At 40.5% G+C, this 144,179-nt stretch overlaps 2 protein-coding genes and 1 pseudogene across 3 annotated transcripts; 1 reads left to right on the top strand and 2 right to left on the bottom strand.

Annotated features, from left to right (window-relative positions):
* Positions 1-15,503: 15,503 nt before the first annotated feature.
* Positions 15,504-32,368, bottom strand: COA7 (cytochrome c oxidase assembly factor 7). Its single transcript, XM_036101407.2, has 3 exons — positions 32,194-32,368; positions 28,687-28,827; positions 15,504-16,778 (listed from the first exon to the last, which is right to left on the bottom strand). Exons 1-3 carry the CDS (start codon positions 32,297-32,299, stop codon positions 16,330-16,332), a joined length of 696 nt encoding a protein of 231 aa, XP_035957300.1. The 5' UTR covers positions 32,300-32,368; the 3' UTR covers positions 15,504-16,329.
* LOC144381687 (uncharacterized) lies at positions 20,990-24,987 on the bottom strand (annotated as a pseudogene).
* A 27,873-nt stretch (positions 32,369-60,241) lies between the features above and the next one.
* On the top strand, positions 60,242-132,042 carry ZYG11B (zyg-11 family member B, cell cycle regulator). Of its 2 annotated transcripts, XM_036101405.2 has the most exons (15): positions 60,243-60,484; positions 77,960-78,079; positions 80,548-80,713; positions 92,036-92,790; positions 100,500-100,640; positions 102,660-102,836; positions 104,380-104,444; positions 108,196-108,295; positions 108,550-108,600; positions 111,108-111,269; positions 111,375-111,422; positions 120,184-120,381; positions 120,514-120,566; positions 121,099-121,196; positions 127,128-132,042. In XM_036101405.2, exons 3-15 carry the CDS (start codon positions 80,701-80,703, stop codon positions 127,316-127,318), a joined length of 2,052 nt encoding a protein of 683 aa, XP_035957298.1. In that variant the 5' UTR covers positions 60,243-60,484; positions 77,960-78,079; positions 80,548-80,700; the 3' UTR covers positions 127,319-132,042. The 2 variants fall into 2 exon arrangements, with proteins under 2 accessions (XP_035957299.1, XP_035957298.1); XM_036101406.2 differs by lacking the exon at positions 77,960-78,079 and having other exon boundaries at positions 60,242-60,484.
* Positions 132,043-144,179: the final 12,137 nt, after the last annotated feature.

Genomic DNA, 144,179 nt, shown 5'->3' with positions numbered 1-144,179 from the left:
CACTGGGTCCGGCATGTTACATGGTTTACTCTATACCAGTCAGGATTCTCAGCTGCAAACAACTGAAACCATCTCTGGCAAAACTAAGCAAAAAGGAACTTTACTGGAAGGCTGCTGGATGGCTCACTGAAATGATGAGGAGACTAGAGAGCCAGACAGAAATCAGGAGTAGCTGGGCACAGCCAAAGTCCTCGGCAGGATCTGTCTGTTTAGGACAGACTCCACTTCATGCTATGCGGCCACGTGCTACTCACCACTGCCCTGCTGGTCTCTTGTCCCTACTGCAGCCTCTTGACATAATCTCTGTCCTCACCTCTCTGCCTAACTCCCACTGGACTCAAAGCCCTGGGGGGGTCGGGGGGGGATAGACTCGGCCCAGGCCAGGCCCACATGGGTCAGGGGAAGAGTTGCTGCCCCCCTCAGCTTCCATATAGCTTGGAATTCCTCCAAATAGGCAAAGTATCTGGATGCTGGACAGCCATACGTGGTCAGTGTCCACCAAAGGCTTCAGCAATCTTGAGTCAGGGAATGTTGCATTTTACAGAAGAGACTGTCTCTGAAGGGTTTGCTTACTGGTCACCCAGCAGGTAAGTGGGTACACTAACACTCACCTCACAGGAATGGTATATGTGCTGCCGAAGCAAGCACACCTCACAGGACTGGAAGGAACAAATGGATGTAGGTAGTCAGCAAATATTAATTCCCTTTTCCCCCTGAGTAATAGCTCTTGCTGGGAATGTTTGCTCAGCCATGGGGAAGGCTTTCAAAGACTTGTTCACATTCCCTGTGACTCTGGAGCTGGCCCCTAACTTCCTGGCAATACCCACAATTGTAGTTTATACCAAGGGACTGATTCCTATGCAGACAGATCATCATCACCATCATCATCATATTGCCTTTGGCTCACTGGAGCCTCACAAAACCCGAGTTAGGTATTACTTGAGTTTACCATATGAGAACACAGGGGCTCAGAGAGGTTAAGGACTGTTTCAAGCTCACAAAGCAAGTCAGAGCCCAAATCATATCCAGGTCTCCTGTTTCCAGGGTCTGCTCTATCACATGGCCTCTGTTTCAAAGAAGCAGGCTGAAAGCAGGACATTCAGGATTCAATATAGACACAGAATGCCATGGCAGGAAGAGGCCTCAGAGTCTTTGTATCCTTTCTCCCTTTTTACTGATGGGAAAGCTGAGGCCTAGAGAGAAGTGCCCTGCCCAACTTCACACAGCACCATCTGTGAAGCGTCTATACAAGAGCCAGGGTTTGAATACAGCTAGCTCTCTTGCCTCTCAGTTTAGTGAGAATTGCCCACACAGCTAAGGAAGCTCGTTTGAAACTTGATGTAACTAAGATGGACAAAAGGGGGAGTACATGGCCCACCCAGGTGTTGGGATGAGGGCCTGGCTTAGGTGTGGGCCCGGAAGGAAGGACATAGCAGCAGGATGGCTGAGAAGTAGGAGGCTTTGAACCTCCAGAAAATCCTGTTCTCTCATAATCAGGAAATATCTCCAAACATTAAGAGCCAATTATCTCATCCTGGTTGGAACGGACTGATACAGACTTAAATTTGTGGGTTATTAGAATAGTTGGGAGGAGGGATCTGAAGGCAATTAGATTAGACCTGGACAGATCAAACTCGTGTGGCCCAAAGAACTGGACAGTCTGTGATCATTAGTACCTTCATCTGAGGCCCACACCCAGACACTGGGAATTTCCATCTGCCTTGGCCCTTGAGGCAGCGTTCCTACCACACAGGGGGCCCCTCCTCCCCTCCTGACTCCTTCCAGAGTCAGCTCAGATTGCATTCCTCTAGGAAAATTTTTTGATTCTTATGCTGGGTTGGGACCCACCCTGGTCTCCCACAGCCCCTCCAGCTTTCCTATGTATGTCACATCCGTGACCATACTGGGCTGTCACTGTCTACGCGCCTGTCTCCTCCATGACAGACTGTTAACTCCAGGGTATGGAAAAGTCTGCTGCAGAGAGGCCTCAGCAAATGTTAGCTAACTGAGGGAGTGGATGGAGACAAAGCGAAGAGAACACCCAGGAACACAGTCCTTACCTCAATTCCTCCTCTACTCCCACTCTAAACTCCAGGCTAAGAGACATCAGTCTCTGTCCCATCCTAATTCCTGGATTTAGTCTCTGGATCCAGTTACTTTGATAATGAAGCCTCAACTCTCTCCCAACTAACTCTGACCTGGCTTCCCCTGCTCCTGACCAACTACGAGGACCCTGAGTTGCCTTCAGTCTAATGTCCCCAGAAAGTGAACCCTAATCCTGAGAGCCCCATCTGTAGGTAGCTTTCTGGTCAGCAGCTTTGCCAGGCTACCCTAGAAGAAAGGACATACAGGAGCCACAGACTGGCATGCCCTCTGGGCAGGCCCCGACACAGGCATTGAGGACACAGAATTGAACAAGGTAGTCTACTGGGGTCTTGAATATGCAAGGTATTTGAGACATATCTCAAAGGAAAGTGGACAAATGCAGAAAGGAAAAGGCATCTCAGTGTGAAGTTGACAAAAACCCATGAGCCAGCCAGGTGCCCATAAATGAGAAGCTCTAGCAGCCAACTCGGTCTTTACTGGGCCCTTACAGGGTACTAAGCTAGGGTATATGGGAGTTAGAGTCTGAATCAGAGGCCCAACATTGAGGTAAAACTAAGCAAGGAAGATGCCAGAACATGTAGAAGGAGGTGTTTTAGGGAACCGGTTCCATCAACATTCCTGAACATACTAATATTCTAACACACTCATGTTCTAGCACACTGCATTCTGTCACCTCGCCATTTCATTATGGGTGACATTCCACCCCTGCAACATTCCTCTCTGCCATTCCAATGTTCTGCCCCACCAACATTCCTCCATACCACCACTCCAACATTTTCAAATACCAGCACAATAGGAACTTCCAACCTTCCAACTTCCTTCTACTAAAAGCACTTATTTGTTTCTTGGTTCACTTATACCAATGGCTCTTAATATTTGGGAGAACACAAACTCTTTTAAGAAATTATTAAAATCTCTGTCTCCTTCTTGCCCAGGAAAAAAAAATATAAATATATACATAAATTTTGCATATCATTTCAGATTTCCAGTGACCCTCAGCAGGGTCCATGAACTCTAAGGTAAGAATTTAATTTTACCCTGCCTTAATCCAGAAAGACATTTAAAATAAAACAAGATCTAAGTTTAAGATGGGATAAGATTGAAAAAAAAAAAAAAACATGGTAGGGACAAAGTGGAGCCTGGAATGATGCAAAAAGTGCAGAACATAGTGACCTACACACTAAATTTGTATCCCACATATTTAGCTCTAAGACTTCCAGCAGCCAAGGTAAAAAGGGAAACCTGTTCACTTGCACAGTTCACAGTGTTCATAAGATAAAAACAAACCACTTACTCTTTAGGGGACATACAACTATTCTTGGTATAAAGACCAGACAAGAATTTCTCCTGAGATCCTCATAAAGGATGATGTAATGGACCATGGCCTCAACAGGGCTCCCTCACAATAGACTCAGAGATGTGTTCTGTAGTACAGTGACCAATTCGTGTCAATTGGCCTGACACTTTCTCAGTTGGGTTTTTTTTTTTTAAGATTTATTTATTTTAGGGCACCTGGATGGCTCAGTCGGTTAAGCGTCTGCCTTCAGCTCAGGTCATGACCCCGGGGTCCTGGGATTGAGCCCTGCATCGGGCTCCCTGATCAGCCAGGAGCCTGCTTCTACCTCTTCCTCTGCCCCTCTCCCTGCTTGTGCTTTCTTGCGCTCTCTCTCTCAAATATGTAATCTTAAAAAAAATTTTTTAAACCCCAAAACCAAAAGATTTACTTTATTTTTTTAAAGATTTTATTTATTTGACACAGAGAGAGAGAGAGAGAGGCAGGCAGAGGGAGAGGGAGAAGCAGGCTCCCCGCTGAGCAGGGAACCCAATGTGGGGCTCGATCCCAGAACCGGGATCATGACCTGAGCTGAAGGCAGACGCTTCACCAACTGAGCCACCCAGGTGCCCCAAGATTTATTTACTTTAGAAAGAGAGAGTGAGTGTGTGTGTGTGTAAGAGAGCAGGGGGAAGGGCAGAGGGAGAGGGAGAGAGAGAATCTCAAGCAGACTCCCTGCTGAGCGTGGAGCCCAAAATGGGGTTCAATCCCAGGACCCCGAGATCATGACCTGAGCCAAAATTAAGAGTCGATGCTCAACCAACTGAGCCACCCAGGCCCCCCAACACTTTCTCAGTTTTAACACTGAAAGTCTTGTGTCCCATGAGTCCCTTTGGTCCCAGACAAACTGAGATGGCTGACCACCTTATTTGTTATAGTTCAGTCAAAGCTTACCTAGGGTAAGATTCTAAGGTATCATGTATAATGAAAATATCCTTGGAAATCCTTTCAATCATTCAACAAGTAAAGTACAGAACCATCACTCAATAGCACAGCCAATTTTTCCTCTAGTAATAGAACAGACTGCTGTTTCTTTGATGGTATATCTGAAGAGATTGGCTTGCCTTAAATACTAGAATCATACTCAGTGTGGCAAAATGTGCACAAACTAAGGAGTTTATGAGGCATGTAGGAACTGATACCAATGGAAGGAACAGCAGATTTACCTCTCCCATAACACACCATTCTGGGGAATATGCTAAATGAGTGAAATAATACTTAATATATTATTGGTCTTTCTCTTCCCATCTGTCTCTTTTTATTCACAGCAAGTAAAATTGAATTTCTGTAAGTAAAAAAAAAAAAAAACAGTACCTATCTCATAGGGTTGTTGTGAGAATTAAGAGTTAATATTTATAAAGTACTTGAAAGAATACCTGGTACAGAGTGTTTGCTCTCATTGTTGTTAAATATGGATATGCTGGCGGGGCACCTGGGTGGCTCAGTCGTTAAGCGTCTGCCTTCGGCTCAGGTCATGATCCCAGGGTCCTGGGATGGAGCCCCTCATCGGGCTCCCTGCTCCGCGGGAAGCCTGCTTCTCCCTCTCCTTCTCCCCCTGCTTGTGTTCCCTCTCGCGCTGTGTCTCTGTCAAATAAATAAATAAATCTTAAAAAAAAAAATATGGATATGCTGGCACTCCACTGTATGTCCTACAGCAATCCTGGGTATTAAGTTGATGGCAATTTGGGAAAGATACTCTGTGGCAGGGATGAGGATTAGGACCCCAGCCCTTGGTAGTTCCAACTTCATGGAGGGTGTAATACTTCCTAAACTTCTAGAGTTGTTAAGGGACTGCCTGCCTTCAGACAGTTCTCCCCAAGCACTGGGGAGAGGTCTTAGGTGTGAGTGGCCAGAAGACACCCTGGTGAGGGTTTTGCCCCTCTTAGTCCACTCCTTGACTTGGAAGATCCCCAAACACCAGCGAGAGGATAATAGCTCACCAAGCTCCCTCAGAGTCCAGATCACACACCCCTCCCATGCGGTCTGTGCTGGTCTTGGCGGGGAGCCCAGGCTAGCTGGGGTCTGTTCAGAGGCCTGGCATGAGGACTGAGCTGTCTGCCACACAGACCAATGAACTACCAAATGGGAAAACAGTTTGTACACTGTGAAGTGCTGTTCAGGTAAGAGACCAGGATTAGTATATAGTGGTGCTGAGTTCAGAGTCCAGAGAGATGCTGAGACTGGAGCTTGGGCAGTGACCACAGGATGAAAGGAGGGAGCAAACAGGTAATTATTTCAGAAGGCCTGGAGTGAGACACACTTGATACTTAATTATGCCAAGGTCAACAAAAGGCAAGAAATCCCAAGCAGCTGGGTTCCTGAATCCTTCTCCAGGCAGAGCGCACATTTCCCTGAGAATCTCAGAGAGGAAAGAAATAATAATTACTTGATTAGTTTACCAAAAATTCACCAGATGCCTACTCTGGTCTACGCACTGTGCATAATGGTCATGATGTCTGGCCTAACTCCTAAGGTGGGATCTCCTTGAAACTTCCTTGACTGTTGGCCACATTCCAGCTCCATCACTTACCAACTCTGTGATCAGCAAGTCACTTCCCTCTTCTAAGCCTCAGTTTAAATATCTGTTAAATGAAAATAATGCTAAATAATACCCACATCATAGGATTGTCCTGATGATTAAACAAAACAATAACAAACACATACAGTGCTTAGCATGTCTGACACTGTTCTAAGTGTTTTTCGTATGTAAACTCATTCAATAAAAATAACCCCAAGAGGTAGGTACCATTCTTACCTTCTCCAGTTGATGAAAAGGAAGCACACAGAGGTCAAGTAATTTGCCCTAGATCATATAGTTCATCAGTGGTGGAGCCAGGACTGAACCCAGGCAGTATGGTTCCAGAGCCTATGTTCTTGACCACTCTACCAGCCTTCATTTCTTTTTTTCTTTTTTTCAATAAGCTCTATGCCCAGTGTGGGGCTTGAACTCATGACTCCAAGATCAAGAGTCACATGCTCTGCTGACTGAGCCAGCCAAGAGCCACTACCCTTCATGTTTTCAATGAAGTGCTTACCATAATTCCTTGCACACAGTAAGCACCCAGCTGATATTAACTGCCATTATGATGACTATATTTTTAACAGCTTCACTGAGGTATATTTTACACATTATGATTATGTTTTGACTATTAGGAAACACTTTCTCATACTGAGCTGAAATATGCCTCAGATCATCCCCCTCCTCTGTGGGTTCCAGTTCTACCCCCAGAATCTCCTGAAAGCCCGTCTTCTCCCTTGCCCCATTCCAGTCTGTTAGAGATTTTCAGTCACAGGCCAGACCTGCAATCTGGCCTCTTTCCTGTCTGTTGGTGACTCAGCCTTGGTCCATAGGGATTGACAAGCCTCTGACACGTCCCAGGATCACTGTAGGTCAGGGACTGCGGCCTCCTACCTCAGAGCATAGAACCTACATCAAGAAGCCACATAACCTGTAGGGCCCAGTGAAATGAAAATGAAAATGCAAGGTTCCTTGTTAAGAAATTATTAAGAATTTTAAGGCTATAACAGCAGAGCATTAAACCAAGCGTGGAACTCTATAAAAATGAATGAAACCAGCCTGAGTAGCATCCTGTCTCTCTGGCTCTTCACCACCCACCCCGCCTTCAGTCCACCCAGCCACGCTCCTGAGAGGCTGAGCCTGGAAAGCTCCTGGCATACCTGAGGAACACAGGAAGCATTTGGCACCAGAAGAGTTAAAGCCCACTTGGAGAATCTTTTAAAAAAAAAAAAAAAGGACGCCTGGATGGCTCAGTCTCTTAAGCGGCTGCCTTCAGCCCGGGTCATGATCCCAGGGTCCTGGGATCAAGTCCCACATCGGGCTCCCTGCTCAGCAGGGAGCCTGCTTCTCCCTCTCTCTCCCTCTGCTTGTGCTCTGTCAAATAAATAAAATCTTTAAAAAAAAAAAAAAAGCCCACTTGGGCTCTGGAGTACATCAATTAGCCTAAGTCTACCTTGAACCTCCCTGGCTGTAAGAGTTAGTCTGCCCACTTCCCCCCTGGCTCCCTTTGTTGGGAGGCAGCCCTATGGGTTTAGTGGATGGTAATACAAATACCAGATTAGGATCTGGGGACCTATTATTGCCTTGCTGGGCAACTGGAGGAATTTCATGTCCTCTCCGATCTCAGTTTTCCTGTCTATTAAAGTGAAATGGTTGAATTCAATATCAAATTAAATATTCTTTCACTGAGCACTGCCCAGGCATATTCACATCATAATGATCCTATCATTAAATTGAGCACTTATTATTCACCAGACACCATTACATTACCAGACACATTATACCATTGTACATTCCTTGGTTTGATCCTCATGACAATCTAATGAGATATTTTTCAGAACTCTAGAATTTAAACTTGACAGGGGTAGTGATGTTTGTCTTTTTTTTTTTTTCATGATGTATCCCCAACTGCTAGAATAATGCCTGGCACATAGTAGGTGTTCAAAAGCCATTTGTGGAACAAATGAATGAGGAAACAGTCCAGAGAGGCAGTGATGTGATTTGTCCAGGGTGTTAGTTAGAAAATCCACAGCCAGCATTCTAATCCACACCTGCCTGGCTCCAAAGTCTATGCTTATGCTTTTCCACCCGCCATATGGGTGTGATTCTCATTTTATAGATGAGGAAACAGGCTCAAGCAAATGGAGCTCCTCTCCATCATCTCTACTGCCTCTCTGATCTTGTGGTTCTAAGCGCCTGGGCCCCACCCTGCTGGAATAATATCACTTTGAAAGCTAATGCAGTTTGTCACCTCTGCCAAAGATTCTTCTCAGGCCTCAAGAATAATATTCTTCTCTCTTCACAAAAGCAGGGTCACTGGCATAGGCAGCTCAGGTTCGAATCCTGCTCTGCTACATATTGTTGTGATCTTGGGCAATTTCTCAATATCTCTGAGCCCCCAATTTCCTCATCTGTAAAATGGGTTCCATACTTCCTAGACATCTCTGGATGTCTTCTCCTCCAGAAGGTGCTCTGCACACAGTAGGCCCTTAGTGAATGTAGCTGTAATTACTCTAGCCCAGAGCAGCTTCACGGTCAAAGTCTGCTGCCACTGATGACTGTTGGGGCCTCCTAGGAACTGACTGGAGGCCACGGGCTCAGGGAGAGTAGGGTCAGCTGCTATTCTTGGAGCTGATGGAATTCAGCCGGTTTCAAGTTCCCTCAGAAAGCCCTGGCCCAGGCAGCTTGGCTGGTTATGTGAGCACTGAGATCTGACCTCAGCATGTTCTCCTGGGCTCTCTACATGGCCCAGACTGGAGAGAACCTTGGGGCACAGAGCATGCTGCAGGGAGACCACATCCTCCTAAAGCTGACATCGGCCTTTTAACTCTTGTTCATCAGCATCTCTTTGGTGCCCAGAAGAACCCTGGATGCTGTTTTGGGATCTCCCAGAGATTGTAGAAAGTTTTCAACCTTTGGAAGACAGGCAGCCTCAGGAAGTGGGAAAAGGGGTCAGGAGACACGCAGGACTCCAGTTTAATCCCAGCTGCACTCCTCTCTGAGTCTGTGTCTTTTTACATGTCACTTTGTCTATCTGAGCCTCAGTTTCTTTGCCTGAGAGCTCCTCAGAGGGCTGCTGAGAATATTAGAACATCTGGCACATAGTAGACGTGAGCTCCTAAATGACAGAGAACTTGTTACATTCAACTCATTCTCAGTGTTCGTTGAATGGGTAATGAATTATGGAGGGCACTGAATGGAAATGCCTTATTGGGCTCCCATCTTTCACCAGACTCTTCCCTGACCACAATCCTCACGTAGAATCAGTTTCCCCTGCATCAGCCCTGACAGGTGGGCATCTCCTATTGGCTTGCATGTCCTTGTGATAGGAAACTCACCTCTTCCTAAGGCTTCCATCCATCGTTTCTAGTTCTGAGGTCTGTCTCCTTGCAGCTTCCATCCATCGGGCCTAGGTTTGCTCTCTGGAGCTATACAGAACCAGCCTGGCTCTGCTTCCAGAAGACAGTCCTCCAGTGATTTATTACACAATTACAATGTGCCAGGCATTAAACTAGGCATCTCCCTTACTTTATCTCATTTAACCCTTCAACCTTCACATTAGTCCTGAAAAGTAAACATTATCCCTACTTCAGTGATAAGGAAAATGAGGCTCAGAGAGGTAGCAGAACACATTTGTATGTGGCAGAGAAATGATTTAAATACAGATCCTTCTCCAAAATGCTACCTTTTCAATGTTCAATTGATCCACTGGAAGACAGAATTTGTGCCCCAGAGTCCCTTCCCTTTCCTTTAGTAAAGACTTTTTACGTACCTTACCTGTACCAGATCCTGAACTAGGCATGGGAAGAGAGATGAGTCAGACATAACCCATACCCTTGAGGCACTTACAGCCTGTCCCAAACCTACTGAAAAAAGCCAAGAAGTACAAGCATGGTCAGAGCACCACAGACCCTGGGGATCAAGGAGGGTTTCCCGGAGAAGGTGACATTTGGGCTGAGTATTGAAGGACTATTAGGAATTGGCTAGGCTTGTGTCAAGGAGGGTAAGAAAGCAGATGCTTTGGTGGAACTGCTGTATAAAAAGCCGAAGCTGTGGAGCGCAGTCTGCAGAGGGTCGTGGTGCCAAACCAAGGAGCTACGACTACAAACCACGTGAGTGGATCATCTGCTTTAGTATGTGTAAGAATCTCCTGGGGTTTGCTTATTTAAAATCCAGATTTTTGGGGCGCCTGGGTGGCTCAGTCGATCGAGTGTCTGACTCTTGATTTCCGCTTAGGTCGTGATCTTGGGGTTGTGGGATGGAGCCCCGTTTTGGGCTCCGCACTCAGCAAGGAGTCTGCTTGGGATTCTCTCTCCCTCCTTCTGCCTCTCCCGCTTGTGCTCTCTCTCTCTAAAATGTTTAAATAATTTTTAAAAAAGATTTTATTTATTTGACAGAGAGAGACACAGCGAGAGAGGGAACACAAGCAGGGGGAGTGGGAGAGGGAGAAGCAGGCTTCCCGCGGAGCAGGGAGCCCCACATTTGGCCCCCTGCTCAGTGGGGAGTCTGCTTCTCCCTCTCTCTCTTCCTTTCCCTCTGTGTGCTTGCTTTCTCTCTAATAAATTAATAACTAAATCCTTAAAAATAAAATAAAATAAAGACACTGTCCTGAACACAGCCCGAAAAAGTACTGATCCATCATGTGTCAGCTCCAGCTTAGACAGGAACTTTTCTTGATGAGCAGCTTCAAAAACAGTACACCCCTGTGGCTTACAGTTCCTAGATGTGAAGATGAGCTTGGACCTGATTTGTCTTGGGGTGGTTGGAGGCTGCTAAGGTGCCACACTGCGCTGTTCATCTCAGCAAGCAGCCACTGATGGTCTAGCATGTGCCCAGCCTCATTCTGGGCACTGAGGATAGAGATGAAGCCAATCAAGTCCCTATTCTCCAGGAACTCACAGTCTTGTGGAAAGTGGAGGCCATCAATACACAGATGATAATAGTGTGATCAGCGCTGTGATGGATGAAATTCAGGGCAGAGAAAGTCTCTAACCAGCCTAGGTGATAAAGGGAATGCCTCCAGAGTGTTAAAAGATGAAGAGTATTCTACTTAAAATGTAGAAGGGGCAGGGGTCCTCGCTCTCTGGCCCCAGTGTTGGGGAGAGAGTCAGGGATGGGGATCGGGACTTGGGAGGGGTGATAAATAAAAATAAAAAATGAGGGGCGCCTGGGTGGCTCACTTGGTTAGGAGACTGCCTTCAGCTCAGGTCATGATTCCAGGGTCCTGGGATCGAGCCCTGCATCGGGCTCCTTGCTCAGCGGGAAGCCTGCTTCTCCCTCTCCCACTGCCCCCTGCTTGTGTTCCCTCTCTCGCTGTCTCTCTGTCAACTAAATAAATAAATAAAATCTTTAAAAAAAATAAAAAATAAAAGGTAAAAGGGCATTCCAGAGAGAGCAACCAGCATCATAAATGGTTGGCAGTAAGAAACAGCCTGGGTGTTTTCTTTTCTTGTTTTTTTCTTTTTCTTTCTTTTCTTTCTTTCTCTCTTTTTTTGGCAGTGGTGCAGAGACTACAGGCAGCTCCCAAGTTAGGAAGAAGATGGAGCTAAATATGGAGGCTGGGAACGTATCATGGAGGTGGAGAGACTTATACGTTAGGCAAAGAATTTTGGCCTTTCCCCTTTAGACAGTGGGGAGGCCTGATTTATAAACTGTAATACAATCACCATTCCTTAAGCCTGGGAAGGGGCACCAGCTGGGAATAGTTTCCACTCCAGGCCCAGGCAGGTGCAAGTCTTCTCAGTGACTCTCTCCCCACTGGGGCAGCGGTGGGGGGAGGGAGGAGGCGGGCCCCACCCCTTCTCCGGGCCTGTCTCCAGCAGCTGTTTTATGCCCTGAATACCTCTAGAGAGCCTCACCATCAGCTCCCTGGATATTAAAAGAATGGCAGCAAAGGCAGACTGTCTTAAAAGCTAGACTCCCTCACAAGTTAACACCACCATGTGGAAAGAAAACAATTATCTAATCATAAAATATGGTCCCATAAAAATCTTTTAAAAGAAACATTAATCATTCTCTGATAAGAGCTCCTATTTAATTCTCCTAACAACCCTAGAAGGCATCGTCATCCCCATGTGGTAGGTGACGAAACCAAGACCCAGAAGTCAGATAAACTTGTGCAAGGTCACACAGCCAATAAAAGGCAAAACCCAGATCAGAATCCAGATTAAGACCTTTAGACCTAAGAACTGGAAAAAGCCTGGTACCTCCCCATCCACCAACCCTAATATAGAATTTAAAATGAGAAATCTAAACTGTAACATCAATGTCAGGAAGCCAAAAATGTTTTCACTTTTCCCCCCAACGTGATTACTTGATGCTTTTTAAAAATACAAAATAATTTTATTAATTTATATTTTCTCATTCTTTGTTAGGTGCCCTAATCACTCATGCTTAGTACGCCTTTGACTAATCCAGAGTTGCCCGCATCTGTAGGATCTGAAATCTAGGCATTTTCCCTCTGCCATGTTGCCTCTCAATTTTTTTTTCTTTTTTTTTGAGAGGGAGAGAGAAAGGTGGGGAGGGGCAGAGGGAGAGAATCTTTTTTTTTTTTTTTTTTAAGATTTATTATTTTAAGAGCACCTGGGTGTCTCAGTTGGTTAAGCATCTCTCTTTGGCTCAGGTCATGATTCTGGAGTCCTGGGATTGAGCTCCATGTCCTCATTGGGCACCATGCTCAGCAGGGAGTCTACTTCTCCCTCTCCCTCTGCTCCCCACCCCCTTATGCTCCTGCACTCTCTTTCAAATAAATACATAAAATCTTTATAAATTTTTTTTAAGGGCGCCTGGGTGGCTCAGTTGGTTAAGCGACTGCCTTCGGCTCAGGTCATGATCCTGGAGTCCCTGGATCGAGTCCTGCATCAGGCTCCCTGCTCGGCAGGGAGTCTGCTTCTCCCTCTGACCCTCCCGACCCTCCCCCCTCTCATGCTCTCTCTCTCTCAGTCTCTCTCTCTCAAGTAAATAAATAAAATCTTTTTAAAAAGACTTATTTTAGAACGAGAGAGCACAGGGAGAGGAAGAGGGAGAGAGAGAATCTCAAGCAGACTCCCCACTGAGCGCAGAGACCGAAGTGAGGCTCAATCTCATGACCCTGAGATCATGACCTGAGCCAAAATCGAGTCAGACACTTAACCAACTGAGCCACCCAGGCGCCCCTACCTCTCAAAATGTTTTCAAGCAATTTCATAAAACTTCAACAAATTAAAATGCAATTTATTTCTAATTTTTTTAAAAAATGTACCAAACAGTTCAAAAAAGTTTTTTGTCCCCATCCCCATTCACAGGCTCCAAATCAATATGACTGGCACCCCCTGTCCACCCAAGTGCCCAGGCTGGAAATTTGGGTTCTTTGTAAATCCCAAGCTGTTTCCACCATCCTCCCACCCCCACATTATTCTCCCATCCATTTTCTACACTAGGGTGATCTAATTTCCTGCTCAAAACCCTTCAGTGACTCTGCATGACCAACAGGATAAAATCCAAATCACTAGACCCTCCAGCCTTCCCCTCCCTCCCTCTCTGAAACTCTTGCTTCCCTTTCTCACAACACTGAGCACTGCACTGTGAAATTTTAGTGAGAACACTAATGAGAACACAAACCACTAGTCAATTACGAAACTTCGTCTTCATTAGACCATCCAGCCCAAGCCTGGCACAGAGAAAAAACATTAGAAATAGTTGCTAATGATGATTCAAACGCCTGCTAGTCAGAAGACACAGTAATGAGTAGCTTGCTGTGACCAGAATCTGAAAACCCGCTTTCAAGCCTTGCCTCAAAGGTTGCACAAAAGTGAGAAACTCAACCATGCTGGCTCTCATCAACCCATTCCTTCCCAGAGCAACCTGGGCATGAAACGGCCTTGGACCTTTCCGGACCTTTCCAGACGGTAAATTATTGCTCTTTACATTTTAATACCTTTTGTGAAATGTTACATTTTGAAACTGTTAATGCTTACTCCATTGTTTCCAACCCCATCTCAATATATGATCCAAAGTAGGCAGGCACCTTGGGTCCCAGGCAGGAACTGGTCCATAAAAAAAATAACCCAGCACATCTGCCACCAGAAATCAAATTAACTCTTCAAAATTACAAAACCAATGATTTAATTGGAAAGATGCGATTCTTTAAAAAGTAATTAAGCAACAACACTATTGGGCCAAAGAATGCTAGTAGGCTGTAAAGGACAGTGAGGGGTAATTGTTTCCTCTGCCATGTTCCAAAGTGCATTTCATGTAAACATATTGCTTTTATAAACAAAAACTTCAAACCTTGCATTAAAAAAAATTCAATGTTTACATTTTTTAAAAACTGTGGTAAAATACACATAAAATTTACCATCTTAACCATTTTTTTTTTTTAAGATTTTATTTATTTGAGAGGGAGAGGGAGCAGCAGACTCCCTGCCAAGCAGATAGCCCAATGTGGGGCTTGATCCCAGGACCCCAAGATCACGACCTGAGCCAAAGGCAGACGCTTAACCAACTGAGCCACCCAGGCGCCCCCATTTAATCATTTTTAAAGGCACAGTTCAATAAAGAACTTTCCTATTTTTGTGCAAGTAATTTCCAGAACTTCTTCATCTTGCAAAATTCAAACTCTGTACCCATTAAACATAAACCCCCTTTTTCCCTTCCCCTAGCCTGTGGCAACCACCATTCTGCTTTGAGTTTAGACACCTCACATAATTGAAATCACACAGTATGTCTTTTTGTGATGTCTGTTTCACTTAGCGTGTCTTTTAGGTTCATCCATGTTGTAGCATGTGTCAGATTTTCCTTCCTCTTAAGGCTGAGTGATATTCCATTGTATGTATACACATTTTGTTTATCCACTCACCTAGACATTTGGGTTGCTTCTGCCTTTTGGCAATTGTGAATGCTGCTATGAACATAGGTATACTCAGAAATGGAACTGCTAGATCCTACGGTCATTCTAGGTTTAATTTTTTGAGGAACTGCTATATTGTTTTCTGTAGTGGCTAAACCATTTTACATTCCCACCAACAATGTATAGGGATTCTAATTTCTCCACATCCTTGCCAATGCTTGGACTGGCAGCCAATGCTTGGATAAAACAGCCACCCTGACAGGTGTGAGATAATTATCTCATGTTTTTGATTTGCATTTCCCTAATTATTAGTGATGCTGAGCATCTTTTCATATGCTTGTTGGCCTACAGAGTTTATATTAAACAAAACAAAAGCTACTTCACATTTAAAAAATAAACTCACTTTTTAAAACTTCTTGTCCGCTTCTGGGAAAGTCCCTCTCCTCTATCAACTTGAGAAGCTGGCAGGCTGTGCTTACAAACCTTCATCCACACAGCAAGCCTTCCTTCTAAGACAGCTGCAAAACTGGAAGCCCAGAAACAGTAGGTGGTGACAGATCAGACCTGTTATTGCAGGAAAACGACAAGCTCGCCCCCTAGTGACAAGTTAGAAAGATAATAAAAAGAGCAAATGTTTATTTTAAAAAAGCACAACCACCATGTAGAACATAATGTCTACCTTACCCAGAATCTGGAGAGAAACCAATAACACAAACTACTAATCGATCAAAATAGTTTATTCACAGGGACAGTTAAAAAGGTTCAGTTCCAAGGGACAAAATGTGTCACAATATCCTTGCTTACAAATCCCTAGCTGAAGTTGCCTTGGGAATAATGTGCTCCTTAAGCATGGTGAGCAATGCCAGGGGAGTGGACTGGGGATGCTGTCAACTGCGAATGCCTCCACTAAAGGCAGGCTTACATTTCATCATCTTTGGCAACCCTTACATATAACGACCTTTAATTTTATGTTGTACGTCCCTCCCAATCTCTGTGAATTTATTGAAGATCTGATTCTAAAGGCAAAAAGGAAACCCACACCAATGATTACATAAGTCAGAGGGTGGCAGTTGTGACTATTTGACTTGTTCTTAGCTCCTTAAGCCCTCTATTATGTAAATCAAGATACTTTCTGATTTTCAAGCCCTCCCAACTAAAATAATAATAACAACAACAACATCTGATTCCTTCAGGCACTATGGCTGCTGATTTTTCCAACTTCCTGCTCTGTCTCCCCTCCGTACCCCCCACAATCTCTATGGCTCCCTAGTTTGCTGTTTTTCACTGAGCTATAAGACTTTGAGAACAAAAATCCCGTATGTGCGTGCCTTCACAGAACACAACAGATAAAAAGAACACTGACTGAAATAAACATTTTAGGCTACAACCCAGTAGGTGACACTCTGGGTCAATGGGTCTATGTAACCGGAGCTACTGACATTAAGTCCCAAGTCTTCCTGCCCCAGCAGGTTGACCTTTAAGGGCTACATAAGACATAGGAGGTGCCAGCCTCAAGTTGTTTGTTGCTTAGGAATATGGACCACACTACCCAAATGTCAAAGGCTGGACATTTTTCTGCTGTTCTTTGTGCAGCTGCCGGGCCCGATTTTTTAGTACCTCGGCCTTCGCCTCGTCTTTATCTACGCCATCCCCCAGCCTGTACATGCGGCTGGCATTGGCACAGGCCCAGATGTGGCCCAAATCACAGGCTTTCATTGAATATTTACATGCCAGGCCCATGTCCTTGGGAAAGCCAGGGGCACCCTGCAGGAACATGGCACTGAGATTGAAGCAGCTGGAGGCATAGCTGCCTTCGCAGGCCCTTGTGTAGTAGTCTCTAGCCTTCTCCAGGTCAGGCTGGCCGTCCTCATTGACCTGTCCATCATGTGCCAGGAGACCAACGTTGTGACACGCCTCCACAGACTTCTTTCCGGGCCTCTCACACGCCATCAGAAAGCAGCTGGAGGCAGCCTTCAGGTCCTGGGTCAGTCCACCTGGGAGGAAGGAAAGGGAAGAAAAAAATAAACCCAAGCCAGGGCAGAACCTGAACGTCTCAGGCCAATGTTAGAGAATAATTCCTGAATAAAGTTCATATATTTTGATCTAAGGCAGCACAAAAGGAAGGTGGCCTGGTATGAGGCACAAACCTTCCAGCTTTTAAGCCTTGGAATCTTTTCTTCAAGTGATATCTTGTGAGATAGGCCACCCCTAAAGGAGCTGAAAAGTGGGGATTATAATAATAGCTACCTCATGGGGTTACAACAAGAACTTGTGATCTTATCAGCACTTCGTTCAATGTTCATTAATTTAAATGTATAATGAATACATATTATTTGCCAAGCACTGTGCTAGGTTCTGGACAATAAAGAGACACTGTCCCTAACTTTGTGGATCTTAAGTCTAATGAAACAGATATTTAACAACCACACAACTAAATTTTTTATTTTAAGTGTGACAAACATGTGGAAGAAAAGTACAGGATGTTATGAGAATGTATCAGGACTCTGACCTAGACCTGGGGATAAGGTCAAGAAAAGCCTCCCCGAAGAAGTGACATTTGAGCTATAATATAACGGGAAAAAAGAAGGAAAAAAATACGGGGTGAGGGTTGTTTAGGCAGCAGGAATAGGATACAAAGAGAAAAGGAGCTCATACGGCTAGAACCCAGAAATCACTAGGGAAAACAGGCTGTAGAGACAGGCAGGGGTCAGATCATGCAGGATCCTGTACTTATCCTAGGAGCAATGGGAAGCTGCTAACAGGTGATTTTAAACAAAGGTGGTGACAGGGCTTAATCCCCATGTATGATTGATGTGAAATGTTGGGGCTCAGGAGCAAATGGTCAAGAAAGAATTTTTGAGGCATCTTCAGTGCAAAAAGGGTGGTTTTATTAAAGCACAGGGGCAGGACCCGTGGGCAGAAAGACCTGCACTGGGGTTGTGAGGAGTGACTGATTATATACTTTCAAGTTGGGAGGGGGTTAGGGATGGTGTAAGTCTCTAAGGAATTTGGAAGCAAGGTTTCCAAGACCTTGAGGGGCTAGCTGTTGTTAGAAAGTGTCATTTACTATCTAGTAAAACCTTAAGTCATGAGACCCTTCAGATGTATATCAATGGGCCATATGCTTGGAGGATGATCTCTAACATGTATCTTGGGGAGTGGGGTAGAGATAAAGGATTGCTAACATATATCTTGGGGGGTGGGGTAGAGATAAAGGATTACTAACAATTCAATTACTTCAACTTAGGAAGACAGCACAGCACAGTGGTTAACAGAAGCCTGGGCCCTATAGCCAGAAAACCTAGGCTCCAGTCCTGGCTCCATTTCTTGTTGGCTGTGTGACCTTAGGCAAGTTACTTAACTTGTACAAGCTTCTGTTTTCCTCATCTGTAAAATAAGGATAACAGTATCTATACTTCGTATGTCAGAAGCTTAAATGTGTTTTTACAAAGAACCTGGCACATAATAAGTGCTCAGGAAATATTATGGTTTTTTTTAATGCCCTAAAAGTTTACATTATTTACATTCTATTTGGTATCCCTAATTAGCCCAATAGTCATTCTAAATGGATTCTGCTCATCTCTGGTCTTTTCATTAGATATTCTTCCTTCCCGAATTACTTCTTCTTCTTCTTCTTTTTTTAAGATTTTATTTATTTATTTGACAGAGAGAGAGAGAGCGCACAAGCACAGGGGGAGCAGGAGAGGGAGAAGCAGGGAGCCCAATGCCCGCTGGATCCCAGAACTCTGGGATCATGCCCTGAGCTGAAGGCAGACGCTTAACAGACAGCCACCCAGGTGCCCCCTGAATTACCTTTTGATTAACCTCTTTATTGGCTATCAAATAGAGTTTTCCAGAAAAGCTCAGAGATTCTATATCCCCTGAGTTCTTTCAGTTTTGAGAGTGTATTCGTGCCACCTTTATAATTAAATAGAATATAGTTAAGGTCTTGTTTTTATATCTAGCCTGACAATCTACGCCTTTTACTGGAGTGTTTACTTACATTTAATGCAATTACTGATATAGCTGGATTTAAGTCTACAATCTGCTTTCTTTCCCATTTGTCCCAAATGCTTTTTGCTTTTTCTCCTTTCTTGCATTCTTTTGAATTGTGTATTTCTTTTTTTTTTTAAGATTTTATTTTTTTAAGTAATCTCTACACCTAATGTGGGGCTCAAACCAACAACCCCGAGATCAAGAGTTGCACGCTCCACCGAATGAGCCAGCCAGGTGCCCCAAATTGTGTATTTCTAATAGTCCATGTCATTCTCATCATTGGCTTTTTAGTTATACCTCCCTTTTCAGTGACTTATCTAGTGAATATATAACATTAACTTATCACAATCTACCATGAATTAATATTATACCACCTCACATATAATGTAAGTACCTTACAATATACTTTCATTCACTTACCACATTTCTAACCCTTGTATTAATTGCCGTCAGGTTTTACTACTACATATACTACTTTTTCATTTTACTTCTATATATAAGCCTCACAAACACTGCTATTATTTTTGCTTTCGACAGTCTTTTAGAGACAGTAAGAAATGAAGAAAAAGTCTTTTATTTACACACATATTCTAGTGTGCTTTATTCTTTTGTATGGATCCGAGTTTCCATCTGTTACCATTTCCCTTCGACCCAAACAACTTTAACATTTCTTGTAGCGTAGCTCTGCTAATGACTCATTTCCAGAGCTTTTGTCTATCTGAAAATGAATTTATTTCATCTTCATTTTTAAAGATATTTTTGCTAAAGTCGAATTCAAGCTTGACAGTTTTTTCTTTCAGCCCTTAAAAGATGTTGTTCTTTTTCTTCTGGCTTATGTTGCTTCCGACGAGAAGTCATGGGTTGTTCTCACCACTGTTCCTTTCAGTGTCTTTCTCAGATTGCTTTTAAGATTTTCTCTTTACCTTTGGTTTTCACCAAATTGGTAATGATGTCTCTAGGTGTAATTTTCATTGATTATTCTGCTTGGTCACTGAGCTTCATGGATCTGTAGATTGATACTTTTCATCAAATTTAGAAATTTTTCTGCTGTTATTTCTTCAAATATTTCCCCCCCCAAGTCTCTTCTCTTTCTGGGACTCCAATACACATATGTTAGAATGATGAATACTGAACCCCACGGGTTGAGGCTCTGTTCTTTTTTTTCCTTAGCACTTTATTTTAGATAATATCTATAATCCTATTTTCAAGTTCACCAATCTTTCAAATTTACTTTCTGAAATATCTATTTTGCTGTTAAGCCTGCCCAGTAAATTTCAATTTCAAATATTATGTTTCTCAATTACAGGATTTTTAAAAAAATTGTATTTGTTTTGTTTTGAAGATTTTATTTATTTGCGAGACAGAGAGCATGAGAGGGAGGAGGGTCAGAGGGAGAAGCAGACTCCCTGCTGAGCAGGGAGCCCAATGTGGGACTCGATCCCAGGACTCCAGGATCATGACCTGAGCCAAAGGCAGTCGCTTAACCAACTGAGCCACCCAGGCGCCCATAAATTGTATTTGACAGAGAGTGCGTGCTCACACGCATAAGCAGGGGGAATGACAGAGGGAGAGGGAGAAGCAGACTCCCCACTGAGCAGGGAGCCTAACATGGGGCTCGACCCTAACACCCTGGGATCATGACCTGAGCTGAAGGCAGACACTTAACTGACTGAGCCACCCAGGCGCCCCCTCATTTATAGGATTTCATTTGGTTCTTTTTAAGTGTCAATTTCGCTAATGTGATTTCCCATCTGTTCACTTATTATGCCCATCTTTTATTTAAACCCTTAAAAATATTTATTATACCTGTTTTAACAAAAATATTTATTTATTTATTTATTTATTTATTTATTTATTTGAGAGAGAGAGAGAGTGGGCACATGCCTGTGCATACGCATAGGGTGAGGAGCAGAAAGAGAGGGACAAACAGAATTCACACTGAGCGTGGAGCCCGACACAAGGCTCAATCCCATGACCCTGAGATCACGACCTGAGCCAAAACCAAGAGTTGGCTCAACCAACTGAGCCACCCAGGTGCCCCTTATTATACCTGTTTTAAAATATTTAACTGTTAATTCCAACATCTCTGTCATATCTAGGACTGCTTTTTTTGTTGTTGTTTAGCAATTTCTTACTTTATGCGAAACACTGTAAATGATACTTTGTTCAGTCTGAATTTTGTTGTATTCCTTTGAAGATTGTTGAATTTTGTTCTGGCAGGTAGCTAACTCACTGGTGAATCAAGCCAAAATGTCTTTGGGACTTGTTTTTTTTTTTTTTAAAAGAGAGAGATAGCAAGAGAGGGAGAGGAGAGGGAGAAGCAGGCTCCCTGCTCAGCAGTGAGCCCCATGTGGGGCTCAATCCCAGGACTCTGAGATCATGACCCGAGCCAAAGGCAGACGCTTAACCAACTGAATCACCCAGGCGCCCTTGGGACTTGTTTTTAAGTTTTGTTAGAGCAAATCTAAAATAATCTTACTACTAAGGCATGGCCTTTTTGGAGTCTTAGTTGAATGTCTGTGATGTTCTATGTCTCTCCACTCTGGCTGATTGGAATTCAAACCACTCCGATCACTGTGAAACATATGGAATCTCTTCTCAGTTCACAGCTCCCCAGTAGCTTTCCACTACAAGGTCTCTCAGTCTCCCTCTATGCATGTGCAGCTTAACTTTAGGCCAAAGACAAGAGCATCCCTATATGGATTTCTGGAGCACCTCCCTCTCCATCTGCCTTGCCCCCCACCCAGCTCATGTTCGCTCTCTCTCTCTCTCAAATAAATAAAATCTGGAAGGAAGGAAGGGAGGAAGAAAGGAAGGAGCTACACAGAGAAGGTGCTTAACCAACTGAGCCACCTAGGTGCCCCCTAAGTTTCTCAGTTTCACCTAGTTTCTTAGTAGCCTGAAAGATATCTGAAAAGATGTTCAGAATAACCACAGTATCTTCCACAGTTAAGAGGTTTATCAGTGGTTATAGTATACCACAATGAACAGGGTTTATAATCTATTCAACCAGTCCACCAGTTGTATAGTTGGTCACAGCCCATACAGCTTCCTTTTGTGTCTTTTTTTTTTTTTTTAAGATTTTATTTATTTATTTTATTTTAGAGAGAGAGAGAGCGAGTAAGTGGAGGGGGAGAGGAAGAGAATCCCAAGCGGACTCCAGGCTAAGCATGGAGCCCCACGTGGGGCTCAATCTCATGACCCTGATCTCACGACCTGAGCCAAAATCAAGAGTCAGATGCTTGGGCGCCTGGGTGGCTCTGTTGTTAAGTGTCTGCCTTCGGCTCAGGTCATGATCCCAGAGTCCTGGGACCGAGTCCCGCATCGGGCTCCCTGCTCCGCGGGAAGCCTGCTTCTCTCTCTCCCACTCCCCCTGCTTGTGTTCCCTCTTTTCGCTGTGTCTCTCTCTGTCAAATAAATAAATAAAATCTTAAAAAAAAAAAAAAAGAGTCAGATGCTTAACCGACTGAGCCACCTGGGCGCCCCTTCCTTTTGTGTCTTAAAGTCCTCCTTAGAATGCCAATGAGGAATGGGACTAATCCTTGATTCACAACTTACCACATCTGATCCTGGCAGCCAGATGTCATGTTTTACATTTTCCACGTTGCTTCCTTCTGAGTATTAGTTTTGGGGCTCATTGCAGGCTGGGAAAGATGGCAAGTGCTCCCACATCTATTACAACATGAGTCTGTTCATCTGTCCCAGTGACAATACTTCCTATGGCTCTTAGCACAGAAGTCACAATGAGCAATTCAGGAACTCTTCGAAGCTTCACCAGTTGGGGCACAACTCCTCTTTTCACAACCATTTCAATCTGTTCATTTGGACAATCAGTATGGTAAGAAATGGTCCAGCAGGTATCTGCTAATACTTCTGGATCACTGCAATAAAGGAGATGAACTAAAGTGGGAAGAATTTGCTCAACAGCATCTACAGGAGCGTAGGATCCTTGTTGGAACAAAAATCTGAAGGTGTCCAGATAAGTTTATCTAAGTAACCACATGCTAAAGATGACATACCAGGAACTGCAAGAAGGACCAACAGTGGATCAAATGCACCATATTTGATAACCAAGTCTCAGAAAACTTAACTATTTCGTGTAATGTTTCCTAGAGCTCATACAGCTTATTCACTGATGTGAGCATGGGAAGTTGTCAATGGAGAAATGAATGCTGGGATAGCACCTCTATCTACCACAGCCTTGGTCTGTTCTGATATCCCAGAAGCTATGTTAGTGAGGGCTCAAGCAGATTCAATTGAATGGGACTATGAACATTTCTGTCCAAAAAGGACACAAATTTTAGAATCAAACCAGCCCATATTATGTTGTCTATGTGGGCTGCTTTTCCACAGAAAGCAGTTTCTTAGCAGCTTGAGTAACCTGGAGGTGGCTTTCCAAATTGTTGCTATTTATGCCTTTGACAATGTTATCAACAGACCAACTTACACTGCCCTGGTTGTTGTGGTTTTCCTGCAGTGGAGAAGTAGCATTATCAAGAAATGAGCTTACATTTCTCCTTTCAGCATCGAGTCTTCCTCCTTAGCTTTCCTCAGGTTTCACATTAATTTCTACTTGGCACCACCTCATTTTTATACCGTCTTTCCCCTTGTTCTTGAATCTGTTAAGATGGGCAGTGGGTGAACTGCACTGTTGTTGGCAGACTTGGTTACAACACAAAGGGAGAAAGGCCAGCTCAGGCTTCCACAGAAAGTATAGGCTGTGGGTCGGCCGCCCTCAAACACATCCCCAAGACAGTGTCCACGGTTTATATTCTTTTTAAAAAAATTTTTAAAGATTTTACTTATTTATTTGACAGACAGAGAGAGAGAGATCACAAGTAGGCAGAAAGGCAGGCAGAGGGAGAGGGAGAAGCAGGCTCCCTGCCGAGCAGGGAGCCCGATGCAGGGCTCAATCCCAGGACGCTGAGATCATGACCTGAGCCGAAGGCAGACACTCAACCAACTGAGCCACCCAGGTGCCCCTTTGGTTTATATTCTTAAAAGTTCATTTAGATGCCTTATGGAAAGAGATTTAGGGACTTGCATTAATCTCCTAACTGTAATCCAAGTAGGAGAGGAGGGTGGTAAGAATGGTAGGAGCAAAGGGAGAGAGACAGGACAGATTTGAGACATTTTGGAGATAAAATGGCCATGAGTTACTAGTAGAGAGAGGTACCACTTGCTAAGGGTATCTCTTGGAAGGTAACAGGGGCATAATAAACTGGGGGGAGAAGAAAACAATTAAGAATTCCATATTTGGTTTGTTAAATTTGAGATGCCTATGAGAACTCCAAGTAGGAATGTCTAATAAACAATCAGCTACATGTGGTCTGAAGTATACAAGAATGGTCTAGATTAAAGATTATCTGCATTATCATTAACTTATCTGAGCCTTCATCTCTGCCTCTAAATTCCACTTTTTAGAAGAGCAAATTGAGGACTCTTTTTTTTTCTTTGAGAGAGAGAGAGAGTGCGCGTGCGCAGCGGGGAGAGGTACAGAGGGAGAGAGAGAATCCCAAGCAGGCCCCATGCCCAGCACGGAGCCCGACACGAGGCTTGATCCCACAACCCCGAGATCATGATCTAAGCCGAAACCAAGAGTCAGATACACAATCGACTGAGCCACCAGACGCCCCCAAATTGAGGACTCTTAAACAGAAGGGAAACAAAAATCATCCATTGTTACCACCACCTAGAGACCATCACTACTTCATTTTTGGTGTATTTCCTCTTAGCACTATGTAGTTTGGTCTTGCTTTTTTGTTTTAAGTAATCTCTACACACAACATGGGGCTCAAACTCACGACCCCAAGATCAAGCATCCCATGCTCTACTGACTGAGCTAGCCAGGTGCCCCAATTTGGTCTTGTTTTCACATGTCACGAGCCTCCTTCACTCCCCATTAGAAACCCTTCTTAATATCTGTTTTACTGGCTGCATAATATCTCCTCAAAGAGATGTGTGTTAAGAGTTAACTTCTAGGGGCACCTGGGTGGCTCAGTCGGTTAAGCCGCTGCCTTTGGCTCAGGTCATGATCCCAGGGTCCTGGGATCGAGCCCTGCGTCGGGCTCCCTGCTCAGCGGGGAGCCTGCTTCTCCCTCTCCCTCTGCCTACTTGTTCTCTCTCTCTCTCTCTGTCAAATAAATAAATAAAATCTTAAAAAAAAAAAAAAAAAAGAGTTAACTTCTACTTCTTTTCATACGACATTTAGATTGCTTCACAAAAATAGTTCAGAGCTAAATTCATATATGAAAACATGTGGCCAAAGCATTCCTTAGGTGTGCACACTCTAAGTATATAATCCAAAGTAGGTTCTGCAGCAACCAGTACGGTCAGACCTGTTCACATTGATAGAATGTTTTACAATTTTTTTTAATATTTTATTTATTTTTTTATTTTTTTTGAGAGAGAGGGAGAGAACACAACCATGGGGGAGGAGCAAAGGGAGAGGAAGAAGCAAACTCCTCGCTGAGCACAGAGCCCGACCCCGAGCATGACTTTAGCCAAAGTCAGATGCTTAACCGATTGAGCCACCCAGGTGCCCCAGAACATTTTACAATTTAAGAAAGCAGTCACATCTGGGGCGCCTGGGTGGCTCAGTTGGTTAAGCGTCTGCCTTGGGCTCAGGTCATGATCCCGGAGTCCCGGGATCGAGTCCCACATTGGGCTCCCTGCTCAGCAGGGAGTCTGCTTCTCCCTCTGATCCTATCCCCTCTTGTGCTCTCTCTCTCACTCTCTCTCTCAAATAAATAAAATAAAATCGTTAAAAAAAAGAAAAAAAAAGAAAGCAGTCACATCTGTTCTCGTTTCATGTTCAGAAAAATCCTATGAAGAAAGTATGAGCGGGCCGTATTACTCTAATTTTGTCAACACAGAATTTGTGGCTCAGGGAAGGAAAATGTCTTGCTTGATGCTGCACTAAAAGTGGGTTCTTTGGCCTCCTACGCTTTCCCTTGCCCCAAGCGATCCTTGGTAAAGGAGAGTTATTAACCAGTCTGTGTCAAGAAAGGACACTGGGTATTTTTTTTTTTTAGGAAAAAAGGGCAAAAAGACTGGAAAATTCTTTGGCTCAGAACTAGACAAGGGGAAGTCAACAGTTTTGGCATTTATTTACTTACTTATTTACTTATAAAAGATTTTTAAATCCCACAACCCCGAGATCATCACCTAAGCCAAAACCAAGAGTTGGACACCTAACCGACTGAGCCACCAGGTAGTAAAGAGAAACCTAAGCAGACTCCACGATGAGCATGACGCCTGACATGGGGCTTGATCCTGCAACCCAGGAGATCACAACCTGAAACCAAGAGTCAGAACCTTAACCAAACGCACCACCCAGGTGCCCCTTATTTTTTTAAAGATGTATTTATTTATTTGAGGGAGAGAATGCATGTGAGTGGGGGCGAGGGGCAGAGGGAGAAGGAGAGAGAATCTCAAGCAGACTCCCCATTGAGCATGGAGCCTGATGTGGGGCTCGATCTCATGACCCTGAGATCATGACTTGGCCAAAATCAAGAGTCAGAGGCTTAACCGACTGAGCCACCCAGGTGCCCCAACAGTTTTGGCTTTTAGACATGGCAGGGTCCAAGGTCTGCTAAACAGCAATACGAAAGGGCTTGAGTAGCAAAGATCAGCTAACAGGATCTTCTTTGATGACTTTGGTTTGAACACCCAGAGAAATTTATTTAAGAATGTCAGTTTAACAGGATTAAGTATTGATTTCTAAACACTCTGTGTTCTTTCATCCTCAAATACCTTCTCTCTGCCTGAGACAACTCTATTCTACCTCCACCAAACAAACTCCACTCTGTCCTTCAAGTCCCAGTTTCAATGCTGCCTCCTCTGTGCAACACCCTCTACATCAGCACTGAACCCCCACAGTACTTTACACGTCTCTCTGAAGATGCTTATCAAGCTCTCCCAGGTGTAACAGGTATTAGTGTCCTTCTTCTCTGCTATGGTCCATATCTAATTCATTGTTTCACTGAAGATAGCAGAAGTGTGCTCAATAAAGGAACATTTAAGAGGGGGAAAAAAGTCTCAATGTACAATCATTAATCACATAGATTTGTCGAATAAGAGAAAATAATTTCAGAGCCACTTTTGTTTTCCCTATTTCAATAAGGAACTCAAAGTTCTTGTGAAAACTATAGTAAAATATGGTATAAACATTACTTTAAAACAGATGGGGTGGGGGCCTGGCTGGTTCAGTCAATAGAGCATGCGACTTGATCTCAGGGTTGTGAGTTTGAGCCCCAAACTGGTGTGGAGATTACTTTAAAAAAAAAAAAGGTATAAAAACAAAAAGAACCCAAAACTTTACCAAGACACAAATCCAGAGACTAAATAGCTAGGAACATTTTTGGTTTTGCATGCTGTATCATATAGGTGAGTTCACACCATATACAAATCTGTATTTGGCTTTCTTCACTGAAGAAATATATATATATATATACACACACATATATATCATATTTCATAAGTCTTTCATCACATCAACAAGATGCTCTAGGAACGTTATTTTTTTCATGGGCTAAATAACATTCCATACAATGGAGGTAACATTATTTAACTTAGCTGCTACTGTTGGCACACAGGTTTTGGTTTTTTTTTAAATCATTAATATAATGCAGTTATATATTACTTGTAAATTGTAAGTTAATGAAAATAAAATTTTGCTAGATAAATAATACCGGGGTATCTTTTCACATTAAGTTTTTTTTTTTTTTAAGATTTTATTTATTTATTTGAGAGAGAGAGAGCACACGGGAGCGGGCAGAGGGAGAGGGAGGAGCAGACTCCCTGCTGAGCAGGGAGCCCAACAGAGGGCGATCCCAGGACCCTGGGATCATAACCTGAGCCATAAGGCAGACACTTACCCGACTGATCCACCCAGGCGCCCCTTTGTGGTGTTTTTAAAATATGCCCATAAAAAATAATAATAATAAAATAAAAAAATAAAATATGCCCATAAATTCTTTGATAGTCCTTCCTTCAAGAAGTAGGATGTTAGTTCTCTATTAGTGTGGGCTGGACTGACTGACTCACTTCTAATGAACAGAATGTGATGGAAATGAAAAACTTGTGACTTCCAGGGGTAGGTCATAAAGGACACTGTGGATTCCATCATGCTCTCTCTTTTGGATAACTCACTATGGAGGAAACCAGATGCCATGCCATAATGACACACAAGCAGCCCATGGAGAGATCCCTGTCACCAGGAACTGAGGTCTCCTGATAACAGCTGGAAAGGCCTTTCCTAACAAGCCAACAATCTTAGAATTGGAATCTCCAGCTCCAGTCAAGCCTTCAAATGACTACAGCCCTAGCTCCCTGGTTAATGTCTTAACTGCAACCTCATTAGAGACCCTGAGGCATACAGCTAAGCCAATCCCAAATTCCTGACCTATGGCAACTATGTGAAATAATAAGTTTGTTGGAATAATTTATTTAGCAATAGATAAACACGACTCACTACTCCAGTGATAATTGCAATTAGGGCATGAGGCGAAAAGATAAGATGGTAGAGAATTAATTATTGGTCCCTTGCTCTGTGCCAGGCACATGCTGATGCCTTTACCTGCATTATCTTATTTAATCCTCACACCAACCCTATGAAGCAAGTACTATTTTTCTCCATTTTACAGGTGATATAACTAAGGCAGAGTTAAAGTGACTGGCTCAAGATCCCACTACTTGCTAAAAGCATTCCCCAAGGTCTGCCAGACTTGAAAGGCTATGTTCTTCCCCCACCCACCCTGCTGAACGCTCTCCAAATCTTCCTACCATGTGCTTCCCCAAGGTCTTTGAGGACCCTTCTGTGAAGAGGGCACAGCATGAGGCTCAGGATGTGAGGCCAGCATGACTATCAATAAGAATGACCAAAGAAAGCGGAGGCCTCCTTACCTTTCCCAGTCACATAATAGGCCCCCAGTTTGTAGCAGCTATCGCTGTGTTTGTTCTCTTCACAGTTGAACTTCAACACCTTGGCAGCCTCCTCAAAATTCTTCTGGATCCCTTCCAAATAGTCCACTAGCCGATAGCATCCTGTGAGGAAAAGGCAAGAGCTGTTCTTCATGTTTGGGGCTGCTGCACAGCAGTGGGGAAGGCTGAGGTGGAGCGGGCCAAAATGTCTTTTATTTAGGACCAGCTTCTGTCCTGAGGGGTGGCAAGGTGACCTCACCACAAAGAATGCAGGTGGTGTTCAGCCATTCCTACAAACGGCATCGTCTGCCCTTATCCAGGGACTAAGCAATATACAGGCTGGAGAGACCAAGGCCGCTGTACTGGCCCCACCACTCACCAGCCATCCTGGGGGAGCCCTTCTGCTCCCTGTCACCCAGGGTCAAAGACTCACTGACTTCCACGATTGAAACTTTGCTACCTTTGGAACTTCCCAGGAAGTTCAGCAATAAAACCCTGGAAACCAAAAGGGTCTATGGGCTAGTCTTTGTAGTAGCAAGAAAGGGGTGCCTCCACAACTATACACCTCAGCCAGGCTGGGAACGAGAAGCCCAATGACAGAGTAGAAATAGTAGCTACTAAAGGAGTTGAAAATAAGACTCTCTTTGGCAGTCTCTAGTCCCAGTGAGCCTCTTCTTAACATCTCTCCCCTCTGTCTTTGTCCCTTCTTCTTCATCCCAAATGACACTCATCTTATTCATTTTCATTCAACAAATATTTGCACATTTATGTGTAACCATGTACCAAACACTGTTCTAGATGCTGGGAATATAGTCACTTGCCCTCCTAAAAATTACATTCTAGAGGAGGGGAAAAAAAATAAGTAAATAGGTGAGCAAGATGCATTTATTTTTTATTTTTATTTTTTTAAGATTTTATTTATTTATTTGAGAGAGAGAGAATGAGAGAGAGAGCACAAGAGGGGGGAGAGTCAGAGGGAGAAGCAGACTCCCCGCTAAGCAGGGAGCCCGATGTGGGACTCGATCCCGGGACTCCAGGATCATGACCTGAGCTGAAGGCAGTCGCTTAACCAACTGAGCCACCCAGGCACCCATGCATTTATTTTTTTAAGATGCATTTAAACAGTAATAAATTGTTATATGATTGAAATAAAACAGGATAGGATAGTTTGTTATGCATGTTGGGGGAATAGTTACCATAAACCGGGCAGGGAGGGCCTAGTAAGGACTGTGATGTCCAAGCTGAAATGTGAATAACAAGAATGAACTAGCTATTTTTTTTTTTAAGATTTTATTTATTTATTTGACAGAGAGAGACACAGAGAGAGAGGGAACACAGCAGGGGGGACTAGGTGAAGGAGAAGCAGGCTTCCCAAGGAGCAGGGAGCCCGATGCAGGGCTCGATCCCAGGTCGCTGGGATCATGACGTGAGCTGAAGGCAGACGCTTCACGACTGAGCCACCCAGGCGCCCCTGAACTAGCTATTTAAAGACAATGAAATGGAATGGGGTAGAAAGTCCCAGGTACAAGAAACAATAGACAAAAATACCCAAAAGAGGGAATAAGCTTGGTACAAATAAGGTATAACGTAGCTGGATCGAGGAGAAAAGGGGTAGGAAATGAGGAGAGAAAGGCAGGGGCCAGATCACAGGGCATTGTGGAACACAGGAAGGACTTAGGATTTTATTCCACGTCAATGGCAAACCACTAGAGGGTTTTAAGAAGGACAGTGATATGATTCAATTTGCATTTTTATTTATTTATTGTTTATTTTTTTTAAAAAGATTTTATTTATTTATTTATTTGACAGAGAGAGAGAGAGAGAGCGCGCGCTCGAGAGAGCAGAAGCAGGGGGAGTGGCAGAGGGAGAGGGAGAAGCAGCCTCCCCGCGGAGCAGGGAGGCGGATGCAGCGCAGGGCTCGATCCCGGGACCCTGGGATCATGAGCTCTGCGGAAGGCAGACACTTAACCAACTGAGCCACCCAGGCGCCCCCAATTTGCATTTTTAAAAGGTTACTCCAGTGTATATGTTTGTACATGCCTGGATGGATACGGAAGAACAAAATACATGAAGGGGTACACGCTAGCATTGATAACAACAAACGTGTTGTTTTGTTATTTAAAAATCTAATAGGATAGCATTTAATAGAACAAAATGAAAATTTAATTACAGTTTGAGGGTAGAGAACAGATTTTAAGGGAGTGAGCATGCAGAGTCAGGTTAGGCGGCTATTTCAGTAATCCTGGTGAGAGATCATGATGACTTCAAAGGACAGTAGCTATAGTAACGATACTCTCCTTCTGAAGTGCTGCAGCCAGTCCTTTTACGCCCACCCTCCCCCACTCCACTGCTCCCTATACTACTCTCCCGCGTACATTACCATGAACTCTCTCCTCAAAAACATGTATGGCTCTCCACTGCCTACAGAATAAAGTCTAAATGCCTTACCCTGGCATTCAAGGCCTGACACACCGTGGCCCAGACTCCCTCTTCAATCGTATTTCTAACTATAGCCTCACTTCAATCTTCCACAAGACAGCATTCTCTTCTCCCACACTGTCCTCCATTTAATCAACGCTTGCCTGCTCCTCCTGACCTCCCCCAGAAGTCTTCCCCAACTATCCTGCTCCTCAGTGACTCCAACTCTTCTTACGACACCGGCGAGCCCTCAGAGAACCACCCTGGGTTCTTGTTAAGCCATTATACAGCAGAGCAACTCTGGCTAGTTGGTTAGCTTCAAGAAATAGCTTTACCATATTCTGGAAACCAGACTGCAAGCTATAAGAAGACTGGGCCAGTGTCATTTTTTTTTCCCTTTTATAAAAATAAAGTAGGAAGAAGAAAACCACCCAAAGGTACTGGCTGCTCTGGGTGACCACTGACACACTCAAGTCAACTCAACGTTCCCAGAACACAAGGGGCACATTCATGCCTCAGGGCCTTTTCACTAGCTGTTACCTCTGCCTAGCATAGATCTCCCTTACCTTCCTCAAGGCTTTGTTCAAATGCCACTTTCTCAATGACTCCCTCTGACCACTTAATTTAAAACTGCCCTCAACTCCCCATACCTGTCAGTCCTTTTTCCCATTGCACTGACTTTCTAACATACGATTTCATTTATTTCCTTACGTTTATTGTCCAACTCCCTCCACTAGAATGTAAGCTCCAGAAGAACAGGGAATGGTATCTGTTCACTGATGTATCCCCACCCCTCTCTCCCAACACCCAAGCACATCTCCTCGTACCCGCCCCGGCCTCCAGGCTCGGTCCCGCCGAGGATACCCCAGCTGCGAGGCCCGCAAGTCCTGGAGGAACCCAACCCGTTCCCCCCCAAAACACACAAGGTCGTCAGTGTCCCACCGCGTTCCCACGAGTCCCCGGCCGGAGACCCCTTCCAGACCTCCTTCAGCGGTCGCTCGTGACCCGTGCGGCCCCCACCCTTCCCCCATGCGTCCCCACGTGTCCCCAGGCTGCGCTGGCAGCGCTCACCGTCCGGGTCCTTCTCGCGGTAGCACTGGTAGTTGCACTCCACCTCCATGTTCTCCAGAAAGGACTTCACTTGCTCCTCGTCCTGGAAATCCACCACACCCGCCATGGCCCCTGCTCGCCCAGCCGAGGTTAGCCCGCGGCTCAGCACACCCGCCCTGCGCTCACGTGAGCCAGCGGAGGGGCGGGGCCCCGGAGGGGCGTGCCGCCGAGGGCGGCGCGCTCACCCGCTATTCCGGAAGCGGGAGCACCGCGAACCTAAATCCTGGAGCTGTCGAAGCTTCAAGCTGTTAAAAACCTTGCTACGCTCATTCGTTTCCTAAAACCGGTGACAGTCTTTCTGCAGCACTTTTTCTGTGCCAGCTTTGTGCCCTTCATGATTTTCTGCCTGCACAGTGATCTCTAAGTGCCTACTGTGTGCCTCACCAAGTGCTTGGTTCCAGTAATACAATTGGGAAATACGGTCCCTGCCTTTAAAGAGCTTGCAGTTTAGTAGGAAGACATTTGTTTATTCATTCAGCAAGCATTCTGAGCATCTACTATGTCAGTATAGCTGCACAAACCAATATTCATAAGTCTATTCTAGTGCAATGAGAAGTCTGGTTCATCTGTATGTTCCTCCCAGACCTATTTCCCCATCCCCCCGCCCCCAAGCTGAATGACCTAAGAAATGAATGGCTGTGGGAGATGATGACTGGAACACAGGAGCTACAGAGGTTGTAGTAATAATTCTGTTATAATAGTGAATGCTTAAACAGTGTTGAAAACTTTGTTCCAGATTCCATTCTAAGAGATTCATACAGAGTCTTATTTAATTCTCACTATGACCCTCATTGTGACACTATGGGGTAGGTATTCTTATTATACCCATTCTGCAGATGAGGAAACTGGGCTACAGAGAAGTTAAGTAACTTGTCAAGGTCACACAGGAAGTGAGAGAGTAATTGTGCGATAAATATCTTTTTTTAAATAAAAGAATGCATGTGGTACAAGAGGAACATGTAAAGGAGATGGAGGAGGGAAGCTTTGCTTGGTTTTTGCTTTGTTCTCTTGCACAGAATCATCAGTTCCATAAAGCCTAGACCAAAAGCTCTCCAAAGACAGTCAGATCAGATCCTGCTCATTTTTGAGTTCTAGCCAACCCTAATCTAGAGTCCTCAGTGGTACTCAGTCCATGATTTACCTTCACCTATAGCAATGCTTCCCCAATGACTCCACTATTAACCTATCCTTAAAGGCATTGGAGAGTCGACCACTTCCAACCCTTCCTTATAGGGGGGCAGCTTACTGCAACTTTGAAGTCCCAATTTTACTTTAAAAATTCATGTGATTTCACATTCAGTTCCATAGTAATATATCTTTCATAGGAAAACACAAGATTGCTTTCTCCCCAAGCCTTTTGGTAAAATTGACATTTCAAGAGATATGCCACATTTTCGTGTGGTTTCTCATACCCCTGATCACCTTGGGAGACCCCTCCGTACACATACCCCTGGAAGGAAGCCCTGACCTTTGATTTTGAGCCCACCTGCCTTAGGCTGGCCTTCAAGGCCCTGTACAATCTGATTCTAACTTCATATCATGCCTCTCTTCCCCCATACCCCACCCAACCTTCTGATCTCTGAATAGGTCACGGGTTTGTGTCCCTGTTTACTGCTGCTCTTAAGGCCTGAACCCCCCTTCTCTGCCCAAATCAGAGATTCTCTCCTCTGTAGAGTCTTCCCAGGTGCAATAACCACACACCTCCAAAGTAGATTTAAATGTTCCCACTTCAGGGGTCCCTGGGTGGCTCAGTCAGTTAAGCATCCGACTCTTGATTTAGGCTCAGGTCATGATCTCTCAGGGTCATGAGATGGAGCAGCAGGTGGGGTTCCATGCTCAGCCGGAGTCTGCTTGAGATTCTCTCTCTCCCTCCGCCCCTCCCCCCTCCCTCTCTGAAATGAATAAATAAATCTTTAAGTGCTCCCACTTCAGTGTTCCACACTACTTGGTTTATTCTGGTATAATATAGTAGGAAAGGACTGGCTTTGGAGTACAGACAGATCTTAATCAGAATCCATGTCCCTCCCATGTTTACTAAATTGTGACCTTGAACCAATCACATTTATGAGCTTGATTCCTCTTCTGTAAATGAAAATCCCTTGTGGCTGTCAGTAGGACTAAAAGTTCATGTATGCAGTGTGCTTAGTGGAGTCTGGCTCAGAGTCATTCCTGTTCCAGAAATGTTTCTTGTCATGCCCATAATGGCATGAAAGTCTGTGTCCCCCATGACACTGTGAGCTCTATGTCCCTTTTGCCAGTCACAGGGTCAAGAATAGAGCAAAGCTTGGTGAAAGTGATGTAGATAGCTAAGGTCAGGGACAGGCTACAAATTATACTTTTCCCATAATCATTTTTGCTGAGTTGAACTACATTAAAATGAGCCCACCTGAGCAGTAGGGGGTGATAGAGAGTTAGGGAAAAGATGGAAGATAGGCTGAGCCAAGTATGAAATCACATACTTAAAAGGACATTTAATGTCATCAAAAAAGCAGCCAGCTTCTTTTTTTAGTCCTGTCCTTATCTCTGTAGATTTATTCCCCCTTATTCTTATAAATGTCCACATTTACTTTTTATTTATTTTTTTTTTTTAATTTTTTTTTAAAGATTTTATTTATTTGCGAGAGAGAGAACGAGAGACAGAGAGCATGAGAGGGAGTGAGAGGGAGGAGGGTCAGAGGGAGAAGCAGACTCCCTGCCGAGCAGGGAGCCCGATGTGGGACTCGATCCCGGGACTCCAGGATCATGACCTGAGCCGAAGGCAGTTGCTTAACCAACTGAGCCACCCAGGCGCCCTCCACATTTACTTTTTAAACTTACTTAATTATTCAAGTAATACATGAATACATGCTTATTGTGAATTAATCTCATGTTTTTCACCTAATACTCCTTTTCGTTAAGCATGATATGGCTTGTAGACACTGTTTAGACTGTTGCAGAGAAATCAAAGGTCAGAGAAGTTAAATGATTTACTCTAAAACACATAGTGAGAGGAGGCGCCTGGGTGGCTCAGTTGGTTAAGCGACTGCCTCAGCTCAGGTCATGATCCCAGGGTCCTGGGATCAGAGCTCCACATCGGGCTCCCTGCTCAACGGGAAGCCTGCTTCTCCCTCTCACACTCCCCCTGCTTGTGTTCCCTCTCTCGCTGTCTCTCTGTCAAATAAATAAACAAAATTCTCTAAAAACAACAACAACAACAACACATAGTGAGAGGACCAGGAGGGGAAACCGGCCCCCTTAGAATCCTAGAGTTCACAATAACCATCCCAGATCCTGGAGGGAAGAATTGAAGAACATTATGGCACTCAACTCCTGACTCCAGACTTAGAGTCAACTATTATTAATTGACCACTAATTATGAGTTTAGTACTTTAGGTTCATTATCTCATTTATTCTTCATTCATTCAACAAACATTCCCTGGATGCTTAAAAATGGCTAGGGCTTAAGGGATGCCGAATTGAAAAATGCAAGATTTCAACAAGAACATGCAACTCTTGGAAGAGGAAAAGCACTGGTCAATAAACATATGATGAGATACTCCTCCTAACGATCAAAGGAAGGCAAACTAAAAACAGTGTGATATCATTTTTCATCTCTTAGACCAACAAAGACTGGCATCCTGTTTTTGAAAGAAGGCTGAGAAATTGGCTTTCCAATATATTATTGGTGGGAATGTAAATTGATGCCTCCTCTTTGGAGAGCAATTTGGTAATATTTATTAACATTTAAACGTGTTATTATGTATTTTGGGGGGTGGGAGAAAAATTTGCAAACCTATCCCAAAATGGACTTGTATCCTGAACATATAGAGAATTCCTACAACTCAACAATAAGAAGACAATGTTTTAAAAAATGGGCAAAATATTTGAGTAGACGTTTCACCAAAGACATATGGATGGGCAACAAGCACACAAAAGACACCCAGCATGTGGAAATGCAAATAAAAATCCACACTGAGATATCACTACACAACTACTAGAATGGCTATAATCAACAAGACAAATAATACTGTGTGTTGATGAGAATATTAAAAAGCTGGAACCCTTCTATACATTTCTGATTGGAATTCAAAATGCTGTAGCCACTTCATATTTTTATTTGTTTGCTTGCTTGCATTTTATTTTATTGTGGTAAGCACACTTAACATGAGAGCCACCCTCTTAACAAATTTTTAAGTGTACAATATGTTATTGTCAACTGTAGGTACAATATATAGTGTTGTACAACAGATTTCTAGAGTTTATTAATCTTGCTTAACTGAAACTATATGCCCTTGATTAGTAATTCCCCATTTCCCCTTATCCCTAGCTCCTGGCAACCAGCATTCCACAATTTGAGTCTAAGAATTTGACTGTTTTAGATAACTCATAGAAGTACTTGTCCATTATGTAGTACTTGTCTTTCTGTGACTGTCTCATTTCACTTAGGATAATGTCCTCAAGTTGTTGCTGTTGGTTTGTTTTTGTTTTTGTTTTTTTAAGTAGGCTCCACGCTGGGCCCCAACGCAGGGCTTGAATTCAGGACGCTGAGATCAAGACCTGAGATGAGATCAAGAGGGACGCTTAACCAACTGAGGCACCCAGGTGCCCCTGTCCTCAAGTTTTATCCATGTTGTAGCATATTGCAGAATTTCCTTCTTTTTAAAGTCTGGATAGTATTCCAGTTGTGTATGTCTTCTACATTTTGTTTATCTGTTCACCTGTCAAAGGCATTTAGGTTGTTTCCACATCTTGGTTACTGTGCATAGTGCTGCAACAAGCATGAGGATGCTAATATCTCTTCAAGATGTTGATTTCAATTCTTTTGGATAAATAGCCAGAAGTGGGATTGCTGGATCATATGGTAATTCTATTTTTAATTTTTGGAGGAACCTCCAAACTGTTTTCCATAGTGGCTGCACCATTTTGCATTCCTGTCAACAGTGTACAAGAGTTCCAATTTCTTTTTTTTTTTTTTTTAGTTTTAATTTAAATTCCAGTTGGTTAACACACATTGTAATATTAGTTTCAGGTGTACAATTTAGTGATTCAACCCTTCCTTATATTATCGGGTGCTCATCACAAGTGCACTCCTTAATCTCCATCCCTATTTAACCCATCCCCTCTCCCATCTCTCCCCTGGTAACCATCAGTTTGTTCTCTGTAGTTAAGAGTCTCTTTCTTGGTTTGCCCCTCTCTCTCTCTTTTTTTAAGGGTCCCAATTTCTCCATATCCTCGACAATACTTCTTGCCTTGTTTTTTGATAATAGCCATCCTGACAGGTGTAAGGCAATATCTCATTGTGGTTCTGATTTGCATTTTCCTGATGTTTAGTATTTTGAGCATCTTTTCATATACCTGTCAGCCATTTGTACATCTTTGGAGAAATGTCCACTTGAATCCCTAACTCATTTTTTTTTAAGATTTTATTTATTTATTTGAGGGAGAGCAAAAGCAAGAGAGATCACAGAGGCAGAGGCAGAGGGAGAAGCAGATTCGCTGCTGAGCGGTGGGCCCGATGCAGGGCTGGATGCGGGGCTGGATGCTGGGCTCGATCCCAAGACCCTGAGATCATGACCTGAGCTGAAGGCAGACGCTTAACTGACTGAGCCACCCAGGCGCCCCCTCCCTAACTCATTTTTTAATCGGGCTATTAGTTTCTTGCTATTGAGTTGTAGGAGTTTCCCATATATCCTGGTGTTTAACCCCTTATCAAGTATCTGGTTTGCAAACATTCCCTCCCATTCCATAGGTCACCTTTTCATTCTGTTGATTATTTTCTTTGTAGTGCAGATACTTTTTATTTTTTAATTTAAGTAATTTCTATGCCCAATGTAGGGCTCGAACTCACAACCCTGAGATCAAGAGACTGAGCCAGCCAAGCGCCCCAGTGCAGACAATTTTTAGTTTGATGTAATCCCACGTTTATTTTTGTTTTTGTTGCCTGTGCTTTTGGTGTCATTAAAATGGCCTTATGTTTTTGACCTAGAAGTTCAACTTCCAAGAATATATCCTACAGAAATTCTTACACAAATAAATAAATATTTGCTGCAGGTTTTCTTGTTGTTGCTGCTGTTGTTACAATAGAAATAACAAATATCCAAGAATAGGGGATTTGAATGCAATGTAGACATTAAAAAGAACATTGAAAGATGTTCAAATGCATTGTTAAGTGAAAAACAAAACACCCTATAGTATAACAAGTTTTTGTTTTAAAAATAACCTTTTGTATGTTCATAGAAAAAAAAAAACCCGAGGGAAAATACCATGAACTTTAATAGTTAACTATGAGCTGGAAAGGAGGAAGGGAATAGTGTTTGTACACTATTGTGTACACAGGGAACTTCCAGTGTTTGTATTCAATCTTTATTTTTATAATGATATACTACTTTTGTAAGCAAACAAAATAATAAAAGCATTTTTTAAAGACTTGATGTGTCTTCTAGACATAGTCACAGTCCTATGGGTCATTTCGGGATAAGTACACTAATATATCCATTTTATAAACGAGGTTCAGCGAAGTAGAGCAATTTCTTCAAGGTCACACAGCCCACCAAGACTTCCCCAAAGATTAGGCATCCTTGAGCTGACAGAATCCCCACCCCCCACCCTGGGCAGAAAGACCCGGCCAATCACATTTGCTTTGAGGTCACTTTGAAGGCCTGGGGATAGGTCCTCATTAGTCCATGCTGAGCCAGTTGTCCTCCGCGGCCTGTGTGGCTGCGGGAGGCAGGAGGCTGGGGACGATTAGACTCTCCCCCGGTTACCCTGGGGCACCAATTCTCTGTCCTCTGCTGGTCCCCTGTGGACCCTTAGCATTGGTGGGTTAGTCGTGCAGGCGTTTTGCCCTTCCTGCTGTGGCCGGTCAATCCCCCACGCCCAGCCCCTGCAGAACCAACAGCACTCCCTGCGGGGATTCCTCCCACCGAAATCAAGAAGAAGCCGTGACAGGTGCCAGCCCTGCTCAGACTCCCGTTCCAGCCACGGTGATTGCGTATCACCTAGTCCTCGCCTGACCTGCCTGGCCTTGAGCTAGCACAATGAGATCAGAAATAGGATTCAAGGCGCGCCTGGACGTCAGTCAGTTAAGTGTCTGCCTTCAGCTGAGGTCATGATTCCAGGGTCCTGGAATCGAGTCCTGCATCCGGCTCTCTGCTCAGTGGGGAGCCTGCTTCTCCCTCTGCCTCTCCTTCTGCCTGCCGCTCCCCCTGCTTGTACTCACACACACACTCTCTCTCAAATAAATAAATAAATCTTAAAAAAAAAAAAAAGAAAGAAAGAAATAGGATTCAATGCAACCTCTACTTCCCTGCCTGTCTTTGAGGCGGTAGCTGGGCTTCACGTTGGAAAGGCTCCTGCTTTATACAGAAGAGGACTAGAGTCCAGAGAGAGGAAGGGGCTTGGCCCAAGGCACAGAGCAAGTTAATAACAGAGACATGGACTGTCTCTTCAGGGAAGCAAATTGGATGGTAACCTTTCCAACTTTATTTTCACCTCATCCTGACAAATACCCTCTCTCCTCCCTGCCTCAGGGTTCCTCTGTGTTTCTTGCTTATGTATCATCATCTGAGGCAGCAAGATTTATCAAGAATGATAAGGAGTTTGGCACCAAAAGAACAAAGAATCCAATCAAGAAATGGGCAGAAGACATGAACAGACATTTTTCCAAAGAAGACATCCAAATGGCCAACAGACACATGAAAAAGTGTTCAATATCGCTCGGCATCAGGGAAATCCAAATCAAAACCTCAATGAGATACCACCTCACACCAGTCAGAATGGCTAAAATTAACAAGTCAGGAAATGACAGATGTTGGCGGGGATGCGGAGAAAGGGGAACCCTCCTACACTGTTGGTGGGAATGCAAGCTGGTGCAGCCACTCTGGAAAACAGTATGGAGGTTCCTCAAAAAGTTGAAAATAGAGCTACCATACGATCCAGCAATTGCACTACTGGGTATTTACCCCAAAGGTACAAAAGTAGGGACCCGAAAGGCTACGTGCACCCCGATGTTTATAGCAGCAATGTCCACAATAGCCAAACTGTGGAAAGAGCCAAGATGTCCATCAACAGATGAATGGATAAAGAAGATGTGGTATATATATACAATGGAATATTATGCAGCCATCAAAAGGAATGAGATCTTGCCATTTGCAACGACGTGGATGGAACTGGAGGGTATTATGCTGAGCGAAATAAGTCAAACAGAGAAAGACATGTATCATATGACCTCACTGATATGAGGAATTCTTAATCTCAGGAAACAAACTGAGGGTTGCTGGAGTGGGGGGTGGGGTGGGAGGGATGGGGTGACTGGGTGATGGACACTGGGAAGGGTATGTGTTCTGGTAAGCGCTGTGAATTGTGCAAGACTGTTGAATCTCAGATCTGTACCTCTGAAACAAATAATGCAATATATGTTAAGAAAGAAAAAAAGAAGAAGAAGAAGGTAGCAGGAGGGGAAGAATGAAGGGGGGGAAATCGGAGGGGGAGAAGAACCATGAGAGACGATGGACTCTGAAAAACAAACTGAGGGTTCTAGAGGGGAGGGGGTTGGGAGGATGGGTTAGCCTGGTGATGGGTATTGAGGAGGGCACGTTCTGCATGGAGAACTGGGTGTTATGCACAAACAATGAATCATGGAACACTATATCTAAAACTAATGATGTAATGTATGGGGATTAACGTAACAATAAAAAATTTAAATTAAAAAAAAAAAAGATGGCAAGAATGATAAGGAGTTTGGAATCACACTACCTTGGAATCCCACAGTTGCTGTGGGAACTTGGACAAGTAGTGTTACTTGTCCTTATTTTCCTTGCCTTATTTTCCTCATCTGTCATTGGATATGAACCTCTACTCTATTTACCCAATAGGAATAAATAAGAAATTGGGAGGCAGTTTAGTATAGAGCAGTGGTTTCCCTGGACCAGCAGCATCAGCATCACCTGAGAATTTGTTAAAAATAAATATTCGCTGGGGCGGCCTGGGTGGCTCAGTCGGTAAAGCCTCTGCCTTTGGCTCAAGTCATGATCCTGGGGTCCTGCGATCAAGGCCCAGGGGCTCCCTGCTCAGCGGGAAGCCTGCTTCTCCCTCTCCCCACCAGCTCATGCTTTCTCTCTCTCTCTCTCTCTCTCTCTCTCTCGCTATCTCTCTCTCAAATAAATAAATAAAATCTTAAAAAAAAAAAAAAAGAAATGAATATTCTCTGCCCTCACCCCAGATCTACTGAGTCAGAAACTTGGAGGCCCGGCGATCTGTGTTTTAACAAACTCTACAGGTGATTCTGATGCATGCCACAGTTTGACAACCACTGGTATATCGTGGGTAAAACCACTGGGTTTGGGTCAGACAATTCTGAGTTCTTCTAAAAGTGTCTTAGTTTTGCCTTCTACTATTTGAGAGGCCTTAAGCAAAGCATTTTACCCACCTGCTCCTTAGATTCCTCATCTGTGAAATGGGCCTAATAGTTAGCTGTATTTTACATAACATGGTTGTTTATTCATTTACTTAACACAATTTTTTTGAGTGGCATTATGTGACAATGACTCTTCTAGATTCTAGGGATATATACACAAAACACAAAAATCCCTGCCCTCATGGGGTATACATTCGAATGAAACTTTTGAGGATTAAGATAATTATGATAATGGTGTATAAAGCTTAGTACAACACTGCACCTATTAAGCACTCAGCAAATGGCAGCTAACAGTAATGATGGGGAAAGGATTTGTAAATAGTGATATGCAATATTAGATGAAACTGTGAGTTCTCTGAAACTTGTCTGACTCATGCCTCTGTCATCAGAATCTAACATAAGACCTAGTGCAGATTAGGGCTTAGTCAATATGTGATAAATGTACATACAGAAGTCAGAGATTAATATTGATATCTCTCTTGCCTGAATGAATGGTTTTCCTATGTAGTCCATCTTTAGAGCTGACAGCTCAGTAATAAAGCACACTGTCCAATAAGCCTTCTCCCCCTACATTTATATATTTCACTCTTTCCAGTCACATTCACATGTTGTGATGGGTCTGAAATATAGTTGGTGTATAATAAATCTCTGCTGAGTGAATGAATGGATGCACTGAAATGGGGATCAGGAGGCTTCCATTCTAATTCCTGTTCTGCCACTTCTCCAGTATTTGGCCTTGGCTAAGTCCATTTTCTTTTCAGATCCTCAGTCTCCTCATCTGTAAAACGAGACTCACAATCCAACTCCAGCATGATACTGGTAGGAGACAGACCAACTGTAATACTGAAGTTTTCTTTTTTTTAAACCTCACTGATTCTTTTTTTTAAATCTAAATTTAATTGATTAACATATAGTGTATTACTAGTTTTAGTTCAGTGATTCATCAGTCTTATATAACACCCAGTGCCCATTACATCATGTACCCTCCTTAAATTCCATGAGTGAGATCATATAACTGTCTTTCTCTGATTGACTTATTTCACTTAGCATAATACCCTCTAGTTCCATCTATGTTATTGCAAATGGCAAGATTTCATTTTTTTCTGATGGTGAAATACTGAAGTTTTAAGGATGCTCACACAACCACAAATGTGTTGTCTCCTTAGCTTACCTTTCAGGAAGAATTGCTGAAAGCAGTAAAAGGAGATAATATAAGTATATATCTTTGCAAACCTTAAAACAATGTAAAAATTAAGTAACATACTATGTCTAATCATATAATCTACAATCTATAGAATTTATAGGTTGGAAATGATTCTAATCCTTCCTACTGGAAGTGTAATCTGCAGCATTGGCAGCATTTGAGATCTTGGTAGAAATGCAGACTCTTGGGCCCCACTCAGACCTATTAAACCAGAATCTGCATTTTAGCAAGATTTCCAAGTCATTCGGATGCACAATAAAGTCGGAGAAACACTGCTTTAAATCAGACTCATAGGACATGTGCCCTGAAAAGCTTTTGAAGATCAACTTTAACTCCCTCATTTTACAGATGAGTACCCTGGAGCCCAGCAATGAAAGGGACTTGTCTTTCTAAAAGGTAGATCTAGCCATGTCACCCCCACGTTTGAAACCAATGACTCCACCACATGCCTAGCTCAACATTCAAGGCCCTGTCATCTGGCCCCTTATTATCCTCTATTTGATACTTCCCCACCCATTCTAGGCAAACCAATCACTCTCACCTACTACTCTTCTCTGTCCTGTTTTCTCTGTGTGGGCTGCTCTTCCCACTTCTCTCCAGCCCCAGCTCAGACTATACCACCAGCTCAGACATGAGACCCCCCCACCCCCAGTCCTTGTTTAGGACACCTTCCTAACCTTTATTGGTTGACAGCGGGCTGTGGTCAGCTGGTTATCTCCTCCACCTCCTGAAGTACTATGGTGAGAACCTGTTTTTACATATCTTGTTTTATCAGACTGTGAGCTCCTTAAGGATAGGAACTGGGTCTCAGGTCCCAACCCAGAGTCAGGCACCTTGTAAGAGCTCAGTTTATCCCCTGTGACTAATGATTTGAAATGTGTCTTCCAGGTCTAACTTTTTGCATATTGAGACTGTGAATTTCCAGAGCATGAGGACTTGATATTCTCTTCTTTCTCCATCTCACTCATGAGGCTCCATGTGCCTGAGCACAGTGGGCACTTATTCACCACCCAGCCTGACTGGTTCAGCTGTTATGACTGTAGCCTTTCCCATAATGGGTTCCTGGACCTGGTTCACCGCAGCATGTTCAGGGAAGTCCAAACGACCCAACACCAAGAGTAGGGAAGGGATGGGGTTTCAGGGTAAATCATCTCAAGCCTGGGCTGAGATTTAGTGCCTTCTATAAAAGCTCACAAGATTTCAAGCTGTGATCCCAAAAGTCTATTCCTGAGGCCTCCTGTCCCTATATAAAAATTGACAGGTCCTCAGTACATGTTGTAAATTGAGTAAATGAACGAATTGGCAAATTAATCTGGACTTCTAAATGTAAATGAATGCTGACTTCAGAAAAAAAAGCAGTTGTGCAAGAAAAGGGCTGTAACCAAATGTCACATAATGTTAAAGTTGAATTACAAGCTCCTTACCTTTGCACACAAATCCAGCTGTAATCTGCCCCAGCCTGCCTGTCCAGCTTTGTCTCTTCCCTTGCCATATATACACTCTTTGGGCCTCATCCAAAACTATTTGTAGAGCCTAAGCACGTCATTGTGGTTTCATCCTCCAGTGCTTTCACACACGTGGTTCCCTTTCTTCCCTTCTTAATTTAGGTAACTCTTTTTGCCTTTCAAAGCCCAGGTCAACTGGGCTGGTTGCCTGTCTGTGCTCTGGTACACACCTTGCTTCTTTTTTTTTTTTAATGTTTTATTTATTTATTCATGAGAGTCAAAGAGACAGAGAGACAGAGAGAGGCAGAGGCAGAGGGAGAAGCAGGCTCCCCACCTAGCAGGGAGCCTGTTGCGGGACTCGATCCCAGGACCCTGGGATCATGACCTGAGCCGAAGGCAGACGCTTAACCATCTGAGCCACCCAGGTGCCCCAACCATGCTTCTTTTATGAGTGATAATCATATTTTGCTATTGTTTATCTTTTCCCCCACAAGACCTGAGCACCTTGATGGCAGGGACTGAGTCTTATTCATTTTTGTGTCCTCAGTGTCCAGCATATAGCATGACACAAGGGAGAGGTTATTTATTGGGCACATGAGCCAGTGGAAATAATGTATAGTAGAAGAGTTATCATTAGTCAGGGAATTTGCCATCCTTGGAATTCCAGGTTTAAGGACTTTGCAAAGCCTCATTTAATATTTATTGAAGAATAAATCATTTAAAAAATAAATAAAATGACCTCGTCGGAAAGAGCTAGGACACTAAATAGTAGATGGCAGGCAAGGATGGCTAGGGAAGTGGAGTTTCATACACACACACACACATACACGCCCCACCCTCTGCCCAGTCCATGGCATATGCATGATTTGGAGAACATGGGCAGATGACCCTTTACAGAAAGGTGCCCTGGAGACAAGGCCCCAATAGTCTGATTGGGGTGATGGTTCCAAACTAGCTGCCACTTCTTCCTTTCTCCACCACCCCGAGAGGGAGTGGCAGAAGGGTTAAAGACAAGAAAAGGTGCACACAAAATATGATATCTTGATCAGTTCCCAGGCCTGGGAATCAAGTTAATTCTATAACCTCTCTCTAAACTTCAGTTTCCTCATCTGTAAAATAGGGATAATAATATCTAGCTTGCAGGATTGTCAGGAGGATTTTATAACAATAGTTACTACATACATGACATTTATATCCTGCCAACTCCGTTCTAAGACAGGACTAGAGAGAAAGAGAGAGAGTAATTCAGTTAGTCCTCACTAGAATTCTATCAGGTAAGTACAATCACATTTATAGACAAAGAAACAGAGACAAAGAAATGTCACATAACTTTTCCAGGATCATCCAGCTAGTAATTATGGAGCTAAGAGTGAAACCCAGGCAGATTGGCTTGCTCCAGCGTCTATGCTCTTAACAAGTTCTATATTCTATGTTGTCTCTTTAATAAGATAATTGTGTGAGAGTGAAGGTGTCTGGCTCCTAGTAGTGCATGACAAATATTGACAATAAAAAAAGTAATCTAGTATCTGTAGTTGATGAGATAGCCCCAAATAGATTAATATTACTCATTTTAGGGGGACATGGGAGGCTTGGTTGGTTAAGCATCTGGCTTCGGCTCAGGTCATAATCCCAGGGTCCTGGGATAGAGCCCCACGTCTGGGCTTTCTGCTCAGCGGGGAGTCTGCTTCTCCCACTCCCTCTGCCTGCTGTTCCCCCTGCTTGTGCTCTCTCTCTGTGTCAAATAAATAAATAAAATCTTAAAAAATATATATCACTCATCTTTCAACTAGTACATACTCCTGCAACTGGAAGAAGGTTTTGTGTCTGAGTAGTCTGGGCTATTTTAAGATGCCCTAAAGGTAAGCTGGCTTTGCCTTCTCCTGAGGAACTGGAACAAGTTCTTAGCACTTCAGCCAGAGGGCATTTGAGGGACATGTGGATCCCATGAAATTAATACCTTCAATCATGCCATGTTCTGGGCCCTGAAAACAGAGGTAAATTGAATCCGGTCAACACTCTAAAGGAGCTCACAGCCCAGTTGAGGATACCAGCAAAAGAGACAACTCTGATATAGTACTGCTATAGAGGGAAACTCATAAGGGATAGCTAACTTAATTAGGGAGGAATTGATCAGGAAAGGCCTTCCAGAGGAAGAGACACATAAGTCTAGTATCAAAGAGCAAGTGGAAGACATATTTGAAGAAACCAGGAAAGGGTTTCTTGGCAGAGATGGAATGCTATGAGTAAATGCACAGGGGCTTCAAAAAATAACACTATATATATTCCACGAACTATGAGTGGTTTAATATGGCTAGAACAGAGCTAGGAGAGCTAGGAGAGCTATGGAAGTGTTGTTGCCCAAGGCATGGACAGAGGCCAGGTAGGAAAGTGCCTCAGTTGTCAAATTAAGAGGTTTGGCCCTCACCCTGTAGGAGATGTAGAGCCATTAAAAAGCTCCAAACAGGAGTGTAATATGGTTTAGAAAAATAATTTGGTAGCAAAAGGGGGTCGAATTAGAGATTTAAGACTGAAGGCAGCTTTTAAGCTGATGAAAAGATGCTCAGCCTCATTAGTCATTAGGGAAATGCAAATTCATATCACAATGAGATACTATTTCACCCCTACAAGAATGCCTATAATAAAAAAGCTGGCCATTAACAAGTGTTGGAGAGAATGTGGAGAAATTGGAACTCTCAAACACTGCTAGGGGGAATGTAAAATGGTACAGCTGCTTTGGAAAACAGTTTGGCAGTTCATCAAAGATATATATGGAGGTACCATACGAGCCAGAAATTCTACTCCTAGGTATATACCCAAGAGAAATGGGTTCACATAAAACCTTTTACACGCATGTTCATAACATCATTAGTCATAATAGCCAAAAAAATGAAAGTAATTCAAGTGTCCATCAGCTAATGAATAGATAAGCAAATTATGCTTCATCCATACCATGGAATATTATTTGGCCGTGAAAAGAAATGAGGTCTTGATACATGCTACAACATATATGAGCCTTGAAAATATAATGTTAAGTGGAAGAAGTCAGATACAGAAGGCCATATATTATATGATACCATTTATATGAAATGCCCAGAACAGCCAAATCCATAGAGATAGAACAGAAACTAGCGGTTTTCAGGGCCTGGGGAAGGAAGGAATGGGGGAATGACTGCCATTGGGTACAGGTCTCTAAAATCAGTGGTGATGGTTGCACAATTTTGTGAATTTACTAAAAAACCACGAATTGTACACTTTACTTATTTATTTAAATTTATTTATTGTTTTTAGTAATCTCTACACCCAACGTGGGGCTCAAAGCCATGACCCTGATATCAAGAGTTTCATACTTTTCCAACGGAGCCAGCCAGGTGCCCCGGAATTATACACTTTAAATGGTTATGGCATGTGAATTATATATCCAAAGAAGGAAAAAGGCGGGTAGAAGAGTGACCACCAAGGCTACTGAAATATTTTAAGCAACAACCTTCAAATGGGGGAACCCACACCCCTGGAGTTTCATGAAGACTTTCCAGGGGGTACAAAGCATGAGCAATTTCTACATCCCCAACTTTTATATGTGCATTCGTCCCTAAAATTAATCTGCCTGATAGTGTGCTTTTTAAATTTCTTCTCTTTTGGGGTGCCTGGGTGGCTCAGATGGTTAAGCGTCTGCCTTCGGCTCAGGTCATGATCCCAGGGTCCTGGGATCGAGCCCCACATTGGGCTCCCTGCTCAGTGGGGAGCCTGCTTCTCCCTCTCTCTCTCTCCCTGCTCATGTACTCTCTCTCTATCTCTCTGTGTCTCAAATGAATAAATAAAATCTTTAAAAAAAAAATTTCTTCTCTTTTATAATAATGTTTCTCTCACCTTTAAAGGAAAGCTATACTTCTCACCTATCCTGAATATTACTGTAAGAGTATTGCCCTGGGGATAAAAATGTCTGGAGCACCAACTTATGATCCCCTAAGAGGTAAAATTGGTGGGATTTGGATGATTTCTTGGCTGTAAGGGGTGAAGGAGAGGAAGGTGTCAAGGATGACTCCTAGGTCACCCTTAAAAACTCATTGATTTGAATATTCAGGGCTTCTGAGGGAGAGTCCCAGAAGAGCAAATCGAGAGTGTTCAGTAAGCAATTGTTAAACTGATAATAAAAATATAGATGTCAAATTTAAAATGTATGAAGAGAACCATAGTTTCTCACAGTTCTTCTAGAGGGGGGGCGCCTGGGTGGCTCAGTCAGTTAAGCATCTGACTCTTGGTTTTGGCTCAGGTTGTGATCTCAGGGTCCCGGGATCAAGCCTTGCATCGGGCTCCACACTCAGGTGGAGTCTGCTTGAAATTCTCTTCTCCCTCTGCCCCTCCCTCCCATCCTCTGTCTGTCTCTCTAAAATAAATAAATCAATCTTAAAAAACAATTCTTCTAGAGAGTACCAGAGGATAGAGTTGGCTTTACTTTAGAATCACCCAGGGTGCTTAAAATTAAAAACTCCAGGTTTTGGGGGCACCTGGGTGGCACAGTCAGTTAAGCATCAGACTCTTGGTTTTGGCTCAGGTCGTGATCTCAGGGTCCTGGGATTCAGCCCTGCATTGGGTTCTGTGCTCAGCGCAGAGTCGGCTTGAGATTCTCTTCTCCCCCATACTCTCTCTCTCTGGCTCTCTAAAATAAATAAAAAAGAAACAAACAGAAAAAGCCCTCTAGGTTTTGTGACAAATCCAGACAAAGGAATATTATTCAGCACCAAAAAGAAAAGGGAGTATTTTAGAAATCTCTGTACTTCCCACTCAGTTTTACTGTAAATCTAGAACTTCTCTTAAGGCAAGCAAGCAAATAAACAAACAAATTCTGTTTCTGGAGCACATCCCAGTCCCATTAAATTAGATAATTTGGATACTGGGCCAAGGTCTTATAGTTTTGAAAGCTTATCAGGTGATCCTAATATGAAATCAGGATCAAGAACCACTGGCCTAGAGAAGGAATATTGCAGCTAAAACATAGGCACTGGAGCTAGGGCTATGAAGGAGGAGGAAGGAACAGATTTGAGGAAATCACCCATAGGATTTCTGGTCTGGAAAGGGCTTTGCAAGCCTCAGTATTTGTTGAAGAATAAATGAATAACTTATGACCCCCAAGAGGTAAAATTGGTGGGATTTGGGTGACTTCTTGGCTGTTAGGGGTGAAGGAGAGGAAGGTGTCAAGGATGACTCCTGGATCACCCTTAAAAACTCATCTGTGGGCATCTGCTCCTGAGATAGGGAGCACAAGAAATGGAACAAGTTTGGGGGAGAGATGGAGAGTTAATTTTTTGACCTGTTGCTATGAGACACCAGTGGGACATCCAGGTGAAGTCCGCATTTGGCATTGGGTGTGGAGGTCTGAAGCCTGGGAGAAAGATCCAGGAGAAGAAGAATATAGGGCTGATCTCTCCCTGTCTACATGAAGCCATTGGGGAATTTGTTACCATTCAAGGAAAGCACAATCTATACAAAGATAATGGGATTGTGATGTGTGTGTAGGATGTTTTCAGACTTCAGACATGAAGGAATTTTGAGTCTGACAAGGTCCAGGTTGCAGCCATGGGAGTGGATGGCTGAAGTGGAAGAGAGAGTCATTAGAATTGAGGAGGTTAAGGAGCACGAGGCCAGATAGCTGGATGGTCATTGAGCTGAATATCGAAGTCACCCAAGTTATTATAGGATTGCAATAGCCCAGGGGCTCTCAAACTTTAGTGTGGATCAGAATCCATTGGAAGACTTGTTAAAATGCATATTTCTGGGCCCCACACTCAGAGTTTCTGATTTAGTTGGTCTTGGTGGCCTGAGAATTTGCATTTCTACCAAGTTCCTGGGTGATGCTGATATTAGTGGTATGGTGACTACACTTTGACAATTACTACAATAGAGTGAAGACTGGGTCAGATGCCAAGCTCTTCTATGAATGTGTTTAGCTGATGAGAACAATGGAGGAGAGATACCAACTCTGTACAGTTGATTTGGAGTGTGGCCTTGGCACTTGGACGCTTCTTCTGACGGTCACTTCTTTGTCTATCTTGGGCACATACTTCCCCCTACCCCTGTAGCAGAAGTTTTGGCAGCTTTCATCTTCCTGCATCCTAGGGCTTTGATTCCTTGTTCTATGGAATATATTTCACCCTGATGTTTGAATTAGAAATAGCTAAAGTCACCTTTATTCTAAAAACCAGCAACTTCAGGGGAGTAAAAGTCGACTGAACTGCCAAACTGCTTTCTATTCCTAGAGGTTTCACTAGGTTCTTCACTATGAAGAAAGGAAAAGAAAACTCTAGAAAGGTCATTTATAGATTAAGTGAATAATAAGCATATTTCTCAAACTAATGCTCTTTCTCACAATAAACACTTTTTGTGCCTTTTTGCAACTCTCTGAAACATATTTTACAAGGTTTAGGAGTCAACCTTATCTATTTACATTAAAAGTCAGGAAAATACAGGGGCGCCTGGGTGGCGCAGTTTGTTAAGCACCAGACTCTTGGTTTCCGCTCAGGTCCTGATCTCAGGGTCATGAGATCGTGAGATCAAGCTTCACGTTGGCTCCGTGCTCAGTGTGGAGTCTGCTTAAGAATCTCTCCCCTGGGTGCCTGGGTGGCTCAGTCGTCTGGGCATGTGCCTTTGGTTCTAGTCGTGATCCTGGGGTCCTGGGATCAAGCCCTGCATCAGGCTCCCGGCTCAGTGGGGAGTCTGCTTCTCCCTCTGTCCTTTCCCCCTGCTCGTGATCTCTCTCTCTCAAATAAATAAATAAAATCTTAAAAAAAAAGAATCTCTCTCCGTCTCCTTCTCTGCCCCCCCCCCATGCTCTCTCTCTCTCTCTCAAATAAATAAATAAAGCTTTATTAAAAAAAAAAGTCAGGAAGGGGTGCCTGGGTGGCTCAGTTGGTTGAGCATCCGACTCTTGATTTCGGCTCAGGTCATGATCCCAGGGTCCTGGGATCGAGTCCCACATCGGGCTCCTTGCTCAGCAAGCAGCCTGCTTCTCCCTCTCCCTCTGCCCCTCCTGCTTGTGCGCTCTCTCTCTCTCTGTCAAATAAATGAATGAAATCTTAAAAAAAAAAAAAAAAGTCTTCGCTCCTGGGTTTTGGCACAAAAAAAAAAGTCAGGAAAATATAGGAAAGACTTGTAACTTACATTAAAAGACAGCATGGTCAAATGGAATCTTGTTGGAGACCTCTGCCTCAGCCTGATTAGTTAGGAAGGCTCGCTTTACATCACTATACTTATAAGTCTGATGAGTTTCTTTCCTTTCTGTCCAAAGCCTTCTGTTCAGTGTTCCTCTTTAATTAAGACAGAACAAGAAGATATTTAATTGATTTTTAACCCACATTTCTCTTCTCTGGAGACATAATTTCTGATTTCGTAGTCCAGAGTTCTCACCAGCTCCCCTGTGAGGTCTCAGAGCCATCATATGAAGAGGATTTCCCATGCACACTCTGATTTCTCAGAGTTCCTGTGGCCTCTGTTAAGTACCAGCTACTCTCTGTCTACCCTGGACGCACAGGCACCTAGAGAAATGAAGATTCTAGCTGGACCAGAATGTTAGAACTGGCGGAGACCCCTTGGAGGCTACCCCTCCTGACCATTCATCCCCTTAGGGCATTTTACAGATGATCAATGGACTCCCGAGAGAGAAGAAAGATTTGCCCAAGGCCTCAGCATCTCAGGGTTCCAAGTGTTTTTTGTTTTGTTTTGTTTTGTTTTGTTTTGTTTTTTGAGAGAGAAGGAGAGAGTGAGGGAGAGGAAGAGAGAATCCGAAGAAGACTCTACACTGAGTACAGAACCAGATGCAGGGCCTCATCCCACAGCCCTGAGATCGTGACCTAAGCTGAAACTAAGACTCAGACGCTTAACCGACTGAGCCACCCAGGCGCCCCATCCAAGTGGTCTTAAAGGTATTAAATCCCACCTCTCCAATGTCACAGCCGGGGCCTAACATTCAACCCTCCAGATTCCTGGCACAGGGCTCCTCAGTCTCATCCTGAGACAGCACCTTTGTCGCTCAGCAGCAGCCAAGAGAGGTGTAAAACGCTTCTGTTTTCCTTTCTTTCTTTCTTTCTTTCTTTTTTTTTTTAGATTTTATTTCTTTATTTAAGAGAGAGAGAGACAGAGACAGAGCATGAGCAGGGGGTAGGAGGCAGAGGGAGAGGGAGAGGGAGAAGCAGACTCCCCACTGAGCAGAGAGCCTGACATGGGGCTCCATTCCAGGATCTCGGGATCATGACCTGAGCCGAAGGCAGACGCTTAACTGACTGAGCCACCCAGGCACCCCCTCTTCTGTTTTTCTGCTCAAATCATCCTCATTTGCCTTCTGGCGTCTGACAGAAGACAGTAGAAAGGAAGGATAGAGTAAGAGTGGCTCATCATCAGTGTCTCCTGGGAATGTGCTAGTTATGCAAAATCTTGAGCCCCAACCCAGACATTATGGATCAAAAACTCCGGGGAGGGATCTAGTAAACTGCTTTAACAAGTGCTCTAGATGATTAGAATAGACACTGAAGTTTAAGAAACATAGTAACAAATTAGGGGCGCCTGGGTGGCTCAGTCAGTTAAGCGTCTGCCTTCGGCTCAGGTCATGATCCTGGAGTCCCGGGATCGAGCCCCGTGTCAGGCTCCCTGCTCAATGGAGAGCCTGCTTCTCCCTCTGCCCCTCACCAAGCTTGTTGCTCTCTCCCTCTCATTCTCTCTGTCAAATAAATAACTAAAATCTTTAAAAAAAAAAAAAAAGAAAGAAACATAGTAACAAATTAATTCCTCATTAGAAAGACCTCCTGTTCCCATGGTCCTTTCTATCCTAGAGAGAAATTCCAATCCTCTCTCCAAGGCTGTGAGCTGATAGAATGGGCTCCTGGCTCAGATTTAGCTCTTTCATGGCTGACTTGTGGAGTTTCCTATCTCTGAGCCTGTGTTTTCCCATCTAGCAAATGAGATAATAACCCCTTCTATCAGCTCCAGGGGATTGTTATGAGGATTAAATGTGAGGCTGGCTGATAAACCTTTTCAAAACTGTCTGCTATGACTTTGTGAGGGATTGCTAGAGTTAGTATCTGGATTGTGACATTCAGCCCTGAAAACATCCTTTGATACTGCTTAACTCTACACACAGAGTAGCCAGCCACCAACCAGGGTGGACTTTTCCTAACGGATGATGCTTATTGGGAACTTCTGCCCTGAATCTTGGGTTCTGAGTGGTTGGAATGCAGTTCAGCACCTCATACTCAGGAGTAGCCAGTTGAAATTTCATCAAAACAATTATTAAGTTGTTAAGGAGAAACTTGTTTATTTTTAACTGGGAGTGTTTTTCATTATCCAACAGAGTAACACAAAAGACAGAAGACCTTTAGAATGGTTCCCTCCCTTAAAGACTGAGGGCACTGAATATTAAAAATAACAGGATGTCCTGCCTCTGAAATCAGTGAGGTATGTTGAAATTCCGAATCCTTTGCTTTTGTCTTTTCCCATTTAACTTTCTCAAATCACTTTTAGAATTAGAAGGAATCTGAGCAATCATCAAGTCCATTCTTAAACTAATCATGGAACTCCTGTCTATTCATCCCTAACATTCTGTCAATCGGCCCCTTTTTTCACATCTTTGGTGACTAGGAGTTTACTACCTCACAAGTAGCCCATTCTATGTGGGACAGTTCTTGCTCTTAGAATGTTCTTCCCATTGTTGAACTGAACTCTACCTTCCTATAGCTTCCCATCCCCTTTGCCTCTAGCTCTACCTTCTGAAGTAAAATGGAACAAATTGATATTCTCTTTATAATAATAATAATAATAACAGCTATCATTCAAGAATACGAAGGAATCTTCCCTATTCTGTAAACAGTTGACTATCTGGATAAATAAGTAATCACAAGGCCTTAGATTCAGCCTTGATTAAACTTAGATTAAGAAAGTCAGGACACCTGGGTGGCTCAGTCGGTTAAGCATCTGCCTTTGGCTCAGGTCATGATCCCCAGGGTCCTGGGATCGAGTCCCAAATCGGGCTCCTTGCTCAGCAAGGAGCCTGCTTCTCCCTCTGCTTGTGCTCTGTCTCTCTCTCTCTCTCTCTGCCTCAAATAAAGATAAAAATCTTAAAAAAAAAAAAAAAAGGACACAAGCTCAAAGCAGAAATTTTGAAAGGGTACATGTGTTTTTTTTATTACTATTATTAACATATAATGTATTATTTGTTTCAGGGGTGCAGGTCTGTGATTCATCAGTCTTACACAAGCACTCACCATAGTACCTATCTTCCCCAATGTCCATCACCCAGCCACCCCATCCCTTCCAAGCCCCCACCACTCCAGCAACCCTCAGTTTGTTTCCTGAGATTAAGAGTTTCTTATGCTTTGTCTCCCTCTCTGGTTTCATCTTGTTTCATTTTTCCCTCCCTTCCCCTATGATCCTCTGTCTTGTTTCTCAAATTCCTCATATTAGTGAGATCATATGATACTTGTCTTTCTCTGATTGACTTATTTCGCTTAGCATAATACCCTCTAGTTCCATCCACGTCGTTGCAAATGGCAAGATTTCATTTTTTGATGGCTGTGTAATATTCCATTGTATATATATACCACAACTTCTTTATCCATTCATCTGTTGATGGACATCTAGGTTCTTTCCATAGTTTGGCTATTGTGGACATTGCTGCTATAAACATTGGGGTGAATGAAAGGGTACACATGTTTTTGAGAGGGCAAAATACTGAATAACCATTAACTTCTGTTTACACAGATAAGAGGAAAGAATAGTATACAACTGTATACCATTTGTCTTTGAATTTAATTTAAAGCTATACTTAATCTTTCCTCATAAAGTTGAGTTTCTATGTTTATCAAAAGGAGCAGAGCTTCACAATAATATCAAAAGGTTTATTTTAATAGTTTCAAAGAGTCTTGATTTGTGACCTTGAGATTATGAATTGCTATAGGAAACTACATTTGTTAGAACGTTTGTTGTAGAAAATGATATTTGTTCATTTAAAGTTATAAACTGTTTGTCAAAGGAGGTTGATTCACCAAACTTATGATGAGTAACTACTGATCTAGTTCTCATTAACTCAACAAGAATAAAATACTGTCGGAATCTTTTAAAATTGGGAACGGCAATGAAGTTATTCCTCATTGTAAAAAATTATTTTACTTGTAAAATAAATAGGTGCCTCCAAATGATTATCTTCCAAATCTTATTTACTTTTAGAGTAGATAATATAGCCTCATGATTAAAAAAATCACAAGATACAGGGGGCGCCTGGCTGGCTCAGTTGGCAGAGTGTGCGACTCTTGATCTCAGGGTTGTGTGTTTGAGCTCCATGTTGGGTGTAGAGATTACTTAAATAAATAAATAAAACTTAAAAAAAAAGCCTAAAAAAAAATCAAAAGATACAAAAGGTTATATTATGAAAAGTCTCCCTCTTACTTGTCTCCTGCCATCTAGTTGTCCTTTCCAGCAGCAATAGGACAGTTGATAGTATCAGTTTCTTTTAAATTCTTCCAGGGATATTTTCTGCATATATAAGCAATGATGTATATATATTACCACCATCACTTCTTACAGGAATGACAGTATGTGATATACATTAAGACCTTGCTTTTTGGGGCACCTGGGTGGCTCAGTCGTTAAGCATCTGCCTTGGTCTCAGGTCATGGTCTGGGATCGAGCCCCACATCTGGCTCCCTGCTCAGCGGGAAGCCTGCTTCTCTCTCTCCCACTCCCTCTGCTTGTGTTCCCTCTCTCGCTATGTCTCTCTCTGTCAAATAAATAAATAAAATCTTTAAAAAGAAAAAAAAGACCTTGCTTTTTCACTTAATAGATCTTGAAAATCATTCAATATCACTACATAAAGAACTTGCTTGTTCTGCTTTGTGGCAGGAGAGTATGTATTGTAGGAATACACTGTTATTTAACCAGTTTATTAATAAACAATTAAGTTTTTCCAATCTTCTGTTATTATAAACAAAGCTTGTTAGAAGTGGAATTTCTGAGTTAAAGGGAATGTGCACTTAAAAATTTGATAGGGGCATCTGGGTGGCTCAGTCGGTTGAGCATCTGACTCTTGGTTTCAGCTCAGATCACCATCTCAGGGTCCTGGGATGGAACACTTTGTAGGGCTCAGTAGGGAGTCTGCTTGAAGATTCTCTCCGTCTGCCCCTCCCCCACCCCAGTGTGTGTGCTCTCGCTCTTTCTCTCTCAAATAAATAAATCTTTAAAAAAAATAAAAATTTGATAAATACCACCCTCAAATTGTCTTCCATAGTCGTTCCAATTTACAGTCCTACAAACAAAATAGAAGAATACATGTCAAACTGCCCCTGCCACCACAGCATCTTATCAGTCTTGTGGATATTGGCCAATCTGATAGATGAAAAATAGCATTTCAAACAAATTATAATTTACATTTCTCTTATTACAAGTAAGAGCCATTTCTATTTCTTTTTCTTTTCTTTTTTTTTTTTTAAAGATTTTATTTATTTATTTGAGAGAGAGAGAATTAGAGACAGAGAGCATGAGAGGGAGGAGGGTCAGAGGGAGAAGCAGACTCCCTGCTGAGCAGGGAGCCTGATGCGGGACTCGATCCCGGGACTCCGGGATCATGACCTGAGCCGAAGGCAGTCGCTTAACCAACTGAGCCACCCAGGCGCCCCAAGTGCCCTCTTTAATACCTGTCACCCATTTAGCCCATCTCCCACCCATCTCCCCTTGTATTTTAGTTCTTCGTGATTTCCACTCTGTATATAAATATGAAAATTATCGATTTCCTATGATATGAAATGCAAACATGCTTATAGTTATTTGTCATCTTACTCTTCTTAAGGTGTTTTTTGCCCTACAAACATTTTTTATTTCTACATAGTTAAATTTGTCAATCTTTTATAGCAACTACATTTTTTTAAATATATATTTTAAAAGACCTTCCTCACTTCGAGATTATAAAAATTTCCCCCATGGTTCCATCAAGTATTTTTTAGTTTCATTTTTTTTACATTTAAATCTTTGATGTATTTGAAATTTATCCTGGTAAATAATGTGAGGTGTAGATCCAAGTTAATTTTTTCTAGATGGCTATGCAGTTATTCTAACACCAAAAATACTACTATTTTTTTAACTGACCTAAAATTTTACCTTTCTCATACTAAATTCCTCTGCATATTTGGATATATTTTTGGACTTTCTATTCTGTGTCATTGATTATAGATCAACTACGGCTTCATTCTTTCTTGATGGCAGAACCCTAATTTTTTTAATAGTGATTTTCCTCCACTACCACCAGGTCCTCAGGTATGGTGACTCCCAGATCAGACATAGAGACTAAATCATGATTGGTCAAAACTAATATTGGTAGTCTTATTCCCTTTGCTATTTGTTGGTTTATTCATAGCCTATAGGACTTGAGGGGAAGTCTATTGGGTGGCTACTAATGAATAATAGAAATCTACTAGACTTACAAGAGGAGGTGTGTGGTTGGTAGTTGGATATATAAATCTGAAATTCAGAACAGAGGTCTGGAGTGGAGGTGTAATTTTGGGGATTAACCCTACATAGATCATATTTAAATTAATATGATGGGATAAGATCATCAAGGAAGGAGTATAAATGGCAAAGATAAAAGGTCAAAGTCAATACTTGACTGAGACAGTGTTTAGAGGTCAGAGAAATGTGGAGAAGCCAGGAGCAGCCAGTGAAATAGAAGAAGATCCAGGGTAGTGGAGTGCCATGGTAGCCAAGGAGGAAGAAATGATCAGCTGTGTCTAGTGCTCATGGTAGGTCAAGTAAGAGTGAAAATTGTTATTAATAAATTATGTCACTGGTGGCCTTGATGAGAGCATTTCAGTGGAGTAGTAGAGGATGGGTCCACAGAGTGGGAAAAAGGAAGTCAAGACATCGAGGAGCACAGTAATGGGCCACCTTTATGAGATGTTTTGCTATAAAGAAGGGCAGAGAAATGGGGCAGGCTGGAGAGCCAGGCTGAGAGCTGCAGAGTCAAGCTGGGTCAAGAGAGGTATTTCTGGTTTTGTTTTTTTGGGATGGAAGAAATAAGTCCATGTTGGTATGTCAATGGGAGAGAAAAACAAAATGACGATGTAGAAGATAGGAAGAATTGCTGGATAGATGTCTTCGAGGAAATGAAACCATGTGGGACTTAGCACTGTGCTACCAAAAGTGTGATTTGTGGACTAGAGATGGTCTGTGAACAGCTTGTTACCAATTTATGGTAGAAATTGAGAGTAAATATTTAGAAGCTCTTTTTTAAGATTTTATTTGTTTTAGAGAGAGATAGAGAGTGTGAGTGGGGGGAGCGGCAGGAGGAGAGGGAGAGAATCTCAAGCAAACTCCCTGCTGACCATGGAGCCTGATGTGGGGCTGGATCTCATGACCCTGAGATCACGACCTGAGCCAAAACCAAGAGTCAGATGCTTAACCAAATGAGCCACCCAGGTGCCCCTAGAAGCTTTTATAGCAATTTAACAGAAAAATTTTGTCTGTGGAATTTAATAACAAAAAGTCTGGCTTAGAGTTGTCAAATTCATAGATACAGAAAGTAGAGTGGTGGTTGTTAGGGGCTGGAGGAGGAGAGAATAAGGGATGATTGTTTAATGGGTACAGAGTTTCAGTTTTGCAAGATGAAAATAGTTCAGGAGCTAGATGGTGGTTGGTGGTAGCACAATAATGTGAATGTACTTAATGCCATTGAACTGTACATTTAAAAGTGGTGAAGATAGTAAAAAAAATGATCTGGGCTTGCATTTGGTATGTCTGTTTTAAAATTTAATTTGTTTTAGTAATTAATTTTTATTGCATTTTACAAAAATTAGGTTTGAGATCAGAGAAAAAAAAGTCTTTTAGCACAGGTAGTTTGAGAAGAACTAAGGAGAGTTTGACCTCAGTTAAAAGTCAAATGGCTCATGCCTACTAAAGGAAAGGAAGGCAGAATATAGGAGCAGAATTACAGGCAGAGCAGTTAGAGGTAGGCTGGAAGTCATGGTGGCTGTGGATGTTCTCTCTCAATCTCTCTCTCTCTCTCTTTTTTTTTTTTTTGCTTCATTTTCTCAGTGAATTAGTAGCAAAATCATCAGTTAAGTGAGGATGAGGGAGGAAGGTCTGACAGTCATCTAGTACAGTGGGACAGTGTGTGGAACTGGAGAAATGTAGCTAAGCGTTAGAGGCTTATTTGAGGAAAATAGATTATCAGATTTAAAGAGAGCCGAATCAGAATCAGTATGATTCTGAATTTTTCTCCACTCTCCTCCGTTTTGCTGCAGGTTTAGGATTAGAGTTTAATCAGGTGAGCACAAGGAAAGGAGAGCAGGACTGGAGAAATGAAGGCTAATACCTAGGAATGATTTTCATGATGGACGACAGAATCTAAACTCAAGGACGTTCAAGGACGGAAGTGAGGATAAAAGGGCCATGTAAGGAATAGTGAAAAGGTGGTAGGATCAGTGGATTTTGAGTCTTGGAGGAGTTGAAGTTTTGGATTTGGGTATTAGAGGAAGAGAGCTAGAAATGAAGGGGGGTGTGATGGGAGAGTTGGATGAATAAAATTGAGATTATACAGGGTTACAATCATTGGTAATGAGATCTAAAGTAAGAGCATGGAAATGAGAGGCTGAGGCAAGGGTGATCCCTAGTGGAGAGGAGAACCTGAGATGTGAGAGCATTGAAAGAATTACCTAAGAGAACGGAAATCACTAAGAATTACGACAATGGTAACGAATGACAATGAACCGGAAACGCAAGGGCTTATAGATTACTGAAACGAGTGAGTGCTCCAATCTCCTGTTATGACGTAATATCTAAAGCTCTTATTTTTAGAGGGAAGCTACGATTTGAGGGGGTGTGGCTCCTTTAAGGGCCTGGCAAGTGGGCAGAACCCAGAGGTCAGGCGCGCGGTAGCGACTCCTCGACTGAGTCTGCGCAGTGAGGACGGAGGCGGGACCAAACTCAGCTCGCCAGTGGGGGGCGGGGCCTCGCGGGGGCGGAGTCTTGCGCTCCGGCTCGGGCTGCGGCTGCGGCTGCGGCTGCTGCACTTCCAGCTTTTTAGGGAAGGAGGCCGAGGCCTGGGCCAAGCCCGGAGCCGCCGCTTCCCGGAGCCTCCTGGAGCCACCGCGCCGGCTCAGCCTGGGGGCGGGCTCAGGCCCGGCCCGCCGCCGAACCCAGGACAGAGGCTGCACGCCCGAGGACCAGGCCGGCGCAGCCATGGTGAGAGAACGAGGCCTGCCTGAGCCTTAGCCGCACGCCACCCTAGCCCCCGCGGCCTGCCCCTCCCTAGCTCTGGTGCCCCCTTCTGCCCCCTGCCTTTACCTCACCCCCTTGCTACTGTCCCCTTCGGCGCCCCCGCTTCTCCTTCCCCCTGTTCCCCGTCCACCTGCTGGGGTGACATCCCCCCCCAGCGCTCTCCTTCCCGGTGACACCCTTTTTATCACCCCCAGTGACAGCTTCTTTCGCGTTCCCCGTTGCCGCCCCCTCGTCCTTTAACCCGACCTTCTACCATTTTGCTTTTTTATCTCTTTTGGGATCTCTGTTCCTCTCTTCTTCCTCCCTATTTTTCGCTCCTGCTCTTTGCTCTCGCTTCTTACACCCTTTCATTATTTTATCTCCACTGCCCCCTCCTCTCCGTATCCTTTCTCCCCTTCGTCCTCTACCAGCCACATTTCCTCTCCCCCTTAATCGGATGCCGTTTCTCCCCCGCACTCACAGCTGTCCCCATTTCCTTCTAAGGCTTCAGGGGTCTGTGCAGGAACAATTTGAGGGCAATTGCTTCCCAGGAACAGTGGGGCGGGCAGATAGGGATTTGTAAGCTTTCTTCTTTTTCTTTTTTGTAGAGGGGAAGGGGGAGATGGGAAGTATTGGCGAGAGCCTGACGCCTTATTGCCTAGTGTTATTGCAAAACCTGGGTGATAGTGTGTTTTGGAGTGAAGCATGGGGTGACGGCCAGCATCCGTCCTATGACCTTTTGAGATATTTAGCCTTTGACAAATAATTAAACATGTTTTGAAACGTTTTTTTTTTTTTAATTTTTTATTTTGAGCGTCTTTTAATGTGGAGGTACGTACAGCTTGGGAAATTTAAAAATATTTATTTGCAAGCTTAACTATTACTCAGAACAAACGGTTTGTTTTTTGTTTGGAGGCAGAGACCAGGGCATCTGAAGACTGAAAATCAGGTTGGCAGTCAGATTGTGCCAGTCTCTTTAATACCTTCTAATACCATCGTTTGTTTCGCTCTCTCTGCCTTTAGTTGAGAGACCCTTATATTTGCAAATTTTCTCCTTCCTGTTTCAAAATAAGTTGAGGCTTCAGTTGGTTTTTCATTGAGTTGGGTTACACATGGTTTGCAGTACATTTAATAAACACATTGCTGATCATATCAGCAATCTAAATTTTGGTCTGTGGGAGGAATGATATTATAGTCAAAACTAAGTCCTGGTAATCATGTTCTAGGAGGTTAGTCAGTTTTTGTTTTTACCCTATTCATTTTTTAGGGAAGTGGTTTATTATAAAATCATTTAATCTGTGAACTTTCTCTTAACTGACTGCATTTTTAGGTGGTTCTTCTGTGTCTGCCTCCACAACAACCCTTCACATACACAATCCATCACACTACCTTTGTGTGGTAACCTGTATCTCCCCCTGAAATGTGGGGTTTTTCTAGGCAGCAGTTGTGCCTACTTATTCCTTTTATTCCTAGTGCCCAGGCCATATCCATGCTTGAATGATTCACTTTGTGCTCTCATTTTCCTATCTGACAAGTATGATCTTAAACTGAAATTTGAGACAACTAGAGGACTACATAGAAAGAGTGAGTTGGAGAATTTTATTTTTGGTGCAAAAAATAAATTTAGTAAGATGCGATGATCTCTTTAGAATAAAGTAAGCTGTCCTGCCTAAGACACCAAATTTATAGGTTTTTGGAAGCATTGGTTCTCCCACTGAGAATGAATGTATGAGTACAGAGGGAGAAGATTTAAACTCTTTCTGGGTATTTAGGATCCAAAGGTGTCATTTGTGCTGGGCCCGAAAGATGAATGTGGTTTATATAGATCATTTTGGGAAGGCAAAGAATGCTTTGTTGTGAATGAGAGTAGAAAGTAATTAGGATGTATTGTAGGTAGCAGATTACCTTTATTTAGCATGGAGAGATGAGGAAATGAGGATGTATAGTAGGAAATGTGACTAGGAAGATATATTAGGCATGACTATAATTTCGACTTTGCCCGCAACTAACTTGATTTTCTTTACTTGTTAAAACAAATAAATAAAACCTTTAAAAACAAAAACAAAAAAACCCCCACATACATGCAGAGTTAAGAGGGTATGTCTGGGAGAAGTGAAGAGAAGGCAAAATATTAGCTTATTATGAGCTGAGAATTACCTGTGAGGCTGCTCTTTTTTATTTCCTTATGCAATATATGTAGTAGGCACTCAGTAAATAGAGTTAAACATTATTATAAAGCTTTGCATTTTATATTTTTCAAAATTTTCATTGTTGTGTTTTGAATAGTTAAGATGTCTAAAACAAGGGTTCTCAGACTTTACCATAAATCAGAATCAGCTGGAGGGTTTGTGCCACCACTTCCTGCGTTTGATTTATTAGGTTGGAGTAGGGCCTGATAGTTGCATTTCTTTCTTTTTTTTTTTTTTTAAGATTTTATTTATTTATTTAACAGAGAGAGACACAGCGAGAGAGAGGGAACACAAGCAGGGGGAGTGGGAGAGGGAGAAGCAGATTCCGCACTGAGCAGGGAACCTGATGCGGGGCTTGATCCCAGGACCCTGGGACCATGACCTGAGCTGAAGGCAGATGCTTAGCCGACTGAGCCACCCAGGCACCCCAGTTTGCATTTCTAACAAGTACTCATGTCATACTGATGTTCTCTGTTCTGTGACCAACACTTTGAGAACCACAGGTTTAAGATGTAGTTCTTACTTTTTATTCTTGTTTTTTTTTTTTTTTTTTTTTTGAGTGCCATTGACTGTGTTGGCACTGGGGATATTACAAATAATACAGATATGATCCCTGCCTTTTTGTATATTGTATGTGTGGACAGTCTAGACATCAAGCAAAAAGACTAATTTTTTTTTTTTTAAAGATTTTATTTATTTATTTGAGACAGAGAGAATGAGAGAGAGAGAGCACATGAGAGGGGGGAGGGTCAGAGGGAGAAGCAGGCTCGCCACCGAGCAGGGAGCCCGATGCGGGACTCGATCCAGGGACTCCAGGATCATGACCTGAGCCGAAGGCAGCCGCCCAACCAACTGAGCCACCCAGGCGCCCCAAAAAGACTAATTTTAAATGCAAAGCGTGCAAAGAAAGGAAAAGTTGTAGGATCATGGTATGGGATAGTCACAGCTGGCTTCTCAGGATTTTGCTTTTAGGAAGAAAACTGAAAGATTAAATTATAGGAGTTGTATTGTGGAAAACCGATAAGAAGAATGGCACAGTGAATGACCTGTGGTGGTACCTCTTTTGCCTGCTTAACTCTGCATATCCTGGAGTTCTCAGAAAACTCAGGGAAACCTCATCTGCCTTGCTTACCCCTCAGAAAGACCCCTAAGTCACACCCCCTCTATTACGTAGCCCTCTTTCATAGAATGCCTATCAATTGTAATTATAATGAGAAGCAGTCATACGTGCTAAAAAGAAATAAATCAGGGTAAAATATAAAGTGACATTGTATAGTTAACCCTTGAACATTGCCAGGGTTAGGGGCATCAACCCCTGTGCAGTCAAAAATCCCAGTATAACTTTTACCTCCCCAGAAACTTAACTACTAATAGCCTACTGTTGACTGGAAGCCTTACCAGTGACACAGTCAATTAATGCATACTTTGTATGTTGTATGTATTATAAACTGTATTCTTATAAGATAGAGAAAAAGTGTTACTAAGAAAATCATAAGGAAGAGAAAATACATTTACAGTACCATACTGTAAAAAAATCTGTGTATTAGTGGACCCACACAATTTAGACCTGTGCTGTTTAAGGGTCAAAGGTATATGAGTCTATGGCAACTATTTTAGATAGTATGGTTAGGCTAATATTTATTGAACATGGTTGTGTATTTTAAATGCTGTTTTAAGTGCTTTATACATTTTATCTCATTTAATCCTCATAGTAACCCAATGAGAAAAATACTAGCTCTGTGAATGTAATACCATGTTTGTTTGGCTCACCATTGTATCTTTAACACTTACATAGTACCTGGTGCATTGTAAGTGCTCAATAAATATTTGTTAAATGAATAAATGACTGGGGATGATCAGAAAGTCAGGGAGGCATTGTTGAGAAAGGGACATTTGAATTGGGGGTTTTAACAAGTGGGGGTTTATTGGATAAGAGTTTGGGAAGGAAGGCCATTCTTGGCAAAGGGACCAGCTTGAGCATAAAAACTGGGACCGAAGCAGGCATGATGTATTCTGGGAAATGGGTGGCTCTAGTATTGAGGGTTCAGGAGAAGATGAGACTGGGTGAGCCTAGGGTCAGATCATGGAGGACCTTGAGTCATAGGCTTAGGAGTTTTGGCCTCACTGTAAAGACTGAGAGTACCTTGTTTTTGTGTGTGAAGGAATATCATAATTAAGAGATTTTGGAGGTTATCACTCTAAATCAATATGAAATATGTTTTGGTGTGGGAAGAGCTATTGCACTAGTCTAGCTGAAAATAAGTGTGTGAACTTTCACCCTAGGCTTGTTTTGGTGGTGGTGATTTAAACTAGAAGAAGGAGAATATAAGGAAATAAAATACAAAGTTAGAGTGGTGCCAGAGTACACCACTTTTTGGCGAAGTGAATTTTCCATAGAGGCATTACTATGGAGTTGTAGAAGAAGCACAGAATCACTAATAGCTTTGCAATTTTGCTCACTGAGCCTCAGTTCTCACATATGTTGCTGTTAGGGATTTATGAGAATATTAAAGTAAATTTACTATACCAAAGTCCTTTATTTACAAATAGTAGGTCTCCCAAAGGTCATATATTAGGTCATGTAAAAAGAATCAGCACTTCCCATTCTCATTTGTTTTTTTTAAATAGATTTTGTGTGGTATAAGGAATAATTTTAAGTAAAATATACTCTTTTTAAATTACTTATGTAGTTCACTTAATAATAAACAAAATACATTAAAACAAATTTCAGCCTTTTCCTTTTTAACAAATGACACATTAACATAAGATAAAGCATTATTTGTCATATTTTCCAATGAGTATATATTACAATGTAGATTGAAACTTACTATGTTTATGGCATCAAAATAGATAAGAACTGACTTTTTAACCTTAAATTTGGAATTGTTGCATTTTTGTACTTAAAAAAAATCAAAACGTTTTTATAATTGTTCTGTTTTATTTCTAAATGACAAAAGGAGTGGTTTCATGCTGCTACTTGCAAGCCTGTCTCCACAAATAAAATATTGGAAGTACAGATAGTTCATTTCCAATAAATGAAAAGTCAAATTGGATATAACTATCACCGCATTTGTTGTTTTTTTGTTTTGTTTTTAAGTTTTTATTTTAATTCCAGTTAGTTAACATATAGTGTTAGGTTAGTTTTAGGTGTACAGTATAGTAATTCAGCAGTTCCCATGTATCACCTTGTGCTCATCACACCAAGTACACTCCTTTTTTTTAAGATTTTATTTATTTATTTGACAGAGAGAGACAGTGAGAGAGGGAACACACATAGTGGGAGTGAGAGAGGGAACATAAGCAGGAGGAGTGGGAGAGGGAGAAGCAGGCTTCCTGCTGAGCAGGATGCCTGATGCGGGGCTCAATCCCAGGACCCTGGGATCATGACCTGAGCCGAAGGCAGACACTTAACGACTGAGCCACCCAGGTGCCCCCAAGTGTACTCCTTAATTTCCATCACCTATTTAACCCATACCCCCATCCCCTCCCCTCTGGTAACCATCAGATTGTTCTTTATAATTAAAAGTCTGTTTCTTGCTTTGACTCTCTCTCTCTCGTTTTTTTCCTTTGCTTTTTTGTTCCTTAAATTTCACATGAGTGAAATCATTTGGTATTCGTCTTTCTCTGTCTGACTTATTTCAATTAGCATTATACTCTCTAGCTACATCATGTCGTTGTAAATGGCAAGATTTCATTCTTTTTTATGGCTAAATAGTATTCCATTTTGTGTGTGTGTGTGTGTGTGTGTGTGTGTGTGTGTGTGTGTATGTGTGCATGCATGCATATATATCACATCTTTTTTTTTTTTTTTAAGATTTTATTTATTTATTTGAGAGAGAGAATGAGAGACAGAGAGCACGAGAGGGAAGAGGGTCAGAGGGAGAAGCAGACCCTCCGCTGAGCAGGGAGCCCGATGTGGGACTCGATCCCGGGACTCCAGGATCATGACCTGAGCCGAAGGCAGTCGCTTAACCAACTGAGCCACCCAGGCGCCCTATATCACATCTTCTTTATCCATTCATCAATTGATGGACACTTGGGTTGCTTCCATGTCTTGGCTATTGTAAATAATGCTGCTATAAATGTAGGGGTGCATGTATCCCTTTGAATTAGTGTTTTTGTGTTCTTTGGGTAAATACCCAGTAGTGTGATAGCTGGATCACAGGATAGTTCTTTTTTTTTTTTTTTTAAAGATTTTATTTATTTATTTGACAGAGAGAGACACAGTGAGAGAGGGAACACAAGCAGGGGGAGTGGGAGAGGGAGAAGCAGGCTTCCCGCAGAGCAGGGAGCCCGATCTAGGGCTCGATCCCAGGACCCTGGGATCATGACCTGAGCCGAAGGCAGATGCTTAATGACTGAGCCACCCAGGCGCCCCAGGATAGTTCTATTTTTAACTTTTAAAATGATACTGCACTTTTTTTTTTTAAAGAATTTATTTATTTATTTGAGAGAGAGAGACACAGCAAGAGAGGGAACACAAGCAGGGGGAGTGGGAGAGGGAGAAGCAGGCTTCCTGCTGAGCCAGGAGCCCTGTGTGGGGCTCAATCCCAGGACCCTGGGATCATGACCTGAGCCGAAGGCAGACGCTTAATGACTGAGCCACCTAGGTGCCCCAATACTGCGCTCTTAATTTAACAGCATTGAAAATAGTGTATATTTCAAAATTTTATTGTATACAGAGCATACTTGCTATGTGTGTGAATTTGTGGACTCTACCATACTTAAGGAGCCTGAAGTTTGGGTCCCACTAGTTTATAGCAGTCTTATAGGGTTGCTAGGGCCACACAGGTTGTACTGCACAACTCAGGTGGCAACCATATATGTGGACAGCAACGGGTCTACAAAGCTCTGTATCCTATGTACTTGACAGTGTCTAGCACATAGTTGGGGCTCAGCAAATAGTTGCTAAGTGAATGTGTTTTGCATAGTATACTAGGACCCTTATTTGGTCTTTTAATCTAATGATCTAATCATTTTATGAGAAGAGTCTTTGCATTTATGCTTAGTAATACTGAGCACACCTTAAGAGTTTTTTGTGCCTCTAAGTTTTGCTTACACTGTTCCTTTTGTCTAGAATGCTGTCTCCCTTCCTGACTTTTTGACTATTAAACCTTCAATATCCCCTTAAGGCCTATCTCCTTTGCGAAGCCTTCAGTTACCCCCAGGCAGCCTTGGGTTACTCCTTTCTATATGCCTCTCCTGTGCTTGGCATTGTTAGTTAAGGAAGATGGCTGTCTCTCCAGTTTGTGAGCTCTCTGAGGACAAAGACAGGACTGTGTTTTTTCAACTTCATGTTTTAAGCACTTAGCATAATGCCTGAGACATAGTAAGTAGGTAAATATTTGTTTAGTGTGTGCACTTTGTAGAGAATATGATAAGGTAATGTTAACTGAGATGTGAGTTACGAAAGACAGAAAAAAAGGATGAATACTCTGTGCAGGTCCCCTGAGGGGAAAAAGAGGTTTGGTGGGCAAGAAATGTTGGATCAGATAGTTTTTCTCTTACTAGCCCAAGTGTTACTTTTGACCTGGGATATATGGATGTTTCTGTCTAGAAGAGTTCAGCACGGGGTGGCTCAGTCCATTAAGCGTCTGCCTTTGGCTCAGGTCATGATTCCAGGGTCCTGGGATCAAGCCCCACATTGGGCTCCCTGCTCTGCAGAGAGCCTGCTTCTCCCTCTCCCTCTGCCTGCCACTGCCGCTCTGCCTACTTGTGCTTTCTCTCTATCTCTCTGTCAAATAAATAAATAAAATCTTAAAAAAAAACAAACAGTTCAGCAGGAAGAGTTGGGGAGGAAGCCAAATGATTTCACGATGAATTGCTAAGCAATGTCTTTTTGTACAAACACTTTCAAATTATTTGTCTATAATTTGTGGAGATGTCCTTCCAGAGAATAGAATATTTAAACACAGATAGTAAAGAATGAGTTACTTGTAAATCTAGAGGGGTGGTTAATTATTTAAACATTTTGTTAGCTCTGTATAAAGATCTTCTGTTTTTTTTCTTTCTTTTTTCCTATCTCTAGTTCTCCCTTGTACAAACATTTTTCTTAGCTCTCCAGCATCTTAATGCCTGTACAATGTCATATTCTCCTTTTCTAAGGACATTTTTAAAGTTTGAATGTTCTTGGTTATATAATATCAGTTTTTTTTCTTTTCATAGAACTTGTAACCTTTGGCAAATCATTTCACCTCTCTATGCCTCTATTTAAAAATCTCTAAAATGAAAAAGTTGTATTAAATCTTCTCTATGATCTCTTCCACCTCTTAAGATTCTAGAAAGTTAAAGGTTAAGTTATTATAGTAGATACATTCTATTAGCTATAGTCCTGTGGGATCAGGGCACTTGAGCTCTTACCTCCATGAATATATTACCCAACTTTTCACACCAAAAAATTTTGGTTATGTTAATATTTGTGTAGTATTTTAGTATTTTAAAGTCATTTTTCATATACACATCCATTTATTCTTCATCACCATTTTGTGAAGTAGTCAAGATAGAAGTTTAGCATCAGGGGCGCCTGGGTGGCTCAGTCATTAAGCGTCTGCCTTTGGCTCGGGTCATGATCCCAGGGTCCTGGGATTGAGCCCCGTGGGGCTCCCTGCTCAGCAGGAAGCCTGCTTCTCTCTCTCCCGCTCCTCCTGCTTGTGTTCCCTCTCTTGCTGTCTGTCTCTGTCAAATAAATAAATAAAATCTTAAAAAAAAAAAAAAAAAGTTTAGCATCAATTTTACAAATAAGAAAACTGAGAATTTATTTTCCTAAGATCACACAGCTAGTAAGTAGCAGAGCCAGCACTGACTGCAAGCCCAGTGTTCTTTCCATTATTAACCTGGCTTCTCTGTTTATTATATTTCAAAACTCATGCTAGTAGTTAAGAGAAAAATAATGCTGAAGTATCTCTTTGAGTTCACGAATCCTATGATCTGTTCATATGCTCAGTGATTACTGACCTGAATTTTTGTTTTGTTTCTTAGATTGTTTTATTATATGAGTTAAGGTGGAAAGTAAGGGGATTTATTTACCTTTCCAGGCCTTGATCTTTTTTTAGATAGAACTCTAGCTCCTTGCCCTTTAGCATATAGCTGTTGGTCACACTGGCCAGGCCTTGAAGACATGCAAGAAACTTGCCTTACCTGCGTTTTTATCTGGCATCTAGGGATCTTTAAGGAGTAGTTGATGGTTTTTAAAAAAGAAAAATAAGTGCCCATAGTCCATTCCAAATAGTTTGATATATCTGTACGCTTGAACACAATATATCTGTGCCCTTGGCGTTACCTTCTTGCCTTCTTCCTCATTTGTAAAATGATTGGGTTTGGGGAAGAAGATGAAGGATTTAGATCATATCTAAGGTTATCTTAGATGTTTATTGCTAGAAGTCTGACTTGGTTGAATTAGCAGTAGAAAATAAAAACAAAAACAAAAAAAAACAAAAAGCCAAAACTAATAAACTAAGAAGAGATTTCCCATGGAGTACTACTAAAATGAGGAGTCAAAGATTGTCCAATATCTGAAGTTTCTTATACCCATGAACTCATGACACTTGTCTGCCTTTCATTCCCACACTTTAATTTCAGTGCTAGACTTAGGATATTTCTCTATTGTCAGATAGTCTTTTTATCTAGGGGCAAAAGTATTTTTTTTTTTAATTTTTTAAAAGATTTTATTTATTTATTCGACAGAGAGAGAGACAGCGAGAGAGAGGGAACACAAGCAGGGGGAGTGGGAGAGGGAGAAGCAGGCTTCCTGCCGAGCAGGGAGCCTGATGCGGGGCTCGATCCCAGGACCCTGGGATCATGACCTGAGTCCAAGGCAGCTGCTTAACGACTGAGCCACCCAGGCGTAGGGGCAAAAGTATTTTAAATAAACCTAGCAATAAATTTGTGCCTGACTGTTCATTTGTTTTTTCAATAAACATTTAGTGCGCACCATGTAGTAGGCATTATTTTAGGCTCTGGGAATACAGCAGTGAACAAAACACAGTTTTGTTCTATAGAGTTTTTATTCTATAGTAATAGGTAGTATTTACTGAGCAGTTAATATATCAGTCACTGTTCTGTGTGTCTTGCACTTAGAATTTATTTAATTCTGACAATAATCCTATGATGTAAATACTGTTATTGTCTGTATTTTACAGATCATAAAACTGAGGTGCAGGGAGATTAGGTACTTTGCCTAAAATTATATCATTTTCTAAGTGGTAGAACTGGCACTTTAAACTAGGCAGGCTGACTCCCAAACCACCACTTTTCAGAACAGTATTACACAATCCTCCAGAGAGATGTCAATAAACTACTTTTAATCATAAAATTATCAAGTTTGTAATCTTTGTAGTCACTGGTTTCTGGCCCAATCTTAAGAAAAAAAATCATCCAGGTGTACCAAAAAAAAAAAAAAAGGAGCACTACCAGAGCCATTTGTCTTCTCTTGGAGGATTTGTCAGGTTTAGGAACATTTCAGGTAGGAAATGAGATTTTGAGCCTGATTCACATGAATTAGAACTGAGATAACTACAAAAAGCCAGGATCCTAAAATGTGTACACCCTTTGTGAAAAGGTAGACTTAAAAAATGTCTACCTGATGGTGTAGGGAGACAAAGAAGCTTATTTGCCTTAATATGGACTCTGGATGGGAAAGGTCTCTCTTGAGAATTTACAACCATGAATCTGCTGTCCTATGTGTCTGAAACTTAAATTTATATTACTTGTGTGAGATCATTTCTAGTAGGAAGGGAATATTTACTGCATAATTACTCTTATCAGGCATTGTGCTACAGGTTTTAAACACACTTTCTCACTTCATCCTGACAATAGCATCATGAGATAAGTACCAATATTATCCCCATTCTACCAAGGACAGAATTGAGGGTCAGAAAAGTGAGATAATTTGTAGTGTAACACCACCTAGAATTCAAATCTAGGTCCAGTATTCTTTCTACTAACCACAGTACCTCTGGAAAAGGCACTTTATTTTTGTAACTCAGCTTCCTTATCTGTAAAATGAAATTTGTGGTATTTCTCCTTTCATTTCATCAGATTATTGTATCAAATGAAATAAGAGATGTGAACTTGCTTTGTTTACTGTAAGATGTTGTTACCAGCATCATCCACAAAGTGTATTTTTCCTTATAATTAACCAAAAGAGAGACCTCAATATTCAGTGATCCTGAAACCCACAAAGTCTATCTTGAGGAATTAAGGCAATTTTAATACTTGTATACCAGATATTTCCTGAAGTAGTGTCAATAGGAGAAATAAAATGAATTTCCAGACAAGTTACAATGTAGTAATTTACTAATTCATTCAAGAAATAATTTATTGGGTGCGTTTTATGGGGCTTCAGTTCCAAGTGTAAAAGATCCCTGATCTCTTTCAGTTTTTTGTCATACTAGTAGCAGTGGAAGCCCCAGTCCCCTCCAACAGTAGACTACGGTTGTGATATATAGACAATTCCCAGTGTTCCCCACCTCCCCAGTTGGTAGAAATGGATGGGCCACTGCTTAGAATATTGAAATGCTGCTTTACCATGACCCTGGTAATATAGTAACTGATGAAGCTTTTTTTTTTTTTTTTTTAAGATTTTATTTATTTGACAGAGAGAGACACAGTGAGAGAGAGAAACAAGCAGGGGAATGGGAGAGGGAGAAGCAGGCTTCCTGCCGAGCAGGGAGCCCGATGCGGGGCTCGATCCCAGGACCCTGGGATCATGACCTGAGCTGAAGGCAGACGCCCAACGACTGAGCCACCCAGGCGCCCGAAGCTTTTAAAATTCTAAAACAAACCAACCTACAAGATAGATAACTAAGTCATGGGGACTGAGAATGCCTCTAGCTGAGTGTTGTGTAGATGACTAAATATAAATACTTCAAGGAAAGAGAATATAAGAAAGCAAAAAAAAAAGAAAAAAGAAAAATCAAGGATGATTAAAAGAAAGCCATGAGAAGGTTTAGGAAGAGCTAATGAGTGTCGATATGAGATTCCTCAAAGACAGACCCTGTGGCCTCCAGAACCTCTCAGTAATGAGGTTTCTCTTTTGATTAATTACAAGGAAAAATACACTTTATGGATGTCCCTGGTAACAATGTCTTAGAGTTAACAAAGCATATTCATATCCTTTATTTCATTTGATACAATAACCTTATGAAGTGAAAGGAAAAATATTACAAATGTCATTTTATGGATAAGGAAGCTGAGGCACAAAAATGAAATGACTTTTACAGAGGCATTGTAGTTAGTAGAAGGAATACTGGACCTAGGATTTTAATGGGTGATAGGTAAGGAGAGATCCTTTTTGTTGTCTGGAAGGTATGGAGCTGAGTTCTAAAGAAATGGAAAGCCATCCAAAAAGATATACTGCTATAAGTGCATGGATGTCTTTTCTGAAGAGAGGGAGAGAAAGAGAGTTGATATCTCGGTAAGACATTTTCTTGCTATTAGAAACTAGTCAAGTGGAAAAAGCTGTTTTGAGGAGCTATTCTTTTTTTGCCCTGTCTTCATTATCCCATACCCCTAGCTGTACCATGTTCTTATAAGAAGCAGTGTTTCAAAAGCAGGGAATCTGCTTATAGATAGTTCATTTATTCACACACTCAGTAGACACCAGTCATTCGCTCTGTACCAGAGTAGAGGACATAAAAATGGATAAGGCTTGGGTCTTAACCCCAGTCGTTTTCAGTATGTGGGACATTGAGCTCCTTCTGATAGATGATGAACTGTTCTAAAAATCCTTTCCTAACTCCTAGGGGCTGGTAAATGATGCAGTTCCTCAAACGTTAATTTTTATGTACTAAAGCCTCCATACTAGAGAACTACTTAGTTACTAAGAATTACTACAATTTAGTAATCATAAAGCTAAAGTTAGCGGATTACGAGTTTATTGAAGACTCTTTTATGAAGAAGTCTGACACTTGCAAGTGTTGCAAAGCTCCTACTACATATGTACAAATGTAGCTCTTTGGAATTCCTGTAATTTCTTGGAAGAGAGCTTTGTAATCAATGCATCAGCAGTGTTTGAGTTGGTAGTTTTTTTATGGTTGCTAGTTTTTTATCTTAATTATGAATTGTCATTAATTTAACTTCATTATTGATATCATTTGTTGTGTTTTATTTGGTTAATCTCATGTATGGTGATGTATATTTGCATTAATAATATATATATATATTTTTAAAGATTTTATTTATTTGACAGAGAGAGACACAGCGAGAGAGAGAGCACAAGCAGGGGGAGTGAGAGAGGGAGAAGCAGGCTTCCCACCAAAGCAGGGAGCCCGATGTGGGGCTCGATCCCAGGACCCTGGGATCATGACCTGAGCTGAAGGCAGACGCTTAACGACTGAGCCACCCAGGCGCCCCAATATTTTTGACATAAAAATTTCCAAATTTAGATTGTGACAATGTGTTGTTAAATAGGAAACATTCATTTTCCTGTTGTTAAACCAGATATTTATAAAATTTCCTTGTAGGGGCACCTGGGTGGCTCAGTCCTTAAGCATCCGCCTTCGGCCCAGGTCATGGTCCCAGGGTCCTGGGATCGAGCCCCGCATCGGGCTCCCTGCTCTAAAGAAAGCCTGCTTCTCCCTCTCCCACTCCCCTTGCTTGTCTTCCCTCTCTCGCTGTGTCTCTCTCTGCCAAATAAATAAATTAAAAAATCTTAAAAAAATTTTTTTGTCCTTGTAATGATACTTCATTGTTAACACTCTTTCCAACTGGAACTTGGGAACCAAGAGGGATGGGTAGGCTATGAAGTTTTTTGCCCCACCTAAGTGGGCCACAGGAAAAAAAAATTTTGAATCATAGTCTAGAGGGGGAGACAGCCATGTAAGCAAAAGTAGATAACTATAATAGAACTATATACAGAGTGTAGTGGGGTTATATCTGCCTGTGTCTTGGTGCATGAGGGACACCATAGAGGAGTGGACATAGGTGCTGGCTCTGGTAGTATGAATAGGAATTTGATAGATGGACAGGTGCAGAAGGGCATTCTAAGAAGAGGGAACAGCATGTATAAAGAAAGGGCGCATGGCTACCACTGGTAAACATTCCTCTGAACCTCAGGTTCCTAACAGAAATAATTTCTATTGTCCATAACTCACAGAGTCATCATGATTGTTTTGAAAGGCTTTGTAAATTGAAGTGCCAGACAGATGTATATTGATGAAAATTCCTACTATTTTCTTTCTTTTTTCTTTTTTTCCCAACATCTGGGAGCCTTCTGTGTCTCCCCTAGGTAATGTCATGTCAAGACTTCTTCTGACCTCCTTTCATTCTAGTCATCCTTTTCCTCTGTTTTGTTCCTTCAAGGCCCTGCTCTGTGATACATAAAGGCAGGAGCAGAAGAGAAGATATGTGTATACACCTACCTTTAATAGTAGAATAAATTCTTTAATTGCTTATGTTTAACTATTTAAGTTGTGACCTATGTATCTAGTCTCAGCAGTGTCATAATCCATGGAACATAATCCCCCGCAGCCAAAAAGTCATTTCAAAATAACTCTTAAGTCTTTATTTGCAAATTTTGGAACATTGTAAAGTAGAACAGAGTTCACAGATATGCTTCTCCAAAATCTCTTTTTATTTCTTGTCTGCTTCCCTTATACATCATAGCTGCCTCTCTCCCTTTCCTCTGAAAATCTTCCCAAGACTCCTTTGCAACCCAGTCCATCATTATCCGATGTTAAAACCCCTAGGGAATGTAAGACTGTGTAGGGAAAGGGTATAAGAGCAGTGGTGAGAAGTTACATTATGGCCAATTTAGGAATAATAAGTATGCATATGTATGTGTGTGTATATACATAAATGTTTTCATTCAAAATTAAAATGTTACTGAGTCTAATAAAAATGTCTATTTTAGTTTGAATACACATACTGAAAAATATCTTTGATAAAATGATAGTTTCTTGGTTATCTTATGATATTTGAAAAGCAGAAACAGGGACACCTGGGTGGCTCAGTCCATTAAGCGACTGCCTTCGGCTCTGGTTGTGATCCCAGGGTCCTGGGATCGAGCCCCACATCAGGCTCCTTGCTCAGCGGGAAGCCTGCTTCTCCCTCTGCCTGCTGCTCCCCCCTGTTTGTGCTTGCTCTCCCCCCCCACCCAGTCAAATAAATAAATAAAATCTTAAAAAAACAGAAAGAGCTTTTTTTCATTTCCACTAATTTTTATTTTTTGTCTTTTTCCATTTTTAATAATTTGATATATTCAAAAAGCCATATGAACATTTATGTAAGTCATGGAACATAATAAACCAATATCTAAATAAATAAAACCTTTAAAAAAAAAAACCAATATCTAAAAACCTGGCATCCCAACTTAAGAAATAGAACATGACCACTGCAATTTTTTCCCCCATGTGTTCCTCTGTGCCACATCGCCCTAACCTTGAGGTAGCCTCTCTCCTTTTTTATTTCATTTCTTTCCCTTGTTCTTCTCTATAGATACACCACAACATACTTAGTTTAGAGGTAGCTTTCTAAGCTTCTGAAACAGTTTTCAGGCAATATAATCTCCTATGACTGTGTAGATGTTTAATTGAAATCCTGCTACATACAGTTTTTATTTAGCTTAGTAATATTTTACTCTTAACATTTTGCTATGTCATTAAAAGTTATTCAGAAACATACATATTGCTGTGTAATATATAGAATTGATATACCATGATTTGCTTATCCTTTTCTCTTATTTTATTTTATTTATTTATTTATTTATTTATTAAAGATTTTATTTATTTATTTATTTGACAGAGAAAGACACAGCGAGAGAGGGAACACAAACAGGGGGAGTGGGAGAGGGAGAAGCAGGCTTCCCGCCGAGCAGGGAGCCTGATGCGGGACTCGATCCAGGGACTCCAGGATCATGACCTGAGCCGAAGGCAGTCGCTTAACCAACTGAGCCACCCAGGCGCCCCTCTCTTATTTTAGATATTTGTATGTGTGGATTTTTTGGGGGGGGGGTCAGAAAAACTGTCATCAATCCCTTTATGTAAATACCTTTGTTAATATCTATGATTATTTACCATTTTTACGTAAATTCTACCTAATGAAGAAGTACTGGATCAAGAGTGTGGATGTTTTTATGATTATTAAATCTTTCATATCTGAAAAATTGTGCCAGTTTACACTCTGACCAGCAGTATTTGAGAGGACCAGTCTGGAAAAACTTTATTTGAATAATTCACTGTCAGGATTATATCCTGTTCCAGAAAACACATTAACTAAAAAAAAAATTAAAAAGAGCTGCACTGTTGTTTCATACTGGAATTGTTGTTTTTCCTATTTGCCGTAGGGTATTTTTTTCAGCCATTGTTCAGGGACCATGTCATTCTGCCCCCCTGTACTTGTGATAGTTAATTACAGGGCTTAGTTACCTCTCCTGATCACTCCCTCTGAGAATTTATCTATTCTTACCATTCAGCTGTCACCACTAGGGGATGCTATTTAAATCTGCATATTCAGCTCAGTTCTTTCACCAGAGCCTTAGTTCCTTTTCTGTCCTTGCCTGAACAGACAGACTCTCATTGACTACAACAAATTCCTCTGAAGAAATAATCCTTTGCCTAGTCTTCTTATCAGTTTTGTCAGTGAGATTATGGAAGTATTCCATATCCACTATTTTTTATTTTTATTTTCTAACTTTTTATTTTGACAATTTCAGACTTATAAAAAGTTGCAAAAATAATACAAAGAATTCTCACATAGCAGTCACGAAAATTGCCCAGACGTTTAGCATTTTATCCCATGTGCTTTATCGTGCTCCTCTCTTGCTACACACAAACACACACACTTTTTCTCCCAGGTTACCCTGGTTAACTCCTACTTTAAATCTTGGAGTTATTATTTTTTTTAATATCTCAGCTTCCCTTCCTCCACCTCCCTTCCTCTGTCACCAGAGGGTGCTATATGAAATGAGAAAAAGGGTGTAATGTTTGGAATTAAATACCTTGATACCTTGGCTCAATTCTTTCACATTCTAACTGGATGAATTTGAGTCTTTTATTCTTTCTGAGCTCTGGTATTCTCTTATACAAAATGGTGCCTACTATACCAGCTCCACAAGACTGTTGTGAGGGCTAAATGAGATAATATATGTCAAAAGTATGCTGTATGAATGTTGGTCAGTCCTTCAAATAACATTCACCTGTTTAGTAGAGTGCCAGGCATTGTGCTTGGTACTGGGGATTCAGAAATGCTTACTACATGTTGTTAATTATTCCCTCAAATTATTTTTCACTTTTGATTTTTTTTCCATGTTCATTGCCTCTACCCTAATCCACAGCATCAACACCTCATGTCTGAGCCATCATAACAGCGAACTGGTCCCCAAATTGTTTTTTGGAATTTATATTAGTGCCAAACTAATAATTGTTCTGAGAGATGGTATGGTATAGTGGAAAAGGTATGGACTTCATTATCAACAGATCTGGGTTGTGTCTTCGCCCCACTTTTTTTTTTTTTTTTTTTTTTTAAGATTTTATTTATTTATTTGAGAGAGAGAACATGAAGGGGAGGGGGAGAAGCAGACTCCCTGCCGGGCAGGAAGCCTGCCACGGGGCTCGATCCCAAGACTCCAAGATCATGCCATGAGCCGAAGGCAGACGCTTAACTGACTGAGCCACCCAGGCATTCCTTGGCCCCACTTCTTAGAAATATTGTGACACGGGGCAAGTCCCTTTAGTAGTCTTCTAATTTGAACTCCTTTTTTTTGAACCGGCAAATGTCAGAGACTATGCTGGGTGCTAGGGATATAAAGAAAGTGTTAATAGGTTCCTTGAACTTGAAGAACATCATGGTCTAGTTGGGGAGACATACAGTCATAAAAAACTGTGATTAACATGGGATTGTAAAAGAAACCTAGATTTGGAGTCAGATATAAATGGCAGCCACTGTAGTGATTTATTAAAGCACAAACTGAACTCTACAGTCAGATTGCCTGGGGTCTGATTCTGGCTCTGCTGCTTCTTAGCTGTATCATCATAGGTAAATTACTTAACCCCTCAAAACTTCAGTATCCTCATCTTTGTAGAATGGGGATACTGAAAGAATTTAACTTATAGAATTTTTATGAGAAGTAAATGAAATTATATATGTAAGGTGTTTAACATAGTTTATAGCATATAGCGTATGTTAACAAGTAGTATGAGCTCAATAATTATGATTATAATATTATGATAGCGTAGTGGTTAAAAACTTAAAAATATAGGCTGTGGCCTCATTCTTGTTTTGGGAGTCCCAGTTTAGCAACATGTTGGCCATGTAAATATAAGGAAGATATTTAACCTAAACCTCAGTTTCATTTTTAAAATGCATATTATAATGGTGCTTGATTCATAGGATGTAAAAATTGAAAGAACTCATGTATCTAAAGAACTCTGAACCGGGACCTGAGGCTTAGTGTTTCATGAAAAATAGCTGTTTTTTTTTTTTTTTTTAAAGATTTTATTTATTTATTTGACAGAGACACAGCGAGAGAGGGAACACAAGCAGGGGGAGTGGGAGAGGGAGAAGCAGGCTTCCCGCAGAGCAGGGAGCCCGATGCGGGGCTCGATCCCAGGACCCTGAGATCACGACCTGAGCCGAAGGCAGACGCTTAACCGACTGAGCCACCCAGGCACCCCGAAAAATAGCTGTTTTAATTTTTATTCTTGCTCTGCCATCTGCTGGCTGTTTATCTTTGACATGTAAATTATTTTTTCTGAGCCGCAGTTTTGTTTTGTTTTTAAGATTTTATTTATTTATTTCACAGAGCGAGAGAGCACAAGCAGTGGGAGCAGCAGAGGGGAGGGAGAAGCAGAAGCAGGCTCCCTGCTAAGCAGGGATCCCGAAGTGGGGCTCCATCCCAGGACCCAGGGATCATGACCCAAGCTGAAGGCAGAGGCTTAATGGATTGAGCCACCCAGGCACCCCTCTGAGCCTGTTTATCTGCCTTGTTCAAAACAAACTTTTGAAGATTGCAAGTATATATAAAGAAGCTAGATTAGTGCCTAGTACCACATAGCTGTCATTCAGTACCTAATAGCTGTTGTTATGTGCAATTTAATTTGTCAGGTGCTGAGAGTAAAATTCTGCCTTGGGAAATTAACAAAGGCATCACCGAACTAGTGGATAATTCATGTAAGATACTCAGCACAATCATAAAGAAAGCACCTAATGGATGACAGCTACTATAATTATATTTTAATTATATTATTATTGGGGACATTTACAGTATTTGTTTCTATAGTTAAAACCCTTACACTTAAATCTTTGTGCTTATTTGATTAGTTCTTTATTCCTCAGACTGGAATAGCAGGGTTAACCTTTTTCTATTTTGAGGATGTTAACACCTATAGCAAATTCTTTTGCCCAAACAAATTCATCATATTTGAATTATCAGATTGGGATGGGGATTTTATGAGAGATAAGTTTGAGAGTAAATTTGGTCTAGATTTTGAAAGAACTCAGGCATCAGTCTAACAATCTAAGAATTTTATTTTTTGTCTTCAGGCCCATGGAAGTCTGTGGAAGGTTTGAGCAGGGGAGCGTCATGGGTAGTAATTTAGGGAGATTAATCTGCTATACCTCTGAGGTCTTCCCTGACCATCCTTGACTGATTAGGGCACCCTGCTTGTACTTACATACTACTCAGTATGACCTCTAATATTGTATGTAATGTACTTTATGTAAATACTTGTTTAAATGTTTCTCTTCTTCTTGAGAACATGGGTTACCTATTATATTCCCACTGCCTAACACAGTATCTAGCATATGGTAGACACTGAGTAAAAATACTTGTTGAATGTGTAAATGAATGTTTTGTTTTCTCCTTTTCTGGAAACTAACTTGTTGGCTTTTGTGTTCCCTTTATGTTTTTTCCTGGGCTCCAAGGAGGAAGCATCTCCCTATTCCTTACTTGATATCTGCTTGAATTTCCTGACTACTCACCTTGAGAAGTTCTGTTCAGCAAGACAAGATGGAACGTTGTGTCTACAGGAACCTGGAGTATTCCCACAGGAGGTGGCTGATCGACTGCTTCAGACCATGGCTTTTCATGGTAAAAAAAAAATAAGCAGAGGAAATAAGAATTATGTGCTGTTAATTGGCATTGGATTTTGAAGTGCTGCTGTGGCCATTTAATTATTTTCTTAGAAAAGGCCAGATGAGTCTGATTCCAGGAAAAGGAATTCATTTATTTTTGCCTGTTCTGATACTTACTATGTAATTTGGAATAAGCATTTTTCTTTTCCAATCTAGGAAAATTGCTTTTTTTCTTTCTTCTTCTTCTTTTTTTTTTTTTTGCCTTTCCCATGGCAAAAATAACTTATCTTTCAAAATATCCATTTAGAAGTTTGCTGGTATAGGGGCGCCTGGGTGGCTCAGTCGGTTAAGCGGCTGCCTTCGGCTCGGGTCATGATCCTGGGGTCCTGGGATCGAGCCCCATGTCCAGCTCCCTGCTTGGCGGAGAGCCTGCTTCTCCCTCTCCCTCTGCCTGCCACTCTGCCTACTTGGCTCTCTATCTCTCTGTCAAATAAATAAATAAAATCTTTAAAAAAAAAAAAAATCAAATATTAGAAGTTTGCTGGTATAAAATACCTTACATCTTCATTTGGCAGTGGGAAAAATAAATAAATTATGGAAAAACGAGTTTCTGCTTTTGATCTTTGAATTGGGAAAGCATAGCTAATTTAATACTTCTGTTTTCAAAAACAGATTTTGAAAATAAATTGGGAAAGTCTTATCTGTGGAATTCTGTTTATGTAGAGGATTTTTGTTGTTTCTGATTAAGTTTTAAGTTGAAATACATAATGCCTTTTTAATTTCTGGTTTATAAACTCTTTCAAGTAGGAAATATAATTTGTCCACAACTATAAAATAGAATGAATATGTGACAATAATAATATCATTTACTGATTGTTACATGCCAGGCATTTTATGTTTTCCTTGAATTTTCTCAAAAACCCTATAAAATAACCATTATTATCCCATTCGTATACAGATAAGGAAACTGATTCAGAGAAGTAAGTTGTTAAAGCTCATAATGCTGGTAAATGGTAGAGTCCTAGTTCAAATGAAAGTCTGTCTGATTCCAAATCTGTGCTGTTTTCACTGCCACACAATCTTCCTACATCCACATTAGAGATATTCCTGTTCCTAGATGCCAGATAATGCTGTACACTTTTGCTGTGGCTTTATATATATATAAAGTATGAATGCAGATAATGCATTCCAAGGAAGGGTGGGAGAAATAAGGGTATAATTGAGGCATTTTGGAATAATTTTGGAAGAAGATGTTTGAATTCCTTGGTTTTCACTAAGTTGCTCAAGTCTGTAGTCTCTTTGAATTCAGCCTGCCAAAGGAACTGGGTTAATATCAATAGGTGCTACATATGGTAAAGTTAAAGGTCCCTTACAAAGCTGCACAATAATTTAAGAGGTTATGTCAGTGCTTTCATTTCTTTCTGGTCTCAATTTAATGACTATGCCTAACATATTCAATTTAAATATATATACATATAACTAATCTTATAAATCAAAAAAGTAAATGTTAAAAAAAAAAAGTAAATGTTAACTACAGTCTTAATTTGGGGCGCCTGGGTGGCTCAGTTGTTGGGCGTCTGCCTTCGGCTCGGGTCGTGGTCCCGGGGTCCTGGGATCGAGCCCCGCATTGGGCTCTCTGCTCCGCGGGGGGCCTGCTTCTCCCTCTCCCACTCCCCCTGCTTGTGTTCCCTCTCTGGCTGTGTCTCTCTCTGTCAAATAAATAAATAAAATCTTTAAAAAAATAAATAAATAAAGTCTTAATTTGCCAGATTCTTTTTGAACTGTAACTACTGATAGCTAATAATAGCAGCTAACATTTATTAGATACTTGTTATTATATAGATTCTTTTTGAACTATAACTACTGATAGCTAATAATAGCAGCTAACATTTATTAGATACTTGTTATTATATAGATTCTTTTTGAACTATACTGATAGCTAATAATAGCAGCTAACATTTATTAGATACTTGTTATTATATGCTAGCTCTGTGGCAAATGGGTAAACCATACCTTTATATGGGTAAAATAATGGAAGTAGTTTTTAAGTAAGTGTAACTAAAAATTAACCTCCAGAGTAGTGTCATCAGAATGTGTTTTCTACCTCTTCTTTTCAAGATGAGGAAACTGAGGGTCAGAGAAATAACTTGCTGTCCCCATTTGTATTACCCCAATGTTATTTCCTGCCTCATTCCCCAAAAACTGTTCTGAATTAATCTCTTTGCAAAAGAGACAAGAGTAAAAAAAAAAAAAAAAAAAAAAGAGAGACAAGAGTAGATAGTACTTACCTGAAGCTAATATAACAGTGTATGTCAATTATACTTCAGTAGTAAAAATAAAAATTAAAAAAGCAATCTGTGAAAAAAAGCCTTACAGTATTTCTAGGCTGTGTTATATGTTACATGACAAGTTTGAAATTCAACTTATGAATTTGTCAGATGTAGATTAAGATAGATAATAATTAAAATATAAAAAATTGAAAAACAAAAAAGAGTAGATACTACTGACAATATGCAAAAGAACATACTGCCAATTCTTGTCACAATTTTAAAAAGTTGTTCCATCAATTTTTCTGTGTATTTGAACATTTTCATAATAAAATGGAAAAAAGTTCTATGAACACTTAGAATTTATAATATCATTTTTTCTAATAACATAATGATTTTAGAAAATCTTAACTTATTTACATTCAAATTTTTTTCTTATTTTCCCAATTCAAAGGAGTAATGGTATTGGTAGTAGTTTTTATTAAAATAAGCCCGATGCTAAAGAGTTTTACTTACTGGGATCTTTGATTCTCTTGTCATAATCATTGCTTGTTCTGTGTCATGGTGCTAAAAGTTTTCCAAGAAATGTGTGTTTAAGAGCTAGGAATCAGAATAAGATATTTGCCATCTAATGTAATGCCTCTGTGTTATATTGTGTACCTAATCTAAATTGATGCATCTTGACATGTTTAGCCTTCTGTTTTGGGATTAAATTGAAAAGAGTAATGCCTTTTGGGGGAAAAAAAAAAGAGTAATACCTTTTGAAACATAATGGATTGCATCCTTGAACAGTCAACTAGACTTTCTAGGTGACTGAGGACTTATATTCCCCGAGCGGTACCCCACTTCTCTGGAGGTCACATTGCTGGTCACCTCAGCTGTCTATAGCCTAAACCAGAAAGAAATAAAAAATGCTTTGGCGCAAAATCCTTGCATTTAGGCTTCTGTACTTTAGTCCTTGAAAGAAGCCTTTGGGATGCCTGGGTAGCTCAGTCGGTTAAATGTCTGCCTTCTGCTCAGGTCATGATCTTGGGGTCCTGGGATTGAGCCCCACATCTGGCTCCCTGCTCAGCAGGAAGTCTGCTTCTCCCTCTTCCTCTGCTCCCTGCTCGTGCTCTCTCTCTGTCTTGCTCTCTCTCTCTCTCTCTCTCTCTCTAGTAAATTAAAAAAAAAAAAAGCCCTTGAGGAACCCTCATTTAGAGCATATTCTTAAATGGGAGTACTGAGAAAGATGATAGCGTAGGAGGATACTAAGCTTACCTCCTCCCGCAGATATATCTAGATAGCACCCACATCAGTGTAGATAACCTGCAGCATATTCTTAAATGTACATGGTTCTAATTACCTTGGTTCTTTAACCATAACAAATTAAGAATTAATAATCTGAAGGGCACAGGCTGCGGACTAACAACCCAGGTGGATAGTATGACAGTAAAGGAAGATTTAGCTTAAATACATTGTAGCAAGTACAATTATTGGTCATGGAAAAAAGATAGGTGATTCTTCAGTATGTTTATTTTTGAAAGAAGGGGAAGATAACCTAGAAAGATTTCCTTCAGATATAGTAATGACATTTGTGTAGTGCTTTCAGTTTACAAAATGATTTTTATATATATTATTTAATCTTCACAGCAGTCCCTGTGAGGGAAATAAAATTATTCAATACCTAACATAGTGCCTGGCACACAACAGATAAAGAATCTTTTTTTTTTTTTTAAGATTTTATTTATTTATTTGACAGAGAGATAGACAGAGCCAGAGAGCACAAGCAGAGGAAATGGCAGAGGGAGAGGGAGAAGCAGGCTCTGCACTGAGCAGGGAGCCCGATGCAGGACTCATCCCAGGACCCTGGGATCATGCCCTGAGCCGAAGGCAGACACTTAACCATCTGAGCCACCTAGGCACCCCACATAAAGAATCTTACCTTTTACAGATAAGGAGTCTTCCTTTTACAGATAAGGAATCTTAGACTTGTGGAATAATTTGTCTAGTGTCAAATAGCAAATGTTGAAACCAGGATTTTAACATAGGATTGATATCTAGATCTCATGCTCTTTTTAAAATTCTTTGCTCTTTTAATTTTATTACTCTTAAATGTAGAGACTTAAACTTAGTCACTAGAAACATTTACTTAATGTAGAATGACCCAGAGAGGCCAGGAGTAACCTGTTTTACTACATGTATGTGTATGATATCAAAATTTGAGAGCAAATTTTGTAATGCACTGTGATAGTCACTATAAGATTAAAATGAGTCTTAATTAACTGAAGAGTCTAAAGTTTCATCTGTAAAAGACAAAACTAACATTAAAAAATATGTGTAAATAGGGGCACTGGAGTGATTTAGTCAGTTAAGTGTCTGCCTTTGGCTCAGATCGTGATCCCAGGGTCCTGGGATCCAGCCCCGCTTTGGGCTCCCTGCTCAGCAGGGAGTCTGCTTCTCCCTCTCCTTCTGCCTGCCACTTCCCCTGCTTGTGTGCTGTCTCTCTCTCTCTCTCCCTGTCAAATAAATAAAATCTTTTTTAAAATGTGTAAATATATTTTGTGGTGTGAACAGGAAAACATTGGTCCTAACTCAGGATCTGTTTCCATTTTTCGTTTGTACAAGGGTCCTTAGCAGAAGATCCTTAATGTATGTGTGAAAGGAGTTACTAGTGGGTTCAGAAGAGGCCCAGTAGAAGTAAAATGTATGGGAAGGAAGAACCAGAGAAGAAGAAAATTATCAAACACCTGTTGTGTGCCAGGCATTGCGTTAGGTATTGAGTGTACAATAATGAACACAGGAATCTTGCTCTCACGGATCATATAATTCAATGGGACTTATTTCTTTCTTAACTGTAGTTAAGGAGCAAACAAACATATATGGAATTACAACTTGTGATCAGTTCTCTGAGGGAAAAAACACAATTCTGTCATAGAGAATAAAAAGAGAAGGCATCTACTTTAGATTGCATGGTCAGAGATCGCTTCTCTGGGGAGGCAGGAACTAGGCTGAGACCTGAATGGTGAAGAGTCAAGTCAGTAATATAAAGATGGGGCCTCTCAGCACTACCCAGGAGTTTTTGAGCATTTCCCTGATCAGCTACTCAGTGCTCCTAATAATTGTTTCAGATATTCTTTGCTCTTCTCAGACTTTCTACCATTTACTCTGAGCAAGAAAATTGAAGTCATCAGATGGAATTACCTTAACTCCATGTCAGCACGCCTTCAATTTTCCTCAGAGTGATCTTTTTTTTTTTTAATTAAACCTGGTTTTATGTATTTGTTGGTTTGCTTTTAAAGATTTTTTCAAAAGTAGGCTCCATGCCCAGCATGAAGCCCAACGCGGGGCTTGAAATCACGACCCTGAGATCAAGACCTGAGCTGAGATCAGAGTCGGACACTTAACCAATGAGCCACCCATGCACCTCTAAAGATTTTTTTTTTAAGATTTTATCCATCCATTTGAGAAAGGGAGACAGAAATAACGACAGAGATAGAGAGAGAGAGCAAGAGTGGGGAGGAGCGGGAGAAGCAGGCTCCCCAGTGAGCAGGGAGCCCGACACGGGGCTGCATCCCAGGACCCTGGGATCATGACCTGAGCAGAAGGCAGACACTTAACTGACTGAGCCACCCAGGTACCCCAAGATTTTTTTTTTTTTTAGTTTATTTATTTAAGCAATCTCCAAACCCAACATGGGGCCTGAACTCATGACCCAGAGATTAAGACCTGCATGCTCCACTGTCTGAGCCAGCCAGGTACCCCAAGATACTAGTTTTAACTAATCTCTACACCCAACGTGGGGCTCGAACTTAAAACCCTGAGATCAAGAGTCGCCAGGTGCCTCCAAAGACTTTTTTGTGTGTTTGTTTGTTTCAAGTATTCTCTATGCCTAACATGGGGCTCAAACTCATGACCCCATGATCAGGAGTCACACACTCTACCAACTGAGTCAGGCAGGTGTCCCGCTAAACTTTGTATTTTTAGATAATTGTTGATTCACGTGGAGTTGTAATAAATAATTTAGATGAGGTCCTCTTTCTCCAGTGATAGTGTCTTGTAAAACCATAGTACAACCAGGATGTTGACGTATGGTCAAGATTTCTGTCTCCACAAAGATCCTTCATGTTGTCTTTTTACAGCCACCTTCACTTCTCTCCTGCCCCTTCCCTCTCCATAATCCCCGGCAACCATTTTTGTAATTTTGACATTTCAAGAATATTATATAAATGGAACCATTCAGTATGTAACCTTTTGGAGTTGGCTTTTTTAACTCCGTATAATTCTGAGGAGATTCATCCAGATTGTTGTGTTTATCAGTCCATTCTTTTTTATTGCTGAGTAGCCCATGTTTCAGAGTATATCAGTTTGTGTAAACATTCATCCACTGAAGGACATCTAAATTTCCAGTTTTTAGCTGTTATGAATATAATATAATATATTATGAATCTTATAATGCTGTAATCATTCATTTGAAGGTTTTGTTTTAACATATGTCTTCATTTCTCTGGGATAAATTCCCAGGAATGCTATTGCAGGATTGTATGGTAGTTGCGTGTTTAGGTTTTAAGAAATTGCCAAACTGTTTTCCAGAGTCACAGTCCCATTTTATATTTCTACCAGTAATATATGACTGATCCAGTTTCTCCACAACTTGCCAGCATTTGCTATTATTACTGTTTGAGTCATTCTGATAGGTAGCCATTATTTCTTCAAGTATTTTTTCAGCCTTGCCCTCTTTCTCTTCTCCTGGGACTTCAGTGACACAAATAGCTCTGTTCAGTTTTTTTTTTTTCTTCAGTCTATTTTTCTTTCCTGTTATTTAAATTTGGGTATTTTCTATTGTTTTATCTTTTAGTTCACTGATTCTCTTGTTCCTTCCATTCTGTTGTTGAGCCCAACCATTATTTTTTTTTCAGTTCTAAGATTTCTAGTTGGTTCTTCTTTTTTTTTTTTTTTTTTTAAGATTTTATTTATTTACCTGAGAGAGCATGAGTGGGGGTGGGGAAGGGGCAGAGGGAAAGGGACAAGCAGACTCGATGAGCAGGGAGCCCGGCACAGGGCTCAATCCCAGGACCCAAAGATCATGACCTGAGCCAAAGGCAGACACTTAACTGACTGAGCCACCCAGGCGCCCCATTTGGTTCTTTATATTTTCTATTTCTTTGCTGAGGCTTTCTATTTTTTATTGCTTTTGAGCATGTTTATAATTGCTCACGTGCATTTTTATGATGGCTTCTTTAAAATCTGTCAAATAGGGACGCCTGGGTGGCTCAGTCGGTTAAGTGTCTACCTTTGGCTCAGGTCATGATCCCAGGGTGCTGGGATCGAGCCCCACATCAGGCTCTCCACTGAGCGGGGAGCCCGCTTCTTCCTCTCCCTCTACTGCTCCCCCTGCTTGTTCTCTCTCTCTCTCTGACAAATAAATAAATAAAATCTTCAAAAAATAAAATCTGTCAAATAATTTTAACATTTTCTGTTATCTCAGTGTTGACATCTATAGATTTTTTTTTTTCATCCTTGGTATGACGAGTGATTTTTTATTGAGATCTGGACATTTAGGATATTAGGAGACTTTTCTGTTTTGGTTTGTGTCTCTGACACCACTCCAGCAGGGGAAGGTAGAGGCCCTGCCTTGTTATTGCCAGATTGGGGTAAATGTTCTGGTTCCCACTTGACTTCTGTTGACACCCAAGATATGGGACTTCTCATCATTGTTATGCAGGGAATGGCATTTTGGTTCCCCACTAGGATTCTGTTGATATCTCCCTAGCTGAGAGGGGTGTGAGTACCTCATTTCTCTCCCCAGTTGGCCTCCACTGACACCATGTTGGGGTGAGGTGGCCTCATTACTGTTGGGCAGTAGTGAAAGTCTTGATTCTTCATCAGGCTTTGTTTGAGACCACCCCAGTAGGAAAAGGGAGGAGCACCTCATTACTGCCAAATGGATGTGAAAGTCCAGGCTCCCCACATGGTATCCATTGCCATCATAGGGGAAAGAGTGGATCTTACCGCCCAACATGGATGAATATCCTGGCTCCCTACTCAGACTTCTCTAACACCTCCCTGTGGGGAGATGGGAGCAACTAGTTACAGCTAGCAAGGGTAAAAGTCTAGGCTCCCCTCATGGCATTTGCTGGTGTGGGGGAGGGTGGGACCACAGTCTTTTCTGTGGTGTTTGGCTGAAGTAAAGTAGTTCTTGTCTAAAAGTTTTCTGTCTTGCTAAACTTTTTTCCTGGTTCTTTAGCTACAGTGAGATGATTTTTTTTGGAGCTGGTTTTTTTTTTTTTTTTGTCTCCGCTTGTCAGCATTTCTGGGTTACCAACTTCTTCAATTTTAAGTCTGGGATATATGGAGCAAGAAAAAAACTCAGGAACCTCACCATATCATTTTTTGGGTCCCAAGGTCCCTGGCTGATCTGCTTTTCTTCCCTTTATCTTTCAGCGTTATCTAGCCCTAACTTACCTTCCCACCTCATTTCTTGCCTCTCCCCACTTGCATGCTTAAATCTCCGGGATTGCATCATGTTCTCAGTCATATCTAGGTCTTTACTAATGTTCTTCCCCTCTTTATCAGGGAAACATCTTATAGCTCTGCCTGTTTCTCACGTTCAAGCAATGTAGAACTACTTGCCATTTTCTAACTATGTGTTGTGCTTTTACATCTCTGAGGCCTTTTGGGGGGGCATTTTAAAATGGAGATAAAATTGACATATAACATATTAGTTTCAGGTGTACAGCATGATTCGATATATGTATGCTAAGGCTTTGTTTATGCTATTGATTCTTCCTTTAATACAACCCTTCTTTCTCCATCCTTGAATTTTTCCTTCATCTTCGAAGGACTTACTCAAAGATTACCTCTGCTGTTGAATCTTTCTAGATCTTCAGGAATGATGGGTTGCTTCTTTTTCTTTGTTTCCATGGTACTTTGTACTTGACTCTGATATAACATAGATCTCATTTTGTTACATTGTTTGAGACTTTCACTCCGTGGAATTTTGAATTCTTTGAGTATAGGGGCATGTCTTAATTTTCTTTGTATACACATTTGATAGTGTTTGACATATAATAATTGTTTAATAACTGTTCAATGGCTGGAACCTTACCATGAAATGTACTCCCCTGAAATAGAATTTTAAGACTATCTCTAGAACCGCACTGCCCAATAGAAATATAACATGAGCCACAAATGTGAGGCACGTATGTAATTTTATTTTATTATTTTTTTAAGATTTTATTTATTTATTTGACAGAGGGAGAGAGAGAGCATAAGCAGGGGGAGGAGGAGAGGGAGAAGCAGGCCCCCCACTGAGCAGGGAGCCCAACACAGGGCTCGATCCCAGGACCCTGGGATTATGACCTGAGCTGAAGGCAGACGCTTAACTGACTGAGCCACCCAGGTACCCCCACATATATAATTTTAAATTTACCAGTGGCCACATTTTAAAAGTAGAAACTGGTGAAACTAATTCATAATTTTATTCAACCCAATATATCCAAAATACCATTTAACATGTAGTCAATATGAAAGTTATTAATGAGATATTTTACATTTTTTGTACTAAATCTTCAAAATCTGTTGTATATTTTACACTTACAGCATACCTCAGTTTGGACTATCTGTATTTCAAGTGCTCAGTAGTTGTGTGTGGCTAGTGACTACTGGTTTGGACAGTATAGCTCTAGAATAATGGAGTTCCTAATATATAGTCATTTTTGTCCACTGTGACAGGTAAAGGTTTTTCTTGATTTTAACTTTTTTTTTTTTAAAGATTTTATTTATTTATTTGACAGAGAGAGTGAGAGCAGGAACACAAGCAGCAGGAGTGGGAGAGGGAGAGCAGGCTTCCCGCCGAGGAGGGAGCCTGATGTGGGACTCGATCCCAGGACCCTGGGATCATGACCTGAGCGAAGGCAGACGCTTAACAACTGAGCCACCCAGGCGCCCCGATTTTAACTCTTTAACCATGAATAAGTCTGCAGAATCCACTAGAAAGCAGTGTTCCCTTAAAAAAAATACTTTAGTTCTAATGTTAAGGGTGACTGGCTAGCAGCCCAAGCTGTATCTATAGTATGAGTCTCCAGAGGTGCCACTTAGAGTTCTTCCCTTGACTCCAGGCTATTTATTTACCTGGTCCTAACTGTTCACTCACCCTAGACTGTTCTTAGGCTGTCTTTTATTGGCATGGCTGTTACTTTCACAGGAAATATTTAATTGATATGGTGATATGGTTGAGATTGATGTGGTTCCAAAGCATCATATACTTTCTTGCACTATTAATTGCTAGTCAGGTAGATCTCTAAGGGACTTTAAGAGGTTCCTGTATCCACTTTATTTGAATTTATCTGACAGAAAGTGACTATAACCTCTAGATCCTTTTAATAAGATTTCAGATCTAGCCAGTGATCTCAATGTAGATATGTATGTGCTAAATATATGTGTGTATATATATGTTCGTGTGTGTAATAATGTATTATAGTGAAATTGAAGGATAGACTAGTAATGTATTGGTAACAAATTAATTCCCCAAATTCAATAGCTTAACATAAAGTTTGTTTATACCTCACTCAAATGCTGCAAGTCCATGGAGGGTTCTGCTCCATGGTCACTCTTGGATCCAAGCTGATGGAGGCTCCACTCTCAGAAATCTATACTGTCTAGAACTTGAAGACTCCTTATTTGTCATAGCAGGAAAAGGTAGCATAGGAAATCATGCACTGGCTCTCAGCTGCTTCAACCTATAGGCCATTGGTCAGAACTAGGCACATGGCCCCATCTAATTCCAAGGGTGGGCTGGGAAATGTAGCTGTCTGCATGTCCAGGAAGGCAAGTAGAACCAGCTGTTAGTGAGTATCTGCAATATCTACCATAGTCACTCGCTAGCCCCATGATCTTGGAAAGCCACTTTTCTCAGCCCTAGTTTACTCATCTATAAGTTGTAATAATAATATTCTTACCTCATGGAATTGTTATGTATATTAAATGAAATATTTTTACATGGGTGTGCTTTGGAGATGTAAAGTGTGCTGGAAATTTTAGCTGTTCTTTAATTATCTTTTGAAATTAAAGTGCTGCGTATTTTTTTCCAGGTCTACTGAATGATGGAACTGTAGGTATTTTCAGGGGCAACCAGATGCGCTTAAAGCGTGCTTGCATTCGGAAAGCCAAGATCTCTGCTGTTGCTTTCCGGAAAGCTTTCTGCCATCACAAGTTAGTGGAACTTGATGCTACAGGTGTGAATGCAGACATCACGATTACAGACATCATCAGTGGGCTTGGCAGTAACAAATGGATCCAGCAAAATCTCCAGTGCCTCGTGCTGAACTCATTAACTCTTTCCCTCGAAGATCCTTATGAGCGGTGCTTCAGCCGGCTTTCTGGCCTTCGAGCATTAAGCATTACCAATGTTCTCTTTTACAATGAAGACCTCGCTGAAGTTGCCTCATTGCCAAGATTAGAGAGCCTGGATATTTCTAACACCTCAATCACAGACATCACAGCTTTGCTGGCCTGCAAAGACCGACTCAAGTCTCTAACCATGCACCACTTGAAATGTTTAAAAATGACAACTACCCAGATACTGGATGTTGTTCGGGAACTAAAACATCTGAATCATCTTGATATTTCAGATGATAAACAGTTTACATCAGACATAGCTCTTCGCTTACTAGAACAAAAGGACATCCTACCCAACCTTGTCTCCCTAGATGTTTCTGGGAGAAAGCACGTGACAGATAAAGCTGTTGAAGCCTTCATACAACAACGGCCCAGCATGCAGTTTGTAGGTTTGCTGGCCACTGATGCAGGTTACTCTGAATTCCTCACCGGTGAAGGACATTTGAAGGTTAGACTTTAAAAATGTATTATTTTGTCAGGCTGACCGATGTCTTAGCTGCATAAGGCTCCATTAAGATGAATGTCTAACAATATATGGAACATGTCTGCGAAAAACGGCGTTGTATAGTGGAAAGGCCTTGCTTTAGAGTCAGAGAATCCCAATTAAAATCCTAGCTTGCTTGCTTTGTGACCCAGACCAAGATAAGGATGTAACTTTTTGGGTTTCCATTTTTTTATTTATAAAACAGATATTCTATCTAACAGAATTCTTCTAAAGATTAATAATTGTATATGTAAAGTGCAAGTCACGTAGTAGGCCTTGGATAAATGATAGTTTTCATGATGGTAATATTTAGATATTTTGAACCACTGTAACATACCGTTTCTAATTGGTCACTTTAAAAAACTAAGGATACTCCCGGGCGCCTGGGTGGCTCAGTTGGTTAAGCGACTGCCTTCGGCTCAGGTCATGATCCCAGGGTCCTGGGATCGAGTCCCGCATCAGGCTCCCTGCTCAGCGGGGAGCCTGCTTCTCCCTCTGACCCTATCCCCTCTCATGCTGTTTCTCTCTCTCTCTCTCTCTCTCTCTCAAATAAATAAATAAAAAAAAAAAAAAAATCTAAAAAAAAAAAAAAAAAAAAAAAAAACTAAGGATACTCCCTGTTGAATTGATATCCATTGGGAAGTCAAGTTCTCCAAGGAGATCTTTACTGTAGAAGTGGTGCAATTTTGCTTTTCTTAAGGTGTTTCATGCCTAATGATTTAAATTTGTCTGCTTGGTACTTGGGATTCAAAGATGAAAAAGATACAGGATCTGCCTTCAAGGAACTTAGTCTTGGTGATGATACAGTCATAAATAACTATAAACCCAAAGATCAGTGTAATCACTGTAAGAGAGTAGAAGAAATTTCTTCCAGCTGGAGAATTTGGGGCTTGATGGAAAAGATGGTATCTGAGTCAGACCTTGAAGGATACAATTGTGACAAGTTTAAGGAAAACTAATATTTTTCTAATATACACTGTGTATCCTCTAGAAGCCTTATATTGATAGGTATTTGCCTCATTTTATAGATGAGAAACATAGACTCAGAAGTTATATGATTTAGGGCGCCTGGGTAGCTCAGTTGGTTGGGCGACTGCCATCAGCTCGGCTCATGGTCCTGGAGTCCCGGGATCGAGTCCCGCATCAGGCTCCCTGCTGAGCAGGGAGTCTGCTTCTCCCTCTGACCATCTCCCCTCTCATGCTCTCTCTATCTCATTCTCTCTCTCAAATAAATAAATAAAATCTTTAAAAAAAAAAAAATTATATGATTTACAGTTAGAACCAACATTTGGATTTACATCTAATTCCAGAGCCCCATTTTTCCCCCTACTACCTACACTTAATTAAGCAGAAGCATCCTTTGGTCCTACCTGGAGCAGAGTCAGGGATGGCCTAGAAGTGGATATTGTGACCCAAAAGGCAAGGTATCTTTTTTGAGTAATCATGACAGATTCAAAAAAGGAGAAGGAAAGATTAGTTGTAAATATCTTATAAACATCTTAGTTCTTAGGTTATTTGTAAATTTAGACCTTAAAAAATAGAATGTAGAAAATGATTTTGAGTTACTCTTTTTTATTCATTCAATATTTTATCAAGTGCTGGGCACTGTGCTGGGCATGGGGATTTGATGGTGGGGCCAAACAGATATGATTTTGCCCTCATGGAGCTTGTAATTTAGTGAGGGAGTCAAGCAATCAAATACCATGTGCCAAATGTGTGTGCGTGTGCTTTAAATATACATAAACACATATATTTAAATATATATATCACATACATATATATGTATATCATATATACATGCCTGTATATAGGCTTTAAACTATATTGTGCTAAAATCTAGAAGATAATGCAGTATTATATATAAGAGTGTTTAACAGAGAGACTTGACTTAATTTAAGGCTTCTCTGAAGAATTGATGAATGAGTGGAGATCTTAAGGGTGAGTAGCTTGGTAGAGAACATTCCAGGCAGAGAGAATAATATATGCAAAATATGTGTGGTAGGAAGGAGCACAGTACATCCAAGGAACTGAAAGAAAGGCCACTGTGGCTAGAGCTCAACAGTAGAAAGTCACAGAGCAATGAGATGAGGCTGGAAAAGTAGGCACCAGGGCCAGACTTGGAAAGGTCACATAAGCCAGGTGCAGGGCAACAAGAAGTGTGAGGACCTTACTTAACAACTTGTTATAGAACAAGACAGATTTTTAGCACAGGGCTTGTTGATGAAGGAAATATAAAAATGTAAATTACTATTGTAATGTTACTTAACTGCCTAACAAATTGGTCTAATAGTAAAGAATTCTAAAAATTAAAAGGGGAAGAAATCCCTGTGTGCTGGGAGTTAAGGGAGAATTTCTGAGAAGAGGTGAGCTTGACCTTCATCCTAAAGGATGAAAGGAATGTGTCCCTGGTATGTTAAGCTAAATAATATTCTCAAGGCAAAGATCCTATAATAGGTATGATCCCAGAGCAGTACAGTTTTTGCTTATTTCTTCTTACAACCAACAGACCCTCCAGTGAATTAGACTAATTTATAAAATTGAGACTAGTAGGACATCTGTATTTCACAATGCCTCTGTGAAACAAGTTTGTGGGGTTTTTTTTGTTTTTTATTTTTTATGTTTTATTTTTTTTTGTGAAACAAGTTTGATTTCACAAATGGAGCCGTTATTACTTTGAAATATTGACCATATGAAACACCTACTTTATTTGGTATCATTATCTAGTTTCCTCCTCTGTAAACATTGAAGTAGTGATTCTCAACCTGGACTACAATTAAAATCACCTGGAGTGTAATTATGTGAAATGATGGATATGTTAACCAACCTTATGGTAATCATTTCCCAATATATACATGTATCAAATCATCATGTTGTACACCTTAAACTTACACAATGACATATGTCAATTATATCTTGATAAAGCTGGGGGAAATTATTTATTTATTTATTTATTTATTTATTTATTATTTCTTAAAGATTTTATTTTTAGGTAATCTCTATACCCAACGTGGGGCTCAAACTCACGACCCCAAGATCAAGAGTCACATGCTTTAGGGGCACCTGACTCTTGATTTCAGCTCAGGTCATGATTTCCGGGTTGTGGGATCGAGCCTCATGTGGGTCTCTCCACTGGGCATGGAGCCTGCTTGGGATTCTCTCTCTACCCCTCCTCCCCCACCAAAAAAAAAAAAAAAGTCACGTGCTCTACCAACTGAGCCAGCCACACACCCCTGGAAAAAAAAAATTTTTTTTTTTTTAAATTTTATTTATTTGACAGACACAGCGAGAGAGGGAACACCAGCAGGCTTCCCGCGGAGCAGGGAGCCCGATGTGGGGCTCAATCCCAGGACCCTGGGATCATGATCTGAGCCAAAGGCAGATGCTTAATGACTGAGCCACTCAGGCGCCCCAAAAAATTTTTAATTAAAAGAAATCACTTGTGGAGCTTGAACAATTAAATCAGAACCACAGGGAGGTAGGACTCAGGCATCAGTATTTTCTAAAGCTCCTTAGGTGATTGCAATATTCCAGCCAAAGTTGAGAATCATTGTTTTAAAAGAATTTTTTTTTTTTTTTTTTTTTAAAGAGATCACTGGGGGCGCCGGTTAAACGTCTGTCTTCGGCTCAGGTCATGATCCCGGGGTCCTGGGATTGAGCCCCACATCGGGCTCCCTGCTCAGTGAGGAGCCTGCTTCTCCCTCTGCCTACTCTGCCTGCAACTCCTCCTGCTTGTGCTCTCTCTGTCTCTCTCTCAAATAAATAAATGAAATCTTTAAAAAAAAAAAAAAAAAAAAGAGGGCGCCTGGGTGGCTCAGTCGTTGGGTGGCTGCCTTCCGCTCAGGTCCTGATCCCAAGGTCCTGGGATCGAGCCCCCCATCGGGCTCCCTGCCCTGCGGGAGGCCTGCTTCTCCCTCTCCCACTCCCCCTGCTGGTGTTCCCTCTCTCGCTGTGTCTCTCTCTGTCAAATAAAAATAAATAAATAAATAAATAAAATCTTTTTTAAAAATTAAAAAAAAAGAGATCACTGGGGGGCACCTTACTGGCTCAGTTGGAAGAGCATGGGACTCTTGATCTTGGGGTATGAGGTCAAGCCCCATGTTAGGTGTAGAGATTACTCAAATCAAAACAAAACACAAACTTAAAAAGAGATCATTGAATTTTCCCTTTTGTTCAACTATATACAAAAATTGATGTTCTTTTTAAATTATTTACTGATTTGAGAACTGAAAAATAGTAAGCCATGTTAAGGGAGGAGAGCTGAGATTGCCACATCTCCTTTTTAAAAATTGTCCAGTTTAGGGCGCCTGCGTGGCTCAGTTGGTTAAGCGACTGCCTTCAGCTCAGGTCATGATCCCAGGGTCCTGGGATCGAGTCCCACATCAGGCTTCCCCTGCTCTGCGGGGAGCCTGCTTCTCCCTCTGCCTCTGCCTGCCACTCCCCTGCTTGTGCTCTCTCTCTCTCTCTGTCAAATAAATAAATAAAATCTTTAAAAAAAAAAAATTGTCCAGTTTAGCAAAGTTGTTGAAACACTTGTCTGAAATGATTGTTTCAGGATTGTGATGCTTTAAATTAGTTGAGGGGGCACCTGGGTGGCACAGTCAGTTAAGCATCTGATTCTTGGTTTTGGCTCAGGTCATCACCTCAGGGTTGTGAGATCAACCCCGCCACCCCAACCACCATGTCGGGCTCTGCAGTCAGTGCAGAGTCTGCTTAGGTTTCTCTTTCCCTCTCCCTCTGTGCCCCTCCCCAAATCCAAACAAACACACAAATAAGTATTTTTAAAAAATTAATAAATTGAGGTTGGCTTTTTGGCATTACATGCCTTGTTTTTTTTAGGCCACACTAAGGAATGCAAGAATTAGAGACACTGTGACTCCCCAATACTCTTTATAAGGCATTGTATAGTACTCTGAGTGGGTGGTTATAAGAACAAGAGGTTTGTTTTTTGCACTTTCATGTGTATTACTTAGTTTGATCTCTTGACTGTGTGAGAGAGGTATTATTGTCCTCAGGGGGAATGGCTTTAAGGGTGACAACCAGCTGATACTGGAGTCTGCCTTTGTATCTTGGACTGTTTGATTCCAAAGCATGTGTCCTTTCCACTACATCTCATTGTCTCTGTTTGAGAATCTTAGTTCTTTACTTTCCCCTCAATTTCTAGTCCCAACACAGAGGGTTTTCTTACCATAGAATTTCTAACTCTGTCATTGTTTCCCCACCCAATTTGCTCTTCTGTCACCATCAGTTTTCTGAACCTTCCATTTTTCCACAACTAGGATTCGTTGGCCATCTCATTCCCAGACTTTGGGGTTTTCTACTAAGCTGTGGTTCCAGTTCCTGAGAATCACTGGAGATGTGCAAAACTCAATATTAGTTCTCATTCTTACTTAGCTTCCTAGATATCACTCTTGTCTTTTTTTCAAACTTTTCTGACTACCATGCTTAATTTCCTTTATTGGTTCTTTCTCATTTCTCAGGTCTCTAAATATCTAAAAATTTCTCGGTCCTTAGATCTATATGCTAGACTTCTCCCTTGAACTAAGACTCCTATATTGAACTGCAGTAATCAATATGCAGTGAAGATCCATATAAGTCTTTAGGCAGAAGAGTTGATCCATTTCAAAAAACATTTACTAAGTACTTTTTATTTTATTTTTTTTTAATTTTTATTTATTTTTTATTTTTTAAAGGTTTTATTTATTTGACAGAGACACAGCGAGAGAGGGAATACAAGCAGGGGGGATGGGAGAGGGAGAAGCAGGCTTCCCGCTGAGCAGGGAGCCCAATGCAGGGCTCAATCCCAGGACCCCGGGATCATGACCTGAGCCGAAGGCAGACGCTTAACTGACTGAGCCACCTAGTTGCCCCTGTTTTATTTTTTTTTAATTTTTTAAAGATTTTATTTATTTATTTGAGAGAAAGAGAGAGAGAGCAGGGGGGAAGGGCAGAAGGAGAGGGAGAGAGAGTCTTAAGCAGACTCTGCACTGAGCATGGAGCCTGACACAGGGCTCGATCTCCTGACCCTGAGATCATGACCTAAGCCAAAACCATGAGTTGGACTCTTAACTGACTGGGCTACCCGGGTGCCCCACCTCTATTTTAAATTGTTTGCAGAAACCGGTACATACAGATACTTGTTTTTTTATCATCTAGTATATGAAATTGGTTGAATTGAAGATGCTTGTAGTTTGAGGAGTCAGACTACTTGACTTGAGGGTTTATCACTGGCTAGAGAAGTATTGATCACTGAATAAAACATACATGCAATGAAATTCATTTAGAATATTTAACATTCCAGTAACAAAGTTCTTTTTTTTAATATATTTTTTAAAAATTTTATTTATTTATTCAACAGAGAGTGAGAGAGTACAAGCAGAGGGAGCAGTAGAGGGAGAGGAAGAAGCAGGCTTCCCACTGAGCAGGGAGCCTGACGCGGGGCTTGATCCCAGCACCCTGAGATCATGACCTGAGCCGAAGGCAGACGCTTAACCATCTGAGCCACCCAGGCACCCCAAAAGTTCTTTAATTTTACATTCAAAGATAACTTGAGGCTGTATTTCATATAGATATTATAAAGCAGTTGAATCAACCAAATATGGGTAAATTAAGTCTTACTAAGATAATCGTTAAACATTTTCCCTCTTACAGTCTTTTTTATTTCACACAGTATTTCACTGTCTTTACAAATCAAAGAAAATCTAAGAGAAAGTTCAGGGGTCCTGGGATCGAGCCCCACATAGGGCTTCCGGCTCAATGGGGAGTCTGCTTCTCCCTCTTCCCTCTGCCCCACCCCCCCACTCACGCACGCACGTGCACGCTCTCTCTCTCAAATAAATAAATAAATAAATAAATAAAATCTTAAAGTAACCACTACACCAAATGGGGGGCTTAACTCACAACTGAGATCAGGAGTTGCATGCTTTACCAACTGAGCCAGCCAGGTGCCCCTGAACAGAATCTCTTGATGCTGAATGGGAGCTAGATAAATCTGGGGGAATTAATTGACACAGTTATTTGGTGAATACTTACTGAGCGCTTATTCTAAACCACACATAATGCTAATTGTTGGGGTACAGTGGTGAATGGATCAGTTGAGTGGGGGGATTATGATAATGGTTATGAAGGAGATGTTTAAGGAGACCTGATTTAGATTGGTGGGTCAGGAAAAGCCTCTCTAAAGAAGTGTCATTTAACTTGAATTGGGAAGGATGACTAGAAATTAGTCAAAGAAAGAGGAAGATTTCAGTCAGAGAAGATGTTATATATAATGGCCTTTTGCTGGGAAAGAGCTTGGCTTATTGAAAGATCAGGAAAAAAAGGCCAGTGTAGCTTTAACATGAATTAAGGGGAATTAAGGAGTTACTCTAAGAGACAGATAAGGGCCTAATCACGTGGTAAGGCTTTATAAATAGTGTTAAATATCTTAAGATTTACTTTAGGTGCAGTATAGAAAATGTTAACCATAGGCTTATAGTAGGGTAAGCCTATCTAACATACATCTCTTTAGCACCTTCATAGGATGACTATTCTGGGTGGGTTGGAAAGTAATCATTCGCATTTGTTTCAAGACTTAAATGGCTATCCTGGACGCCATATATACAAATGATGTTTGGCTAGAGAAAGTTAGAGGGTTGAAGAAATCCTAAAAGCTAATCTTATGGCTATGTTCAAAGGTGTCTGGAGAAGCCAATGAAACTCAGATTGCAGAAGCATTGAAGCGCTACAGTGAGCGGGCATTCTTTGTCCGGGAAGCTCTATTTCACCTTTTTAGCCTGACTCATGTGATGGAAAAAACAAAGCCAGAAATTTTAAAGGTAAGAATAAGAAACTGGATACAAAAATTTTGAAATTATCTCCCTGGATACAGATGATGGCTTTGTGAAGAAAATTGGTGAAAATTTGCATTTGTCTTTGTTTGTTTGTTTGTTTTTTTGGTAATGGGATTGATGAGGTATGATTTCAGCTGTTAGCCATAAATGAGGAAGAGAGAAGGTAGTTGCATAGTGTTATTGACGTTTTATAGTAGTGTCAGTAAGTGGTATAAATGCCTTCCACTTCATCTTTAACTACCTAAAACCAGTGACCAGTGTGATATTTTTTTCACCATTTACAGTAGAAAATGAAAGTATATGACTGGAATCACAACACTGTATTGTATTGCTTCCATATGGACTTTTTAAAGAAATATAATACTGGAATTCCATAAGGTACCTTCCCATGCCACTTTTGAACCACCTGTGCTTTCATCATTAATTCATGATATTTCCCAATTAAAATCTTTTAACCAAGATAGCTTTTGAAGAGCAAGAAAGAAAGATTCTTAATTTTTGTTAATTGCTTAGGGCTGTGTTTATCAGATTGTGGTCCTTTGTCCACCAGAAGTCTGGAATATTATTTATTTTTAAAAGCATATTTGTGAACCCCACTCTAAGACATTTAGACTCAATAAGGCTGGATGAGGTACAAGAATCTGCATTTTAATAATCTCCCAAGATAATCCTAATACACATTTGAAACCAGTGAGTGTAGGACTGTATTATATTTGATGCCTCATTTAGTGGGCACAACAATTCCAATAGATAAGTTTTATCTTTTATTTTACGGATTGTGTAACTAAAGGTATGTGACAGTTAAGTAACAGTAAGTTAGTGGCAGAGCCAGAAATTACTTAACCACCCTGTTATCTTAAATTTTGAGAATGGGGTGCTTGGACAGAAACCAATAAAATTTCAGTCACTGGGATGTTATCTCTAATACCAGTCACCCTTCCATATATACCAGAGGATATTGGCACTTGGTATATGAATTATCTTTTTTTGGTTTTGGTTACTGTGAACCTGAGCAACAAAGGACCTCCAGTCCTGATCTGAAATATTTACTCATTCATTCATTCAGAGAATGGTGCAGAGAGAAATGAAAGAATATAGAGAATTCTTTTAAGGAATTTAGTTGCAAAGGAGAGCAGAGGAAAAAGATGGTAGTTGGCTGAGGAACTGTTTTTTTGTTTTTTGTTTTTTTTTTCTTTAAGATGAGAGGAAAAATAGCTTTTTTGTATGCTGATATGAATGATCCAGTACAGAATAAAAAATTGATATAAGAGATAGAAGAACAGCCGAAGCAATGTCCTTGAGTAGACAAGAAGTGAAAGATGTAGCATGTAAGTGGAGGGATTACCTTTAGAGGGGAACCCAAAAAGATAATTTATGGTAATAGGAAGGCAGCATATGCATGTTTATGTACTGATAAGGAGGATGCATGTAGCAGTGAGAATCTGAAGTTCTTTTCTGAATGTTTCAATTTTCTCAGTGTAATTGGAAGCAAGGTTCTTTAGCTGATAGTGACAATTGGGAGGATTTGTTGGGGTCTGAGGAGAGAGGAAAAGATGAGAAACAGTTATCTAGGCCAGAGGGAAGCAAATGGATTTTATTTTACTATAACTTTAGCAATGTTCTCAAGAAACTGAATGTTGGGGATTTGAAAGTGAAAAGTTTGCTGCTGGTTTACTCTAAAATCAGTAAGAATTTATTTAGTGCTTAGCATATAAGAGGCACTGTACTAGGTCTGGGAAATACAAAGATGAGTTATCTGAATAGAAAAGATTCATTAGCCCTACAGAAAAATCCCTTGATACGAACAACTCGATACCTTCCTGGACCAGGTGGGCAGGAACTACGTGTTGATAAGTGATTGCTATGCCCTAGGCTCTTTGCACATGAGGGTAAAAAAGATAACTTAAGACATCTTAGAAATTGTTATAGATCCACAAAGTAAAGTTTCTATGCTAAGAGGGCTGGTATTAATAATGTGAGTAAAGAGAACTAATTTTTTTCCAGCTTGTGGTTACTGGGATGAGAAACCACCCTATGAATTTGCCAGTACAACTTGCTGCAAGCGCCTGTGTGTTTAACCTAACGAAGCAGGACCTTGCTGCAGGGATGCCTGTCCGACTCCTGGCCGACGTGACCCATTTGCTGCTCAAAGCTATGGAACATTTTCCCAATCACCAGCAGGTAAGCATGTGGGAATTCCTATTCAAGTAGTCCGTTTAGTGTCCCCTACCCATCTTCTACCAACATACAGTTCAATTTAGTAGACCAAGGCTGGAAGTTAAAATGCCTTTGTAGACGGTAAAGTAATGAATTTATGGTATGACTGAGTGTAGGAAAACAGAGAAGTAGAAAACTGAAGAGTACATTCCCTGCCTAAAAGTATTTAAATCCAAACGCTGAGGGAAATAGTGCAAACCATAAAAAACTCACCTTCCACCTCAATCTTGACTTTGTGATAATTTCAGCAAATAGCCATAGCACATCCGTCCTGAGCCAGGCACTGTCGAGTACTGGCAAACAGAAATGGGTAAGACGTGGGTTTTCTACTTCTAGCCGTAGGGTGGGCTTCGTAACCTGTCCTAGCCTCAGATGAAAATTGAAAACATAAAAATCATATTTTTAATTCTTAAAACTTAGCAGCCAGTTGGCAAGTTAATAAAAAATACTCAGAGGCCAAAAAATAAATCTCAAATAAATCTTTAAAAAAAAAAATGGCAATCCAGATTGGTGAGTGGATCATTAAAGCCAGCTTCCCTCATTGAGGGCAGTTGCCAAATTGGATGAGCTTTAAGCTTTGTTTTTTTTGTGTGTGCGTGTTTTTTTATTTTAATTTTATTTATTTATTTGTCAGAGAGAGAGAGAGCAAAGGAGCACAAGCAGAGGGAGTGGCAGGCAGACTCTATCCTAGGACCCCGGGATCATGACCCGAGCCGAAGGCAGACGCTTAACTGACTGAGCCACCCAGGCATCCCTCGTTTTTTTTTGAGATTTATTTTTTTTTTTTAAGATTTTATTTATTTATTTTACAGAGAGAGTGAGAGCACAAGCAGGGGGAACAGTAGAAGAGAGGGAGAAACAGGCTCCCCGCTGAGCAGAGAACCCGATGCGGGGCTGGATCCCAGGATCCTGGGATCATGGCCCAAGCCGAAGGCAGACACTTAACCATCTGAGCCACCCAGGCGCCCCAAGATTTATTTATTTATTTTAGAGAGTGAGCATGCATGTGTGTAGGTTCGGGGAGAAGTATAGGGAAAGGGAGAGAGAATCCTCAAGCAGACTCCCCGCTGAGAGTGGAGCATGTTTTGGGGCTCAATCCCAGGACCCTGAGATCTTGACCTGAGCTGAAATCAAGAGCTGGTCACTTAACCGACTGAGCCACCCAAGCACCCCTAGGCTTTGATTTTTTTATGGCCTCTGGGAGCCAGGTGGATAGAGGACAAAGCAGGACCCACCCAAAGGTCACCGGAAGGGAGGGAGATTAGCTGATATTAATTCTTTTTATTATCCTATCTCATCTAATAGAAGAGACAAAAATATGCGCAAGTAAATTCACATGGATCCAGTGGAAGTTAGTCTTTCAACAGTAGGGAGGCAGAACAAAAGTTGTAAGAAATAATTGGTGTTTCATCAGTGATCTTCCTTTTTTTATAGAGGCTACACCTAGTTAAAAAAGAACAAAACAATATTTTATTCAGGAATTTTTTTTCTCCCTTTGGTTCTTTAGTTACAGAAGAATTGCCTCCTTTCACTTTGCAGTGACCGGATCCTTCAAGATGTTCCATTCAACAGGCAAGTGTTAGCCCCAGAACTTAAAATGGGCCAAAATGGAATTTTAGAATTCTGTCTCGGGCCATTTCTTACCAGTTGGCATATCCTTGGTGTATAGTTAACCAAGTGGATGGGATTCTACACTACCTTAAAGAATGCTAACTCTACTTTCTCTCATTTAGTGTTTAGACATTCCTGTTAACAGATGGACCTGTTTTCGTAGCCCTTTGCTTAAAAATTTATATTATAGTTTTTAGAATATCCACACAGTATTGTAGGCTGAAGAAACTGAGGCATATAGATTCGGTGTCTTGCTCATGGTTTTGTGTCTAGTAACTGCAAGGCTAGAAAGACTCAAGTCCAGTGTTCTTTTCTCTGTATCATACCTCTTATTATTATTGTTATTTGATACTGAATTATAGAAGAAACTTTTTAAGTAGAGGTTAAGGGAGGTTATATAGCTGGATTCAAGTAAATATAAAGTGTTCTTCCCTTGCTTTCTAAGATGTGATTTGAGAGCTAAAAAAGATTTTTTGTCATCTTACTATTTTAAATATAATTTTTAATGATGGTATTGAAAAAAAATATATACTTATGATTTAATGAAACGTATATTTCTCAAGCAGCAATTTTACTGTGATTTATTTGGGTAACAGTACACTGTTATCTGGCACAGCTGAGGAATGAGATGTTCCATTTACTATTTCAAGTAAATAGTCTGGATAAAAATATAACTACATATATCTCTCATGTAGATTACTAATTTTATTTTGTAAATACTGAGCATCTGTACTGATTACATGAAGTCATATGTAGGAAAGACATAGTCACTTTCCTAAAGAAAATTGTCAACTAACCCAAGGGTTGACAAACTTCTTTTAAAGGGCTACTAATAATATTTTGGGCTTATTAGCCATAGGGTCTCTGTTGCAACTACTTAACTCAGCCATTGTACCTCCAAAGCAGTCGAAGATGATATATACACAAATGGTTTTACTATGTTCCAATAAAACTTTAGAAAACAGGCAGCTGGACCCACAGCTATAAAATCACTATATGTAAGCTATACTTTACTTACCTCTGATCTAGCCAATACACTGCTAGATTTGAGCTTCTTTGTGGTCAGAGACTGTGATTGGTTAATCTCTTTGTCTCTAGTGCTTAAGTGGATGTTTGATGGATGAATGAATGAAAAATGAGTATGACAGAAGACAGAATTTTTCATAGAAGAAGATGACAGAATGCATTGGGCCCCCAAACGAGGAGGGAAAGATTTCATCTGATTGGTGATCATTAAAGATTTCATGTTAGTGATGGCATTTGAGATAATAAAGATAACGACTAACCTGTATAAAGCACTTCTATTGCCAAGCACTGTGCTAAGTGTTTCACATATGTTTATTCAGTCCATACAAAAGTCCTGTGAAATTGTTATTCTTATAATTTTCATTTTATAGATGAAAAAACAGACAGAGAGAGGTTTAGTAACTTTCTCAAGGTGATTAAGATATAGCAAGTAGCAGAATTTAGATTTAAATCCAGAATGACTCCAGAACCTCTACTTTTTACATCCTTGCTGTATTGCTTTGAAGGTGAGAGCTGGTTGAATTGATTGTTTTATGTTGTGGGATCTGCACAAATACAGGTACAGAGGAAGTTCATAATAATAATAGAAAAAAACCTTTATCAAAAGCTTGGTATGTGCTAAGTTCTGTACTAAGTCTTAAGTTTTATGTGTAATATTATTTAATCCTCACAACAATCCTATTGAATAGATCTTATTATTTTACAGATGAGAAAATTGAAGTTCAGAGAGATTAAGGAAATTGCCCCAGGTTCCCAAAGTTAGTAAGTGGTAGAAGTGATATTTGAAACTGGGCTGACTCCAGAATGTGTGATGTTCTTAACGACTTTCCTGCATTGCTTCATATGATAAAATAACGTATTTTATTATTATCAACAACATTAGGTAGAACTAGAATTTAAACCCCAAAATACAAGGAGCTTCAGAATCTTTGCTCTTTTAACAGTAGGGCTATCTTAATCATAATTGTGGGCATGTCTGGGGACTAATGAGCAGTCCACTTTGCAGTAAGCATCGGGTAGGCAGGAAAAAAGATTTGAAAGTACGGGCCCATTGTTAGAGTCTGAAAATACTGTGAGTACAGGAATGACATCATACCTAAGTTCTCTGACAGATTTATATATTACCAATGTGTAGGCACAAATTGAAGGGAAAACAATGAGGCAGAATGGCCCATTAGGAATCTACTGTAAAAGAATCCGAGATGGCCTTGGGAATAGAAAGGAGGTAACAGTAAATTTGAGAGAATTTGCAGAGGAGTAATTTATATCTCTGTAATTCAGCCAACATGTATTAAACACTATTCATGTGTAAAGTTCTGTATTGGGTTCTTGGTATAAAGGGCTGAATAGGACATAGTCCTTTACCTCAAGGAACTCACGGGCCAATGGGGGATTCATGTGAGGCTACAGATAATCACTCTGACAGAGTTACAAACAAATACTAAGGAGCAGTGAGAAAGCAGTAATAAACTTGTCAAGGAAAGCTTCTCAGCGGAAGTGATATTTGAGCCAAGTCTCGAAAGATGAAAGATATATTATGGATATATTCCTTGGTGTGTCATCCTGATTTATCTCCTCATTTCACACCCCACATTCTGTCCCTTGACAAATCCAGCTATCTTCCAAATATATCATGAATTCAACCATTTCTCTTCACTTCCATTTCTACCATTTGGACTAGACTAAAAGTGATTTCTCTCCTGAATTATTGTGGTAGCCTCTGAACTGCTCTCTTTGCTTCTTTCTTTTCCTTCTTGAAGTTTATTTTAAACACAGCTAATAGAATAATCCTATTAAAAACATAAGTCAGTTCATGTCATATCTCTGCTCAGAATCTTTCTATGGCTTTCCGTCTCCAAGTAAAAGCTAATTCTTTACGAAGATCCTATGATCTGGCTCCCCTGTTACTTCTAACCTCATGTCTTAGTACTACTCTTGTTCTCTCTGCTCTGGCTCTCACTGGTTTCCATGCTATTTCTCAAAACCTCCATGCATACTCCCAATTCAGGGTCGTTGTGTCTTCCACCCTCTGCCTAGAATGGTTTTCCCTTAGATGTCCACACAGCCAGCTCTCTTACTTCCTCAAAAGTTTCAGTGAGGCCTTTCCTAAGTAGCCTTACCTAAAATTCAACATTTCATATTCTCTCTTTAACCTGCTTAATTTTTTTCTCTATAGCACATACCACATATTTTACTTACTTGTTTGATTTATTATCTGTCTTCCACATTACAGTGTAAGCTCTATGAGAGTGGAGATATTTTTCTGTTTTGTTCACTACTCTGTCTCCAGCACCAGGAACAGTATCTGGCACAAATCAGGGGCTCAATAAATGTTTGTGAGTGAATAAATGAATATTTCTGTTGTGCTAGGTACTATAAGGACCCAGAAAATACTCAATACAGTATAGAAATTACTACAGGATAGAAATATGTTATAATTCTAGAAGATAAATGCCAGATAGTTTTGATCATATTTCCCAAACTCTTGTTTCTTTGCAAAGTGTTGTCAGAATTTACAACTAGGCACCATTTCCAAAACACTCAAGTGTAATTATTATTCTGTATCAATTAGGAATTTTCCCGTTCTTTCTCACCTACCTAAATTGTAGCATCAGTTCCCAGCTAGAGCTCTGAAACTGCCTGCACCTCCAGGATTCATTCATGGAAACCCTTTGTGTGTTTTCAGGTTTGAAGCAGCCAAGCTTGTCATGCAGTGGCTCTGCAACCATGAGGATCAAAACATGCAAAGGATGGCAGTTGCTATCATTTCCATCCTGGCTGCCAAGGTATCTGAACTCCTATTATTGAACAATTTTCTGTAGGCAGCTATTTCCTGTTACAGTTACTATTTTCCCCAAAATCTGGGTGCCAGAGAAGTTAGCCTCTTTGCCAGCCTGTTTATTCAAGCTACATTCAATATTGCAGAATTCCATGTTGATCAGAGATTTTAGTCTGACCTTTGGAGTCTGTTGCAGTGAATGATATTAAACTCACACTGGTGAGTTCTTGGACATTTACTTTGTCTTCTGCTTGCTTGCAGCTTTCTACAGAACAAACTGCACAGCTTGGTGCTGAGCTCTTCATTGTCAGGGTAAGTCAGTTATCTCCTCTGTGCAGACCACTAGACAGTTTCCATTTTCATTGTTTTCAGGCAGTGTTGTGTATCTTCTGACATTTTATATTTCAAAACATTATTTTCATTACTTCTAACTGGATGTATTCATTTATTTTTATAGAGGCAGCTTTATTCCTTAACAGAGATGGAAAGAGCCCTGAACTAGGAGTCAGATGACCTAGGATCTAACTGTAAAGCCAGTTTGTGAACTTAAGACAAATTATGTGAACCATAGGAGCCGAAATAAGCCTTAAGATCCTACCTAGACCTAAAATTCTGTTATTTTGTTATTTATGAAGAAAATGTAGAGACTATTGTAGGCATAAAATTGTGCTAGATGCTTTGGGAAAAAAGAGAATTTAAATAATTAACAAATAATTTTGCTTGCTTACACTCAGTTAAGGAGATGATACAGCGAACAGTGAAAAGTTAGAAAGCTTTGCATAGAATAAATATAAACAATGTCCTAGGGAGGACTGGAGGAAAAAGTCTAGGTCAGAGTTTCTTACTACAGTCCTGGCATGAGGTGTTGAAACTAATGGTAAATGAAAAAGTCAAATGAAAGACTCCCTCTTTTTTCTTTTTAAGATTTTATTTTTAAGTAATCTCTACACCCAACACGGGGCTCGAACCCACAACCCCGAGATCGAAAGTCGCACGCTCCACCGACTGAGCCAGCCAGGTACCCCAAAAGACTCCCTTTTTCTGATTTACATATTATGTATGTATGAGAAAGTCATTCCTTTGATAAATATGTGTAGAGTACTTACCAGGTACCTAGCACCTTACTAGATGTTAGGGATTCGCATTGAATTATATCTGTAATTTATGTCCATAAGAAGTACTGGAGAAAATAGCTATCTAGACATGGTTGTAATACAGTCTAATATGTATAATAATAGCAATATGAATGAAAAGAGTAATGTAAAGAGAGGAGAAAGCTGTGGTAGTATAATGGAAAGAGTAGGAATTCTGGAGTTGACACATTTGGGTTTATTCCCAATTCTATCACTTACTAGCTTGGGCAGTCACATAAATTTACTTAGGGTGATAAACTACTTTGTACAGTTATTATGAAGATTAAATGAAAAGGAAATTAAGATTAATTGAAGGGGAGGCACCTGGATGGCTCAGTTGGTAGAGCATGCGACTCTTGATCTCTTGGTCGTGAGTTCAAGCCCCACATTGGGCATAGAGCTTACTTTAAAAAAAAAAATTATTTGAAGTAATATATGCTAAGTGCTTAGCACAAAATACAGTATATGTTAGATAAGTAGAAAAGGATGCTGATTTTATTTATTTTTTCTATTTTCAGGGATGACATTTTAGTTTTAAATATGGCTTTTCATTGTTATATATGTGTTTCAGTAATTTTGGTTGGGGGTATATTCAAAGATTTTAAGGAAGTAATGCACTTATATGCTTTGGGGGAAGATTAAACTTAGTTTAAGCAGGAATTAGTAGTGGTAGTAGTGGCAGTAGTGATGATGATCACTAGCTTTTTTTAATCTCTTGATTATCACCCACAATTTACAGATGAGGAAACAAAGGATTAAATTGGCAAACAAGGTTACATAGATGCAGATTCTAGTGCCACACTCTTAGCCACTATGCTATTAAGTTACATAATTGCACTGAGATGTTTTTATTTCTAAAAATTTTTTTTCCTGAATTGTGTGTAACTTTACATAATAGTGTTCATTAATGTTTTCTTATATCTGTTTGAACAGAACTCCCTTTTACCCCCAAAACTATAATCTAAAAATGGAATTATGGGGTGCCTTATCTAGGTCTCAAAACATTTATCTTTCAGACTTAAATTTCTTAGGTTAAGGCTATGATAGAAATAATTAACAAATGGAATTTCAAAGCTATTATCTTATTCAAATCCAATATAGACTTTAATTCTCTTACTATTGTATATAATTTGTTTGTTCTTTATTTTCTTAAGGAAAACTTGGAATTAGATAGAATTAGGTCTTCCAATTCTTATTTTCTCTTACTAAGTTGACTATGATCAAATTACTTAATATTTCTCAGACTCAATTTCCTCTCCTGAAAAATGGACATAACAGTACTATAATATAGGATATAATTTGCTGATACTTGATAAATGTTAGCTTCCTTTCCCCTTCTCCCCCTCCACTTTTTTTATCCCAGGATCTGAAATGAATATATGATGTGACTGATTGGGTAAGATAGTTTTCCTAAGCTTTAATCAAGCTTTAATCATTTTGGTTTTTATTTTATTTACAGGGTATTAGATTATAGGTATCATCAGAATAATAAAGTATTTCTGAAGATCCTATACTTTTTTCTTGTTGAAGGAAAAATCTGATCCAAGAAGATGTTTGTTGTACTTATAAAAACGTTTATAGGAAATGTTTTAAGCCATGAGACCAATTTTCATGACTTGTGATTATCATCACTAATTATAATGACAGTTTCACGATGAGAAATTCATTCTGTTTTCCTTCTTTCAGCAACTTCTTCAAATAGTGAAGCAAAAAACCAATCAAAATTCAGTGGACACTACTTTGAAGTTTACTTTGAGTGCACTTTGGAACCTCACGGATGAATCTCCAACCACTTGCAGACATTTTATTGAAAACCAAGGGTTAGAACTCTTCATGCGGGTTCTAGAGGTTAGAATGGGAATTTAGCCTATAGTTTTGACATTGATTGATTTTAAGTATTCATTTATTATATTTGGTTCTTTAGGTAGTTATAGTTTCTCTTTCTTTTTACAGTCTTTCCCAACTGAGTCATCCATTCAGCAGAAAGTCCTAGGACTTTTGGTAAGATATAAACATTTCCTGCTAGGTTCCAAGCTGTAATTAATTATTTTCCTTCTGAGGTAATACGTTGAAAGTTATTTCTCAGGGTGCCTGGGTGACGCAGTTCGTTAAGTGACTGACTCTTGGTTTCTTGGTTTCAGCTCAGGGTGTGATCTCAGAGTTGTGAGATTGAACCTCACGTGGGGCTCCATGCTCAGCACAGAGTCTCCTTAGGTTTCTCTCTCCCTCTCCCTTTGCCTCTTGCGCATCCCCCTCCCCCAAGGAACACACACTCTCTCTCAAATAAATAAATATTAAAAAAAAAAAAAAAGGAAAAAAGTTGCTTCTCTATTTGTAAACACCTAATGACATTAGAAAAAATATACACTATAATAAAGTGAGAAAAGCAGGCTATAAACAATGTATACATATTAAGATTTCACCACATTAAAAGGAAAAACATAAATTACATACTTTATTATATATTGTTTGATATAGTACAAAGCTTCACTGTGAGCAATTTTACTTTTATAATCAGAAAAAAAAATCTCATGAAAAAATGTCACTAACTGGGGCACCTGAGTGGCTCAGTTGGTTAGGTGTCAGACTCTTGATTTTGGCTCAGGTCATGATATCAGTCTTGGGATCGAGCCCTGTGTCTGGCTCCACACTTGGCAAGGAGTCTGCTTGGGATTCTCTCTCTCCCTCTCCCTCTGGCCCTTATTACCCTGCTCACACGCCCTCTCAATAAATAAATAAATAAAATAAGTTAATAAATCTTTAAAAAAATATGTCACTAACCTCTAACTGTTCTTACATGCTATGTTTGGTAATTAATAATCAGTACTTAAAAGGCTGCTTAAAAAATTAGATATTCCATAAATATATTGGATATAGATTAAAGTGAGCCCTCTAGGATTTTGAGGCAAAGGTGAAGGAGCAAATGTTTATTATGCTTAATCACTGCCATAGGAAAAGTGCCTATGTGGTGAAAGCTATTTTAGAGTCGACCTCTGCTCTTGAGAAATTAGATAATAGGAGGCATAAATGAGTGAGTAAAAAAGGTTGTAGATTAGTGTTTGTTTTACAGATGCAAGAGTATGAGATACTAAACAATGAGAGATGGATTTTTGGGAAAGCTAAGGGCTGGCATTTAAAGACCTATCTATTCACTATAGCTTAGTTATATATAAAGTAGAAAATGTAAAAAGATCCAAATGCCCAGAAATAGGGAAGTATTAAACAGATCATAGTATTTGATTGTTTTATTCAAGGTTCATAGGATTACTAGATACAGAAGTTGGTTCATATCACCATAAGAGGAAAAGTGGAATTCATTTTAAATATTTAGAGAGCTTTCATAGAGCTTTAGAAATGCTTTTTTAGGGCGCCTGGGTGGCTCAGTCGTTAAGCGTCTGCCTTCGGCTCAGGTCATGATCCCAGGGTCCTGGGATCGAGTCCCACATCGGGCTCCCTGCTCGACAGGAAGCCTGCTTCTCCCTCTCCCACTCCCCCTGCTTGTGTTCCTGCTCTCGCTATCTCTCTCTCTGTCAAATAAATAAAATCTTAAAAAAAAAAATGCTTCTTAAAATTTATTTATTTATTTAATAAAACGCTTTTCTTTTTAAATTTCAAAAAGAATACATGCTTATTATAACTAACCAAACAATACAAAAGTGTATTTAAAAAGCTTAAGATTCTGTCCTGAGCCTTTAATCATTTTCATTTCCATGAGGTAATTAATGTTAATACAACCCAATGTGCTTCCTTCCATATCTTTCTCCATTACTTAGTGACTGATTTTTTTTCCAATAATTTATTTTAAGGGGCGCCTGGGTGGCTCAGTTGGTTAAGCGACTGCCTTCGGCTCAGGTCATGATCCCGGAGTCCCGGGATCGAGTCCCACATCGGGCTCCCTGCTCGGCGGGGAGTCTGCTTCTCCCTCTAACCCTACCCCCTCTTGCGCTCTCTCTCTCTCTCTCAAATAAATAAATAAAATCTTTAAAAAAAAAAAAAATTATTTTAAAATATTGGTTCTAACAGTTTTTTTGTGGGCAGAGAACATACTTTGATTTGAGTCCTTTGGAATTTATTGAGACCTGTGTATGGCCCAGAATATGATCTATCTTGGTAAATATTCCATGTGCACTGAGAAGAATGTATATTTTGCTGTTCTTGGTATAATGTCCTATAAATGTCTATCAGTCTAATTTGTTGTTATTATTCAAGTATCCTTACTGATTTTCTGCCTACTTGTTCTAGCAATTATTGATAAAGGAGTTTTGAAATCTTCAACTGTAATTGTTGATTTATCTATTTCTTCTTACAGTTATATCAATTTTTGCTTCATGTATTTTGAAGCTCTGTTAGGTTCATAAACTGTTAAAATGTCCTCTTGATTAATTGACCCCTTATCATTATAAAATGACCTTCTTTATCCCTGGCAATATTCTTTACTTTGAAATCTCCTTTGTCTCATTTAATATAGTCATTCCAGCTTTCTTTTGACTAAGGTTAACATGGTTTACCTTTTTACAGCCTTTTACTGTTAACATGTATATGTCTTTAATTTAAAGCGTGTTTCTTGGGGCACCTGGGTGGCTCAGTCATTTAAGCGTCCAACTTTTGATTTCAGCTTAGGTCATGATCTCACGGTTGTGAGATTGAGCCATGTTGTTGGGCTCTGCGCTGGGCTTGGATCCTACTTAAGATTCTCTCTCTCCGTTTGCCACCCCCCCATCTCCCATCCCCCACTTGCACACACCTGTGCACACACTCTCTTTCTCTCTCTCAAAAAAAAAATGAAGTGTGTTTCTTATAGACAGCTATGTACGTTGCATCCTGCTTTTTTATTTTTTATTTATTTATTTTTTAATTTTTTAAATATTTTATTTATTTATTTGACAGAGAGAGAGAGATCACAAGTAGGCAGACAGGCAGGTAGGCAGGCAGACAGAGGGAGAGGGAGAAGCAGGCTCCCCACTGAGCACAGACCCCATGTGGGGCTCGATCCCAGGACACCAGGATCATGACCTGAGCCGAAGGCAGATGCTCAACTGACTGAGCCACCCAGGCACCCCTTGTATCCTGCTTTTTTATCCAGTCTGAAAATCTGCTTTTTATTTGGGCTGTTTGGATCATTTAAATTTAATGTGATTATTGACATGGTTAGATTTGAGTTCATTAACCTGGTATTTGTTTTCTGTTCATCCCATCTGTTCTTTGTTTTCCCTTCTTTTTCTGCCTTCTTTTGGTTTAAGTTTTTTTTATGATTCCATTTGATCCCTTCTCTTGATTTATTAGTGATTACTCTTTGTTATTTTAATGATTGCATTGGGTTTGTAGTATACATCCTTAATCACAGTCTTCCTTTAAGTGATTTTATACAATTTCAAATATATTTCATACATTTCTTATACATATATATGTATAAGAATTTTATAATAGTAGGCTTCCATTTCTTCTCTTCTTTCCTTGATGCTATTATCATGCATTTTATTTTTACATATGTTATAAACCATACAGACATTATTTTTGTTTAAAATGTCAATTATCTTTTAAGGACATTCAAATAATTATACTTAAATGTTTACCCAAATAGTTACTATTTCTGATACTCTTCTTTCCTTTGTGTAGATCCAGATTTCTATCTGATATCGATTTCCTTCTGCCTGAGAGACATCCTTTAATATTTCTTGTAGTGCACATCTACTGTTGATTAATTCTTCAGCTTTTATATGTTTGCAAATATCTTTACTTAACCTTCGTTTTTGAAAGATGTTTTTGCCAGATATAGAATTCTAGGTTGACAGTACTTTAAAGATGTTAACTTTTTTCTTAGTTGCATTTTCAAGTGAAAAATCTGATGTCATCATTATCTTTATTCTTCTGTATGTACATGATTTTTCCTCTGGCTACTTTTAAGAGATTAGCAATGATTTTAAGTGATATGATTATGATGTATCTTGATGTAATTTACATCATGGTTCCTGTATTTGGGATTCATTGAGCTTTTGATCTATAGGTTTATAGTTCTCATCAAGTTTGAAAAGGTTTTGGCCATTATTTCTTCAAAATAATTTTTTTTGTACTGTTCTTCTTGCCCCCAACCCACTGGAGACTTTGGAGACTACAGTTTCTCATACATTAAACTGCCTGAAATTGTCTCACAGCTCATTGGTGCTCTTTTAATTTTCTTTGTTCATTTTTCTATGTATGTTCCAATTTGGATAGTTTCCATTGCTATGCCTTCTAATTCGGTAATCATTTCTTCTGCAATGTCTGATCTGCTATTAATCCCATCCAATGCATTTTTTTTTTAAAGATTTTATTTATTTATTTGACAGAGAGATAGCGAGAGCAGGAACACAAGCAGGGGGAGTGGGAGAGGGAGAAGCGGGCGCCCATCATCCAATGCATTTTTTATCTTAGACATCATCATTTTCTTCTCTAGAAGTTTTGGTCTTTATTATATCTTCCATGTTTCTACTTAACTTTTGAACATACGAAGTATATTTGTGATAACTGTTTTACTGTCCTCTGCTAATTATAACACGTGTCACTTCGGGGCACCTGGGTGGCTCAGTCGGTTAAGCGTCTGCCTTCGGCTCAGGTCATGATCCCAGGGTCCTGGGATCGAGCCCCGCATCGGGCTCCCTGCTCTGCAGGAAGCCTGCTTCTCCTTCTCCCACTCCCCCTGCTTGTGTTCCCTCTCTCGCTGTGTCTTTCTCTGTCGAATAAATAAATAAAATCTTTAAAAAAAAAATAAATGTGTCACTTCTGGGTCAATTTCAAATGATTGATTATTCTCCTCATTTTGAGTTGTGTTTTCCTGCCACTTTGCATGCCTGGGAGTTTTTGATTGGATGCCAGGCATTGTGATTTTACCTTGTTGGGTGCTGGATATTTTTTGTTTTCCTATAAAATATTCTTGAACTATGTTCTGAGATATAAACTTACTTTTAAACAGTTTGACCATTTTGGGTTGCCCCGAAGTGACACATGTTATAATTAGCAGAGGACAGTAGAACAGTTATCACAAATATATTTCATATGTTCAAAAGTTAAATAGAAACATGGAAGATATAATAAAGACCAAAACTTCTAGAGAAGAAAATGATGATGTCTAAGATAAAAAATGCTTGTTTTCATCACCTGTGTGAATGCTAGGAACTTTTCTCTAATCATTTTTTATCATTTCCTGCCCTCAAACAGTTTCAGTTGTTTCAGATAGGAGAGTAACTCTGGCCCCGTTTTACTTAATCTTGGCCAGAAGTAGGTGTTCTCATCAATCTTCCATCAAATAGAATTAAAGATGAGAAATGTGTCTTTTATATTTGCCAACATATTTCTCATACTACTCTTTACATATCTTTTAGTGTAGGTATGCTGACAATGAATTTTCGCTCAGGTTTTGTTTGTATGAAAAAGAATCTTGCTTTTACTTTCAAAGATACATTTCTAAAAAAGAAGATAGGGGTGCCTGGGTGGCTCAGTTGGTTGAGCGACTGCCTTTGGCTCGGGGCATGATCCTGGAGTCCCGGGATCGAGTCCCGCATCGGGCTCCCTGCTCAGCAGGGGGTCTGCTTCTCCCTCTGACCCTCCTCCCTCTCATGCTCTCTGTCTCTCATTCTCTCTCTCAAATAAATAAAATAATAAAGAAAGAAAATAAATTTCTGCTGGGTATTGAGTTTAAATGGATATTTTTTCTTTTGGATTTTTGGGTTTATAATTTTCATCAAATTTGGAAAAATTTTGGCCATTATATCTTCAAATAAATATATATATGTGTATATGTATTATTATTTTGGGGGGGTACCCTCTCTCATCTCTCTTTCTGGGACTCCAGTTATCAGTATGTGAGATTGCTTACTATTATCTCATAGGTCACAGAGTAAATCTATTGGCTTTTTTCCCAAGAGTTTTTTTTTTTTTTTTCTTTTCTTTCTGTGTTTTCACTTAGATGTTTCCTGGTTTCCTGTTGCTGTGTTTTTTAGTTTGTTAGGGTTTTTTTCCTGCAACATCTCATCTGCTGCTAATTTCATCTGGTATATTTTTCATTTCAGATATATATATACATATATATGTGTATATATATATGAATACTTTTTATTTCTAGAAGTTACATTTAAATCTTTTTATAGCTTCATTTTCTGTCTTCAGGTTTATGTTTTCCTTTCATCCTGAATCATATTTATAACATTTATAGTACCTGTTTTAAGTCTTTGTATGCTAATTCTTTTATCCCTGTCATTTCTGCGTCCATTTTAGTGATTGATTTTTCTCTTGGTTTTGGATCATATTTTCCTGACTCTTTGTATGCCAGTCATTGTGGAATTTACATTGATTTTTGCTGGATTTTATTATTTTTCTTTAAAGAGTCTTGGACTTTGTTCTGGCATACAGTTAGGCTACTTACAGATCAAGTTGTTCCTTTCGAAGCATATGTGTTTGCTTTGTTATAGTGGCTTCAGATTAGATTTTATCCTGGGACTGATCATAATTTAGCTCCACTCCTATGCAATGCTTTATTATGTGGTGTCTTCACTCTGGCTGATGGAAATGTGAACTGTTCCTAACCCTGTGTGATTTGGGCATGTGTTCATGTATTACTTTCTGGTAGTTCTTTCTCTAGCCTCATGGAGCTTCACTCTGCATCATTACCCAGCCAAGGATTTGAGGGGATCCTTCTGCAGGTATCTTTCTCTCTCTCTCTGGAGCTTTTTCTTTTCTAGTACTCTGTTCTACGAATTTTTGCTTCCTTGGCCATCTTGATCACTGATCTCTGTCTCCTCAATTCAGCAAATACTGCCAGATTCTCTTTAGGCTCCCCATACCTGCACAGCAATCCTGGAAACTGCCCCATTTGAATACCTTCTCTCAGGTATAGACATTCTTGTATACCTGTTGCCCACTATCAAAAAGAAGTTCTCTCATATATTTTGTCTGGTTTTCTAATAACTTGTTTATGGCAGGAAAGAATGGCCATAATTCTTTTTTTTTTTAAGAACTTTATTTTTGGGGCGCCTGGGTGGCTTAGTCGTTGAGCGTCTGCCTTCGGCTCAGGTCATGATCCCGGGGTCCTGGGATCGAGCCCCGCATCGGGCTCCCTGCTCCGTGGGAAGCCTGCTTCTCCCTTACCCACTCCCCCTGCTTGTGTTCCCTCTCTCACTGTGTCTCTCTCTGTCAAATAAATAAATAAAATCTTAAAAAAAAAAAGAACTTTATTTTTGTTTTAATTAATCTCTACCCCCAACATGGAGTTCAAACTTACAACCCAAGATCAAGAGTTGCATGCTCTACTAACTGAGACAGACAGGTTCCCCAATAATGGCCATAATTCTTTTGATGCTCTATTTTGCTCTATTCCAAATCTTTCCTTTGTTTCTTGTTTTAATAGTGGTGTCTTTGTTGGGGGGGGGTGGCGGTCTTTTGTTTGTTTTTACTTTTTTTTTTATCGGTTACTATCTCACAGTATGAAGTTTGGGGAGGGGAGTCTATCTACTGTTGTGTTTGATGATTCTTACTTATTATGGATTGTATTCATTGCGAATTGTAATTTAGCACTGTGATGTGTCATCTTTCTGGGGCTTTAAGTTCCAAGTGTGTTCTTCTCAGAGGGTTTGTTTCTTTACTTTCCTTTTTTTCTTCCTTTTCTTGTTTTTGTCACTATAAAAATGCTACGTGAAAAATATAAATAGGGAAGAATATGAAAAACGAATGTGAAATGCCTTTTCTTTTTTTTTTTTTTTAAGATTTATTTATTTATTTATTTATTTATTTGACAGAGAGAGATGCAGCGAGAGAGGGAACACAAACAGGGGGAGTGGGAGAGGGAGAAGCAAGTTCCCGCGGAGCAGGGAGCCCGATGTGGGGCTCGATCCCAGGACCCTGGGATCATGACCTGAGCCGAAGACAGACGCCCAATGACTGAGCCACCCAGGCGCCCTTTTCTTTTCTTTTTTAAGGATTTTATTTATTCATTTGAGACAGAGAAAGCATGAGCAGTGGTGAGGGGCAGAGGGAGAGGGAGAAGCAGACTCCCTGCTGAGCAGGGAGCCTGACGCAGGGCCCGATCCCAGGACCCCAGGATCATGACCTGACCCGAAGACAGATACTTAGCCAACTGAGCCACCATGCGCCCCTGAAATGCCTTTTCTTATTTGAATGTGTGAGATTAGAGAGGGGTGATGATTAATCATTGATGCTGGTGAAAAATAGATTATACGCATTCTAAAGTGTGTATAGTTAAACTTGTCTCTTCTATCCTTACTCTTTCATATTGAAGAAGAAAACTTGTTAGTCCTTACAAAGTATACATTTGGACATGATGCCTTTCACTTTCATTTATTATAGAATGACTTAAGCTAGGGAGTGAATAGTCTCTTAACAATCAAAAGCTCAGGGTCCTGGTTCCTAAGAAATGGAATCAACGTGTTAGGAAGAAAATTGCTATTTTATAGTAGATCAAATGAAGTTTTAAGAATAAGGATTAATCTTCAGAATAGTAAGTTGGATCTTAGATCCTTTGGAAGATCAACAACAGTCTAAATTGGAAACCCCTCAGTTGTTTCCCATGTGAACAGAGGTCTTCTTATGTACTGCCTAGGGAAGCCATTCTAAGAAGGAACAGAGACTGCTATTATTTAAACATGTATTGGCATATGCACAAATGTGAAGACTGTTATTATTAAGCACAGTGGGTTCCTTCTTAGAATGTAAAGGGCCATTTAGCCATTTATTATTCATAATACTTTAATTTTTATATTTTCTTTTTTTCCAGAATAATATCGCTGAAGTACAAGAATTGCATTCTGAATTAATGTGGAAGGATTTCATAGACCACATCAGTAGCCTCCTACATAGTGTTGAAGTGGAAGTCAGTTACTTTGCAGCTGGGATTATTGCCCATTTAATATCTAGAGGTGAACAAGCTTGGACATTGAGCCGTAGCCAGAGGAATTCTCTTCTGGATGATCTGGTAGGGTCATTTGGTATTTCATAGAAGCATACAAACAACATTTATAGTAGTTAAACTGTCAGAGTCTCATAATGCAACAATGCAGTGCTAAATAAATATTGTGTTCTTTCTTGTGTGTCTTGTGTCTTGCAGCATTCAGCTATTCTGAAATGGCCAACTCCAGAGTGTGAGATGGTAGCATACAGGTAATTAACAAGATAATTAATATTAAGCTAGTAACCTAGTCATTTTGCTTTCTTAGAGATCATTCCTACTAGATATATAATGTATTTTTCCCTCAGGCATCTGTCTTTTTACTGACTTTTAAAAGGATCAGAGTATTTTTACTTTTTTCTGCTACCTGTCATTCATCAGTTCTTCGCTCATTCCACATTTATTGAAGACAGTGCCAAGGACTTGTTCTGTGCTCTTGAAATTCAAAGATGAGTAAGACATGGTGCCTACACACAAGAACCTGACAGCTGGGGCGCCTGGGTGGCACGGTTGGTTGGGTGTCCAACTCTTGGTTTCAGCTCAGGTTGTGATCTCAGGGTTGTGGTTGTTATCCGAATACGATCCTTTCTCAAAGGGCTAAGACAAAGAAAAGATGTTCTATAGTTCACTTATAGTTTGAAAATAGTAGATGAAATTTCTAGAATGAAAAACTCAGGAATTTTGCTTTAGAAAATGACACTAAGTATAGGATGTAACTTTTACTCTTTTCTTTTGAAATTTTAGGTCCTTTAATCCATTTTTCCCATTACTTGGCTGTTTTACAACACCAGGAGTCCAGCTATGGGCAGTTTGGGCCATGCAGCATGTCTGCAGCAAGAATCGTACGTACCAAAAAGAACTATGTTTTTCTTTTTTCAGTGAAATTCTCCTTAGGCAGGAAAACCATTTCTACGTGGTATAGTGAAGTGATTTTTTTAAGGATACAGATTTTAAAAGATACAATATAAGAGAATCTTTAGGGGTGCCTGGCTGGCTCAGTTGGTAAAGCATATGACTCTTGATCTCAGGGTCATGAGTTCAAGCCCCATGTAGGACAGCAAGATTACTTTAAAAAGAAGAGAGAGGGACGCCTGTCTGTTAAGCATCTGTCTTTTGGGGCACCTGGGTGGCTCAGTCGTTAAGCGTCTGCCTTCAGCTCAGGTCACAATCCCAGGGTCCTGGGATCAAGCCCCGCATCGGGCTCCCTGCTTAGTGGGGAGTCTGCTTCTCCCTCTCCCTATGCCCCTCCCCCTGCTTGTGTGCTCTCTCTCTCTCTCTCAAATAAATAAATAAAATCATTAAAAAAAAGAGCGAGACAGAATCTTAGGTTATAAACTAAATTTATTCTTTCAGAATTAGCTTAGTAATACTAGATACTGAATGACAGTGGTGAATGAGGCACTGTTCTGACCTCATGGAGTATGAAGATTAGGAGCCTACAGTGAGTCCATATACAAAGCAAAAGTTTTAAGGCAATCCAGTGTTTATGGTTCATTCCAGTGCCCAATCCTCATCCACACAAAATCCCATTGTTTAATAAGATACTGCTTTCAGCACCCATAGTCTCTGGAGAAGCAAGAATTTAGATCAGATTCTGTATTACTCTTTTTTGAGGGTTGTGATACAACTCTTTGTTGTTTATTTATTAATAAAAACTCATTCCATAAATGATTTGAAACATTACACAAGAACACTTTAATTGTAAAAACACTTTGAGTATAAATTAAAATATTTGAAATTAGAAATCAGGATCAAGGAAAAATAATTTGAAAAGAAATTAAAGACTATAGGGAAAATAATAGAATGTAAATATGTAGACCATACATGGTGATTCATGTTCTTTTTGTGACGGGGCTACAAATAATCAGCTACAGGATTCTCTTTCCATATAAGGAGGAAAAACTATTCCATATCCTCATGGGAAAGCTTTTCTGAGCAATTAACTACAAATTAAATTTCTTTTATAGAACCTCGATAGTGGTGATATTATAAATGGCCTTATATAGGAAATGCGAGTGTTGTTTTTAACAATAGTCTTGTAGAAAAGAGCAGTAACATTTTATTAGATACTTTCTTATTCTTTGATGAAAACTCAGTGCATACTGCAAAAAGGGGACTCAGTAAAAGCTCTTTTCTGTGGGATAGACAGGGGAGGAGGGTTTAGGGAATGGGATGTGACAGACAAAACTGCTTTGTACCCAACTAAACTTCTACCTGGAAGCTTTTCTGACCCTTCCTACTAAATTCCCAGTTTATTCATAAACATAAGCTGTCTCTGATCCAAAAATTTCCTCCTTTTATTGTCCCTACAGGTTCTGAGAACTCCCTAGTTTCTTAACAGCCTATCCCATGTTATACCCAGCCTCTAATCTCTAGGCTTCTTTCCTTATTACTCAAGCAATGGGCTTTTCACAGTTTTATAAGAGAAAAGAAAACATAAAGAATAGTGTATTTTCATATAAGTGGTTTTTTTTTTTTTTTTTATGACTACTTTTAGGTGTAGGTGTTCTTTTAAGTTTACTCTGTGGAGTGACCACCCTGAAAAATTTATTCTAAAATGCACTGTAGGGGGGGGTGCCTGCCTGTCTTAGTTGGTAGAGCATGCAACTCTTGATCTTGGAGTTGTAAGTTAGAGTCCCACAATGGGTATGGAGATTACTTAAAAATAAAATCTAGAATAAAATAAAATAAAAATAAAATACACTGGAGGGGCACCTGGCTGGCTCAGTCAGTAGAGCATGAGACTCTTGATCTGGGGATCATGAGTTCGAGCCCCCCAATGGGTATAGGGATTACTTTAAAAAAAAAAAAAAAAGACAATAAATAAAATGCACTGTAATTGGGGAATGGTAGAGTAGTTTATCTCCAACTCAGGTAGTTCAGGTTTCTGTATTCTTGCTTCCCAGGCTTATTTGGTTTATATTTAAATGGAATTAACTTCTCAGTTTGCATTAAAAGTTCTAATGCTGCTTACAGCTTTTAATAATTAAGAGATAGTATGGCATAGTAGTTAAGGGCACACAGGAATCTACCTGGATTCAAATCATATTCCAGCACTTACTATGTAGGCCAGCTTGAGCAAATTATTAAGCCTGGGATCTCAGTTTCCACCTTTGTTAAATGGGAATAATAATAGTACCTATTTCACACATTATAATGAGTATGTTCCCATATTTTAGAAAGTTTAACAACGTGATTTTTAATAATCACATTATCTTTATTGTATGACATATTAGTTTCCTAGTACTCATAACAAAGTTCCACATGTGGGTGACTTAAAAGAACAGGAACGTTTGGGGCACCTGGGTGGCTCAGTCAGTTAAACGTCTGCCTTCGGCTCAAGTCATGATCCCAGGGTCCTGGGACCCAGCCCCGCATTGGGCTCCCTGCTCGGTGGGGAATCTGTTTCTCCCTCTGCCCTTCACCCCTCTCGTGCTCACTCTTGCTCTCTCTCGAATAAATAAGTAAAATCCTCAAAAAAGAAAAAAAAACTCTTGGGGCGCCTGGGTGGCTCAGTCGGTTAAGTGTCTGCCTTCGGCTCAAGTCATGATCCCAGGTCCTGGGACCCAGCCCCACATCAGGCTCCCTGCTCAGTGGGGAGCCTGCTTCTCCCTCTCCCGCTCCCCGTGCTTGTGCTCTCCCCCTGTCAAATAAATAAATAAATAAATATCCTTAAAAAAGAAAGAAAGAAAAAGAACTCTCAAAACTTAGGGGTGCCTGGGTGGCTCAGTCAGTTAAGTACCTGACTTCAGCTCAGGTCATGATCCTAGGGTCCTGGGATCTTTGCTCAGCGCGGAGCCTGCTTCTCCCTCTCCCTCTGCCTGCTGCTCCCCCCGCTTGTGCTCTCTCTCTCAAATAAATAAATAAAATCTTTAAAAACAAAAAGAACTCTCAAAACTTAATAATAAGAAAATAATACAAGTAAAAAGAAAATGGACAAAAGAGTTGAACAGACCCTTCACCAAAGAAGATTAATGGATGGCAAGTAAGCCCATGAAAAGATGTTGAACATCATTAAGACAAACATATATGTCAGTGCATTAGAATTGAGAGTCCAGAAATAAATCCATGTATTTATGGTCAATTGATTTTTGACAAGGGTGCCAAGACTATTCAGTGGGGAAGGAATTGTTTTTTCAACAAACGGTGCTGGGAAAACTGAATAGGCACATGTGAAAGAACTTGATTCCTTACCTCATACCGTATATAAAACTTAACTCAAAATTAACTCAAAATGAGGCCAAGGCCTAAATGTAAGAACCACATCTACATATATAAAAGCATATAAAATTTTTAGGAGAAAACAGAGACATAAATCACCATAACCTTGGATTAAGCAATAGCTTCTTAGGACACCAAAAGCATAAGTGACAAAAGAAAAACTAGTTTAATTGGATTTAATAAAAAAAATTTTTTAAACTTCTATGCTTCAAAGAATACCACCAAGAAAGTGAAAAGACAACTTATAGAATGGTGGAATTATTTGCAAATTATATAGCTGATGAGGGACATGTTTTCAGAACATATAAAGAGCTCTTACAACTCAATGATAAAAATAACCCAGTTTAAAGAAGGGCAAAGGATCTAAATAGACTTTCTACAAAGAGAACGCATGAATGGCCAATAAGCAGATGAAAAGAAGCTCAACATCATTAGTCATAGAGAAATATAAATTAAAACCACAGTGAGACACTACTTCACACCTACTAGGAAGGCTGCCTATAAACAGAAAGATGGATGATGACAAGTGTTGGCAAGGATGTGAAACAACTTTCTCATTCATTACTGATGGGATTGAAAAATTATAAAATCAGGGGCGCCTGGGTGGCTCAGTCGTTAAGTGTCTGCCTTAAGCTCAGGTCATGATCCCAGGGTCCTCGGATCGAGCCCCGCATCGGGCTCTCTGCTCCGCGGGAAGCCTGCTTCTCCCTCTCCCACTCCCCCTGCTTGTGTTCCCTCTCTCGCTGTGTCTCTGTCAAATAAATAAAATCTTAAAAAAAAAAGAAAAACCTAAAACTACAACATGCATATGTGTATAACAATATGGATGCATCTCAAAAATGTCATGCTGAGCAAAAGTAGACAGACTCAAAAGAATACATACTGTATGATTTTATTTACGTGAAGTTCTAGACCAGGCAAAAGTAGTCTATATCATAGAAATTAGAAAAGTGGTTGCCGGGTGCCTGGGTGGCTCAGTTGGTTAGGCGACTGCCTTCGGCTCAGGTCATGGTCCTGGAGTCCCAGGATCGAGTCCCGCATCGGGCTCCCTGCTCAGCGGGGAGCCTGCTTCTCCCTCTGACCCTCCCCCCTCTCATGTACTCTCTCTCTCTCTCACTCTCGCTCTCTCAAATAAATAAATAAATTTCTAAAAAAAAAAAAAAAAAGAAAAGTGGTTGCCTGGGTGAGGCTGCAGAGGAGATTGACTACAGAGGTGCACAAGGAAACTTTTTTAACATTCCACATTCTGATTGTGGTGGTAGTTACAGAAGTGTATACATTTGCCAAAACTCATCAAATAATAGATTAAATTTGGGTATATTTTATTGTGTATAAATTATACTTTAATAAATATGACTAAAATTTAAAAAAACTTTTTTTTTAAGATTTTATTTATTTGACAGAGAGAGAGAGGGAACACAAGCAGGGGGATCAGGAGAGAGAGAAGCAGGCCCCCCACTGAGCAGGGAGCCCAATGTGGGGCTCGATCCCAGAATCCTGGGATCATGACCTGAGCCAAAGGCAGATGCCCAATAAAAAAAAACGTTTTTAAGATTTTATTTAAGAGAGAGAACACGAGCAGGGGGAGGGGTAGGGGGAGAGGGAGAAGCAGCCTCCCCGCTGAGCAGGGAGCCTGACGCAGGACTCAATCTCAGGACCCTGGGATCATGACCTGAGCTGAAGGCAGACACTTAACTAACTGAGCCACCCAGGCACCCCAAAACTAAAAAAACTTCCAAAAGTTGTGTATATAAAAAGAAGAAATACTTAAAAACAAGGCAAAGAAAATATTTAAAAGGAAAACTACATGTACAATATGAATACATTAAATTTTTTAAAAAATATATAGGAAACGCATAAAAGTGTAATAGTACCTATCTTACCTGTGATTTGGGATTAACGAAATTTTCTTCTCCAGATTGTCTGTGCTTTAAGGTTATGATTTTTATTTATTTTTGGTAAAAAATGGTTTATCAGTTCCATTTTTGTATAAAACACATGGGAGAAAACTATCTAACCTAACCAGTCAACATACAACCTGCCCCATGGAAAGGTACTTTTATCAAACTTTGAGTTTAAGAACATACAAATGTTTCTTTTACCATGTCTAAAGTAATTGTCTATGCTTTTCCATATAACTTTTAAAATTTCCACATATCTCATTATTTCTTCCGTCCCAGTTATAGTACAAGGGCAGCGAGGAGGAAGATTGGTTAAAACATCTCTCTAAGCAGTTTTCAGCTGTCCTTTCTTTCCAAATAGAGACTTGTGGATGTGAGGGACCAACACCCTCCCCCCACCCAGCTATGGTAGCCTTGATAAGGGAACCATATATATGAATATGAGAATCATATATATATATATACATATATGATTGAGAATCATTATTATTTGTGGGGACTTGCAGTGTAGACATCATTACAGAGGTATTTATCAAGCTGTAGCATATGTTAGTGGTCAAAACGAAATAGCTAAGATTTAAGTGAAAATAGAACTTTTTTGTGTGTGGTATAATTTTTAAGTGTTGTAAGAAAAGCTCTCCTCTTTTTCAGCCTCAAGGTATTGCAGCATGCTGATTGAGGAAGGAGGATTGCAGCATTTATACAACATCAAAGAACATGAACAGACTGATCCCCATGTCCAACAGATTGCTGTGGCCATTCTGGACAGCTTAGAAAAACACATTGTGCGCCATGGCAGACCACCTCCCTGTAAAAAGCAACCCCAAGCTAGACTAAATTGATAGCCATAGGTAGTTGGATAATTGAATCACAGGAATCCTCTTTGTGATAGGCTCATTTGGAATATCTTATCTTCTGTGATGTTTTAGGGGTTTCTATGACAAGAGTTGTAAGATCAGTTTGGGATTGATGGTGTACAGTACTGCCGACGTGAACAGTCTCTAATTTGTCTTGTGATTTTTAACTTCTGAGGCAAGAAGGGTCTCTTCCTTCGTCATTGCCTTTTAGGAAATTTTCCACATCTTTCTGTGTTTGAACTTACTGTGCTTGAAATTCTACAGTTTTATGATAAAGTTTGCACGAACCCTTAGGCCAGACTTTTCTGATCTTAAAGTCCCTTCCAATCAATTTGCAGCTTCAGATAAGCTGTTAACCTGATTTCTGGCACTGCTTCAGTTGTAAGTTTTATACTGCTTCTGTATAAAATGCCTTTATTCTCTGTCTGTGTACCTTTTATAAGATGTCCTTAGTGTGAAAGAATGGAAATCCGAGTCCTCTTTGAAAGCTACTCACTGACTGGAGCCTGGGTAGTTGGCAGAAAAAATGTATTAGAAAGAAAACTAGTAAGGGAGAAAAAAGATTAGGAACTGGAGAAAGGTCTGCTCTTATGGTTCTTAAACTGGAACAAGCTATCCTTCTGCAACCCGTACCTCTCCTGAGGCAGTGAGCAGTAGCTTGTTCTTCATATTTATTCCTGGGAGCATGGGCTGCTGTTTCCTACACGGACTGCTGGTTACTCTCTAGAAATATTTCCCCAGGCATCACAATGTAAAATATTACAGCATTCTGTGTTAAAGATTTAACTGTCTGAATCCTATACATCATGCTATTGTGAAAATGTGAATTTTTATAAAATTGTCTCTTGTTAAAACTGACCATTCTTTTCCCTCTATTTCAAAGTTATTTTGTTCAGTGAAATAGAGACTACACATGGTATTACCTGCTCAGTTAAAATACAGTTAACAACAGTAAATTTTGTCACAAGAAGTTAAATTTTCTTTTGTTTCAAAATACATGTATCTTATGTTCTCATGTTGGAGAAAGATGTCCACATCTCACTGCCAAAAATGAATGAGAAGCACTAGGCTATTATTAAATGTAATGATTCTAGTTGCGGTGCATAAAAGGAAATATTTTTGATGGGTTATTTTTTAGACAGTTGCCTTTCCTTTATGATACCCATTACAGCATAGTAAAGAATCAGTTATCGTTATATCAATAATGAAAGCTGGGAGGCAGCAAGTCACCAAGAAACTTAATTTCCATGTTAAATTTTAGTTTGTGAGTGAGGTTAATGACAAATTTCAGATGATTGTGTTTTCTTCGTAGATGGCCAATATGTTTTCAATAGAGATTTTTTTTTTTTTAAGATTTTATTTATTTATTTGACAGAGAGAGACACAGCGAGAGAGGGAACACAAGCAGGAGGAATGGGAAAGGGAGAAGCAGGCTTCCTGCGGAGCAGGGAGCCCGATGTGGGGCTCGATCCCAGGACCCCAGGATCATGACCTGAGCCTAAGGCAGACGCTTAACGACTGAGCCACCCAGGTGCCCCTTCAATAGAGATTTAAATGGTTTAAATTATGGTGATTATTTAGAAGCATTTTTATTTAGAAAGGAGCTGGCTTATTAGTATGCTGATAACATTTTTGACATATGTATTTCAAACCACTATCACAAAAGTCATACTTGAATTATTTTGTACTCCTTCGCAGGGATGAAAACTTAAACTAAAAGAAAAGAGGTATTTAGAACCATTAAAACCCATATTATATTCTGGGTTACTTCTGACTTGATGGGTTTAAGGAATTTTTATAGGCTCAAGATAAATTTTCAGATTGTCTATTTCAGAGGAAGTGGAAAATTCTTTTAACTTTCCCTCCTTTTCCCAGATTTTAATGTCTAAGGCAAAATGTAGAAAATATAGCTTGGAAGTTGCCAGCTATGTTGACTATCTTCAGGTCTCTTAGCTTGCATAGTTAAGGGAAAGCCTGTGTGAGAAGTTTGGCTTCAAGTTTCTCTTATGTCTTGTTCAAGACAAAAATGCATGTTCCTTACACGCTAATCTTAGGTTTTTATCTTTACAAATTGTTTTCAGAAATAGCTAAAAATGTACAGAAAACAATAACTCCCTTCATTATTCAGAATAACTTGATAGATGAAGACTCAAAAATATTTAAAATTAATTCTAAACTTACTACTTTGAGCATTGGTAATGGTGGGATATTTCTGAGTCTTAAGAGCAAAATAATTGATCACATCCCATATATAAAAATGGTAGTGCCTTTGTGGTTGGGATGGTTCTTAAAATTGTATATCTAACTAAGGCACAGAATTGTCTGTAAGGTCTTGAATCTGGCTAAAATATAGTAGATGTATATATTGAAATTATGAGGCATAACTGGCCTGTGTCTACAGTTAGAATCTGTTAGGCCTCCCTTTTACATGTGTATACTGGAATGTACTTGGTGCCTTCAAGGGTTACCTCTTCAGTGGCTTAGAGGTGCTATTTCAAGCACAATTTAGACTAGGGTTGAACCACTCATTGCTCAAATCATTGGTGCACTCAGATGTTATAAAATGTCACTCCATCAGTCCACAAGCAGCAGCAAGGTTTAGATCTACCAAAGAAAATGGAATTAGACTTTTTAAAGTATAATTATGCATGTTGGTATCATTGAGTAAAACAAGAATGGTCTGAAATTAAAGCAAAAATAAGGGATCTCATTCTTTCCATCAAGTGAGTTTTGCTTGTGGTCTTTATATTCTAAAAAATCATTTTTCCTGTTGGCAGTTGAAAAGAAACATAAATCAAATAATAATAAGGGGTTAATTTAATTTACCCTCTGGCCAAGGACTCAGTGGCTACTGATCTTAGTTGAGGATTTTTTGAATTATCAGACCCACAGTTCCAGGAATTGACCTTAAATATTGCTACTCTTTAGCTCTAGATAGAAATGCCATTTGGTAGCAATAGTCAACTTAATTACCCAAAGTGGAGGTGAGTCACCACAAAAGGGTGCTACGGGGATTTAATTTCGTGATCTCTTTTGTTTGCAAACTTCCAAAGAATCAAAGATTCATGTTTAAAACATTAGTCTATCCAGCCTAGAAAGTTGTTCTTACTATTGAGACCTTTTGAGTTGGCCCTTTTTCTCCCTCATCACTTTGATTTGGCTGTATGTTTAATTATGCTATGTATCAAGAGTGCATTGGGCCATCTTCTAGCCCTTTGGAACACATTTTTATGAAAACATATTTTATGTGCTAAGTTATGATAGATTAATGAATGATGGTTTTGGCTTAGTATTTTAAAATGCATGACCACCCATAGAACACCGTGCAGCAGCAGTACCCAAAGTTGAAAAGAGGTCATGAGTAACAGGGAAAACAAACTTAGTTTTGTTTTTGTTGAAACCCACCCCTCTCCTGCCCTCTACTGGTATGTTTACACTATTTGGTCATTGTGCAGCTTTTATTATGGAATAAACAGTATTATTAAACTGAAAGTCTAAGTTAAAAGCAGTATCATAATATCAGCGGACATGGGCAGTTTTATCTGTATGTTACTCGTTTGGGAACTTTATATGGGTAGGGCTTCAGAGTACTGTACCAAGACAGCTTACAGAGCAGTTTTGTAAAACTTACAGTTTCCCTCTCAAATCCATTGTTGCAGTTTCAAATGACTGTGTGGATGTTGGATGTTTAATCTTTACCATTTACTTTGTATTGACACATTTTTTATTTTTAGTGTTAACTCATGTACTACTTTAGGAATAATGCAAATCCAGCCTTCATCCAGTGATGAGAATAGCAGTATAATAGGAATTTGCTGAATGTGCTTTAAATGGGTAATTGCTTTATCTTTTTTAGTATCTCATAGACTTTGCATGACACGGTACACTCCTAATTATGCATTCTTTAGTTTCCAAATCTTAACCTAAGACATTCTATGTTAACTGATTGGCAGCCTGAGAAAGAGCTTTCTCTGCCTGTTTCTCCCATCACCCAATTTTTGGGGGTAAATTATGGGAAAATCAGTGCTATTTCTCATTTCTCTGGATGAAGCAAGGTTTGTTTGGACGGCACAACCAAACTTTAGAGCTAGATAGAATGGCTATTAAGAATATTTAGAAAATCCACATTGATCAAAATTATTCTGGGAAATCATAAATCTAGTTCATTAATAGTATGTGCTTAATTTTGAACTTACTTTTGGGAAAACTGTTCAAATGGGTTCTTTTAAGATTATTTTAATCAGCTTAGAAGCAAGAAGCTACTTAGCTAATGAAAGCTGAGACACTTTCATAAAAGCAAGAAATTCTTGAGAGCATTTTTTTAAAAAAATGGGATAATGTTAATGTCAAGATTTATACTCAGATAATCTGCAAGAATAAAATTTTAAAATCCTTGATTTTTGTAGAATTCCCACTGTCAAATTCCCACGGACTTGTGAGAGAAAAGCTATCTTTTCCTTGAATTCTGATGGAAGAGTTTAACTCCTTTCAAAGGATATGAAAAATTCATTGGGAAGTATAATGTGTTCATTTCAAAGGCTCTCAGTTATCTGGACTGAAGGCACTGTTCTCACTGTGGCCAGATGAATGGGAGTGTTCTGTACATGAATCATGCTATATTTTAAATCAGGACATCACTTAGGTATTAATGTTGTGTGTGTACAGAGTTTGGGATTTTTTTTTTTGCCTAAATAAATGTATAAATTTTATGTAAAGTGTGTCTTGTCTATTTTATTTCTAGACATTTGCTTTAAATTTAATGCAAGATTTAGATTCCTTGGTTATTCACTTGTAACAATTGCTTACCAGTGGTTTTAGTGCAGAAATTTCTAGTATTGGAACTCCATTCATTCATTTCATTAAATACCTATGGCAGGTACTGTTAAAGTTTTGGAATTTATATAATTTATAAGTCCCTCAGAGAACTTACAGTTTTTTGGAGAAGAAATATTAAGCATATAAATATTATCTAACATTGTATCACAGACCAGTCCAAAGTGCTAGTTATAGAGGCACGGAGATCACACTTAATCCAAAGTGGGCACCCATTACACAGCCCAACAAGACTTCCTAGAGAACATAACATCTGGGTTGACATCCATTCACACAACTATTGAGATAATTAACAGTATTATGTATATTAAATACATTTAATGAGGGACTACCAAACAACAAAGTATAAGAACCCCGTAGCCAGGAAGAATCCTTAGTTATTTTAGTTTCAGAAACTAATTTTGTAGTTGAAGAAATGTAGTCTTAGATAAAATGAGCTTGTCTGTCACATGCAAGTCAGTGACAGACTCTGCCCTATAGTTCTAATTTCCAACTTCTAATCAAGTGGGCCTCTCTTCCCCACCATGTTGTTACATAATAGCATGAGATTTCTTAGATCTTAGGCATTATGTGATTAAGCATCAAGTGAATGGTACAGAAAATGATGTACACCAAATGGTCAAAGAAGTGGAGATTGTCCATGAGGAGGTGTTCTAAGGCAGCATTAGTGTTTAAATGCTATAGAATTGTTAATGAATGGCCACTACAAATAGTATTGCTTCACTAATACACAAACATGAGGTTAGCTGTGTTCGGGTGATAGGGTTTGTTTTTAAATTTCACTATAATTTTTATAATAATTACTAGTTTTAACTTGTTTATCTGTCCAATAATTCACTCAATAGTGACATGGTATTACTATGGTCCATACATACTGAGGAAATACTTTTGGCTAATATTTATTTATTTATTTATTTATTTATTTTTTTTTTTTTTTTAAAGATTTTATTTATTTATTTGAGAGAGAGAGAGTGAGAGAGAGAGCGCAAGAGGGGGTAGGGTTAGAGGGAGAAGCAGACTCCCCGCCGAGCAGGGAGCCCGATGTGGGACTTGATCCCGGGACTCCGGGATCATGACCTGAGCCGAAGGCAGTCGCTTAACCAACTGAGCCACCCAGGCGCCCGTTTTTGGCTAATATTTAACCAAATAAGTGGATGAGTTGTATAGTCTATAGCCAACACTCCAAAAAGGAAAAATTTTAAAGTCCTCCACTCTTCCCCCTCCCTCACCCTTTGTCACAGTTTTTATTATGTAAATTGACCCAATCTCTCAACTAAATTCTTCCTTTCCTCCCCATTACCCTTCCATCTCCTATTCTCCATTCTTAATCTGCATTTTAGGAGTCCAGTGAACAGATCTGACTAACCGTAACTCCTCGAATTGAGAGGAGGAGATGAATGGTAGAAACCGTGAGCATTCACATTAATCATTTTTGTCTCATAATTTTAGATTCCAATGCAGCCTCAAAATTCAGCCTTTACACAGGCTCCAGCCTGTGAAAGAGCAAATCATAGGGTAGGAGTACCCGCAGTGAGCTCTTAGCTTTCAGAGTAAGCCTTTGGAACAGGTTTGGGGAAATGGCACTAGTAGCCAGATGCTGCAAATGAATGGCTTACTCCCATGCATTCAGTAGGACAGCTGTTTAAACTCATCTTGTAATGACTCAAAGACCATCTCTAGTGAGTATCCCTCCTAGACTGGGATGTGAATATAAGAGCTAAGAACGAAAAAAAACTTTGCTCAGGCGCCTGGCTGGCTCAGACAGTGGAGCAAGCGACTCTTGATCAAGAGTTTGAGCCTCACGCTGGGCATAGAAATCACTTAAAACAAAAAAACCTTAGATCTCCTGTCACTTCCCATTAATACACATTATAAAAGGAACCATTTTCAATTACATACGAATGGTGATTGTCATATTTGAATATGGAAATTAAGGAGTTACCAAACACATTTTCTACCTAATTCTCTGTCTCATCAATTCAGCCTTAAACAAAACACTTCAAAACTGCAGATATTATGAATAATGAGCCAAGTGCTGTGTTTAACCCTCAAACATCTTGTAAGGGAAGAGAATTATCCCCTTTAAAGGGAAGGCTAAAGAGGTCAACAGACTTGCCTCAAATCATAAGACAGTACATAGAGGAACTTGTAGATTAAACCTAGACACTGTTTTGACTCTAGTGTCCCCACTATTGGTAGAACATTGGCTACTTTGTAAAATACTAGTACTGATGTCTTTCAATGTGAAGGCAAAGGTATAATTATAATTATAATCAAAAGCCCTCTGAAACGGCTCATGAAATAAATCACATTGTTGTGGATATTAGCAATGGATTTAAAGACTTTTCCCCTTTAAAGACCTATGGGAATAAATCAACCATAGTTTAGGATTTGGGGTCAATCAATTAGCACTATGCAGCAAGTACTGTTGTAGGGGGTCTATAATTTCAAATACTACTAGTTATTTGATAGATTCTAATGGCTGACTTGGAATTCCAATATAACCAGAAAGTATATCAAGGCAAGCACTATGCTAAGCCTTTTTATATCTATTTTCTCAGCTAAGCCTTGCAACAACCTTGTAAAGATGATAATTATTCCATTTTATGGATACAGAAATTGTGAGGTATTAATTTTGCCAAGGTCACAAGCTATTAGGTGTCAGAGTCACACATAAGACTCAGGTCTGTCAGACTCTGAAATCTATGCTCTTAATCCCTGTGCTATGAAGAGGGAAAATCCAATTTAACCTTTAAGGCCAATCTCAAATCCAATTTAAACCTTTCCTGTTTAGAGCTCTGGCACTTTGTACTCCTCCGTGGTTCCAGTTTCAGTCTTTATATCCTAGGCATGCTTTTTCCATAATAAAGGCTTTATTGCTGATCACGACAATGGGAGAAATAAACCAAAGCTAACAGACATAGATATGGGTAAACCACCAATGTTAATAGCTTATTTTTGTGGGTTTCTTTGATGCCCAGAAAGAGACAAATACTTACTCAAAGTTACAGACCATCACATGACCCTTTCCCTTAGACAGCATCCTTTCTATTTGAGAAGCCAAAAATAACACATGGGGTAGATGTTCTATTAGTTTTTGAAATTCTGCAAGTTTGGTATTTTTATTAAACTCATTTTCCAAAAAAGGAAACTGAAGCTCATAGGTTAAGTAACTGCCCAAAGCAGAGGTGAAGTGGAATTTGAATTCAGGGTTTTTTGACATCAAACTTCGTGATCTTTCCCCTATACTTCAGGGCAACAAAGCTTAAGAGATTTTATAAAGTTCTTTTTTTTTTTTAAGATTTTATTTATTTATTTGACAGAGAGAGTGAGAGAGCACAAGCAGGGGGGAGCAGCAGAAGGAGAGGGAGAAGCAGGCTCCCAGCCAAGCAGGGAGCCCGACGCAGGGCTCAATCCCAGGACCCTAGGACCACGACCTGAGCCGAAGGCAGACGCTTAACCATCTGAGCCACCCAGGTGCCCTGAGATTTTATAAAGTTCTTAAAGAAATTCTACCATAATTTAAAGAGATCTTGACTAGGGTTTTCTAATTTCATTTCAGAAGTTTAATTTCTTTAAACTTCTCAATTTGTCTGCATCTGCACTATCATTCCCCTACCTTTTCTTCAGAGTTGGCAGGAAGAGGGTGGGGTATGTCAGTAAGACTTTCTAGAGGAAGTGACATCTAAGTGAGATCTAAAGGATCAACAGGAATTAGTAGGGGCAGGTAGAGTGGATAACAACGAGTGTGCAAAAGTACATTTCTGGAAGTGAAACAACTTCAGTACACAATGGCCAAAGGAAAGGTTATAATGAGAGTACTCATGGTTTAAACTAGAGAGGTAACCAGGAGCCTGATCATGAAGAGCCATTGAAAACCATTCTAAGAAGTTTGGGTTTCATTCTGAGGACAATGGGGACATGGAAGTGTTTTAAACTGGGAAGAAAGGTGATCAGATTTGTGTTTTAGGTAGAGCACTCACTGAAAGTGGGTGAAGAATTAGAAGGGATGAGTTTGGTAACAGATCAATTAGGACCATGGACTAAATCTTCAAAAACGGTTAAACTGAATTGAAAAACTGACAGGGGCACCTGGGTGGCTCAGTCGTTGGGCGTCTGCCTTTGACTCAGGTCATGATCCCGGGGTCCTGGGATCAAGCCCCGCATCGGGCTCCCTGTTCAGCGCGGGGGGTCTGCTTCTCCCTCTCCCATTCCCCCTGCTTATGTTCCCTCTCTCACTGTCTCTCTCTCTCTATGTCAAATAAATAAATAAAATCTTTAAAAAAAAAAAGAAAGAGGGCGCCTGGGTGGCTCAGTTGGTTAAGCGACTGCCTTCGGCTCAGGTCATGATCCTGGAGTCCCAGGATCGAGTCCCGCATCGGGCTCCCTGCTCAGCGGGGAGTCTGCTTCTCCCTCTGGCCCTCCCCCTCTCATGTGCTCTCTCTCTCTCTCAAATAAATAAATAAAATCTTTAAAAAAAAAAATAAAAAAAATAAAAAAAAAAAGAAAAAAAAAGAAAGAAAGAAAAACGGACAAATTGGTGGGGGGATAGGCATAGAGAAGATTAGGGGAAGAAGGGATAGAGGAACAGGTTATCACAAAACTTATCCCTCCCTAAATAGAGGCAATCTTGTCTGTGATTTCAGAATGAAACTTTCCTCTAGAGCTACAATTCATTTTTTTCCAGGTAGCCATGTATTTTTTCAACAAATATTACTGACCACCTTCTAAAAGTTAGGCAGTGTTTTAGGCCTAGGGATACAACAAAGCAAAGTCTTTGTCCTCATGTAGCTTACATTTTTTTTTCCCCCTTAGAGAGGAGCAGTCAGAAAATTAAAAGAAATAAAATAAATAGCATGACAAATAGTGTTAAGTTTGAAAGCAGAGCAAAAGGGACAAGCAGTATGGGGATGGTGTGGTGATGGATGTGAGGATTGCTATTTAATGTAAACCAGCCAGGGAAGTCCTTATTGATAAGGCAGTATTTGAGCAAAAACTTGAAGGAGGTAAGAGAGCCATCCATGAGAATAGCAAGGAGTCCAACAGAGCTGGGGTGGAATAAGCACAGGGGAGAATGGCAGAAGGGGAAGGGAGAGAAGGGCATGAAGAGAACAGACTATGTAGAATCTTAAAGATTCCAGATAGGAGGATATTGTAAAAATCCAAGTGGGCAGTGACAGCCACTTGGCCTGGGGAAGAGGTAAGACATAGTCTCTAGATATATTTTGAAGATAGAACCAACAGAATTTCTTACCAGATAGGATAGGGGATATAAGAATAAAAGATGAGGGGGCACCTGGCTGGCTCAGTTAGGAGAGCATGGGACTCTTGATCTTGCAGTCGTGAGTTCAAGCCCCATGTTGGGCGTAGCGCATACTTCAAAAAAAAAAAAAAAAAAAAGAGGGGCACCTGAGAAGGTGCCTGCCTTCGGCTCAGGTCATGATCCAAGGGTCCTGGGATCGAGTCCTGCTTCAGGCTCCCTGTTCAACACGGAGTCTGCTTCTCCCTCTCTCTCTGCCCCTTCCCACTGCTCATGCACGCGCTCTCTCTCTCTCAAATAAATAAATAAAATCTTTTTAAAAATTAGAAAACAAGAATAAAAGAAGAGTTAAAAATGATTTCCAAGATTTTATAAGCAACTGAAATGAAGAAGTTGGCATATCCTGAAATAGGAAAGACTGACCAGAAAAGCAAGTTAGGGAAGGGTATCAAGAGTTTACTTTTGGACACATTAAGGCTGTTTACATAACCAGGTGGATATGTTGAATAGACAGCTGGATGAGTCTGAAGTTTTAAAGTGAGGCATAGGGTGGACATATTAAAATAGGGATACATCAGCATATAGATTGCTTTTAAAATTGTGACTAGATAAAATCCCCATGAGTAAAAGAGAATGGATAGAGGAGAGGTATACAAGTGTTAAGTCCCGGCATACACAAAGATGTAGAACTCTGGAATCAAGAGGATGAGAAGGAGCCGCCAATGAGGTAGGAGGAAGAGAGAAAGAAAGAAGGAGGAGGTAGGGATGGGAGAGGAGGAAGAGATGTGTTCTGGAAGCCAAATGAAAGTATTTTAAAGAAGAAGAAATCACTTGGGTCAAATGCTGCTGAATTGTCAAGACAAAGAAAGAAAAGTGACCACTGAATTTAGCAACTTGGAAGTTGACAAGAACTGTTTAATGGAGTGGTCAGGGTGAAAGCAAATGGTAAGAGACAGTGAATACAGACCACACTATGGAGAAGCTTTGCTGTAAAGCATAGAACAGATATGGGGGTAATACCTTGTCAAAAGTTCAGAAATAATTGAAGTAAAACCAATGAATCACCAAAGTAGTGATTAGTAAAAGTTTATTGTGCACAACAAAACTTTGCAAACCAAGAGCACTCAAAACCAAAATATGGATTGAGGTTCAGCGGTTATAAAGCCGCTTATATAGTGAGAAAGCAGGGATTGTTTACTCTTCACAGTGGTTGGTTATAATACTAGAGTTTTCTTAAATGATAGGGAATTGGTCAGTGGTTACCACATAGGAACCTTGGGAAACAGTTTAAGTTCTGTGGGTTTTGTTTTTTTTAAAGATTTTATTTATTTATTTGACAGAGAGAGAGAGTGAGCGCGAGCACACAAGCAGGGGGAGCAGAAGAGGGAGAGAGAGAAGCAGGCTCTCAGCCGAGCAGGGAGCCCAATGCTGGGCTTGATCCCAGGACCCTGGGACATGACCTGAGCCTAAGGCAGACGCTTAACAGACTGAGCCATGCAGGCACCCCAAGTTTAAGTTTTGCTTGTGATTTTCAGAAGCATAGGCAAGAAATGACCTAGGTTAAGTTAGCTTTGCAAAATAAGCTAAACTAAACTGTTTTTTTCTGTTCAGGGAATTTTCAAAGCTGGTCTCCATTTGTTTTGATTTTAACAACCTGAATAGAGAAATTAGGTTAAAAGAAGTATTTTTGTTTTTAATTATGGGAAAAGTATCAGTTTGACTTATTATTTATTTTTAAAAGATACTTATTTATATATATATTTGAGAGAGAGCACACAAGCAGGGAGGAGGAGCAAAGGGATAGGGAGAAGTAGACTCCCCGCTGAGCAGGGAGCCCAATGCAGGGTCCATCCCAGGACCCTGGGATCATGACTTGAGCCCAAGGCAGACGCTTTCACTGACTGAGCCACCCAAGTGCCCCAATTTTTAATTTTTTAAAAAATACTTTATTTTTAAGCAATCTCTGCACCCAAAGTGGGGCTGGAACTTAACAACCAAAATCAAGAGTCCCACGCTGCACTGACTTAGCCAGCCAGGCACCCCTCAGTTTGTTTGTATGCTGTGGCAATGATCCAAGAAAGAGGGAAAAAATGATAATGCAGGAGTAAGAAAGGATGCTGCTGGATGATATCTTTGAGTAAGCAAGAGGGGATGAGATCTAGTGGACAAGTCCAAGTGCAGGAGTTGGCCTTAGGTAAGAGCAAAATAGGTGATAGTAATAGGTGGTAAGGCAAAGCCAGCCAATACAGATAGGTGGGTAGATGTGATGGTGGGAGGTTGGTATGGTCTTTTTTTTTTTTTAATTGCTTTTCTTTTTTCAGTAAAACAGGCAGCTGAGAATATGGTTGGGGGAGGAGGTGTTGGAAGTTTGAGGATAGAGGAGAAGTTATGAAGTAGTCCACTGAAAAACCCCCGAACATTTACTGGCTAGGAGTTAGAAAACTGGATTTTGACTGTCAGGTTTTCCACTCATCAGGTGGGTACAATTTACCTTGTCTATTCAACCTCTCAGGTGTTCAGTTTCTCTGTGGGTAAAATGGAGATACCTACTGAGAAGGATTTTTTTTTTTTTTTTTGCATGAGGATTAAATAAAAGAATAAATGTGAAAGGAAAGCATTTTGCAAAGTATTTGTACTTAGAATCCACTTATCAAGGACTTGCTTATTATGTTTTTTATGTACATTATCTTGTTTAATCTTTACATCAACTCTGTGTGCTAACACATTCTTACCCTACTTTACCAAAGGGGATGTTGCGTTTCAGAGAAATTAAGAATCTTGCCCAAGGTTTACAACTTAGTAGATAGGGCTGAGCAGGCATTCCAATCCAGGATTCAAATCCAAGTTTCATACTCTTATAGAGCTACCCTTTTCAAGACATATTTTTTCTTAAATTAGCTGAAGTGTACTAATTTACTGCTCTTTAAAGGTTTATTTCTTGGAGCAGGTTATAAGGATCTTCTTGGAACCTTGTAGGTTAGAAGAAAGTGGACTAGTTCATTTTGTGGACCTAAGAGGTCAGAAGTGGTTTTGGTATTTGATTCGTCCAATGTCAGTAGGAGTTGAAACAGAGAAGGCTGATATAACAGAGGTGCCTGTGCGGGAGTTTTAGGAGAAAGGTCTTTAAAATATATATTTTTTTAATATTATATTAAAATATAAATATTTTTAATATATACATATTCTACAGGTGCCTGGCTGACTCAGTGGGTACAGTATGCAACTTTTTTTTTTTTTTTTAGATTTTATTTATTTATTTGACAGAGAGAGACACAGCGAAAGAGGGAACACAAGCAGGGAGGAGTGGAAGAGGGAGAGGCAGGCTCCCACAGAGCAGGGAGCCCCATGTGGGGCTCGATCTCAGGAACCTGGGATCATGACCTGAGCCAAAGGCAGACGCTCAACGACTGAGCCACCCAGGCGCCCCAGTATGTGACTCTTGATCTTAGGTCCTGAGTTCGAGCCCCACGATGGGTATAGAGATTACGAAAACAAAAATAAAAACATATTCTACTTCCCAACTTCATTGAACTGGTCTGCGGGCAGGCTTTAGAGGGGCGACAGGAATGCACTATCAATCTTTGAGGTGTGGGTTTGAGGGAAGTTGGTCTCAGAGGGGTGAGTAGAAGTTGGGTGAGTGGCACAGCAGGTATTAAGCTGCTTGCGATGGGGTGCCCGAAGGGGTGCGCTTGGGCCCTGAGAGGGTGGGGTAGTTGTCGGCTTTGGGGGGGGGAGGGGAGAATAGGCGAGGGGAGAGCCCATCCTGGGGGCGGGGTCTGCGGCGGTCAGTCCTCTGCGGGAGGGGCGAGGCTGCGGCGGGCGCGTGCGCGCCGCCACGCCGGGCGTTTCAAAACTCTTGCGGCGGGGACGGAGCGGCGTGAGGGCTGCGTACTCTGCCTAGGAGCCGGCGCGGCTCAAGCTGCTTCCCGGCTGGAGTCGACTCCTCCTCTCGCGGGATCCGGGTCCCGGCTCGACGCCCGCTCTCTCCTGACGCCCCACCGAAGGGGGTCGCCATGGTTCACTTCTTGCACCCGGGCCTCTCGCCCCGGACCATCGAACCTCCTGACGCTCAGAAGGATGCGCTGGGTTGCTGCGTGGTGCAGGTGAGCACGGGGGCGGGGACGCGGACCTCGGCTGGACGCCACGCTCGTCAGGGAGTCGTCGGGGACTGCGCGGAGGCACTTGTTGGTTCGTTTGCCCGACGCGGGGGTAAAGTCTGAAAGGCTGAGTCGCGGCTGGGCTCCTGTCGTCGCTGGGAAAGTGCTTGCTGGAAGGGAGTTTTCTGCCCGGGGCGTCCCAGCCTCCGGGCGGAGCGCGCTGACCTCGCGCCTTAGCGTGGAGGCGCGGCGCGGCCAAGTGCCGCCCCCCGGGTGACCTTGGGGAGGGGGTAGTCCTCCTCCGGTCTCCGACTCTTACCTGTGTTTGCGGAAGGCAGCCGGTCTTTTGCAGGGTGGGATAAGTTTGGACGTAAGCTCTGGTCGTAGCATTAGGCTTGGCCGGCAGTAGACGGTGGCGCTTATTACTGTCAAAATGGAGCCAAATGCCCCAAACCTCGACCTTACTGCCACGTGCGTTGTGGGCGTGTTACTCCACAGAGGCTGTGACCCAGCAGTCCCTATTATCCGAGGCCTTGGGCCTGGCAGCTCTAGCTGGAAGGCCCTCCTGAGCCCGGCGGGGAGAACTGGAACCCCAAGACTGAAATTCCTTCATTTCACGTGTTCTCTCCCCCCCCCCCCCACGGAATTCCTATTAAACTAAACTTACCAAATGCAAACCAAAAGAGTGTATTTGCTGCTTACTGTGTGTTAAGTGTCTCGTTTCTAGAGTAATTTGGTTATCTCCTGTCTTTTGTAGGCATTGATAGTCTCTATTTTACTGGTGTGTAGAGAAGTTGAGAACTCTGAAAGTTAGTTGATTTGCTCAAGAACCTGAACCTGACATCAGGTGTTCTGAAGTCAGACTCCACATTCTACAGCGCCTCAAGGGTCACCCTCGTAGAACTCAAAATCTAGTGAGGGTTCTAATGAACCTAAAATACGGAGGGAAGGAAATATTCACTGAGGTTGTACTTTGCATACAACGCCTTGTTGGAAGGCTTTTGTGCCCTGCAAAGATCTTGCCTGTGCTCCTGTACTTTTTTGGACTCACTTTTAAATGCTGGTATATGATTTGTAAATTTGTTTGTACCTAATAGAAAAGCTGGGTTTTTAAGCGTGTGCTAGCGCAGTATCTCAAGCACATTTTTTGTTGCCGCTGCCTGAAATTAAAACAAATTTCCTTAGAAAAGTGATCAACCCGTTTTCTGTCTGGTTCCATAGTGTACTGTATACAGTCGTTTTATTTTTAAGATTTTATTTTTAATTAATTTTAAAAATTAATACAATGCACGAATACATTTTCACTTATATCTGTTTCTCCATTTGTCTATGTTACTTTTATGTGTTGTGGTTTTTGATACAAAGGTCTTTCACATATTTTGTTAAATTGATCTCTATTTTTGATACTGTAAATATTTTTAAAAACAATACAATTTTTTTTTGTTTGTTTGTTTATTGATCTTGTGTTCTCCAACCTGCTAGGTTCACTTTTCTCTAGGTTTTTTTTTTTTTTAGATTTCTTAGGGTTTTCTTCACAATCATGTCATCAGCAAATAAAGACAGCTTTACTTTATTCCCTTTTAGTTCAGCTTTTTTTTTTTAAGTCTATGCTTTTTATTTCCTTTCCCTTTTTTTTTTTTTTAAGATTTTATTTATTTATTTGGAGTGGGGTGAACACAGGCTAGAGTGAGAGAGAGAAGCAGACTCCCCTCCAAGCAGAGAGCCGGAGGCGGGGCTCCATCCCAGGACCCGGAGATCATGACCGGAGCTGAAGGCGGACGCCCAACCGACTGAGCCACCCACGGGCCCCCTTGCTTCCTTTTTCTAAATTGCATTTTCTAGGACCTTTGTAGAATGTTGAAGTTGGGAGAGTAGACATCTTTGTATTCTAGATCTTTCACCTTTAAGTATGATACTGGCTGTAGGTTTTTCCATAGATGCCCTTTATCAAATTAAGGAAGTTTTCTTCTATTCCTACTTTGCCAGGAGTATTTTTTAAGTTATGAATGTGTGTTGAATTTTATCAAATGCTTCAGCATTTAAGACTATATGTTTTTTTGTTGTTTATTCTGTTAATGTGGTGGATTTTATTGTGAATTTAACTTTATATTCTAGGAATAATCCCCACCTGGTCATGATGTATTTTTTATATATCACAGGATTCTATTTACTGATATTTTGTTAAGTATTTTTATGTCCGTGTTTATGAGGAAAATTGCTCTTCAGAAATATTTTATCTAGTTTTAGTATTAGGATAATGCTAGCCTCAAAAAATGAATTGGGAAATGTCCCCTATTGAAATTCTTTTTTCCTATTCAATTTTTTTAGTTTGTGGAGCATGGGTATTTTTTTTTTAAATTTTTTTCTTTCTTTTTTTAAAGATTTTATTTATTTATTTGAGAGAGTCAGAGAGAGAGCGGGGTGGAGGGGCAAAGGGAGAGAGGGTCTTTTTTTTTTTTTTTAAGATTTTATTTATATATTTGACAGAGAGATAGCGAGAGAGGGAACACAAGCAGGGGGAGTGAGAGAGGGAGAAGGGTTTCCCGCCAAGCAGAGAGCCTGATGTGGGGTTCGATCCCAGTACTCTGGGATCATGACCTGAGCAGAAGGCAGATGCTTAACGACTGAGCCACCCAGGCGCCCCAGGAGAGAGGGT

Source organism: Halichoerus grypus, chromosome 5, assembly GCF_964656455.1.
Source record: "Halichoerus grypus chromosome 5, mHalGry1.hap1.1, whole genome shotgun sequence".
Lineage (NCBI taxonomy): Eukaryota > Metazoa > Chordata > Mammalia > Carnivora > Phocidae > Halichoerus > Halichoerus grypus.
This window is presented reverse-complemented; position numbering and strand designations above follow the sequence as displayed.

Bases quoted from the DNA above. Each gene is read 5' to 3' on its own strand.
- COA7 (XM_036101407.2), bottom strand. From the start codon at position 32,299: ATGGCGGGTGTGGTGGATTTCCAGGACGAGGAGCAAGTGAAGTCCTTT. The intron at 28,828-32,193 runs GTGAGCGCTGCC...TTTTCCTCACAG, and splicing joins CCGCGAGAAGGACCCGGACG to GATGCTATCGGCTAGTGGAC. The intron at 16,779-28,686 runs GTAAGGAGGCCT...CCTTCCTCCCAG, and splicing joins CTATTATGTGACTGGGAAAG to GTGGACTGACCCAGGACCTG.
- ZYG11B (XM_036101406.2), top strand. The intron at 92,791-100,499 runs GTTAGACTTTAA...CTATGTTCAAAG, and splicing joins CCGGTGAAGGACATTTGAAG to GTGTCTGGAGAAGCCAATGA. The intron at 100,641-102,659 runs GTAAGAATAAGA...ATTTTTTTCCAG, and splicing joins CAAAGCCAGAAATTTTAAAG to CTTGTGGTTACTGGGATGAG.